At 38.2% G+C, this 138,794-nt stretch overlaps 1 protein-coding gene, 1 long non-coding RNA gene and 1 pseudogene across 2 annotated transcripts; 1 reads left to right on the top strand and 2 right to left on the bottom strand.

Moving 5' to 3' along the window:
- Positions 1–36,387: 36,387 nt before the first annotated feature.
- LOC149242940 (uncharacterized) lies at positions 36,388–37,594 on the bottom strand. The gene is made up of 3 exons (XR_016245750.1): positions 37,040–37,594; positions 36,913–36,951; positions 36,388–36,815 (listed from the first exon to the last, which is right to left on the bottom strand). It is a non-coding gene; the product is annotated as an uncharacterized LOC149242940 (long non-coding RNA).
- A 20,500-nt stretch (positions 37,595–58,094) lies between these two features.
- LOC149242939 (amino acid permease 3-like) lies at positions 58,095–93,905 on the top strand (annotated as a pseudogene).
- Positions 93,906–110,634: 16,729 nt separating this feature from the next.
- On the bottom strand, positions 110,635–110,979 carry LOC149242938 (uncharacterized). The gene has a single exon (XM_089371071.1). The coding sequence runs from the start codon at positions 110,977–110,979 to the stop codon at positions 110,635–110,637; it is 345 nt and encodes a 114-aa protein (XP_089227197.1).
- Between the last annotated feature and the right edge of the window lie 27,815 nt (positions 110,980–138,794).

Genomic DNA, 138,794 nt, shown 5'->3' with positions numbered 1-138,794 from the left:
TGTCATTGATGAACTATTTGAAGTTGTTTCAAAGTATTATGCCAAATGCAAGCCTTGGTGGGACATTTATATCTCCATCTATGGTTTTCTAGGTGCAACAATCTTATTTATAAATTGTAATGGTACATTCATCATCCTGTCTGCAATGTGGAGTGGATATTGAGATAGATCAGGTAATGTATTTTATTAAGACTATCATGTATAGTAGGCCTACAATTTTTATATAAGGTTGGAAAGACATAATCATTGATGTGGAAGAACTTTAGCCAACTAGATCTGAGGTCAATGGGATCCCAATGGAGCAACAACAACTATACTGAAAGCCAAGAGAGCTTGATTGAAAAAATTCAATAATTGGAGCACTTTTTCGATAGCCTTCTTGATGACTTCTTCACCGATATTGTTGATAGTAGGAAGATGCTCTTGGACATTTGTAGTTAGGAGTAATATCATCACTATCTAGGGGTTGATAGTATTGGGTGTAATGCAGACTAGGATAATACCACTTGGTCTATCCATGCCTCTCAACTTTTATTATTTTTGTTATTGAAAGGGCAGGGATAATATCTCTCAGTATTACTTTTACCATCTCACTATTTTCATTTTTATAGTTTGCATAAGAAAAGATTTTGTAAGTAGTGTTATAGAAAAAAGCAAGTAAATCATGGAGTGGAGCTTCTGTTTGACACATGTTACTTCTGATCCATATTGGTTGTCATGATTTTGATTTGAAATACAATGCACTTAACTGCTTCATTGGATGACTTTCTAAAACCCCATAAGTCATATTGAGCACATTTTGGGCATAACTTTCGATGTAATCCTGAAAAGAATGGGGCTTAGAGGTGAGTGTGATATCGCCATTTATTAATTCGTTTTCAATGAATAATGAGATCGTTCTGCAATGAAACTATTTCAGACTATGGTAATATTTTGAAAGTTATTTTCTAGCCCTAATGTTTTTCTCTTCAAAAATAAAATTCATAGTGAGTTAATCTTTTCACGTCCCTCATGAGCTTGTTATTTTCACAATGTGTGTAAGAGTAGGTTCTTCAGTCCAGAAAAATATTCAGCAAGCTTGTGCAAGTAACTAGAAAGTACGAACTATGATGTTCATTCTTAAGTATAATGATATCAAAATTGTATTCATGTCTGCTCAATATTAGAGGGAAATTCATTATTTTATTTATTCAAACATTATTATATACATTAGGGCTTTTTTGGAATCTTTTTCACCCCATGCCCTACTCAATACAATGTGTGTGTGTATTCATTCTCAAGGAAATAATGTGTGCTCTCCTATCATTTCTAACTGAGACAATGATGTTATAATATGATATTCTATTATATCAATGGTGTATAGGTCATTGATCAGAATGCAGCTGCACCATTGCAATGATGAGCTGAAAACAAGCATTTAGGGGTAGAGCATACCTCCTTGGTATGATCTTTAGGTCCAAAACTTTGTCATCATCATTACCATCTATGTCAGCTTTCCCAAACATAATTTCTTCCAACTCCAGAAGCTCCTTCTTTCTTCCCACAAATATTGCATTTCTTTAAAACAAATACTCATCACCTTCGATCCCAACCTTCCTTACATTCTCTCTCTTTGCGAAACTCCTCCTCCCTAGCCTGGTGCCCAAAAGGATAACTTCCCTCATAACATAATGCCTCCAATTCCCAATAGGCGCCTCCAATTCCCACACATCAACGACCCTGATTAGCCCCTCCAAAACCTCCTTCCATTCCTTCTTATCTCCACCATAAAAAATACATAGATCCTCCTTGATTCTCCCACAACTCCCCTCTCTTCTCAATTATATCTCTAGCTAGGCAATCTCCGGGACCCAGATCAAAGAATAAAGGAACAAAATTTTTGCTATACAAAAAAGGTTTGAACTCCTCTATACTATATGGATTTGCAAAAGACTTCCTTATCAGATAGGGAAGTAACCTGAATATGGTTGTTCAAAATATGAAGCGGTTTTTTCACATAAACAGTTTTCCATAAGGTAATCAAGACAATCAACACGGTACACTTTATGTCTTCCCGCCTACTCAGCCAAAAATTTAGTGCTGACACACTTAAATAACACATGAAAGGAAGGAATAGAAGAGGTAATATGATGAAATATATTTTAGTTATTCCATTTTGTTGGCTTGAGAGGGTTTGGACCCAGGTTCAGAGTTAGTTGCATCAACCAAAAAAACCCTACACTACTGACCCTTTAAGCAACAACCCGCATAGCACAGGCTGCAGTGTCACCTGAGGCAGTGTTAGGAGATGACATAATGTGGTTTCCTGGATCTAGAGGATCATGTGATGTGGTTTTGTTACCTCTAGGGATTTATTCCGACCTTCACGAACCCTAAACCTTGAAACATGGAAATTGCAGTAACTTACAGATAACAGATCTAAACTCTTCGTTAAGTGTTCTAAACATTCATTACATCATGTGATTAACCATATATACCATTTTCGCACATCTATTAAGCATGTCTCATGATAAATTGCAATAAACAGAGCGAATAAAAAGTCAATTTAGAAGTAAACATAAATGCATAGATACACAGGTATTGCTCCAAAACAACCTTTATTATGCTAAGATCTTCAATTATAGACTCTTTCTACCGTGCACACACAACTACAGCGGCCCGCGCACTCAACTGTGGGCTCACCAAGGTCTCTGCACACTCAGGCACAAGCTGTCTCCTTCGCCTAAGTACAGAATACAAACTTCTCTACCTTAGATAACTTGCTCATACATTGATGTTATATTGATTGACATCTTCATGAATCTCTATGACTCTTTTTATATCATCATAAAAAACAATACCATGGTTCGTGAACCATGGGCAGTGTTATCACTGAAAAATTTTCAAAAAAATTTGGACAACTGGTTTGGCTCCAAAGTTTTATGATTAGCCCTGGTCAAAGTCATTTTGTTTTGTTTAAGGAGTCTAGAACATAGAGTGGAGTCTTGTTTCCATTAGAAAAAAAGGTCAACAATCTTGTTTTACCTATCATTAATCCTATATTGATTCAAAGGTGTCATGTGTCACGGCTGTTTCAAAGATTTCGTTTTCAATTCCATTGGTTCCTGAGGTCATATCTGCAGTCACAGAAGAAGAAGGTTCAGATCAAGGAAGTAGTACAAGAGCAGTGTATTGATAAAATGGTCTAAAGAAGAGTAACCAAGAGCCATCTAGCTAGAGAAAAAGGTTTCTAAATTTGTTTTTAAGCCCAGAGGACCTCTGACAAGGCATTCAAAAGAGATTCAAGAGGTGCTGCCAAAAGCAAGTGAAACAGGGGAGGTAACAAAATCTTATGAAGGACCTATGACTGCATCAGAAACATCATCACAGTTGCATAAAAATGACAAAGGTAAGGCAATCATCTCTCAACAAAAGGAATGTAGTTTTGAAGATCTGAAGACACAACTAAGCCAACATGAAGGACATCCTTAGCTAAAAGAAATCAAATAAGCAAGTAAAGCTGAGTCCAAAGTTTTGATGAATTACCTTTTGAAGTTTACCTTGAAGTATGGTGTCTATATATCCAGCTTTGAACAACTTCATGACAGAATTTCAAGGAAAAGAAAGATCTTTGGCCTTAAACTGTGTTTTGGAAATTACACAGCAGTTTCGTAGCGCGCTATGAAACTGCGGTAGGTGATGCCTAATTACACAGCAATTTCGTAGCGTGCTACGAAACTGCGGTAGGTGATGCCTAATTACATAGCAGTTTCGTAGCGCGCTACGAAACTGCTGTAGTTGCATATTATGATTTCATGGATAATTTTGAGAGACAAAAAGTAAATCTTTCTGAAGAATGGTTTCTAAAGGGAGTATTTACAAGGTGTAAACATCCAGCAAGGGCAAAACAAGTAAAGGACATTTATGAACTCCAAAATTTTATGTTATGAAAACAACAGTCAACTTCCAAGGGGATTACCAAGCAATGGAAAACTCATCTCTGAAAAGTGAAAGAGGTTTTCATTCCTAAGACACTGAAATACAAAAACCTCTTCCACTTTCTTCCAATCCATTATGATCTGGGAGAAATGAATGACCAAACTTGCACTACGAAACTGTTGTAGGTGCAGTTTTTCACAAGCATATTTCTCCTGTTTTACACCTGTTTTTCAAAGACATATTCTGGGTAGTAGGAAAGTTATTTCAAAAAACCAGGAGAGGTTTTTGTTTAGCACGGATTGGTCTACAAAAACCTCCTTCAGTTTTTCCAAATAATTTTTTTATGAGAAGATATGAGCTCTGTCCTAAGACCTAGTTTTCAGCCATAATAGAACAAGGAAAAGTGTCCTAGTTTCCATGAACAGTAAAAGGATGTGTCATCAACGGCCAGCTGGAGGGTTATGAGCATCATCAAATTCGAATTCATGGAGTTATAGGTGTCAAAATGATTGTTTAATTCCTAGATAAGGTTGGTTTTAATCATAATGAGGAGTTACACTCCTAATTGTTTTAGGTCTCTAGAATTGCCAGTTAACAGTTAGTTACATTTAATAGTTAGTTTTGAGTGTCAATAGGTGTCAGGTAAGGTAGAATTCGAATTCCCCTCATGCTAGAGGAGGAATCTCAGTTATGTAAAGAGCTCTATATATAGGAGAAGATCTAATGTACAAAGGGTTGGAATTTTTTGTAAAGAACTCTCATATGGTGCTTTTGTAGAAAACTTTGTTTTAAGTAATACAGTATTTGGCTTTGCTTCTCAGGATTCAGAAGGAATTCAATGTTAAAAATGTCTTATGGTTCTCCTCTTCTCATTACTTACAGTGGTATGAACGTATGATTACTTATAATTCATTAGTTATGCTCTTAACTTCCTTCATACATTTGTAGGTTGTGTTTTCTTTTATGCTATTGATGTACTCTCCATATGTTGAATTCTTGATGCCCTGACTTCCATGTAAAGCTAATTTTATTGTCATACTGAAGCATTTCTTGATTTTGTGATAACATTTTGGTGCGTTTGCCGAGAGCTTGAAGTCTATTCATTCCCGAAATCAAGAAGCTGAACTTCTGAAGGTAGCAGGAGCTCATACATATTTTTGAGGCTGCAAAACTACCTTGGCGACTCCACACATCAAATAACAAATTGGAAGGTGACTCCACTGCTAGAAGATCAATAGCTTGATGAAGTTTCAAAATGAGTTCCATTGCAAGAATGAATGCCAAGTATGCCCCTATGAATCGGTCTCATATCCCTGGTTTTCCAAATCCTATGCCAAAGGTTGATTGGTTAGATGATCTTCCAATATTCAAAGATGAAAAGAAAGACAATGCTGCTCTTCATTTGGTTAGGTTCCATATGCATGTACGCAGTCTTAAGGTTCAGTTCCCTGAAGATTGTCTCATGAGGATGTTTATGACCACTTTAGAAGGAAAAGCATGGTCTTGGTATAAAATCTTGGAAAATGGTTCATTATATTCTATTGCTGATTTCCATGATGTATTCTATGACATGTATAAAGAGTGTCATCCCTCCTTATTGCTGGTCAAATATTGTTGTAAACATTCTACGAGTTTTATTCAATATTTGGAGGATTGTTATGATGATGATGAGTTTATGGATGAAGAAATTTTAGAGGTTCTTCATAACAATACATTTCAACACCAAGAAGAAAGTATAACATCCCATGAAATGCAACATGAAAATCAGCAAGGGTTTACTTATGAAAATCATATTACATCCTTCGAGATTGATGTAGAGATGCAACAAACTTGCCAGTCTTTTGACCATAAAGAGTATGAAAATGATTACAAACACCAGGAAGAAATGCTGGAAGAAATTTTTTATAACCCTCAGGCAGAGGAAAAGGTTGTCTATTTTGTAATTCCTTGCAGCAGCTTACATCAAAGAATGATCATAATAATGCCAGTTAACAGCTAGTTACATTTAATAGTTAGTTTTTAGTGTCAATAGGTGTTAGGTAAGGTAGAATTCGAATTCCCCTCATGCTAGAGGAGGAATCTCAGTTATGTAAAGAGCTCTATATATAGGAGAAGATCTAATGTACAAAGGGTTGGAATTTTTTGTAAAGAACTCTCATATGGTGCTTTTGTAGAAGACTATGTTTTAAGTAATACAGTATTTGGCTTTGCTTCTCAGGATTCAGAAGGAATTCAATGTTCAAAATGTCTTATGGTTCTCCTCTTCTCATTACTTACAGTGGTATGAATGTATGATTACTTAGAATTCATTGGTTATGCTCTAACTTCCTTCATACATTTGTAGACTGTGTTTTCCTTTATGCTACTGATGTACTCTCCATATGTTGAATTCTAGATGCCCTGACTTCCATGTAAAGCTAATTTTATTGTCATACTGAAGCATTTCTTGACTCCATAAGCCCAATGGATGTTTACTGATCATGTTCAACCATTCATATTTCTTCACTTGTTTCATAGAGTTAGCCATCTAATATTTATCAAAATCTTTAACCTAGTGAGAGAGCCCTCTCAGGTTGAGGAGGCTAAGCCTCAGCGAAAAGTTGGTTTGAAGGAGTTACACAAGGTCTTCTTGGTGAGCAGCCTATCAGGGTTGGGTTTTGTGATAACAGGCAGGTCATAAAACAATTTAACTTCTACAAACTAAGGGGCTTTGACCTTCCTAAAGCACCTTTTACTCCTACGAACTTCGCGCTCCACTCCTCAAAATGTGAAGAATTTACAATAAATTATATAAAAAATTGTTTACAAAATTGACCTCAGGGGACCCTGTCCCAACAACCCCCCAACACAAAGTCGTGACTCGTCCTCGAGTCACTCTGCTGGTGTTTCCTCAATCTTCTCCTGCAGACCATTGAATTCGATCTTCAAGACTTGAAGATCTGTTGTTCCTTGCACACCGACCTGATGAACTTCCTCAACCAACTTTTCAGTAGTCAGACCTTCGACTACAAGGCCCATAGTTCTCTGTGTTTACTGCATGGCCTTCAGCTTGCTCTGCACCGACTGTGTCAACTGACTTGCTTCCTCCACCCAAGATCGCGTCCTTGAAGATATGATGGATTATTTCCGATGTAACTCATCAATCTCGTTCTGGATGAGCTTGCCCTCCTATAATCTTGTGAACCTTTGCACTGGTGCTATGGTCCGCGCTGTGGATCTGATCTCGTCAAACTGTCTCTGATTGTCTTAGATATCGGCTTGGATTTTCAACAAATTTTTATCCTCCTGCAATGAGGTCCACAGTTCCATGGCTTGTTAAAACAACTAGATGCGGCCCTTGACTGCAACTTATAATGTAGCCATCTCTTCTTTAATAGCAACCTCGCGCTGCTCTCTGACTTCTGGAGGAGTGGTTGGCTATAGCTTAAGTTGGAGCTCAAATATCTGTAGCTGCAGCTCAAAACGAACCTTACTAATTTCCTCCTTCGACTCTTTTACTGCGGTAGCTAGCTTCTGAATCTTTTATGTGGAGGCTGCTTCTGCTGGAATGTGGAGCTTGGGAAACGCATTATAGGCTTGCACTATTGTTGCTTCTAGTTGCTGACTTCACACCATCACTTCTTCATGTTCCTTGAGGCCTGTGCATTCTCCTTGAACATCTGTTGGTTGTTAGTTTTTACTTCGTTGATGACTAGAAGTTTGCGTTTCTCCCAAACTCTGAGCTCATTGGATACCCCTTGATGCAGCTTGTGCAGTGTCTGAATAGGGAGCGCCAAAAGGTTCAGACCCATGTCCTTCAGATGGAATAGGTGCACTCTGTCCTCTGATGTCTCAACGTGTAGTGACCCATCTGGTAACCGCACTATGCGAAGGTCCGTGGTGAGTTCTGCTGCTAAGGCTGACTCGCTCGCTTGTCTCAGGCCTACTTGCTTAAGGATTGCTTGTCCAATGCTCGCTTGAATGATGCCTATCCGGATCTGCAATTCCCTTAGGCCCTGCAGCACCTTGTCTAGAATCTGATGATACTAGTCCTCAATGTGGATCCAAATAGTCTCTGTTGCATCGCGGACCACATCGCCAATCTCATCCAGGTCCTCCTCCAGGAGGACCAAAGGCATCACACTAGATGATTTGTTTGACTTCTGCTTCTTGCGCGGCCCTGTAGAACTCCGCTTTTGCGTTACCTTCCTCAGAGAGAAATCTGAGGCATTTGAGAAATTTAAAGAGTTCAAAGATATGGATGAGAATGAAACTGATTACAAAATCAAAAGAATAAGGTCTGAAAATGGAGGTGAGTTCACTTCAAAATAATTTTATGAATTCTGTAAAAAGAATGGCATCAAAAGGCAGTTTAAAATAACAAAGACTCCCTAGCAAAATGGTGTAGCAGAAAGGACAAATAGATCAGCAAAATAATTAACCTAAGAAATAATAACCAAAAGGAATGTTCAACAAAGGTTTTGGGAATAATTTATTCATACAAAAATATTTGTCCTCAACAAAGTTCATTTTAGACCAAATAGTGACAAAACTCCCTATGAGCCATAGTATGGCATACCTGCAATAGTCAAACACTTCAGAGTTTTTGGTACCACATGATACATCAAGAGAAATGATGAAAAACTTGGCATGTTCTATGCCAGAGAAGATGAAGGAATTTTATGGGATACTCACACAATAGAAAAGGATATAGATGCTACAATAAAGTCACCAAGAGGATCATCAACTATATCGATGTAAAGGTGGATGAGCACATTGATCAAGAAGAGAAACAACCTGCAAAAACCAACATTGATGAACTAGAGAATATTAGTGAGGAGCGTGATGAGGTAGTTGCAAAATAAAGTGATGAAGAACCCTCCATCCCTCAAGCTAGAGATCCTCCAAAATATGTACAAAAGCACCACCCAGGTAATCAAATCGTTGGTGAATTAAATTCTGGAGTGCATACAAGAAGGAAGTTGTGAGATTCCCTCACGTAGGCACATGTTTCCCTACTATCCATGGAGGAACCAAAAGATGTTGTTCAATCCTATCATGATCAACATTGGTTAAAGGCAATGAATGAAGAGTTGGGTCAAATAGAGAAAAATCAGACGTGGTAACTTGTTCCAAGGCTTGCTAACAAGACTGCCATTAGCACAAAGTGGGTTTAAGGAATAAATTGAATGACCATGGAGAACTGGTAAAAAACAAGGCTAGAATGGTATGCAAAGACTACGCTCAAATAGAAGGCTTAGATTTTTATGAAATTTTTACTCTTGTTGCTAGATTAGAAGCAATAAGAATGTTTTTGGCATTTTCGTTTTTTAAGAAATTCAAAATCTATCAAATGGATGTCAAATCTGCTTTTCTCAATGGAGAGTTGTAGGAGGAAGTCTACATAGAGTAGCCAAAAGATTTTCAGCTAACAAAGAAACCAGATTATGTATGTAGACTTAAGAATGCTTTGCATGGTCTCAAGCAAGCCCCTAGAGCTTGGTTATATTCCAAGCTAGATAGCTACCTTGTAGTATAACTAGGGGGGATAATATGGGGTATAGAGGGAGGTACCCATGGGAATAATGTAATAATGAACAAAACTTAATAAATAAAGTGGTTAACCCACATTATGTAAGGGACCACAAGTAGTTAGGGAATAATGTGATAAGCCCATTGTAATGGATGTATGGTATTGAGAGGCCCATGGTAATTACCCATGGTATTGTATGTATGAATCCTATATAGAGTCTAGAGACTCCCCATTGAAAGAAATCACTTACATTATTCCAAATTGATAGATTCTATAACCTTTCCAACATAGATTGCCTCTTAATCTTCAACGATGGTCTTTCAAGTTCCAATAGCCAATATTTGATATATTTTGAAAAAATACAGGTAGTAGATGACATCAAATAAGATAAATAAAATAATATTAATTCATGAACAATATGATGACTATCTCTCCAAATCTAAATTTGCATCACAACCTCACAAATTTTAGACATCACCACGGATTAGATGAAAATGAGCCAAACATCAACTCCCAATTATTCATAACTTTTCGCGTAAAATCTGCAACTTTGATGGGAAACTCTAGTGCAGTGCAGTTGACGATATTCAATATCTCCATTGTTGATGATATTCAATATCTCTAATGTTTCCTCTCAGAACATCAAAGAAACATTTTGAATTGTAGTGACACGAACAACAAACTATTTTAGTATTTTGCATTGCCCTCTCAATATTACAGGGTTTACATCCCGTGGTGGCCAAACTTTTAATCTGTATTATAACTTCTTGTATATATCATACGTTTATATTGACAACTACAACAGATCATTGCAATGCTTTACATGGTGAAGAACCCTCTACATGGTTGAACACATTGATTATTCACACAATCCAATAAACCACCAACCACCTGTAACTTGACCAACTCAAAACTAGCCAAGAAAAATTAATTAAAAAAAGAATAACGTACAATTTTTATTTTAACATAAGATTATTTTTATTTTTATTTTTATTTTTATTTCAAATTTACCTTAACTCATAAACAAAAATTGATTAAAAAAAACATGAATTTTTTATTTTAACATAGGGTTAGTTTTATTTATTTTAATTTATGATCACCTCTCATTTGTTTTGAATTTATGACAACTTTTACCACAAATTTGTTTCTTTCTAACAAATAGTTCTCCCTTTTTCAATAATTTTGTAAATTATTTTATGTTGATGGGGGAGTATTGTCATCTACGTAACATTTAGAACCCTTCAATTTTAAAATACATTTTTGTTATATGTTTTTCATAAATAATACCTCGTTCTATGCAATAGAAAATCTTAGTATTTTTTTTACCCTCAATAATCCACACATATCTACTTTTAAGGTGTCATTCATTATCTTCTTTGTTAGGAAGATCATATCTCTCTTGTTCTAGTTTTCTAAGAGTGGTTAGTACATCCTTCGAGAAGACCCCATTGGAATTAATATACAAGGATTTTATGTTATGTTCCACTTCATTTAAATAGGCTAATTAATTTTCTTTATGATGTTGAGACCATCCTTTCACGACCTGTTTTAGTCTGGAAATATTTTTTTATAAATTGAGCCATATAGGAGTTCAAGTATGAGGGATGTAAGTGTGACCATGTGTCCTCAACCATATTTTTGAAATATTGTTTAGAAAACCAAGAGTGGTTGAAACAAAGTGGGTGTGAATGTTTATTTAAATCGACAGATGATCTAAGAAAAATGGGGAGATTATATTAGACAATCTATTGTGAGATAGTTCAAGGGTTGAGAAAATCATTTGAAATGAGGATCATGTTGAGGAATTTGTATTGGATCTTATTGATTTCCAAAATGTCTTGTGGCACGCCAGGAAACCTATTCTTCAAGGCTAGTAGAAGATTTTGAGCTCGATCAGCAAGAAGTTCTCTCCATTCCACATCTCCTACAAAGTCTTTCATCTTTCCAAAGAATACTTGGAGTTAGGTTTGATATATTTTCCATGTGTGTTTTGAATGGAGTTTATGCTTTCACACATGCATTGTAGTTTCAATGTGATTCATAATATCTAAGGCGTGATGTTTAGATGACAAGTATAGGCAGTCTAGAAGACAATCTCGGGAAAAATGTTCTACTATTATGCAGTGTCCCTATATTTTGTATTTAAATTCTGTAAAAAGGGAAACATTTGACTCCAATACTAGTGAAGTAACACATTATGTTAATGTGGTATACTGTATATTGACTCCTATGCTAGTGAAAAAAATTATAATGACAGATTGTTACCAAATCCACTTACAAGAATTTCCTTGCAAATGCTTTATGTTAATTCATTACACTCTATATTGACTCCTCTGCGAGTCAAATAAATATAATGAGAGATTGTGCCAAATACACTTTAGAAGAATTTCCTTGCAAATGCCTCAAGTCTTATATGTTCATTATTTCAATTTCAATTTTCCATATATTTATCATGTTATTGATTTGTTCAATATTCCAGATCCTTATGTGATTCTCTACATATCCAGATTCCATAGTTGGAATGTATAGTCTCGATATGCCATTAAGCTGTCAGAAGGGGGGATATGTTGACTTTCATAAAATTGAAGAGAATTTGAGACATGAGCTAAATTAAGCAATTGAGACAATTAAGTAGATTATACACTAGGATCCCAAGAAACACATTGAAGCACGAATATTCATAATCAAATAATTCCAATGAAAATATTATTGTGATCATAACATTTATGCCCACCAATTTCCTTTGGTATATAAAAGCAAAGGGAGCATAAGTTCTCAATGAATGAATTCGGTTAAAAAACAAGGGGTCCAATCCATCATTTGGGACTCTTTTCATACAAAACCATTTGATTCAAATGATTGTTTAACATATATCGATATCTCAATTTAAAGTTCTTCACACATACCAGTTCAGGTAAGATTCCAAGCTATTGCCAACATGGAGGAAAAACCTTAACGATAAGTGAGCCTTAGTTTCTGGTTCAGTTATTTCTTGTGTCCCATTGTCTTCATCCTATGGAAATCATGAATTATATTCAGTTATTTGTGTTTCAATTTCTTCATCTTCTGGTAATACATGCATATTGCATGAATGAAAATGTTAAGTAATGGCATTTTCAAATTTTCAATTCATTATGTGACAATTTCTCATATGATGATATTATGCTTATTGTAGTTATGATATTATTTTAAATGTCCAAAGTAACATTTTTATAACTCATTTTTTCTTTATGAATCTTGAGATGCTTTAATTTGAATTTTGTAAATTTATTAGTGTAAAATGAAACATATTACTGAATGGTCTAAGGATGGTGAATGTATTAATGCGGGCTTATAAATGAAAGCTACATATGTAAGAGAAAACAAGATATTACATGGCACCCTGCTTTTCATTACATGCATATTAAATGCTTATTTCTAAAAAATCATTATTAAAAGAGTTTCTAGACCTTATTTTTTTGGAATCTACAATTGTGTTGATGGACCTATGAGCAACACCTTTAAACATTCATAGGAGTCAAGATCGTATTTGAATTCTACCAACAAAATTGAGGTGGCACTTTCATATCAAAAGTTAACCAATCCAACCTAATACATAATAAAGAGGAAATATATGATCTCCTTTCATAAAAAAAATGCAAAACAAATACTATACACATCATAATATTTTAATTTTGAAAATAAAAACACATATAATATTAGTATAATATATATATATATATATATATATATTTTTAACAATTGCATTTTACAATAGATTCATAAATATCCTAAAATTATTAATATGTATTTAAACATTTTTATATTCAAAACATTGGCAGGGACTACGTTGGATACAACATTTTTTATGTATATATATAATATATGTAGTTATATTTAAGTTTTTTACCACTTAAATAATACAATTGCAATTGTGTCTTAAGGTTTCAAGTGGTTAAATGAAATTATTAACGACATTAACAGTATAAACTAAATTAAAGTAAACAAATTAAGTTTAATATGAATAAATATAATCTTATTCACTCAAGTTGAGATAGACAATAAAGAGTTCTAATGAAAATTGTAATAATGTCTTAGTTTCATTCTAAACAAATTAAGTTTAATATGAATAAATATAATCTTATTCACTCAAGTTGAGATAGACAATAAAGAGTTCTAATGAAAACTGTAATAATGTCTTGGTTACAAGAATGAAACTGCTTTCTCTTTTCATAAAGCAAATTCAACTCACCAATCCACTCATGCTTGTGATGATTGTGAAGGGTAATGAAACAAAGTGTAAATTTTCATTGATTGATATAACCTTTTAAACCTAACATTAAACATGTTAATGGAAATCTAAATGTAAATTTTCCAACTTAAATAATGCAAACGATTTAGTTGAAAACATGAATTGAGAAATTGAACAAAACCAAATGGAATTGAAATACAATAGAAATGTAACATGAAGAAAATTGAATAAAGAATTTATGAGAATGAGTTGAGGAAATGTGAAACTTAAAGTGAACATTTAAATCTAAATCTAAATGCAAATATTTCAATGTAATTTGTCATTGACATTAATTTGTATAAATATGTTTAAATGTAGCTTATATATAAACATTTCAATGTAAATAGTAAACCAAAATGTAAATATTTCAATATAAACTATGTAAACCATCTATGTAAACTTAAATGCAAATGTAAATGTAAATGTAAATGTAAATATTTCATTATAACATTGTTATAAATTTTCATTGGAAAACATGAGTAGTCTAAAACCAAATGTAAATCTAAATGCATTTTTTTTTTCAATGTAAATGTTGCAATTGAAACCTAATTGCTTTAAAAATGCAAATGTTTACAATGAGAATGATTTAGAAATACATTAATAATACTATGAATGTGCATGAGAATGTTTGAAGTTATTGAAATTCAAAAGTGAAAATCATTAAAGCTTAATAAAAATGAGGTATAAATGCAAAACTAAATTTTCTGTTGAAATAATATAAACTTGTACCTTATTATGGCTGTGAATATTATGTTGTAACAATTAAAAAAAATCAAAATATAGAAGGTATGTAATTTATGTCTAGTTGTGTTGAGTTGGCATTTTTGTGTTGAGTTTTTGTCCTATACTTTATAGAACTTTCTTTTCCTATAGTTTCAATGACATAGTCTCCAAACCAGATTAATTAAATGTTTTGACATTATTATTTTTTGTGTAAGCTTGGTGGGACTTCCTTTCTCTATTAATTTTCCATAAATAGATAGTCAAATATGTATTTCAAAATAATTCTGGTGGCCTCAACTTGCCCGTAGGAAACCAGGCCTGTTGGCCACCTATCCGCATCAAAAGCTGTCCAAAGTTTAAACATTTTAATTTTTATCATCCAGGCTGGATTTGTTACTTTATCTACTATATGCTTCATACTTGAAAAGTAAATGCTAATCGACATAATAATAAAAATTTACTAGTTGGAATTTTGCTTCAATCTTCAGAATCTACTGGAACCAGATCTTTCGCACTTGACCCGGGTGCTTCACTTTGCAGCAGTGTCTGGATCTGCTTTTACATTCTCTTCAAGCAGAGACTGTTATGATATTGTCACATTTGAACTGACTGGATTTCCTTCTGGAGATCTTTTAGGCTTGGTTTTGCTTGTCTGTCCACTTCTGGTTCTTCTCTATCCTTCTAAGTTGTCATTGCTTTAGCCAAAAGTTTTTTCATTACCCAATATTGTTGGATGGTCTGCCTAAACAATGTTTGGCAACCTCGTGTATGACCTGGATCATGAATTATAGGCTCCCATTCTGCTATAGGAATTTCTTCGTTTTCTATATTGGCATTTAACTCCCCTTCCCATTCGGCTATGACTTCTTTTACCTCTGCCAGAGTTCCTACATAGTAGGCATTGATTAAATTATGCATACTTTCTTGTCCTGTTTTTTTGCCCCTTTTCCTCGGTGGTTTGCTTTCTTATGTCTTCGAGCCTTTCACTTTCTGTTCAGTCCTTTTTCCTGTTCTTCTGCTCCCTCTTCGTCCCTATTGTCTGCCTTCTTTTACCATCTTTTTCTGCTTTCTGTACTTATAGTCCCTACACTCCTATACCCTTTCTTGATTCAAGTTCATGTGTGTCGGGGCCTGGTGGACACTGGATTTTATACTACCTATAATGTAAACCAATAGTAAAACATCAAAATCAAGAATAAATTTATCCTTAGTGTTCTTAGTTTTCTTTATGGTTTGTGTTTTTACCTTTTCACTTCCAATTTTTTCCACATTCTTCCCATCACTTCTAGTTTGAAGCCACTCTGCTACATTCTCAATCCTCAGCTCTATGCCCCCTCTACTTCTCGTTCCCCAGGAGCATCCCAGGTAACCCCCTCCACACTCATGGTCTAGCGGGCTAGAGGTTTTCTCGCCATCTTCATGGAAGCTGAGCTTTGTTAGCCAGTGCGCCACTGGGACGGACCCCCTCTTCACTTTTCTTTGCTGCAGTTTCCCTAGGCTTCCATACCTACCCACCGACTTCCCAGGTTGCTCTTTCTCCTTCTTTTCACTACCCTTTTGATATAGAGTTTTCCCTTTTCTATCCCTTTGTTCTAGATTTCTATCCCTGTGCTGTGAGTTTTCCCCCCATATCCATGCTATCCTCCCTTGGTTGTTTTTCCAATTCCGGTGCCTATCTTTCTCTCCTCCCCGGTCCAGAGGGAAGCAACTCCCCCAACATCTCACAGAGGCCTCCAGGCCTTTCGTCCTCTCAATTCTGTGGCGGTTCCTACATGCAGGCAGTCTAGAGTTTTCCCCAGGTTCGGTTTTCCCCCTCAGGCCTCTCGCAGTGCCCTTTTTCCCCTCCCACCCAAATAGGATAACCATCCCTTTATACCATGAAACTCGGGAAATTACAGAGGGATCCACTTAAGATATCACTACTTCTAGCATCTACTTGGCCCGACAGTCTTTTTCTACCCCGGGACCAGCCAACTGCCTTACGAGGCTTGATTTTTCCCTCCCACCCTTCCAGGAAATCTCTCAAATCGAACCCATACCAAGTTAATAGGCAATTATCCTTGTATACTCAGAAATTTTCATTCCTTCTCTCGACTGAAAGACCAGTGACACAATGTCAACATTTTTCTAAATTATTCATTACTTCTCTCTTTAGATTCCAAATTCTTCTCCATTCCCATGGCATTGTTACCCTATCGACACAGGGGGGCTGTAAGTACATACTAGGTGTTGCTTACAAAGGTCATTTATTGGTCGTCGCACCCCGGCTCGCGGTGTTCACCAGCTTTGTCTGCTCGATCTTCCTTAGCTTCTTGCATGCAATTATCCTTCATCTTTGCCACCTTTTTCCTTAAATTTCTCTCCAACCTAACTATCCTCATTACCGAGGTAACCCTCCACTTGCCTTGCTTCGTTGTCTGCCTCCCCTTCTTCCATGTGTGGGTCTTGATCTAGGTGCCCACTTACATTCCATTGATTGTCCTCCATCATCTCCTTTCCAATTCCGGTTGCCCTTGTCGGCTTTTATTTTTCGTTTCCCTTCAACAGCTTGCCTGCCCTCCTTCCATATGTCCTCTCCTTCTTGCCTCTGACCTCCATTACCCTCCACACCTCGATCGAGGGTTCTATCCTTTTTCCCTGTCTTTTCTTTGAATTTCTATGAGACTATTCATTCCTTTTGTTCGGCTTATGTCTTCGCCTGGTATATCTAAGTTGCTTCCGGGTTTGCCACATCCTAGTTTGTTAGGCAGTCTGCTACCACGTTCCCCGATCTTCAGACATGTGTCAGTATGATGTAGTCTATCCCTTGTATTAGGTTTCCTATTTCCTGTACTAGTCATTCTGTTCTCCAAATTTGGCTTATCTTCTCCCATTTGGTTCCTTGTTGAAGTTTTTTCACTATGTCTATAACGAGTGTCGAGTCTCCTTCCACCTCTATTTTCTGGAAATTTTCTCTTCGAGCTATTTCTAGCCCCTGCTTAAGCGCATAGAGCTTCGCTTCATTGTTGCTCACTATTCCGCAATCCATAGCAAACATCCAGATGGTGTTTCCCTAGTGGTCTCTGAACACTCCTCCTGAGCCAGTTGCACCCCAATTTCCTTTGGCTGCACCATCAAAATTTAGTTTTATGAAATCCTCCAGGGGGAACACAAAGTGGATTGAGGAATATTGGGGAGTGGGTTTCTGTTTCTTGGAGTTGGCATCAGCATACGAGGACTCACATTTAACCTTTCCATTATTCGATGTTCCTGCAACATGGTTTCCCAATCATCTGTGTACCATTTCTCTGCGAGAATCGTCTCTCTAATGTTCTAAACTATCATTTCCCATAACTCCATTGTTGTTCTTTTTTCCCCTTTAAAAATTCTCTGGTTTGTCTCCTTCCACACCGCTCGGTTCAAAATGGGATTCTAGTATATCTTATTTCTCCATTTTTCCATTGTTGTTTTTGTACTTGATTGATCCCTGTCCGTGTGGCCAAATAGTTGTTCATGATTCTGCCATAGGACTTTGTTGTAATTGCACGCATTTAGTAGGTGTTCCATCGTTTCCGTTTTTTCTTCACATGTGCAGCAAACCGATGGAGCCTACATCCCCCTTACATGTAGTTGATCCCATGTTAGATCTCGACCATGGAGGACCACAGTTTGTCTTTCCATATACATTCCCATATGGGTAACTCTTGTTGTTGTTGGTGCTTTGCCTACAAATAATATCCTTCTTGGATGGTGAACATCTCTTTTATTCTGTATCCCCACCTTAAAATGTTTGGTCCTTTCGTAGTCGCTATTCTTATGGAATCCATCTCCTTATTGTAGGTTTCCCACTGAATAGAGTCTGGTGCTTCTAGCCAATGTTGTCTTCTTTTCCATTTTCTCCATTGTTCTCCTGTATCCGTTTCCTAGAAGTTTTTCACCGTCTGATTTGTTAGGTTGTTTGTATTTAGGAATATTTCCGCTAGATATGGCCTACTGAATAATTTTTCTCTCTTCTTCCAAGCCTCTTTTTAGAACCTAGCTTTGTCTCCTCCCCTGATTTCCTAGAAGCTATGGTTTCTTATCAGTTCCTTGTTTTCTGTTGCAAGGTTCCATATAGTCGACCCCTTTATATTTTCCTAGATTCTTAATCTTCCTTCTAATGATCTAGGGATCCCACATTTTCTCCCCCATATTTCTTTCCATAGATATGTTCCTCCCTGTACCCATCTCCACCATAACTTAGCCCCCATTACCTGGTTTAGAGTATATGGGTCTCAGAGTCCCAACCCCCCCGCTTTATTTGGTTTAATTAGCTAGTTACAAGATAGAAGTGCCAAATTTTTTACTGTTTGTGGCCCTTGCCAGAGGAATTTATTGAAGATATTAATCATTCCAATACATATTGTTTTAGGGACTGGTAGGCTTGAGAGCTGATAGATCGGGATTGATTGTAGCACCGCTTTTAATAGTATGACTCTACTTTCCATGTTTAAAGTCCTGAATGTCCAATTCTGAAGCCGTCCTTGAATCTTAGCCAGAAGTGCTTTCCAATTTGCCACTCTAATCGGGTGTAGACTTAGCGGAATCCCCAAGTATTTCGATGGGAAGGTTCCTATACGAAATCCCATTGTTCTTGCCAGGAATGCTTGGGATTGGGCTGTTGTATTGAAGAAGAAGATATCTGAATTCTCTTTGTTGATCTGCATTCCTGAGGAATTCATGAAGTCTTGCAAGATGTCTAGCAGGGCCCTGGATTCCTTGAGTGTTGCTTGCCCGAACATCATGATGTCGTCAACAAACTGTTGATGAGTTAATGGAATGTAGTTTCCCCACATTCGCAGACCTTTGAATTGTCCTTCTTGCACATTTTCTTTAACATATCTTCCTAGCCCTTCATATGCTAATATGAACAAGAAAGGGGACATCGGGTCTCCTTGTCTTAGCCCACTTGTTGCATTGAATGCCTCTGTCAGAGCTCCATTCAGGAGAATTGAGAAAACAGGGGTCAATATCATAGAGTAGATCCAATTTATCCATCGGGGATCAAAGCCAAAGGCTCTCAAGATTCCATGGAGATAGTTCCAACTTAACCGATCATATTATTTTGATAGATCTAGTTTTATCATCATTCCTTTAGCTTTGAGATTCTTAAGGGAGTGGATTGCCTCTTGAGCCGTTACTATCCTATCCACAATTTGTCATCCTTTAACAAAACCAGTCTACTCTTGTGATATTAGACCTGGGAGGATCAGTTTGAGGTGATTGACCATTATTGTTGACAAAATTTTGTATATTAAATTGCATAAAGCTATAGGTATAAACCCCTGAGGCTCTTCCGAGTGGTCATATTTTTGGATAAGAGCTAGGAAGTTTAAGTTCAGGACCGGGTATATCCTTTTAGTTCGTCTGGAATCCTCCACAACATCTAGGATATCTTCTCCTAAAATCGGACATGTTGCATGGAAAAATTTTGTTGTGAAGTCGTCCGGTCCCGATGCTTTATTCTTTGCTAAACCTTTGATCACCTCTTCCACCTCATCAATGGTTATTTCCCTCATTAGCACTAGGTTCTAGTCCCTACTGACCAACTGAGGTATATGCCTAGTAATCTTGTTTCTTTCTTCTGTCCTTTCTGGATTTGGTTCTATCATTATATTTTAGAAATGATGGACCAATAAGTTCTCCATCTCTTCCTTTTCTATTATGCAATTTCCTTCTTGGTCTACTAATGAAAATATCATGTTATGCTGGCGATGTTTTATCATCGCTTTGTGGAAGAATATAGTATAACTTTCTCCCTCCCTCAGCCACTGAACTCTCGATTTTTGTTTCCACAGGATCTCTTCCTACTGCCTCCTTTCCTCCAAACTATTCAACAATTGTCCTTCTTCCTCTGCTAGGAATTCTGTGTGGTCATTTTTTATTATCTGTTGTTGCACCCTTTTCATCCTTGCCTGTAACAATTCCTGGTCTTTTTGAATATTACCAAATTCTTCCTTATTCCATTTTTTTTAATTTTTCCTTTGATTTATTCGAGGCATAGTTGGAATGTATGAATTTTTTTCTCCCTTGTTCCTTACTTGATCTCCACCATTCCTTCAATTTTCCTAGGAAGGTTGGATCGCGCAGCCAGAATGCTTCAAACCGGAATGGTCTCTTGGTCTGCCCTTGTTTCAAGTCAACTTCCAATATAATTGGCCAATGGTCAGATCCCATGCAAGGCAGGATTGACGCTTCATAATATACAACTCTGCTTATTAAGTTTTCAGTTTCCAAGAATCTATCTAACCGTGACGCAATTTGACGATTTCCTCCACTTCGGTTATTCCACGTGTAAGTTCCATTAATTGTAGGGACATCTACCAGGTGGAGCTCTTCTTGTAGATCCCTAAATTGTTCCATTTCAGGTTCTTCTCTTCTTATCCCACCTTTTTTTTCCTCCACGAAGGTTAACAAATTGAAATCCCATACAATCAACCAAAGTTTTTCGTCATGCATTTGGTTTAATGTCCTTATACTTTGTATAAAGTTTTCCTTCTCTGCAGGAATATGCGACCCATATACTGCTGAAATTATGATCCATTTTTTAGTCCCTATATTCCGAAAGTGACCTGTAAGGATTCCCTGCATTCCTATCCAGTAATCTTCCTTTTACCTCTGCCGAGTTCCATATGATTGTGATGCCCCCTGCACTTCCTTTCGCATCCAATCCTACTACTTCATATCTTAGTTTCATTTTCCGTAGGATCTCCTCTAATTTTTCTCCTGTTATCTTTGTTTCTTCAAGAAGAATTATTTGAGGCTTTTCCTTTATCAACCGATCCTGTAGGTATCTTTGTTTTCCCCGGCTGTTAAGGCCCCTTATGTTCCATGATAGTACTATCATTGGGTAACTTTGTTGAGTTGTTGGAATACTGCTGATAGTGGTACTACCCTTCTAGTGTTTACCAACATCTCTCCCATTATTTGGATTGACTCCTGTGGATTTCTCCTCCCTTTTTTCTTCCCTCCTTTACTTTTGTTTTGTTGTTCTTGTGAATTTTCTTGTTGCATGCCCAGTTGCTCTGCTTTCTCTACTTGTCTCTGTCCTTAGTTGGCCTTGTATTACTGAAAGGTTTCCTTGTATAATTTCTTTTGGTCCTCTAGGATGAATCTTTCATCCAAATGCCTCCATTCATTTAACAGTTTTTTAGAACTTCCTCTTCCAAACTTAACTCCTCTGCCCTACCTATATCTACTTCCATTATGGTAAGATCAGTTCCTACCTACTCTTCTTTTTCTGCCAGATCGATTTGGGCTTTCCTCTTTGGGGCGGTTTTTTATTTTCTCAGGCTGCTTTCTTTTTCTTTTTCCTGATAATCCATAATTTCTATTTCCTTTTCTATTTCTTCTTCTTCTTGCAATACCTCATATCTATTTTTATTGATCTGTTGTTTTTGGTTGTTGTTTCCTGGGTTTTGGTGGCCTTTCATGTTCTTCCTCTTGTGCTTGACCTCTTGGAACCCCTCATTCTCCTCCTGTGGGGGTTTCATTTGATTCTCTTTTAGATCCGACCCTTCTTGGTTCAACGGGCATTCTTTAAATAAGTGTCCATATTCATGGCAACGTCGGCATCGAAGCGGGATATGCTCGTAGTCCAAGGTCTGTTGCCAGATTTCTTCATGATATTCTAGTTCTATTGATTTAGGGATGGGCTCTAATATATTCATATACACACAGATTCTAGCATATGAGGTATATCGGCCCCTTTTTGTGGTTTCTGCTATTTTGACAAATCTTCCTATTGAATTCTCGATTCCTTCCAGTATTTCCAGATCCCAAAAATCCATTGGGAGACCGAAGTGTCGTACACAAACAAGGGCTTCTAGGAATTTCTGTTTATCCGGGTTATAGCATTCTTCCCAATATCTAATGAACAATCCTGCATTATAATGAAAATATGGACAATTTTCAAAAACTCTTTCCTTATCTTGCAAGTTTGAGAAGATTACCATGAAAAAGCCTATGGGTCCCAACTTGAGTTCTACATGGCCTTTGGTTTCCATTTCTTCTAGATCCATTTGATCAGGTCCTTCTCCATTGGCCAGACTCCTATGAGTTTGCATATCATCGCGTGGTCCTTCATGTAGTTGTGGCGGTGTTATGAATATGGATTTCTCTATTGCACATGGCAGGCACTACCCTCTATTTCTTGCCTGCCATCTCGCTTCGAGGACTGGGCCATTAGTTGGACCTGCCGCTTCTTGGGAACTTGGTTGTTTGTTGGTTTTCCCACTTGACTCTCCAACCATTACATTCCGGTAGGAGGGGATCTCTCCCCCCCGTCTGCAGCTTGCATGTCTTTTCATACTATCGGCTTTCTGACGTTTCAGCCATTCCTCCTGTAATGTCAGGGTTTGTGCAGGTTTTCAAACCCTAGGGTTGGCTAAGCTTTTTTATAACGCTTGTTGTTCTCCACATTTTCAATGTTTTGACATTATTACTTTTATGCGAAGTTATAAATACATTTAAAGTTATAAATATGATAAAATGCACTCTTAATACATTAAACATTCACAATATGTTCTAAATGCCTGTAATAAATTTGATAAAAATATATATTTTGCTAACCATAATATTATATTATTTTATTACACTAAAGACATTTTTTAAATTTTTATCAATGTTGTTGATTCAGAGATATGTTGTTTCATATTTTTTCCTCAAGAATGAAATTTTTCATTTTATTATTATTGAGTTATAAATTTAGAGAAAAATTTAGATACATTTAATTAAATAATTTAAATATTAAACAAAGTCTTTGGGTAGAAATCACATAAGAGAAATTTTTGGCCAACGCGTTTCGAAAGACTTTGCTTAATTCATTATGGATCACAAAAGCTTGAATACAAAAATTTAAATATTATTTTTAATTATAAATTTTAGTATTAAATTTGAAGTTGAGTCAAATGGTGCATCTATTTCTAAATTTTTTGGTTAATTTTTGAATTATTTGTGTTAGCTCATTGAAAATCTATCAATTGACCTCCCTACTAACTTTATGGATATTCTTTTTTTTAAGAACCCATCTTAAGTAATGATCTAACATGAGTTGAAAGAGATCACATTTCTTCATGCACAAACTTATTTAAGAGTGCAAAAAATAATGTGTAATTTTCATTGCTTAAATTGTATTATTGAATGCTATATATTTTTAAGTAGAAGTCAATATTAATTCATATTAAAATATTTTATTCATAACCTACTGATATTTTATTATAAACAACATTAATATTTTATTTTAACATACACACACACACACACACACATATATATATATATATATATATATATATATATATATATATATATATCAAGTTATTTAAATAAATTATTTGAATATTTAACTTAACTAATTTATGTGAATATCATTTTCATATATATATGAAGTTGATATTCACATAAATTAGTTAAGTTAAATATTCAAATAATTTATTTAAATAACTTGTTATAATATTTTGGAAAAATACCACACTTAAACATAAGATCACATTTCTTCATGCACAAACTTATTTAAGAGTGCAAAATATAATGTGTAATTTTCATTGTTTAAATTGTATTATTGAATGCTATATATTTTTAAGTAGAAGTCAATATTAATTCATATTAAAATATTTTATTCATAACCTACTGATATTTTATTTTTTTTCTCCGTAAAGCTACTTCTATTAAAAAACCAAAATATTTACAACGAGGCCTTGCCTCAACAGTTGTCACTGAAGTTCATCATAAAAGTCTAAACTGCCCTAGATTTGGGGAAACCAGTTTGACATGGTGAGAGACCAAACATATAACCCGAAATCATAACCAAAGGGAAAACCATACATAAGACCAGTATTCATGTTTAAGGCAAAAACCAGAGGAGGATTCCGCACAGCACCACCTGAAGCTACAACAAAATGACAAAACCACTTATCGTTCATATAGACAGCAAAAACAACACGTGAATAGACCAAACCCGTCAGCCGAAGACTTCTGAGTTGGTGGTTAGGTGGCCTCCTATGCCACGAGGCGTCAATTGTTGTCGACTTGGTCCGGTGGCTCCTTGACGATGGGGCAGGTGTACTGGTCCCAGTCTTCTTCCTTCTCCTCCACGTCGCCCTTTTCCACGCCACCTGGAGACTCCCTTGCGTGCTAGGTACCGCTCGAACTACTAGCAAACTCCATCTTGATTGAAGCTCCAGCTGCCCTGCCACCTTCAAGCTGAATGTCGCCAGCTTGAACACCTTCCCCATGCAGACGACCATGACTAACGCCCCTGCAACCACGACCCTCTCCTTGATTTCTCTCCTCCTGAGAAGGCGCTTCCAAATTTCTTGCCTGAGCACTGTTCTGCTCATTGTCCTCGGAGAAAATGATGGTTACATTCGTTGTAATGATGAGCCTGTTCAGGTTTCTCTAGAACCTGAACTGGGTCAAGTGAGGGACAGAGCTGGAAAGAAGAGGAGAAATTGCAGTGTGGAGCCTCATATCACTGTGCGCGGCCATGGAGGCTTGCTCTTGACCCCGACCACTGGGCGTATGGGGGTAGTATCTAGGCGGAGACCTGGGAGGAGGCGAGATCTCATGAGAATGAGGGGGAGAGGTCGGAACAGGGCTCAGCGTAGCTGGAGGGCGAGTGTTGCCACCGCGGGTGCCTCCGTTGCGACTCCTCATTCGGTGTCTGACCATATCACCGAGATTTTCATGCAATGCAGCAGGACACGAGGTAGGGGAGGAGAACAAGCTGTGGATAGAGGGCTCCTGTGCCGGATTTATAGGACAATGCCTGGAGTGGGAATAATGGTGCCCATCTCCGAGGTCAATGCAGCAAAGGAGCTAGCATCGGCTTCCAGTGACGGTTCTGCAACAAGAATTCCTAGCCTAAGGCGGAAAAATGCAAAGGGAGAGAGGATAAACAGACGGTTCGAGAGGCTCCATACTGTTTCCAGCAACGTCCAAGTCTCGACCAGAGGGGCCATTTAATGCAGCTCGCAGGCTTACCTGCATTCGTCTTAGGTGAGCGTTGAGCAGTGCGCTACCCGCCTTTTGGCAGGTCTGATCGTCGACGGTCCGTTGGGTGGCCATTAATGTTCTTGGAGATCACCCGCATCTGGGTGCGTTGCTTCCTCCTCAGCCATTTCATTCTTTACCAATTCCTGATATTCCAGCATCTGTTGTTCAGTGGCAAGAGTAGAGAGTGTACCTGTATGGAGATCTTTTCCGCTTTCCACTCTTATATTTGCCAATAGGCTAGCTACTTTGTTTCCCTCCCGGCATATGTGCTTGAGATTGATCGCTTTATGGGAGGAGAGCCAGATTTCGATAAGCTTTAGTCGACTCTCCATTCTCCAGCTGTTGCTCACCTTACTTGAGGTTGTTCCCTGAAGCATTTTGGTGACCATATTTATGAGAATTTGCGAATCTCACTCTATAACAAGCAGGGATATACCCTGTTTTTGGGCTATCATGAGTCCCTGCCATAATCCTTCTAACTCTGCCGAGTTGTTGGTGTCCCATCCAGTTGAGCCTAAGTAGGTTAGAATAGGAATTCCTTTATGATCTCTAAATATTCCTCCAAATCCAGCCTTTCCTAGATTTCCTTTCGAGGCTCCATCAAAGTTAAGATGGAACATGTGACAGGGAGGAGGAATCCACTTATCTGGTGTCCTACTTCTTGCTTGAGTTTTTCCTTTGATTGTCATTTGTTGGTTCCACTGCATATTCCAATTTGTCCATATGGTTTGTTCCAAGGGGAGACAGGGAAAGTCTTCCTCAGACCATGTTTGTAGAAGTAGAGTTTCCCTGGTATTTTGACATACTATATTCCATAGAGATTCCAAGGGCATAGATTGGTCCTTGAAGATTCGTCAGTTTCTTTCCTTCCATAATGACCACATGAGAAAACTCAGTATAAGCTTCCATAAGGAGTTTAACAGCTTGCTCTTGAAAGGGTTCCTTGCCCAGTTGCGAACAGTGGAAACTATATCTCCTTGTGTCCTTCCATCCTTTTGGCATCTAAAGCTGACCTTTTCCCAGAGCTTGTGCGCTGATGGACAAGATTTCGTAAGATGCTGAGTGGTTTCCTCTTCTTGCTTGCAGTTGGGACAGATGGAGGGGCCGTGGAAGCTCTTCTTCCTGAGATTGTCCCAAGTAAGGATTTTATTGTGACATAAGAGCCAAAGAAAGGTCGATACTTTCGACCAAATCTTGGGGTCCCATATTTTATGCTAGAGCGGGTCCTTGACAATGTGTTCCTTCATAATGATGTGATAGGCCTCCCTAGTTGTGAAGGTTCCTTTTTCTTCATAGCCCCATCTAAGAATATCCTTTTCCTCTAAGTATTGTATTCTTCTCTTTGCTAATTCAGTACTAAGAATATGTTGAGCTGAGTCTGTTCCCTATCTTATTATGTGGTCCATGCTACACCATTGCCCGTGCCCTTGCTATGTGGAAGGAAGCTAGAAGTGCTTGCCAGTATTATAGGTTTGCATTTCATGTTCCGGGATTTGATGAGGTAAGATCAAATCCTTTAGTTTGGGTTGCTACTGCCAAGAGTCGTCCCAGAACCTTGCTATATTGCCATCCTTCACTTCCCAGAAGCTATGTTGTTGCATTAAGAGCTTGTGTTGCTTGGCCACATTCCAGATTAGAGAACCTGCGCTAACTTCTGAAATTCGGATTAATTCTTCGGTGGGTCAACTGTCGGCATACTTTACAGTCCATAGGGATGCCCAAGGGGTGGATGGCATAGAAAGCCATTTCCACCAGATGCAGGTGCCCATAACCATATCGTTGTGGTAAGGATCCCGCAGACCCATTCCACCAGCAAGCTTTGGCTGGCAAACTGTGTCCCAATTGACTAGAGCCCATTTGCGTTTTTGATCTGAGTTGCCCCACAAGAAGGATCTCTGTAGGCATTTGATCTCTTTGAGAACCCATTTGGGTGCTGCTAGGATCGAGAAGAGATACAGCGGCATGGATTGCAGAACCGCCTTGATTAAGACAAGGCGACTGGCCATATTGAGAGCCCTATGAGTCCAGGAAGATAATCGAGCCTCTAGTTTTTCTAAGAGCATTCTCCAAGAGGAGTGTTTCAAAGCTGAGTCAGTCAAAGGAGCACCAAGATACTTGGAAGGGAGAGCAGCAATTGAGAATCCAAGAATACGAGCTATAGAAGCTTGGGTGACAGCTGGGGTATGAAAAAAGAAGATTTGAGATTTGGCCTTGTTTATCTTTGCACCAGAGGCCTCCGAAAAGTCCATCAATAGTGAATTGAATTGTCGAGCTTCCTGGACTAAAGGGTGACCAAAAAGCATATTTTCGTCCACAAATTGCTGATGAGTGAAGGTAGGAGAGTTAGGAAATGACAGGCCTCTTAGTTTCTGGGACAACAGAGCAGCTTTAATACTGCGGCCAAGACCTTCCGCCATTAACACAAAGAGGAAGGGGGAAAGGGGGTCCCCCTGTCTGATACCCCGGGAAGGCTGGAAAGGTGATGAGGGGATACCATTGATCAAAATTGAGAAGAAAGAGGAAGAGATGAGACTCATGACCCATCGTATCCAAGTTGGGGAAAAACCAAAGGCAGATAGGGTCTTTTGAATGTACATCCAACTTAAACTATCAAAGGCTTTTGAGAGGTCGATTTTAAGTAGCATACCTGATTTCTTGGAGTACTTCAAGGAGTGGATAATTTCGTGAGTTAGGATTATGCTGTCCGTAATCTGCCTACCTTCTACATATCCCGACTGCTCCGGCGAAATGAGAAGTGGTAGCAGTGATTTGAGTCTTGAAGCTACGATTTTGGACACTATCCTGTAGATGACGTTGCATAAGGCAATGGGCCGAAATTTGTTAGGGGTGCTAGATTGAGCTTCCTTTGGGATAAGGGCTATGAATGTGGCATTCATAGCCAGAAGCATCCACCTCATGGTTATTGATTCTTCAACAATCTGCCAGACTTCCAATTTAATTAGCTCCTAGAAATTATGGAAAAAAATTGGAGGTAAATCCGTCCGGCCCCGACACCTTGCCTTCTTTCAGATGATGAACTACATTTTCCACTTCCTGTAAGTCGACCGTCCTGAGTAAGGGCTGGTTGTGCTTCTCTGTGACGAGTTTGGGGATGTTCTCTGTGATTTTTCCTATAGCTTGCATTTTGTCCACCTATGGTTCTTGATGAGATTTCTTAAAGTAGTTGAGAAGTTCGAGCTCGATTTCTTCATGTTTTTCCACTTTTACCCCCTGCTCATTTTGGATGTGAGTAATATTGTTATTCATTCGGCGTTGAATAGTGGAACGGTGAAAAAATTTGGTATTTTTTTCTCCTTCCTTTAGCCACCTGATTCTTGATTTTTGCCTCCAGAGCATTTCTTCTTGTTTGGCCCTCTCTGAGATCTGAGTTTCAAGAGACTTTTCCTGTTCTGAAAGTTCCTCTGATCTTCCCTTTGTGATGATCCGTTGCTGCAACTATTTCATATCTTGATCTAGAGCAGTCTGAGCCTGGAAAATGTTACCAAATGAAGAATGGTTCCATTGTTTTATTTTACTCTTGAGGTATTTAAGTTTATGCTGAAATTTGAACATGCTTGTACCATTTGGTGAAGAGAAGTTGGTCCATTTCGAATTTACCAGATTAATAAAATCCGGATGTGTCATCCAAAAAGCCTCGAAGCAAAACGGCCTGCGGGTAGCATTGCCTGATTGAGACCATTGGAGAGAAATTGGCCAAGTGTCTAAGCCTGTCAGACGCAAGATTGAAGCTGAAAGGTCTCCCCCTAAGTGGATTGCGTTGTCAGAGATTAGGAATCTGTCCAGGTGAGACGCAATTTGGTGCGAACCAGCGCTTTTGTTATTCCAGGTAAAAAGGCCATTGTTGAATGGCATGTCAATAAGCCAATTGCTTTGAATGTAATCTTTTAAATTGTTACTTTCCTTGTCTAGCTTGTTCCTTCCTCCTCGCTTTTCTTCCATCTTGGTTATCATGTTGAAGCCACCCCCAGAGATCCAGGTCGGATGATACCTATCAGTATTGATTGAGGAAAGAGTATTCAGAAGTTCTACCTTATGCATAGCTTCCTGGGGAAAATATACATTGGTTATGTGACCATGTATACTGGTTCCTGTAATGTGGAAAGTAGCTTGAAGGAAATGCTTATTTGCATGAATGTTGTTGATCTCGATGGTGCGTGCATCCCAGATGATTGCCAAGCCTCCTGAGGCACCAAAGGCATCTACTACTGCTGTTATACTACCCAGCCAGACTTTTGTAGCAATTCGGTCTAGAGAGATGGAGTTGCATTTAGTTTCTTGCAGAAAGAGAATTTGGGGCTTCTCTTGCTTTATCATGTTCTTGATCAGACTGCGTTTCCCAGGGCTATTGAGCCCCCTGATGTTCCATGAGATTAGCTTCATGATGGAAGGTTGGAGAGAGAGTTGTAATATTTTGTAAGCTTGGAGTACCTGCCTGAATCCACTAGCATTTCCCCAATGCGGATGGTGTGTTGAAGATCTGTTTTCCTCCCTCTCTTTTTGTTGTCTTTGATTATGCTTTTCCCATCCCAAAGACCTCCAGTTTGAATACCTAGGGATTTTTGCCTTTGAGCTCTGGAGAGAATTACTTCCAGATTCTCCAACTATTGCTCTGGGACTTTATCATAAATTTTTGTTTTGCATGCCTACTCTAGACCAAGAATGTCCAAATCCCCAATATCTATGCTTTCTAGTTCTTCTTTCATATGTTGTGTGTCACTTATGTCTTCTGTTGTTTCTGTTGCCCTAGAAAGGTCAGGTTGCGAGTTGTCTACCTCCATTCCTTGCAGGTACTAGGTTGGGACTGTGCGCATAGCCGTGGAGGAAGGATCAGTGGGTAATGGTTCATTTGGGATTTTTTTGGGATCAGAATGTGCAGGTTGTTTGTTCATCATGGGATCCTTCTCAGATGGGACAAGGGGCTCAGGGTTGTGCACTTCTTGTCGGGCTAGCGCTTCAAAATTGTTGCTCGTAGAGGGTTTTGATGAACTGGATTGAGGCTTCATAGGGATTATAGCAGGTTTCTTGTGATTTTTCCTACAATTGGCAACTTTAGTGAAGCCAGTCAGATCCGACTCCTCTGGGGCAGTGGTATTCAAGGGTTTCTGGTTTAGAGGATAGTCCCGAAACAGGTGACCCAGTGCATGGCATCTCCTGCATTTGAACGGCACATGTTCATAATCAATTAATTGAACCCATTCAACATCGTCGTGAAAAATACTTACCGCATCTGGAAGTACCTTACTAAGGTGCATATAAACACAAATGCGGGCGAAGGAGGTGTATCTTTGAAGTTTTGTTTCCTCTGTCGTTTTGACAAATTCACCGAGACCATTTCCTATGGTTTGTAACGTCTCTTCGTCCCAATATTCAATTGGGAGAGAGTAGAGACGGATCCACACTGGCGCCCAACTGAGATCTTCTTTGTCTGGATTAAAGCGCTCCACCCATCCCCTCAAATATAGGCCAACTGCATTGAAAAAATAGGGGCGGTCATCTAGTACTCTGTTTCGGTCCTCCAAGCAGTTAAAGATGGTCGTGAAGAACCCTTTAGGTCCTAGCTGCTGCGTTATTTGTCCTTTCGGCTTCCACTTCGTTGTTATCCAGCCATGCAACACTTTCTCTGTTGGCCACATACCGATGAATTTGCCTATCAATGCATGATCTCTCATGTACTGGATCTGAGCATTGATCCAATGACTTGGGAGCTCTATTTTCGGGCGTTCAGCAGCGACCGGTCTATAGGTGTTTGAGGCGATCTGGGGGTTCTCCCTGTCGTTCGTCTTGGCATCTTGTGGATCTATCTTCTCTCTGTCTCCATTTTGATCAGTTGAACTAGTTCCTTCCTCACGCCTCTGAGGAGAATCATTTGCTTTGGGGGGAGGCGCAGCGTCCTCCCCTTGGGGGGTATTCATGATGCTCGCGCTGCTTCTTGTCGTATGCTACCTTTTGTATTGCTGATGGTATGACAGTATTGCAAAAGTCTACTCAGGTCTGCCGTTGCAGGTTGCGCAGAAACCCTAAGTCACCATTCCCTCAAATGCCAGATCCCCAAGATTAGTACTTCCTTGATTATAACCTACTGATATTTTATTATAAACAACATTAATATTTTATTTTAACATATATATATATATGAAGTTGATATTACTTCACCTCTAATTACTTCACATGAAATTATATTAGGTCATATGGACAACTAATTAAACATGCATAGCATATTCTTTTTTATTTTTTATTATAACCACATTGTTTTTCTATTTAGAGAATATTTTATTTTTATTTTAAGAGGGATACATAACTCCAAGTTGAAGAACCACCACATTTCGGGTATCAAGAAATCCAAAAAAATAGTTTTAACACAATCTATGGTTAATCACTTTGAAAAATAAAATAAAAAATTAATAATACCTCAATAATTTTAAATTAACGATCTAAATTTAAGTAAAATATTTAATCTAAATTTTATATAGAGAATCAATTTAAATTCATTTACACTTCATATTTTATGTATATGTATGGAAATGAATCAATATATTTCTGAATGTAAATTGGGGAAAATAATTACATCAATAGAAAAAATTATTAGTCTTAATATATAACCAACTTAGATCCATCTTAACTTCAAATTTTTGAAGGATCAAAATTATGAAACACACATTAATAATTACCAATTAGAATTATTAAATTTGTTTGTTTCATTTTATTTTTATTTTACTTTTATGTAATTTTACCAAGTCAAAATGTTTATGTCACATGACATTTCATCATCTCTTCCACAACACACTAAGCTCCTCAACACAATAAACTTAATACTAAAACAAAATTACACATTTAAATAAAAAATAAAATTAAATAAACATTATTGGTAATATACCCGCCAGTTGCGGTAAAACCACTCTGAACGGTAACAATATCACTGGATAAAGGACGAATGCGGATAGGAAAACATGGGAGTAATCTAACGAAATGATAAAGTTTTGAGACAAAAGTGTAAAGGGCACAACAAAACCAGGGAAGAACTCCTTAAACTTACTATATGCATATAGAGGGAAGAGGTCGAAAATAGACCATTATAATATTATTAACGTATTCGGCACGAAGTACTCATATCTCCGCTACCAATTGACTAGTATTGGTAGAAGGACAAGACAACTAGGAGTTAAGAAATGTTGTAGGAAATAAATTGAACTTAGCTGACAGTTCCAAAAAAAAAACTTTATAGATGGGATTTGTTTTGTTTGATAATATCAAAGATCAAAATTGGAAATACATGAGTTTGATTTTCTATCACAAGGAAGATACACACTACATTTAAGAGGGGGATAACTCTCACCTATGCCAAATTACGGAAATATAATTTCTTGTTCTTTACTCTCTATGAGAATAAGGTGATTAGAGAATTATTTTTGAATACTAAGACTAAGAAAGTGTGCCTAAACGTGTGATATAAATATGTGTAACTATATTAAAAAAAATTACTAGCATGGGATCTAAAGGGACAGAAAGTGGAGGTGCCATGCTTATCTACAGTTTAGAGTAAGGCTAAAATGTCAAAAAAATATAAGGCCATAATGTTAAAGGGTGAAGAGAGTCCCTCAAATCCGGGGAAAAATGGGCTGCAGAAAACGATTAGCTTAAAGAAATAAGGGTGTTGAACACATTTATGCAAGAGAAACGAAAGCTGGAATATGCTGGAAACACATAATAAATTTACCAAAGGTAAGAATCATTAATAAGTGGTAATGAGAAATAATAATCTTATAAAATAAATGTTATCTGATGTGGGTAACACATAGAATCTACTATAGACTGTCACAATAAAATAAGCAAGAATGTAAATTGGAAATGGGATAATAATCTTATAAAATAAATGTTATCTGATGTGGGTAACACATAAAATCTACTATAGGCTGTCACAGTAAAATAAGCAAGAATGTAAATTGGAAATGGGAAGCACTCAATATTTTGCTGAAAAAAATTGATTAAGCAAGAGAGGAGCATACAATACAATGATCAAAGATAAGTCATTGAGATATATAAACCTAGATAGGAGAGATTTCTTTTATATATATTAATACCACTAAATATACAACTAGCCAACAACAAATGTTGATCGTATTTGTATTCCAATAGTGCACCTTTTAGGTTGAAAAGTAAACTACCAAGGTAGGTTGAATGAAATTGGTATAACAATTGATACAAGTTAAGGAAAATGTGATTTGCAAAAAAAACAAACAGATAGTTGAAATAAGTAATCTTTTCGAGTTAAGGAGTTGGAAAAATAAATAAGTAACCTTTTCGAGTTAAGGAGTTGGAAAAATAATTACCATTACAGACATATAAGGGAAGAAATGAAATGAATAGAAATAATATAAGAAACAAATGAAATGAATGGAAATAATATAAGAAGCAGTTGGAACCAACTTGGGAAGGAAATGAACAAGATATCCATGTGTAGAATGTTCTACTTTTAAATATATTAAATCTCAGTAAAGTGAAAATAATGAGTAAAATTGATATTAGCTACTAATCAAAGCTAACCAACTTAAATTAATGGAAGAGATAACAATGGAAGTCTAAAAATACAAATTGAAACTAGAAATATGTAGTGTTTTGAAGAAATAAAGAGAAGAACATATCATAAAGTGTGAAACAGGTGATGTTGATTGTGGATGAACAGTGAGTTACCGATTAAACACTAGTATTGGTAACAAGGATCAGTGGCGAATGAGCATTGTAAAGTCCATCTGCAAGATATGATAATAATAACCTAACAATATATGGAAGAGATAACAATGCAGGTCTAAAAATACAAATTGAAACTAGAAATATGTAGTGTTGAAGAAATAAAGAGAACAAGATATCATAAAGTGTGAAACAGGTGATGTTGATTGTGGATGAACAGTGAGTTACCGATTAAACACTAGTATTGGTAACAAGGATCAGTGGCGAATGAGCATTGTAAAGTCCATCTGCAAGATATGATAATAATAACCTAACAATATAGCGAAAACCGTAGATGTGTAAGTGGAAAAAAAATTATAACTAAATTATAACCTGCTACAAATATTTCATTGTTCATTGATATTTTACTATAAACAAATATTTCATTGTTCATGGATATTTTACTATAAACGATGCACACAATAAGATACCATACTGCATCTTGGGGTTTATAAATGAGTCATATTTATGATATTGTACATGGCCTTGAGTCTATTAATATTGCACACAATAAGATACCATACTGCATCTTGGGGTTTATAAATGAGTCATATTTATGATATTGTACATGGCCTTGAGTCTATTAATATAATATGTATTAATAATGTTGACCTTATTAGCTGCATGTAAATAGTATGTTGAATGCAGATGAAAGTTATGCAACACATATTCAACATATTCAATATAGATGTTAGAAAGGGCATGGAAGGAATGAAAAATTATAGGTGCATCTTAATTGGGTCTTCACCCAAATGGAAGGAAAAAAAAACATAAATGTGATAAATAGGGAAAGAAAAGAAGAAACTGCCTTTTGGTGAAGGGAAGAGGAAAGTTCTTGGACCATGCAAAGGACTTTGCAGGATGCTAAAACTTTACAGAACCGGTAGAATTGGGACTATAACAAGCTAACTATTATTTCTTATTCATGTTTAAAATTATAATGTTTAAGAAGTACATGACAATTTCCATTCTAATTGATTGATTTTTTTTCCTTCAGATAACGTCAAGGGAAACATTTGGAAAAAAAACAGTGGTATCTTTCACCAGAAAGAGATCCGGCTCTCGAAGTGAGTTGTTGCTCCTGGTAAAACTGAAATGAGCATGAAATAAAGAAGATGGAAGGAGGAAAAATTATCTAGCAAGAATTGAGAAATTAAAAACTGGACAACGAACACCGAGGACGATGTTAATAAAAAGGGGAGGAGAATGTAATACCTCAGTTGTGGAAAAACCGCTCTGACTACACTGAGTGGAGTGGAAAGAATGACAGCAAATCCAAAGAAGAATATCAAATTAATTATGTAAATGGTTATTTATTAATAAATAAATAGATGAGATGTATGCACTTGGGAATGAGATAGTTAAAGATGATACTCTTTCCAAATAAAATTCCATTGGTGAATGGAAATAGATAATTACTTCATGATAAGAATTCTAGATAAGCTTAATGGATGGGAGATAAATATCCATTAAGTTTCCTAGCTAGAGAAAGATGTTACTCTCGGAAAAAAAACATAAAAACTTCGCGGGAGAGAAAGGCGAGCTTTTATGGGAAAGTCATGGGCGAATGGATAAAAATATCCACAAAAACTAGACGCCACTAAAGGAAACTTTATCATAAAAAAAAAAAAAGAATTAAATATACATTGAAGAGATAGGAAAGATCTTCTCATCTCGGGGGTGAACTGGAGGAAGTAGGGATAGGAAAGATCTTCTCATCTCGGGGGTGAACTGGAGGATGTAATTTTTATTTGAGTAGAAGTACTTGATTTGATGAGAATTAATTGTTATTTTTGTAAGTATAGAGAATATTTATTATGTGTAGTCGTGTGTTTAATTGTATTCAGTTAGCTGCAATGAGGGTAGGAATGTCCCTATATATATGATGTTGAGAATAGTAATGCAGTAGGGTGGAGTATAGGTATTTTTGGAATAGTCTTTATGTTTGCCCAATGCTACGAATTTTAGTGGGAAAATAGCACAAAAGAAAAATAGTTATTTATTTCCAATTTTATTCACATAATGCCATTATTCTTCTTTATAAGCCATGGATCATGGAGTCGGGATTCGAAATGGTCAGTCCTGAACCCTAATTATTTGGAGGGAAAAAGAACCAAAACGCGTGTGGAGATGGAAGTGGAAGTGGAAGTGGAGGTGGAGAGATCAAACGGAGATGGAAAAAATAGGAGCGAATACATAAAATGTCTATCTCAAAGACATTTTTTATAATTCCATTAAATCAAATATATACATTTTACAGAAAAGAAAGCTGAGATAAAAATCTCGTCCGAATTTACAAAACTCAGAAATATAAAAAATAATGTCGCACATCATGGTGAGGTATATAATCAATCCCTTGCCTAAACCTATTAATATGCAAAAATACGACAATTTAATATACATAGGAGGCATGGTATCTAGTTCCATGGCTATATGAGCCAGCAGAGAAATTGAACTGTGAAGCAAAAAAATTAAGAAAGAACTCAGTCCGCCTAAACCGCATAACCTTTTCCAAAAGTAGAGGAGGGCAGAACTGACCTGAACAAGTAGAAAAAGGTTAGTAGGCCGAAGGAAGTGCTGACTCTGGATTGACTTCGAACGGAGATGACTATGCAGACATGTGAATGACAATTCCTGCAACCATGAATATGACAGAAGAGAAATTGCATCACAAAAACGGATTACGAGCTATAGGAAGAGAAAATGAAACTGTAGAAAACACAGAGGTTACCTGGTGAAAAGAGGGGCTTGGTTAACACCTCTGTCCTTTCTGTAAGAGTCAGAAAACCGTTAGTGGTGAAAAATAGGTACAACTAAAATATATTCAATAGAAATTTGAATTGTGAATTCGGGAGTACCTGTACACCCACGCCAAGTACCGACGGCCTCTCCAAGACAAATCTCCAGATTGGTAAATGGAACCATACCTAAAGTAATCAGGTCAAGCACGAGAATAAAAATTAAGTGAGGAGGAGGTAGCCGCACCAATTGGGATGAAAAAGAAACCAACTGCTAACTATTTCCTTCGGGCCTATGACAGTGTCATTCCAGTGTGACATTGATGATGCAAGGAAGGTTCTAGCACCATAATGTGAGGCCTTCCTGCTATAGTAAGCAACGTAGCTCACCAAAAACCTGTTAAGATGCTTCTGGGTTCACTGTGTGCCGCGCAGAGTATAGCCCATCTCCCAAATGGTAAGAGGGAACTTGGATTAACAGTTTAGGGTTCGAGTTCTTTCCAGTCCCACCGTTGGATCGATTCGATCCATCCTAGCCATCCAAAGGTATCAAGAAAACCATGAATGGGCACCCATGTGATGCGCACATGACATTCAGTGAGCTGGTCTAGAGGGATTGGCAGCTAGTCCTTCCGGGTGTAAAGTGTCTTGCGCTTTTGGGACTTGGTGCGGTGGAACTTGTATTACGTACCAAATAAATTCTAAGCTTAAGGAAACACACCTTTCAAATATACAGTCATGCATCGACTTAAATAAGTTTATAATAAAGATCAGAAGGATTTATCCATGAAAACCTCGGAAGATACGCGCCCAATGGTGATATCCGACCAGAAATTATATTATCCAAAGAAAGGTTGCGTTAATAAACATTGAAGGGTAGTTCAACCTTATAAAGTAAGGGTAGTAAATAGAAAAAAACCATAGCGTTGCCAAAAGAATTAAACCCATGGATCGAGCCATCTCTGATTGAAAATATCACAGTAAATCCTCTTGCGGTTATAGTTGTCATTTACAGTAGAGGAAAGGCCTAGTGTCATGCCCCTACACCTGGGATAGTCTTCCAACCACTTATAGCGAGGTGCGGCACCACCGAACACTTTCTTTTCACCAATACTTATGTTCGTGGACTACGCCTACTTTCACTTTAACATTACTTAGCTTGTGTTTCGCAACCAAATAAACATAAATTTATCCTTTATACCAATGAAGCCCATACTCATTCATTATCCATAGCAATTATAACAAGAACGACAACAATTGCAACAGTATAAAGGGGAGGGGCAACTCCCCGTAATGTGAGTCTTCCCGAATCAATATATTATATAATCATCATTTTTACAATGTACAGACTAAGTCCTTGGGAAACCCCAAATTTACACTTAGCCAAATTTTCACAACTTCGGCAAACTCGGTTGCCCATCTCGTCGGCACCTCCGCACGGTCGCCGCACGACTCTCCAACCCGTCGTTCACCTCATCGCACGTCTTCGCCGGTTCGCTCTTCGTTTGGTCGCAAACCCTCAAACCGTGTATCCCTGCCCACACGCAGTCCCGCTTGCCAACTCTTGACAGACGCCCAAATCGTGTGCACAACACGTAGTACCGCCTGCCCAACTCAACGACCTCTGGTTCCAACCTCCGTCTCACCTTCGTGCGCACTTGCACGGTGGACGAACGCTCACCCGAGTCGCCAAGACACCCACGCCAAGTCGCCGCACAAACGCCTCCGCACAATACACCCGGACACGCCTTGCCTAACGCATCGACCTCTCACCAAGAGCGCTCTCACCAAGTGCGACTCACCAAGAGGAGCGCATGAGGTATGCGCTCATCCTCCTCTTGAAACTGCGCACTAGAACTCTCCTCCAAGAGCGAAGATAGAGTGATCTGCATTGATGAGTTATGAGCTCCAACGCTCAAGCATATATACATGTTTTAGTGTGTGGGTGGGCTGCCCAGCCGACTGCCCACACACCCCTCTTGCACGCCATACTCAAGTCGGCCTTGGGCTCTCCCATAGGTCGGCCAACCCCTTGCACAGCCCTTCAAACCATGGTATAAACCACTGTTCATCCATCGCATTATTTCCCAAGTGTCGCAGGTTTCGTCGCAAGGAGCTCGCAGAAACGTCGCATTTTCTCCGCACGCCCGGTTCGTCGCACCCGCCCGTCGCACCGTCGCACGCCCGTCGCGCGCTCGTGCACGGTCGCCCGGCGCCCAACCGCACCGCAGCTCCAAGGACCTTACATCCTCCTCCACCTGAAATCGTTGTCATCCTCGACAACATACCATCTCGGTAACCATCCACCAAGATCATCAATATCCATGATGTCAACTCCTCCACATACTGCAACCATCATCGCAACATATGTAGAACCACCGTCTCCATCATGTCTCGCCCCGGCAACCATCTGTCACCAAGATCACCATACCAAGGTATACACCTCATCGGTATGTCATACATCAGAGATCATCTCAATCCATGATCATCGACCACCCTGTCACAATCTCCACATGTTGCCCCACCATGGAAGGTTGGTCCCTCCATCCAAGCTACATGTCCACTGCAACATCCCGTGTCGACCTCATCATGTGTCATCATGTGAACTGCTGCCATGATACTCCAACACAATGCTAACACATCTCTGCACATTGAGCTCCCTCATGTTTGAACTAGTCGGATGGCCAGTCCAACTGTCACGCTCAATCATGAGAATGCACATCCTCATGCCACCATCAGTTGTTCCTCAAAGCATCCTGTCACATCCTCAACTCGATCAAGAATCCATCTCCATACAAGTGTAAGCCATGCTCAGGTCCATGAAGTAGTCCTCATCTCATCTGCAACATGTTGTCCAAAGTAGTTGAGTCTCGGCTCAACCCATGCCCAAGTCAAGGCATCATCATCATCGTAACTCCATCACTCCAAAGTGTCTCATATCGATCCTCTACATCAAGTCACTCTTCCAAGCCATGCCCATACATGTACTTTGGAAGTATGCATCCCATACTGCATCAAAGTCTCCTGACCTCAGCTTCTCAATGCATTAGATCCTCTAAGTCCACCATATAAGAAGTCCCTAAAAGTCACAACAATCTCATATCATCATGAGCTCCACGAGTCATCTCCAACCAACATCTCCATGTAGTAGGAATGCTCCATAATCTGCTCACAACTCCATCCAAGTCCATGGTCTTGTTGTACAAGAGTGCACAACCTCTCCATCAACTCATAAGTAATAAGTCTCCATGTCACACCAGCAAATCCATCTGCACAACATCCCTGCCTTGGCACTCTTCCTTGGATGTCCATGACACCTCTACAAGTGCTCCCACACAATGTCCCTGCATAAGACTGCCATGCTCCATGCCTCCAACCTGATGTCCATGACTAAGTTGCCCATGTAGTCCAACCAAGTAGACCCATCACAACAATCGGTCATCCTCATCCAAGTCTACAATCTTCGGTTTAGTGAACTCGGTCACCCAACCATATCATCATGTCATGAGTCCCTCCATCATAGCTCCTCCACCAAAGTGTCCACCAAGACTATCTCTTGGTCTCGGCCATGAGAAGTCCACCCAAGAGTGTGCCCTCCAATCTGTCCATGAGTCATGCCGGGCACTTAGCCATGTGGCTAAAGCATGACCCATTCATCCACAATGATCATCATGTTCCTCCCTTGTCAAGGGCCTTTGTACCTTCTACCATAAGGTCACAAACAACCCCAACAAGTCCTGCAACAATCAACAATCCTTGTTCTTCATCATCATCATGAGGCTCTTCCTCATTCATCCATGTCTGCAAACTGCACGATCCTGGTCCAACTTGATCATCCTCAAGTTCATCCTCCATCATGGTCATGTCTGCAACATCCTCAATCATCACAACTTCCGCTTCCTGGTCAGCACAATCTGCAACTTCATCTTGCTGCATTGTCCAACCAAGTTGAAGAAGTTCATCTTCAACAGTCTTCTCCAAGACTTCAAGTTCCTTTCGGATCTGGGGCTTCTCTTCCTTCAACCTCTTCAACCTGTATAAGGTAAGCAAGAGCTTCCCTTCACCTTCTCCCAAACTTGCCATGCCTTGTCGTTTAGCTTGGCTCAAGCACTAAGCTTCACCTCTGCTAAACCGTTCACCAGCTTCACCAAGTTCCCTGCAACCATGAACCGGCCCTTGTCTCACTTGTATGTGAAACTAGCTTCCTTCACCTGCAAGTACCTGCTTCCACTGTCACTTCGTCACGAGCAACCCTGCTCACCAGCTCCAACCGAGCTATGATACCAATTGTCAAGTTGTGTATCAGCTTCAAACCTTCACGAGCAAACCTTACTCTGATACCAATTGTCACGCCCCTACACCTGTGGTAGTCTTCCAACCGCTTATAGCGAGGTGTGGCACCACCGAACACTTTCTTTTCACCAATACTTATGTTCGTGGACTACGCCTACTTTCACTTTAACATTACTTAGCTTGTGTTTCGCAACCAAGTAAACATACATTTATCCTTTATACCAATGAAGCCCATACTCATTCATTATCCATAGCAATTATAACAAGAACGACAACAATTGCAACAGTATAAAGGGGAGGGGCAACTCCCCGTAATGTGAGTCTGCCCGAATCAATATATTATATAATCATCATTTTTACAATGTACAGACTAAGTCCTTGGGAAACCCCAAATTTACACTTAGCCAAATTTTCACAACTTCGGCAAACTCGGTTGCCCAGCTCGTCGGCACCTCCGCACAGTCGCCGCATGACTCTCCAACCCGTCGTTCACCTCGTCGCACGTCTTTGCCGGTTCGCTCTTCATTTGGTCGCAAATGCCCAAACCGTGTATCCCTGCCCACACGCAGTCCCGCTTGCCAACTCTTGACAAATGCCCAAATCGTGTGCACAACACGTAGTACCGCCTGCCCAACTCAACAACTTCCGGTTCCAACCTCCGTCTCACCTTCGTGCACACTTACACGGTGGGCGGACGCTCACCTGAGTCGCCAAGACACCCACGCCAAGTCGCCGCACAAACGCCTCTGCACAATACACCCGGGCACGCCTTGCCCAACGCATCGACCTCTCACCAAGAGCGCTCTCACCAAGTGCGACTCACCAAGAGGAGCGCATGAGGTATGCACTCATCCTCCTCTTGAAACTGCGCACTAGAACTCTCCTCCAAGAGCGAAGATAGAGTGATCTGCGTTGATGAGTTATGAGCTCCAACGCTCAAGCATATATACATGTTTTAGTGTGTGGGTGGGCTGCCCAGCCGACTGCCCACACACCCCTCTTGCACGCCATACTCAAGTCGGCCTTGGGCTCTCCCATAGGTCGGGCAACCCCTTGCACAGCCCTTCAAACCATGGTATAAACCTCTGTTCATCCATCGCATTATTTCCCAAGTGTCGCAGGTTTCGTCGCAAGGAGCTTGCAAAAACGTAACATTTTCTCCGCACGCTCGGTTCGTCGCACCCGCCCGTCACACGCCTGTCGCGTGCTCGTGCACGGTCGCCCGGCGCCCAACCACACCGCAGCTCCAAGGACCTTACACCTAGGGTCTAGGTGGGTGTCCAATCATGGTGGATTAAAAAAAAAGTTGTAACATAATTGTATGTCTAATATCAAGTAAAGTATGTGCTATGTTCATTCTAGTATTAGTACACAATATTAACCCCTTCACCTTGGTGATAAGAAATGAACGCTAAGAATCACATAAGTTCTATGGACTATGGTTCTTAAGTCAAAAATTGTAGATTGGAATCATGAATGAGTAATGGCTATACATTACTAAGATCTTACCAAAACCAATAAAATTATTATATGAGCCTAGGGTGGGGTAGCCCAATATCAAGCTCACTGAGGCTTATAGTAGGACTAGCATAAAGGTAACATAGTAGAATGGGGTGAACTGAATACAAATCCTTATCGTTCTAGCCAATAAGCACAAATGGATTAGATAGTGCCTTAAAAAAAATTATATAGCCAAGGTAACAAAAATTGGACTTTCAAATAAATAACATTATTCCAACTTACAAAATTCTAAAGCATCAAAGAAAATAAAAAACTAAGTTGATAGACACTAGAACTTTGAAAAACAACACTTTACAATTTCAAATAATGTAGGATATTTGTCATTTTTAATTCTAGTTTCAAAGGTATACATAGGAGAGTAAAGTGTGAATTTGTATCTTTTAATATAAAAATATATTTGACATATTGAGGCTTGAATGTGGTATTATATATATATATATATATATATATTTTATTACTATTTTTTATGTGACATTAGTTTTTTTAATATAAAAAGTATGCTAGATGGTATAGTGTTTTTGATATAAAATTGAGAGGAAGAACTTTTTATTTGAAAATCTCCCCACCAAAATAAATTAAGGAATATCTCATTTTTATACACTTTTTCTGTTCCCTCGAGAGGAATGCCTTTTTCACTAAAAACTCCCATAAACCTCTCATGTATATTTTAACATAGAACCACATTCAAGTATCATTAAATCCAAAAAAATGAAAACTCCCATAAACCTCTCGTGTATATTTTAACATGGAACCACATTCAAGTGTAAGTAAATCCAAAAAATTAAACCTCTCAAGCGTAACATAGAACAACATTCAGGTATAGTAAATCCAAAAAAAATAGTTTTAACACAATCTATGGTTAAACATTTTGAAAATATCAAAAAATTTAGTTATAATGAAATAATTAACGTTAATCACTTTGAAAAATAAAAGAATTTAATAATACTTTAATAATTCTAAAATTAACAATCTAAATTTCAGTAAAGTATTTAATGTGCATTTTTATTTTAAGTAAAATATTTAATATAAATACCACAATTCAAAGTCTCCATTATACTCATCCCTCATACAATCAAATAACAGTATTCATATCTCTAGAAAAATATGGCTCTTGTATACAATTTGAAAATATCAAAACATTTAGTTATAACAAAATAATTACATTTTTATTTTAAATAAATTATTTAATTTAAATACCTAGATTCAAAATATCTATTACTTAATACAAATACAAATATTATACAAATATTTAATTAAATATTGATTATGAGCACACTTGCCTATAATTTTTTTCATGAATAAGACAACAACTTTACATCTGAATTGAATATTATTTATATTTCCATATTATGTTCTTTGAATATGCATTAGCCACATTTAACTTTATCCTTTCCCATAATTATAAACATATTTTATTATTAGCAACATTTAACTTCATCCTTTCCCATCACTGTAAAAATATTTTATTATTCACACACACACACACACATATGGAGATGAGAATACTAAGAATGAGTAATTGTTAAAATATAATGTAATTGGGAATTGAAAGAAAGAGGAGTGGCTCACACATTATTTTCACGGTTTTCATTGAATTATTTTGGTAAACTCCATCATTTTGAACGTATTCTAGCAATTGTAGCCCCAAGCAAAGGAAAAAAAGTGGTCAGACATGTTGAGGTTTGGAGGAGGTCTAGAGGAACATAAAGGGAGCATCATGAGCTCCCAACTCAAAGAAGGATAGCATCATGGTTGATACACGCAAAGGCACCTCGACTTCATGCGTAATGACCCCTCCCACTCCTACAGTGTTGTAGATAGAGGATAATGCCACATTCACTTGCAAGGATCGAAACATGTTTTGGGTGGTACTAAAGGAATTTTTTTAAGGAAAAAACCTTATGAAAAATCCAAAAATGGTGAAGCCCCTAAGAAGGGAGATCTGTGTCCCCGTTGGTCCCTTTGTTTGCGGAAACTCGCCATGGAGAGATGTTTATTGGTTATAATTATTATTTTAAAGATTAATAAGTTGAACGGTTAGACAAATCAAGATTTGGTTGACAATTAAAACAGTGAGATCTAAGGGTGGAAGAACTCTCAATCGTCTAACAATAGATTTGATGGTGCAGTAGAGTGGAAAGTGGCAACTTAGAAGAATCTCCCTAAAGAGCCTATTAATAGAATAATAATTCTCTCTATATATAACTTACATTTTTGGTTATTAATATTTTTTTAAATGTTATATATCAATTCCATATTAAAAATGAAATAAATGACACATACTCCTTACAATAAAAAATGATAATATAAGAAAAAATTAAATTTAAATTATTTTGTTATTTCTTATGAACATTGAAATATCTTATGTATGAGTAACAATAAATATTTGTGTTCTGAATATATTTTTGTTTTAACTATTACATGTCGACTAAACATAGAATGAATTACAAATTTACATATCATGGAGCATCTGTTATGCTCTTAACCTGCAAAATGATACCCAAATACAGAATATGCGAAGAAAAGATACCCAGAACACAGAATAGCAATGATTTTATTATTCAGAGAGTAATGCTCACTTGCCTCTTCGAGGGGGCAACCTCCAATAGAGCAGAGCTCGATTACAAAATAAGACACGGTGCTCCTCGTAGGGAGTCTCTATCCTTTATATATGACTCATACATGCAACACCACGGGCCAATACCATGGGTTTTATTAATACCATCTATCTAATACTACGGCCCATTTGCAACTAACTGTGGTCCCGTCATTAATTGCGGATTAACCACTTACAATTATTAATATGGGCTTTATTGACTCTTGACTACGACGTGATCCCATTACATAAATAAGGGGGTTAGGGTGGGACCCTAACATGCCCTCCCCCTTAAGACAAGCCTTGTCCTCAAGGCTGAAGCTGCGGAAACTGCTGAAGAATAGTGGCTGGCTCCCAAGTTGCATCTTCCGGAGAGGTGTCTTTCCATTTGACGAGGACTTCCTTAATCATGCGGCCGCGTAGTTGCTTGTCTCGTGTGTCTAGGACCTGTTCGGGTTGAAGCCAGATGGACCCTTCTTCGTCTAATTCAGGTAGACTGGTCTGAATTCTGCAATTGTTCCCAATCAATTTCTTGAGGCATGAGACATGGAAAACTGGATGGATTTTTGCAGTAGGTGGCAAGGCCAACTTGTAAGCCACTTCTCCAATGCGCTGAAGTACTTGATATGGTCCGTAGAATTTGGGAGATAGTTTCTGACACCCCTTGTCTTTGAGTGATGTTTGCTTATATGGTTGTAGCCGTAAAAAGACCTGATCCCCTTCTTGAAATTGGTTCTCTGAGCGATGCTGGTCTACCTGTTGCTTCATGCGGTTCTGAACTTGATGAAGATTCTCTCGAAGATGGGCGAGCATGGTTGCGCGGTGTTGTAGGAGTTGATCCACTGCTTGTACTTTTGAGCACCCCTTGAGATATGAAGTAGGTGAAGGCGGGAGTTGACCATATACTGCTTCATAGGGAGTCATTTTGGTGGTGGCATGATAGTTGGTGTTATACCACCATTCAGCCAGAGGTAACCAATATACCCAAAGGTGTTGCTTTTCTGAAGTGAAACACCTAAGGTAGGTTTCTAGACATTTGTTAACGGCTTCGGTTTGACCATCTGTTTGCGGATGATAGGAAGTACTGAGTTTTAGTTGAGTGCCTTGTATCCTGAAGAGTTCCTGCCAAAAATTACTGGTGAATATCGGGTCGCGATCGGACACAATAGAAGTGGGCATGCCATGCGATTTGAAGATCTGATCCATGAAAGATTGAGCGACCAAAGTTGGTGTAAACGGGTGTGGTAGGGCGCAGAAATGAGGATACTTTGACAGCCGGTCCACAACCACCATGATGACTGACTTGTTCCCTGACTTTGGAAGACCTGTAATGAAATCCATAGAAACCTCCGTCCAAATTGATGCCGGAATGGGCAATGGTTGTAATGTGCCTGGTGTGTTGACGGTTTCCCCTTTGTGGCGTTGAAAGACATCGCATTCTGCTACGAAAGTAAGGATGTCCTTTTTCATGCCTGTCGAAAAAAATGATCTTCTGGTGTGAGCATACGTCTTCTGAAAGCCCGAATGTCCTGCAATGGGAGATGAGTGCAATTACGCCAAAATGCGACTTTTGAGGGTGGATGTTGGTGATATTACGACTCTGTCCTTGTAGCGAAGAATATCATCCTGCCACGAGTAGCCCTTGGTGGAATTTGGATTTACCTGCAATTGAGAAATGAGTTGGGAGAGCCCAGGGTGTGAAAACCATTCCCTGCGAGCCTCTTCAATCCATTCTGGAATGGGGAGGGAAATTGCTAGCAGAGTACTTTCCTCCTCAAATTGGCGAGATAATGCATCTGCTACACTATTGTCTTTCCCTTTCTTGTAAATGATCTCATAATCATATCCCAGCATTTTGGCGAGCCATTTATTTTGTTGTGGGGAGGATAGGCGTTGCTCCAAAAAATATTTAAGACTGTGATGATCTGTGCGGATTTGAAAACGTCGCCCCAATAAGTAAGGTCGCCAGGTCTCAACTGCATGTAAGATGGCCATCATTTCCTTCTCGTAGGTAGATTGGCCCAGATTCCTCCCACTTACTTGTTGGCTTGTGAAGGCCAAAGGTCTCCCTTCCTGCATTAAGACCACCCCAATACCTGTACCCGAAGCATCACATTCAATTACAAAAGATTTGGTGAAGTCAGGTAGTGCTAAGACTGGAGTGGAACACATGGCATTTTTTAGATCTGTAAAGGCCTGCTGTGCTTCCTCATTCCAGAAGAATGAATTTTTCTTTAGGAGTTGGGTGAGGGGCTTTGCTATGCGACCATAGTTGCGGACAAATTTACGATAATAGCCTGTGAGACCCAAAAATCCTCTCAAGCTCTTCAAGGTCTTAGGTTGAGGCCATTCCTGCATTGCCTGGATATTTTTGGGGTCCACCTTGACACCTTCACGCCCCACAATGTGGCCCAAATACTCTACTTCTGCCATGCCAAACGAACACTTGGACATCTTGACAAATAATTTATGCTTTCGGAGCAGTTGCAAGAGTAGATCTACATGCTGAAGATGTGCGGCCCAAGTGCAACTATAGATGAGGATGTCATCGAAGAAGACAAGGACAAATTTCCTGAGATATGGTTTGAGAATGTGGTTCATAAGGCTCTGAAAAGTAGATGGGGCATTACAATTACCAAATGGCATGACCAGGAATTCATAATGGCCTTCATGAGTTCTGAAAGTAGTCTTGGGAATGTCGACTTCCTTCATGCGAATTTGGTGGTAGGCTGAGCGAAGATCCAGCTTAGTGAAGAATTGAGCCCCATTGAGTTCATCCAGCAAATCATCAACCACCGGGATGGGAAATTTATCTTTTACTGTCAACTTATTAAGGGCCCTGAAGTCAGGACACATCCGCCACTCCCCGTCTTTCTTGAGCACCATGACCACTGGGGATGAATAAGGACTAATGTTGGGACGAATGACACCTGCTTCCAAAAGTTCCTTGATTATTTTTTCTATTTCATTCTTTTGGGTGAACGGATATCTGTATGGGCGCACATTTGGGTGTTGGGCCCCTGGAACCAAGGTGATGCTATGATCATGTTCCCCTCGCGAGGGTGGAAGCTCATGAGGCTTGTCAAAGACCAGCAGATGGTTATTTAAAATCTGTTGCATCTAAGGATGAATTGGCAGAGGCTTGGTTTCGACTGCCTAGATGGAATTAAATTGAGCTACAACTCCATGATTGCCCTTTTTTAACAATTTTTCCATCCTATGCGAGCTGATGATAGAGGGGGCTCCCGCCTGGAGTCCACGGAGGGTATGTGTGTAGTTGTTCTGCTTAAAACTCATATATAACTCCTTGAAATCCATTGTGATTGGCCCAGGAGTGCGGAGCCATTCAGCGCTGAGGACAATGTCGCAACCCCCCATGTGTATGGCAAACATGTGGGTTTTCAACTGATCATCCCCCATTTGAAGTTTGACATTTTCACAGTGGCCTTCACATTTCATTGTGCCTCCATCCGCAATTTGTACTTGGAAGTTAGAAACTGCTCGTACAAAACAATGCACTGCTTTTGCGACTTTTTGATGGATGAAATTATGTGTACTTCCACTATCAATCAAGACTACTACTGGGCGATGTTTAATAAAACCTCTGATTTTGAGAGTTTGAGGGGAAGAAATCCCTGCCAAAGCATGCAACGAAATAACTGGTTCGTCAGAGACATTGTCCTTTTGGTTATCTTCTTCTAGCGGCTCATGTTCCTCAAGTGGTGGATCTTCCTCTGTTGAGCTGTAGTTAGTGGCATCAATTTGAAAAAATTTGGGCTCCTTGCATTTATGGCCTGGGGAGTATTTTTCATCACAATAGTAACATAGGCCTTGCTTTCTTCTTTCGGTCATTTCCGCAGGTGACACCTTTTGGACCTTAAGTGTTTGAGTCGTGTTGTGAGCCTATGGGGGGTGACCTTTAGCTGAGAAATTTGGGCGACTGTATTGGGCTGCTAATGCACGTTCCACGTTACGAGCTACCTTGCAAGCCTCCGTCCATGTGGGAGGGTGGTGCAGTAGGACTTGGGCTTTGATAGCTTCTTTAAGACCGCTGATAAAACATTCTGTGTAGAACACATCTGAGAGACCCCAAGTGCGGAAGGCTAAGGCTTCAAAAGCTGTAATATATTCATCCAGTGTACCAGTCTGTCGGAGCTTAGTAAGACGACCCAAAAAACGATGATTCCTGGTCAAAGCGGTCTTGAAGAGCTTTGGTGAATTTGGTCCAAGTCCTAAAAGGTCTAGTGCAACGTTGATGCCATTCCTACCATTGCCACCTTTCATTGTCCAAGTACATGCTCCCCAACATAAGCTGAGTTTCATCATCGAAGATGTGATTCAGTTTGAAATACTGCTCCATTTGTGCTATCCATGCCGATGGGTGAGAACCGTCAAATTTATGCATATCCAACTTGGGAGGTCGCTGACTGGGTTGTTGGTGGGTGTGCCAGACGTGAGGAGAGTGGCTAGACTCACCCTCATTGTGTTCATTTCCATTATACGCCTCCTCGTTGGCTTGCTCCTTGCCCTTCGGGACTATTTTCTTGACCATGCTACATAGTCCGCTAAGCTGAATGTGGAGGTTTTGCACTGATTCTTCAAGTTTGTCCATCCTTTCATTGGCCATCGCTTGAGCTCTAGTTTCTACCATACACCAACCTGATTTTTTTATTTTTTTTTAAATTGGGACCGCCTAAAAAAAAAATTTCACTAAGAAGTGAATGGTACCACCGTGCTCAGCTCGTCGTCCTGATTCTGATGGGCTAGATCACAAATAAGCGCCCCGAAAGATCTCAGACTTCTTCCTTATCAATACTGCAGTCGCCAAATCCTCAAAATGTCAATGCGGCCAAAAGTCCTGCGAAAATTATACCCCGGTATACGAACCCTTCACAACGACTCCGATCTGAGAGATCTGAATGGCGGATCTGATAGCTCTGGGCGGCGGAACAGACTGCTTCTGCGGATTTGATGGATCTAATAGATCGGAATAGCTGATCTTTGAACTCGAGACTGCGGGACTGATGTCTGCTGCTGCTGCACCCCTTTGCACAAGCGGATTTGGAAGAGATGATGTGTGATCCCCCGATAGAAAAGGGAACTATGGTTTTGAGGAGTGTCAGGTACTACAAATCGCAATATACATAAGGGTCTGGCAGTAGTACTTGGCCCAATGTTTCAGGGCTCTAACTAAGGAGGATCGACCGTACCCTTAGCCGTACAACCCGACTACCCTATCGTATGGGCGAGTAATCTCTCCGAGTGCTGTTCTCGGTGTACTGTAGCCGCAAGACGGCCGACGGTTTATCTATGGCGAGGTTTCAAGGGAGCCTAGGGGGCTTCCGATATACCCAGAGGGTACGTGGAAGACAGTCCGTGTGCGGTTCTGTCTAATGCACTACTACTCGAAGGGGTACCCACAGGGGTTACAAGGGAGTCCAACAGACATGACCACCTCTTGTATTTCCTGCGTGCATGCCTCCCCAAATCCGCAGGTTTATGCGCTCAACGACAGATCCCGTGGTTTAAAGACGCCGGAACACGTCTCTAGCCAAAAAAAATTTTTTGCTAAGAAATGGAGATCCCACCGGCCCTGGAAAGTGCTCTGATACCACTTGTTATGCTCTTAACCTGCAAAATGATACCCAAATACAGAATATGCGAAGAAAAGATACCCAGAACACAGAATAGCAATGATTTTATTATTCAGAGAGTAATGTTCACTTGCCTCTTCGAGGGGGCAACCTCCAATAGAGCAGAGCTCGATTACAAAATAAGACACGATGCTCCTCGCAGGGAGTCTCTATCCTTTATATATGACTCATACATGCAACACCATGGGCCAATACCGTGGGTTTTATTAATACCATCTATCTAATACTACGGCCCATTTGCAACTAACTGTGGTCCCGTCATTAATTGCGGATTAACCACTTACAATTATTAATATGGGCTTTATTGACTCTTGACTATGACGTGATCCCATTACATAAATAAGAGGGTTAGGGTGGGACCCTAACAACATCTCAACTCCATATTAAGTAGTGAAAGAATTACATATCTCCTCAATATTAAAAAGTAAAATAGTAATGTGGAAAGAATTACATATTTCTTTAACATTAAAAAGTAAAATACAATTTTTTTCTTTATTTTCAATTACTTTATTTATATATAAAGTATATGTAAAATTAAGGTGGAAATTAAAGTATTGTTGGATTTTGTATCTTAATGCCCAACTTCTCAAATAATCTAATTTATTTGAGATATACCTCTCCGTAGAGGCTAGATATAAGTGATTGGAGACTTCCACCATTATTTATAGTTAACATTAGTGTTTTTTTGTTATTATTATTTTTTTAATTTGTTATTGTAAATACTATTTTATAATTTTTAAATGTAACATCACATGACAACAATTCTCCCCATACCCAAGTATAAATCACCCCTTGAACCAATCAAAAGAATTTAAAATATAAACATTGTTAAATATGGAGATAGGGGTGCATTATACTTATTAAAAATGTATGTAAGAGAAATAATGTAATAATTTTATAAAATATAATAATTAAATAATTAAATTTAAGAATATGATAATTTTCTAAAACATATTTACTAGAAATAATTGGAAAATAAATGAGCCACATCGATTTGAAAATGGGGTTCTTAGGCTTCTTGTCTAACTTACAAGAACCTCTCCTATTTCCAAAGCTTTAAATTTTCCCAAGTCTATTTGATCAACCAATGCGGAAATAAGAAATGCTTGAAAACATGGGTGTATGCTTGTATTTGTTTTCAGTTGATTATTTACTTTAAAATTTGTTGTTTGTGCTGATATGGGAAGGTACTTAAATTGACATATAAATGCATATGACAGTAGTTAAAGCAGCAGTAAAAACAAACACATAAGACGACAGTATAATATGGAGTTCACCCTGATATCTTGGGCTACATCTCCTTGAGCTCTAATCAACTCGATTAGGCTCTCTAGGATTATGGCAATAGTTCTTTTACAAGTGCCTACATTTAACTCCAATGTTTTATACATGAACATTGGGCTCAAAACACCATCTTATCCCTTGGCTCTTGGAGCTCTTTGGCTTTCTAGCTCTGGCTCTTGCTCTGGCTATGGCTCTGACTCTAGCTCTGGCTCTGGTTCTGGCTCTCAGCTTTCACTTCTGGCGCTCGCTTTGGCTCTTGGATCTGACTGTGGCTTACCTAAGCTCTTTCGCTCGGCCTTCTATATGCCTATGTGAGTCACTCGACTTCCAAGCAACTCCAACAACAATATGCTGCTGTCAATTGAGCTCTCTGGCTTTTCTACTCAACCTCCGAGTGACTCCCCATACTCTTTGCGCATTTCGCATCTTCTAGTTGTACCCTTTTTTCTCTCTTTTTTTTTACTCTCTGTCTGTTCATGGCTCTTAGAACCATTCTGTTCCTCGACTGTTCGTTTCCTCTCTCGGCTCTTTGGATCACCTGCCTCTGTGCTGGAATTCCCTGCTCTACGTCATCATCATTGTAACGCTTCACAGAGAGGTGGCCACTTGTCTCCTCACAAGCTGAGCCAGCTCTTCCTCAAATGGTTCGTTACTTCGGTTACTCTGTGAAATGATTCATCCGCCAACTCAGCGGTCCAATCGGACTTCAACCTTTATGTGTCGAAGCTTATTTTCTCCGTCGAATCTGGTTTCCCATCGGGTGCAATCTCTGTCGTTAGATCTGGGGCCTCCAGATCCTATGGTTATCGCTCTTATCGCGCGGTTGACTTGCTCGGACGTTAGCCCGCGATGAGAGCAGTTTTCTCTCTCATCCGCCGAACACGCGTCAATCACCGTATGGCATTGCTCGTTCTCTTGACAAACCCACGTACCGCCCAAAACGCTTCCGATATTCTGCCGGTTTTTTAGTGCGGGACCCGCCTGTCACTTTAGCGCTTTTCCCACAGTTTTAGGGTTTTCCTTGTGACCGTGCGCTCGGGGCTTTTCCTTCTCAAGGGGTTTTGCCCAGCGATGCGCGATTAGCGGCATCAGAAACAGCCTCCGTTTTCTGGTCTGAGTCTCCTAACTGCCATTTTTGCGCCATGCACAGTCCCCATGGGCCATCGGTCAATGCGCTTTGACTGAAGGTCCTTGTTGCTTTGTGCTAGCTGCAAATTGTCGTTGTTCAGAGGTTATTTCTGATAGGCTTCGACCTCCATAAGACTTTAAACTTCGGTATGAGCTTTTACAGAGTTCGGCTAGCTTTAAGAGAGTTTAAGGATCCAATTTTGGATCACGCCTTCCCACTAAAAGAACTTTTGTTCCACCAAAAGGCTGATATACTAATATGAGCAGTAAATGAGAGTAGCAACACCCTCTTCTTTCAGCCTCCCTACACTTGCCTTTTCATAGTGCCTCTGAGCCAAAATATCTGACCACTTTCCTTCTTGGATGGGTTGGTCGTCTCGGGAAGAATGGTTTTCCTCCTTGACTTCATGTAGAACTTCTGCTGTGAAGTTTACAGAAGGTAGTTTGAGCTTCTTTGCCTTGATCCTTGATCCAAGGTGGCTCAAACAAATGTGAAGTACATCTGCTCCACAAAACTTTCATTTGTACCTATTTGAAAAGCTGCCAACAACAATTGTTAACAACAATAGGCATACAGACAACAACTTCATGGGCTAACTCCTGCTTCAACAAAGAAACAGATTTCACATCTTGTGAACCCTTCCATGTCTTACATCTGCATACAAATGATTAGCTAGATAACAAGCCAATAAAACATGCCTTTACAACAAATGACCCTTCAAGTCAAGCATGTAGGAAAAAGACCTTTAGGACTCTTTTCCAAAAGATGAAACACTTCATCCTTATCTCCATTTTAGAAACCAAGTTAACTTCTCCCAAGCCAGCATCACATGCATCTCATGCTCAGGCATGCATTCCATCTTTCAACTTTCGCTTAAGTACACTGTACTTTCGAAGCTGAAATGAACATACTGTTGCAACAATAAAGTGAGTTTCCTACTCAACTTCTTTCTATTTACCATTTGGTAAGATCCTACAACTTGCATTTATTCCACAAAGAAATGCAAACAGATGCATCACTAGACATGCCGCCTTAATTGGATAAGAATTATAACCATCTCTTACCAATCCATTTCAAAGGTCCCTCCTTTGTTTGCACATCAACATCAATATGTGAATCATCCTGAACCACATCAATCTTGGAATCTTTATTTCCATCCCTGCCATTTTCTTTTTCCACCTTCTCCTTTAGCTTTGGTGGAAGCAACGTTGGATTCAAAGTCCAACACCTTTCAGCAATATGCCCTTGCTTATGGCAGTAAGTGCAACACACGTGCATCCTTTTGACAACATGATTTGCCTTGTCCTGTGGACCTTTGGCTACTTGCTTCCTTTCCTTCAAAAGTTTCCTATATGTGGCCATCCTCTTCCAACATCTAGAAACATAATGGTTATCCAAACCACAAAAGGAACATGCAATTCTTTTTCCATGCTTTTCAAAATCAAAAGGAATGTGTTTAGAACCAGATTTATACCTGCCTCTTTCACCTTTATTATCTTCATGAGGAGGTGAGACAAATGAAGAAGTAGCTCCCTTTGGAACACTATCACTTTCTTCAAGGCTGTCAGAGTTTCCACAAATCTCTGGTTCAAGTATGTGCTTCTGAACACCTGCATCATGCGAATGATGTTTCAAGCTATTGCATTCCTCCTGAACACAATCCTCACACTTCTAAAGTAGAGGACCTGCAATGAAACTCCTTTTTGGAACTATTTCAATGGCCTTCATGGCAGCTTTGGAACTCTCTCCATAAGACTGTCCATAGCCAAGACCCAAATACTTAGGCCTTTCCTCAACCATTATTGGCTCAACAATACCTTGTGCATGTTTGCCCAATCCTTTTCCTTCGTAGCCCATCTTGGACATTAGCTTGGAACCTATGCCTCTGGTATGTTTTTCAAAAGAACCAATATAAGCATTCTTAGAAGAATTTGAAGACAAACAGGAATGGTTTACCTCTTCTTCAAGCTGATACTTGGCCAAGGCTTCTTTTGCAACAAAGAGTTGTGACTCCAGCTCATGCATCCTTTTCCGGTTCATACTTGCAATATGAAGTTGCCTCTCCATTTCTTGCAATTTGTCAGAAAGCTTCTGCTTCTCTTCCTCCACGGAATTCAACTGCTCTCTAAGTATGCTGCTCTTCCTTCCATCCTCATACATTTCTCTCACCATATCCATCGTGGTGGACAAGTCTTGCTTCATGTCTCTATTAAAGGAACTTCGGGAGCAAGAAGACTTTGAGAACTCACTTGTAGAAGTTGTCATTTTCAAAATGCACAAAAGAACTTCAAACAATATTATTAAAGAGCTTATCTAGTAACCTCTTACAACAACCTTTTGTGCTTCAAGGATTTCCCTGAGCTCCTCTGGGATAGAAGAATGCCTTCAACCCTTCTTCCTTCTTGTCCTTCTTGGACTGAGCTATCAATAGCTTTCCCTTCACCTCTGCAAACTCAAACAATAGTCAGTCTGCAACCAAGCATACAATCGATGAGGCAATCAATCCTTGACTGTTAAAGAACCTTTTAGACAAGCAACCTTTTCCCTGTCAATCAATCATTATGTTACAACCTTCTTCGGAGGTGGGGTTAATCAATCTTAAGCTCTGATACCACCTGATCTGAAAATGGGGCTCTTAGGCTTCTTGTCTAACTTACAAGAACCTCTCCCACTTCCAAAGCTTTAAATTTTCCCAAGTCTATTTGGTCAATCAATGCGGAAATAAGAAATGCTTGAAAATATGGGTGTATGCTTGTATTTGTTTTCAGCTGACTATTTACTTTAAAATTTGTTGTTTGTGCTGATATGGGAAGGTACTTAAACCGACATATAAATGCATATAACAGTAGTTAAAGCAGCAGTAAAAACAAACACATAAGATGACAGTATAATATGGAGTTCACCCTAATATCCTTGGCTACATCTCCTTGAGCTCTAATCAACTCGATTAGGTTCTCTGGGATTATGGAAATAGTTCTTTTACAAGTGCCTACACTTAACTCCAATGTTTTATACAGGAACATTGGGCTCAGAACACCATCTTATCCCTTGGCTCTTGGAGCTCTTTGGCTTTCTAGCTCTGGCTCTTGGCTCTGGCTCTGGCTCTTGCTTTGGCTGTGGCTCTGACTCTAGCTCTAGCTTTGTGGCTCTGGCTCTGGTTCTGGCTCTCAGCTCTCGCTTCTGGCACTCGCTCTGGCTCTGGCTTGCGGCTCTCTGCTTTGTCTTTCCTAAGCTCTTTCACTCGACCTTTTATATGCCTTTGTGAGTCGCTCGACTTCCAAGCAACTCCAACAATAATATGCTGCTATCAATTGAGCTCTCTGGCTTTTCTACTCGACCTCCGACTGACTCCCCAGACTCTCTACGCATTCCGCGTCTTCTTGCTGTACCTTTTTTTCTCTCTTTTTTTTTTTTTTACTTTCTATCTGTTCGTGGCTCTTAGAACCATTCCGTTCCCCAACTGTTTGTTTCCTCTCTCAGCTCTTCGGATCGCCTGCCTCTATGCCGGAATTCCTTGATCTGCATCATCATCACTGTAACGCTTCATAGAGAGGTGGCCACTTGTCTCCTCACGAGCTAAGCCAGCTCTTCCTCAAATGGTTCGTTACTTTGGTTACTCTGTGAAATGATTCATCCGCCAACTTAGCGGTCCAATCAGACTTCAACCTTTATGCGCCGAAGCTTATTTTCTTCGTCAATTCCGGTTTCCCATTGGGCGCAATCTCCGCAGTTAGATCTGGGGCCTCCAGATCCTACGATTATCACTCTTATCATGTGGTTGACTTGCTTGAACGTTAGCCCGCGATGAGAGCGGTTTTCTCTCTCATCCACCGGACACGCGTCAATCACCGTATGGCATCGCTCGTTCTCCTGACAAACCCGCTTACCTCCCAAAACGCTTCCGATATTCAACCAGTTTTGGAGCGCGGGACCCACCTGTCTCTTTAGCGCTTTTCCCATGGTTTTCGGGTTTTCCTTGTGACCGTGCGCTTGGGGTTTTTCCTTCTCGAGGGGTTTTTCCCAGAGATTTGCACTAATCGTGCATTAGAAATAGCCTCCGTTTTCTGGTATGAGCCTCCTAACTACCATTTTTGCACCATGCACAGTCCCCATGGGCCACCGGTCAATGCGCTTTGACCGAAGGTCCTCGTTGCTCTGTGTTGGCTGCAAATTGTAGTTGTTCAGAGGTTATTTCTGATAGGCTTTGATATCCATAAGACTTTAAACTTCGGTATGAGCTTTTACAGAGTTCGGGTAGCTTTAAGAGAGTTTAAGGATCCCATTTCAGATCACACATCCCCAAGAACTTTCAAAGATTAAAGTCTAAATATTCATTACCTTTTGAAAGCTAGAGTTTAAAATTCATTTATTAATCGAAAGTGACGATTATAATGAATTTTAAATATATTAAATAAGGATGTCAGATATTTATCAAGGACAAGCTTCTCTAAGGTCCATAGCTTCTGAAGGACAAATTACCAAGGGCCCTACATATCCTTCCATCATAGGAGGTCACCGAATGCGTATAGGATTGTACCTGTAGAATCGACAAGCTGAATCCTATATGTGATCTTTCGAATAGAAACATTGAACCTCCCTCATAACTTTGCATCGCAATCTCAATCAATGATAAAGTTTCACTCCATACTCAACAATTTTTGTAAATATATATTATAGAAGAGAGTCCATACATTGCCAATGGAAGCTGCCATGAACAATAGTGTGAACAACCATTATCCAATGAGGAACCAAACAGTAGATATCTCCCGATTCGGAATTGTGTCATCTCCTTTCAATACTTTATACCATCTTCTTAGACTTTTGTCATTTATCAGGTCGGTAATCTTTTATTTTCTAGGTTAGTGTTTTCTAGTTTGGTCATAGTGATGCAATGAAAATCGTCCAGATTCTAATGTAAAATCTTTTTGTGAAAGAAGGTGTTTCAACTTTCCAATGGGCTTTCCTCATTTATATGTTAAGGCTATCGTTTAATGGTCGGGATAATGTGTCACCATTATTTTATTTTAATGAGCTTAAGTTGATTGCATATTAGGACATCCAATGGATATGGAACAAAGCTAGTAGTTGATTTTGCTAATTTTTCTCTATATGTTTGGATGCTTGGAACTTGCACTACATGAGGAGCATAATGCATTTCCAAATTATAAATTCATTCAAAGATAAATTTGATAAGTTGCTTCCTTATATAGCTGTTATAAGATTTCCAATAATTTTGGAAGCTTGCGTATAATATTTGAGTATGCAGGCACGCTATGGACCACAGTGGCTAACATTCTCACAACTTTGATCAGAGCAGTGTTAGTTGTGCCATGGGGTGTTGCGCAGTTAGGATGGATTGTGGGGCTTATAGCCATTAGTATATTTACGTCAATGTCATTGTATTATGCTCTTTTGCTTGTGGATTGTTACAGATCCCCAGATCCAGTCTCGGGGCTTGTTAGAAACTGTTGTTACACTAATGAAGTGCAAGCGAATCTCGGTGCTATACCTTTCCATGCTTAGATTGATTCAAATTTTCCTTCGATAGGGGAGAGCCACCAATGCTTTACCACCTCCACGTCAAGCGGCACTAATGCCACGATGGCACCCTCGCCCGTCGTACAACACGTTTCCACCGCATGCATCCACCTGTTGCTCGTATATAGCCACTGGTTCAACATGTTAACTTGGGGTTTAGGGTTTGTAACGACATAGTGTTTGTCGCTTGCCTTTTGCACAGTTCATTTATGTTTGGGTCATGTTGTTGTTTGTTTGCTTTGCCGGGTAGTTACCCGCCGCTGCTCCAATGGCGGTCACTGCCATAACAATCCTCAGTGATGTGGGTAGTGGTTTCGGTGATGACGATAGTGGTTTATGGAGCAACAAAGATGGTCATGTTGGAGGTTGTTCGGTTGTGTTCATCCATTTTGTCTTGTTTTTCGACTATTTTTTCTTCCCCATCTAGTGGTATGGGCTCGTTATTCATCTGCATTCCTCCTTGTGGCGGATTTGGATCAGCTTAGTGTTGGACATGGATTTTTGATGCTCCGAAGGGATTTTTCAGGTTTGTAGGTAAATTTGTGAGCTTGAATTTCACATTTTTCCTACCGTTTTGGGGATATCTAACCATTTTTGATGCTTTCTTGTAGGTTTTTACAGGTTCTTGTAGTCTAAGCTACGATTTTTGGGACATATGGGGTTCCTGTGGCTTTCTGGCATGGAGAAAGTTGATGAAACAACAACTGGATGACTAGAAGGTAGGACACTGTCCTACCAACCTGAATACCTATGTTTTTTAACACATTTAGCTGAATTGGATTATTGTGCCTTTGTTATGCATGTGTATGTGTTTTCAAACACCTTCACCTATGTGGCTTTTGGCTAATTTTTTGAAATTTAGTTTCAACTCTGTGGGTATTATGTGGGTTTTTAGTTTTGTGGGTTTTTGGTTGTGGGTTATGTGTGGGTTTTGGGTTGTGAATTTTGTGTGGGTTCTCAGTTTTGTGGGGGTTTTGGGTTGTGGGCTTCCTCCATTTAGATACCCCTCTCTTGATGTGCCTGGCCACCTCCTACCTCAAATGAAAAAAATCTTAACTGAATGAATTACTAACAGATGTGGTAGCGTAGGCAGCAGCAACTGGTTAAAATGTGTAGTTTTCCTAAAAAACAAAGACTTCCCTTTTTTGGTGAAGCCAACAAGCTAATGACCCAATGAGGGGGATTCTAAGGGGAAGGACCATCTCCTCGTTCTGGGTTCCTGATTGATGAGATATCTCCATATCCTCGATCGTTCCTAAAATACTTAATATATTTTGGAACCTCAAATGAAAAAAAGCTTTGAAGATTTGGCTATATATATATATGTTGGATTGTGTTATATTCTTTCCACGACTAGCCCATGTAGTTAACCGGGGGGTGGAGCCCCCCCTTCGTTGTGCCGATTGTGTAGCGAGGGGAGTTACAGGGGGTTTGAGGGGTATAGGTAACCCCACTCTATGGGGTTCAGGGCAGCGGCCCAGAAAATTTTGGTTTTGGACCCTATGTTAGGTTGGGCGGACCTACGTATGGTTTTCTGCATGTTTTTCGCACATGGTTTTGGACGCGATGGTCTTCGGTCCATGGTTTTGGATGCGATGGTTTTCGGTCCATGGTTTTGGATGCGATGGTTTTCAGTCCATGGTATTGGATGCTTCGGCATGTATAAATATGTATTGGAACATTGAAAGGAACATAATGAAAAATCAAGCTTGTAGTCCCGGTTATGGGATCCAGGGGAAAATCTTTATGGATATGTGTTTTATGTGTTATTCTCTTGCATTGTTTATTTTATGTGTTTTAGAATTCGTATGCAAGTAATTTTTGTACGGGGTTAAAACGTACAATATAACCTATGTTCACAAGGGTTCGAAGGAATAATTGTCCACGGGGTCTTGAACTTCTTGAACTCGATGATTGAATACGTGTAAGGGGAAAAGATTTTATTCGAAGATTTTTTGGCTGCTATATTTCCTTTGCAATGATGCTTCATCTCTAAATCATTGGTTTGCTTGAGATTGCTTTGAATGCTTTGTACATAGTGTAGGAAATCACAAACAACCATCCTTTGGACTTGTTCTGCCATATGCCTCAACTCCCAACACCACTATAGCCATCCCCTGTGTTTTGTACAAGTCAAAAACAACATCAATATGCCATGTACCTACAACCATTGCTTATCAGCGTGTGAATTATATGTTAATTGTTTCTTGGTTGCAGTGATCATAATAAGAATGAGAAGTGCTTCATATCCTTTAACTTTTGAATAGTAGAGTGTGTTCTACAGTTTTATGTTTTGTTAATTCATTATAGCCACATAAGAACACACACACACACACACACATACACACACACACATATATATTATATGGGTCATTCAACTGGGAAAACAATGACAGAGAAGAAAACATGATACTCATGTTAATTGCTCAAATGAGTCATGTACCACTGGTGTACTGTTCACAAGAGTGCTGGAACATATGCATGTATTCAAATCTTCAAAAGGTAGAGGAATGGTTAATTTGAGTGTTGGGTTTGAAATTAGATGAACAATTTGTTTAATTGGGATATAGTGTTATAGTGCATTGGTATCCATAGTTGGCATTGGTCTTGACTTTCCACAACAATCAATATATAACCTCTCTTATACATTTGTTAGATTTATAGTTAGATACATGAGTCCATTTATAAAGATTGCATCTACCCAGTCCAAACTTCATTTAGTTCTATTTCCTTTGCAATGTTGTTTCAAACTAGATTCGATTGATCTCTACTTTGTGTAGACCACATAATACAACACCTTTATTGATCAGTGGAATCACTAGTATACAAACACAACACTATTCATAATCTCTAAATCATTGGCTTGCTCGAGATTGCTTTGAATGCTCTGTACAAAGTGTAGGCAGTCACAAACATGCATCCTTTGGACTTGTTCTACCATATGCCTCAACTCCCAACACCACTACAACCATCCCCTGTTTTATGTACAAGTCAAAAGCAACAGCCATAGGTCATGTGCCTACATCCATTGCTTGTCAGCCTATGAATCATATGTTAATCGTTTCTTGGTTTCAGTGATCATAATAAGAATGAGAAGTGTTTCTTGGTTGCAGTGATCTTACCTAATCCAAACTTCATTTAGTTCTATTTCCTTTGCAATGTTGTTTCAAACTGGATTCAATTGATCTTTACTTTCTATTATTTTCTCCTGAATTTCCTTTAGTGAGAACAAAAGGATTCTTTTGTTCACTGCCTCTTCGAGCAGACAGAGGGCTAGTTTCCATTTCACTTCTCAACCACATGCTCCTGGGCAGATCTTTCCTTTGAAAATGGAAATGGTCCATAATGCTGAGGGTCACCATGGTGGAAAGAGCTAGAGTGAATCTTCTACCTATTATTCAATAGCGAATATGTTTGTAATGATCCTAATTACAATAATAATTTTTTATCTTTATATGTGAAATATGTAACCTCTCTTGAAATAGGAAATGTCAATATATAACCTCTTTTGAAATAGGAACACATCTCTTCCACTGGATAGATATTACAGAGAGATATTATAGATCTCTTTGCTTCTTGTTGAATCCCCTCATGCTCAGTTTCTCGATGGTTATTAGTATCTTCTATTGGTAACTACTTGTGATTTATGTTAACTTCTTTTCATTATTTATTATGTTGCCTTTCATCAAGTAATTACCAAATTAAGTGATTATCTTGGTCATACTTGTTGTAGTTGGATCTTCACACCGAAATAAAAATAATTTTCAGATCATAATTCCAATTCAAATTCAATATAGTTTATAGTTTAGCTTCTACTATGAAATCAATCAACATATTGCATCCTTACAAAATTCACATTGCGATGTGGTTACAAAAATTAATTCATGCCACCCCTATGCTTGATGGCCTCCATTTCTTGCATTTCCCAAAATTGTTGAGTCTCCTTCTTGACCTAAGTATGGTGGACTACCCAAGATTGGCTGATTATCATGTGCTTGAATGTTACCATATCCTTGACTCCAATTTTCTCCTTGTAGCCATGGAGGGATTGAGTAGCACAAGTGTCCACTTGTGTTACTAACCCCAACACTGAGTGTAGGTGTCATATAAACACAATTAGGATTTAAACCTACACTGGTAGGGGTATATGAGGTGGGAAAAACCCCTAGCTAATATTAGGGGACTTGGATTCTAATAAACTCTTGGTATGATGGTGTGTGCTCTGCAATGTGGTCTAGTGTGTTGTACATCATCCTATTTGCCTCAAACTAGTTTGGACCATAGACTTCCCTACTTGTCACCCCCCCTCCTCTTTCCAACACTTATGGAACCTTTCTTGCCCCCCTCTCTTACCTTGCCAATTGTTTTTGACCTTCCTTGTCTTCCCTTGCTTTTTGTCTTTCCATCCTTTCCTTTGATTGAGCTTCTGCTGTTGCAATCCTTGCAGCTATCTTGTCCTTGGCCAACTCCTTTTTTTTTATGTTCAGAATTAAACAATAAATTCATATAATCTTCAATTGTGAGCAACTGTGAACTCCTCCCCAAATGAAGACAATTTGCAGTTGAGTGCCTTGATGAGGCCTTCACTCTCTATATTGGTAGCTTTAGGAATGCACCAAGTATTCTCTTATTTGTTGTCCCATGCTCCCTAGGATCTGACACTTGGCTTTCAACCTCTGGTACAATTGATTGGACCCTATTTTTGGATTCTTCAGGTAATTCATGTTGAATAGGCGCCTCTTCGAGTGAACCATTTCCACAAAATTATGAACAAGTTCGGTGTTCAACTCTGATGGTTGTGAAGGCATGTCCATGCTTTCCTCATTGGTGGTAGACACATTATGTGTGTTGATATTGATCATGGCCTCTACCAACCATGATGGTGGGCTTACCTGGGTTGGCATGCTCAATTGCTTATTGTTTAATAATGTTGCATTATCATTTGAAATCAAGTTTGCATTTTCATTCGCTTCACCAACTGCCTCATATGGAATATCATCTCCTTACACCATTCAACCACCTCGGCCTCCTCCTCTTCATTCATAACTGTAACAGGCCCTCTACGCTTTGTATTAGTCAACCCATTTATTCAATAATGTATGTTATAGGCAGCAATACCATGTTTTTTTTATAGAGGAACAGATTGAATGTCCCTTAAACTCAATGTCATCAATTGCAGTTAGCATGTCTTACTTTGTCCAGCCTTTGATGGCACTGATTTTCTTTGTTGAACTTGCACCTTGCTCTATGGTTGAAGGTGACTCTTTGCACCTTGCACCACAGTGTCCTTTTCAACGACATTACTGGGCGCATTGGGATCATTCACATCACCCCCCCTATCCTCATCTGATGAATTGGACTGCAATTGGGCCCTCCTCGCCCCTCTCCTCCTCCTTTTCCTTGTATGATCTGCAATAGAAACTCTTGCCATGGCTGCAAAAACTTGCAAAGTTACCACCAAATTCTGATTTTAAAAAATTGTATTAGAAAACAAGGAAATTCATTGGCCTTTGCAATCAATCAGCAACAACAATAAATGCTTTATCTATATATTGTAATTGAATACATTTCGGATCTGAAAATCATTATTGGAAGGGTTTAAACTTCTTTATTTGATTCTTAGATGATTTTTATGAGTTATCAGGGAGAGTTATTCCTTTTTAATTTTGTAACAAGTTTAGCATAACACAATTTCTTCAACCCAACTATTTTTTTGTGTCCTCAAATGATTGTTCTTGGCATTCATTTTATTCCTAGTTCGTAAAAATATGGGTTATCAGGAAGAGTTGTTCCTTTTTCATTTTATAGCATCTTTGACATAACACAGTTTCTTCAACCCAACTAGATTTCTATGTCCTCAAATCATTGTTATTGTCATTCATTTTATTCCTAGTTGGTAAAAATATGAGTTATCAGGAAGAGATATTCCTTTTTCTTTTCTGTGACAACTTTGACGTAATGTAGTTTCTTCAACCCAACTAACTTCTTTTGTCCTCAAATCATTATTTTTGGCAATCATTTTGTTCTTGCCATTAATTTTATTCCTAGTAAGGGTTAGCATGTTTTTATGTAAGGGTTCTTAGTTGTAGTCTCTTTATGTAGTTATTCCCTTTAGAATTCAAAAACTCTAAGGTGGAGGCGTTCGTGTACTGGTGTCTATCCCTTGTATACTTATTCCCTTTCAAATTCTTAGTTCCAGTTCTTTTTTTTCTTGCAAGTCAAAACCTAAGTCAAATACAGGTAAGAGGTTTCTTTCATTCTTGTTCTTTTTCCTACTCTATCCTAATTATTATAACTAAACTATCACAGCTATTACAGTTTGGGTTTTCCACACCTAATGGTGCTCTATATTCCTTCAATGTTGCCCCCATTGTGGTGTAATTCAACCTCAAATAATATTTGGTTTGGTTCTATTATGCCTTATCTCTGGTTCTTAGAATCTATTGGCTCAATAGTTGTTACATGTGTTGGGATGTTCGGTTTGCTTGATACTTATTTTGATTTTAGATTCACCTCAGACACATATCTTTTAATTTTTGTCATTCTTCACTCATTGTTATACCGTTGGAGGCATTTGATCAGAACAAACATTAATATAAGTAACAAATTATCCTTGTTGTTCACTGCTTAGGGGCAACAACTCACACTCAGTTTTCTTTGTGCCAATCAACTTTGATTCTTTACATATTTATGGGTTTGTTGGCAGCATAAAACACCTAGGGGACCCCCTTGAGACTAGAAAATTACCAATCCAAACAGAGAGCGTAGTCATGGTAAGGCTAGATGGACTGTAATTATTAGGTAGGTCCATTGATGTAGATTTGCATGATAGCACTCTAAAACCTTCACTTTAAGTTTATGCAGGAATTTGAGAGACCTTAACGGAGATAATATAGCATGTTCTCATAGCTATTATAGTTTGGGTTTTCCACACCTAATGGTGCACTATATGCCTTCAATGTTGCCCCCAATGTGGTGTAATTCAACCTCAAATAATATTTTGTTTGGTTCTATTATGCCTTATCTCTGGTTCTTAGAATCTATTGGCTCAATAGTTGTTAGATGTGTTGCAGTGTTTGGTTTGCTTCATACTTATTTTGATTTCAGATTCACCTATGGCACATATATTTTTGGTTTTTTCATTCTTCACTCATTGTTATACTGTTGGATGCATCTAATCTCAACGATCATTAATAGGTAAAAAATTATCCTTGTTGTTGACTGCTTAGGGGCAACAACTCGCACTGGGTTTTCAATGTGCCAATCAACTTTGGTTCTTTACAAATATATGGGCTTGTTGGTAGCATAAAACACCTAGGGGACCCCCTTGATACTAGAGAATTACCAGTCCAAATAGAGAAGTGTAGTCGTGGTAAGGCTAGATGGACTATAATTATTACGCAGGTCCACTGATGCAGATTTGCATGATAGCAATTTGAAACATTCAATTTAAGTTTATGCAGGAATTTGACAGACCTTAACGGAGATAATATAGCAACATCTCACAGCTATTACAATTTGGGTTTTCTACACCTAATGGTGCACTATATGCCTTCAATGTTGCCCCCACTATGGTGTAATTCAACCTCAAATAATATTTGGTTTGGTTCTATTATACCTTATCTCTGGTTCTTAGAATCTATTAGCTCAATAGTCATTATATGTGTTGCAATGTTTAGTTTTCTTGATACTTATTTTTATTTCAGATTCACCTCTAGCACGGATCTTTTTAGTTTTATCATTCTTCACTCATTGTTGTACTGTTGGAGGCATCTGATATCAATGATCCTTAATAGGTAAAAACTTATCCTTGTTGTTGACTGCTTAGGGGAAACAACTCACACTGGGTTTTCTGTGTGCCAATCAACTTTGGTTATTTACAAATTTATGGGTTTGTTGGCAGCATACAACACCTACGGGACCCCCTTGAGACTGGAGAATTACCAATCCAAACAGAGAGGCATAGTCGTGGTAAGGCTAGATGGACTATAATTATTAGGCAGGTCCATTGATGCAAATTTGCATGATATCACTCTGAAACCTTCACTTTAAGTTTATGCAGGACTTTGACAGACCTTAATGGAGATAATATATCATGTTCTTATAGCTATTGCAGTTTGGGTTTTCCACACCTAATGGTGCACTATATGCCTTCAATGTTGCCCCCTTATATGCAAAAGCTCAGCATGGTCCTTAAATCAATTGAACGGAAGTGTGATCTATCAGTTTCAGGTCCAAAATATCCAAATTATCCAATTTCAATTATTCTCTAATTGGAATAGCTAGTCCTCTAATTCCTTTTAGTTTTGCTCCTATGATCTTGTAGTTATGTCGCTTTAATTTGATATTCTAATAATTAAAAGAGAACTTCTAAACCGGTGGGTCTATTATTCATTTAGGAATGCTTCTCTAACCAGACAATGAATCTACCTGACATCAGAATTTGCTCTTTGAAAGGATATTCTTTTCTATTATAGTAGTATGATATTGAATTGCACGGGTCAGATTTGAGGTTATAGTGGAAATTAAATTGGTTTCTAAATCAATGGGTATGTTATTCATATACAAATTCTTCTCGATCTTCTGATCTATTTAACAAGTGATATTCGCTGTAATGGCTTTAATTTACACTTGTTTCTCAACAAAAATACCATTATTCATTATTCAAAAAAAACATACATGTATGTCTCCAACAACTAATGAATAGAATTAATGTAATGCTGTGCACACACTCTGTTTGTATGTCTCTAGCATCTGATGAATAGAATGAATGCAACTATGTACACACGCTCCGTTTATATGTTTCAAACAACTTCTGAATAGAATGAATGTAACAATGTCTGAACACTTTGATTGTATGTCTCCAATAGCTGATGAGTAGAATGAATGTTTGAAATGAAAATGAGTAAGAGTTGATGTTTTATAGTTTTTCATATAGAATTTAATTGGTAGGGAAGATTGGCATGGATTTCCATCTCCCAAATTCAAATGTGTGGCCTGGATTGATTTGTATATGATCAAATGGTTGATAATATTTGATGGTTGATCCTTGTGCTTTCCTTTTTTTAATTCTTGAATTGAAAACATTGGTGTTTTTAATACTTGAATTTAAAGGGTTGGTGTCATTTATTGCATCCTTTGAACTAATTCCTGAATTGAATGTTTTCATTTATTGTCTTCAATAGGTTGAATGGTTAAACACACATGTACATATGGCTGACACACATTTCACCTATTCTTGTGTAGGTATTACTAAGCAATGGGATGTGTTTCTCCAGTGGAAATCAATAGGTGATTGTTTGATGGGATAGGTGTACTCCTGAATAGAATTCAATGGAATGTTTTATAGTGAATTTTGACTTATTTCGTAATTCAAGGCTAGAGATACTTGGGACATTATGTCTTGTCAACCTGTGATGTTAAGGTTTGGTATTTGACACTTGTTGGCCCAATCAATATGTGGGCCCATTTTGGACTAAATTATATAACTTAATATAAACTATTTATGTGCATATTTTTGATGATTTATGATTTTTTTTTATGGATGTGTGGGACCAGTACTATAACTAGTATTGGTCCCTGCACAACAATAGAAGGCTCTCCCCTATACTATTTTACCAGTGAATTTTAGATATTAGTATAGTAGACTTAATTTCCTGTCTTCCGCCCCAGGTGAAAGAAAAGCATGGTTTTACGCGTTAATTCAATATGTGGTATTTTATGGAGCCGTGTTGCTTTCACAGTTGGTGTTGCAATCAACGTCAAGCATCACAAGAATTTCCATGATATTGAGTTCCAGGTTAGTGCTACATTCAATTGAGTTGGCAGGCTTTAAGTGAGTAATACTGTAATTTTGCTAAAAACAATTTTTGTTTTCCTTTCTTACATGGTGGGAAAACCTACCATAACTCAGTTTTCAAACCAACAACTAGGACAATCATCACTACTTGCTTTTCCGTGAATAAGTCTCATAATCATTATTAACTCATCACCATTATTAAGGAAAGCCATGCCACCTGGAATAAACCGTTGGTGGTCCTTAAGGGGCATGTTATCACTCGTGCTAGATGCCTTTGGGTTTTTGGCGGTTAACCTATCTTCTTGTATCAGAAAAACTCTTAGACAAGCAAAAGAAATTTTAAGACATACTCCAGGCAAGATCTTACCTTCCTATCCTCTACCAAATTTTAAATAATTAATATTTTATTAAGAAAGTCTTCTTTTTCAATTTCATTCCTATACCAAGCCTCATCTTAAATTGAAAAATGCAATAAGATAATATATTTTTATACATGCACCTTATTTTAATTACATATACTATAAATTTGAAAAAATTCTTATTCTTGTAATAATAACATCTCATTTTTACAAATAGGACCATGCACAATTAGCATGTATGTTCTCTGTATTTTATTGAATTATTGGTATGTTCTCAATATTTTAATTTTATGTTAATGTTTACAAGTACAATTCCATTATCATATTGAAAGAAATAATATCTCAATATGAAAATTCATAGACATCGCAGAGCAATCAGGCAATCAAATTGTTACCACAAACGAGGACATGAGTCTCTATGCCATTTCCCTGAGCACACTTATATGATCCTTTATGGAGTTATACATATTATCTTGTCTCAAATACAGATCTTTCATAAATTATGGGCCCTTTCAATAGTGGAAGCAACAATGTCCTCCACATATGCAACATTATGATTTTCTCTCACCGTTGCCAAAATAATCGGTACTATTTCGTCCTACTTTCTGCCATTATTTTCATTCATTGATGGGCTATGGAGTTTCAATACCTAATATGACTCACCATGTGAAATAAAATACCATATTATTCCATTCAACATTGGGGAAAATTGTAGAAAACGGAAAGATTCATGGAACACTTGGTGGAATCACCACAACTACCTCTTTTACTATTGCATAAGCACAGGTAGTTTGGCTGATTTTACAAGCACTTGGAAAAATTACATTAGCATTTACATATACACCACTTGTCCTTGAAATTCAAGTATTGATCAAATTCTACTATTCCTTTGTATATGTGAATCCTTTGAAAGGTAAAAAGCTGCATGGTAGCTCTTTTTCTACCTCTAATAAATAACTGTACAGAATACTTTGAAGTCCCCTCCCCCAGAAAACAGAACTTTGAGAAAGAAAATCGGTTGTCTATGATGATAGTAACTACCTTCTTTATGGTATGTGGTTTCCTAGGCTATGAAACCTTTGGAGAAAATGCACCTGGAAACCTATTGGCAGAGTTTGGGTTCTATCCGCCATACTGGATGATTTCCTTTGTTAATGCATGTGTTGTAGTTAACACGGCGGGAGCATACCAAGTAAGTTAGTATTTCAGCTTTTGTTTCTTCACCTCTCCTTTAATGTGTTAGGTCACATTTTGATTTTTCTGTGAGGGTTGGTTTGCGACAACATGTAAGGTTCATAATACATAATCTTTATATCAATGGGGTAGCCACAGGGGAGTGGATTCTCCTACTAACATTTGGTTAATTGTTATAACTTTTGATTAATTGGTTGGGTGGGGAGTATGCTTACTTGCTCAATCTTCCCATACTCTATTTCTATTTCTACTTTCCTTGTTTCTCATAAGATTGCCATGAAATTTTGTAGGATTTTTGTCAACCAATTTTCACTTTCATTGAAGGTTAGATTTCTCATAAATGACTAAGAAATAAATTAATCAATAAGGGGATTTAAATATGCGTTCCCATATGTGGGTTCTGTAGAGTCAATATCTTAAGGTTGTGTCAGAGAATTGTTGAGAATGGAATCCCCCCACAACATGTTTTGGGTCTCAAAGCCCAAGTTTTGGTCAAATATGTTGTAAGACTCCGCAAATTGCGGGCGCGGAGTGCGAAAGGTGTAGAGCCTCTACTTTGCACTTGATTATCCATCATTTCCTACAATTTTCCCTCATTCATCTCTCTCTTTTGCCTCATTTTCCTTGCAAACCAACCCAGATCATTACATTATATGACTTTAAGCATGATTAAGGATCTTTGCTAATGTGTGACTGTTTTGTTTAGATTTTGACATATTTACAGGAATTCCGCAGCCATCTGATGATTCCGCAGCCATCTGATGATTCCGCAGCCTTTTTGTTAATCTTAAGGTTCCACGTGTCATTTTGCCAAACGAGCCACATGGGCACTTAGGAATCAAGGTGCTCGAGGTTCCTGTGCTATTGGTTCAGCCAGCCACGTCATCTATACCTCTGGTCAACGAGGGTCAAGTTACGGTCAACAAAGGCAGCTTAACGGTGATACGTAAGCTGTTGGGTCACGTCAGTTCAAACGGTGATTTGTCCGTGTTACGCAGGTTGTGGGGGACATAATCCAACTTTGGATTCAATGCCCATAACGACCAAAACCTCCAGCTCATCCACGAGGCTTATGACGTATTATTGAACCTTAATTACGCATGACAGTTAGTTTACTTTTCAAGTTTTCGCTGTACGCATTAGGCCATCTTTCAGATGCCTATAAAAACTAGCGTTTGCATACGCTTAATGTTACTTTTTAGTTGCTGTGTTTTATGAACTTGTTATCATTTTAGTGCATTTCCAAACTCTGTTTTAATAGTGCTGTTCTAGCACTCTTGACTGTAATTTTCTGCACATGGAGTAATAGAAGCAGTGCTGTTCTGAAGTTTTCAATTCCTTGAGTCTTCTTTGGGTATTATGAATGGAGGGCCCCTGTTCATGACTGCCCTTGTATAGTATTTCATGTTTATATTCTTGCTATTTCTTTATTTTCCATTCAACATTTCCTTTTCTTGAAACATGTACAGTTTAATTCACTTTCATTGATTTGCAGCATTCATTTTGACTGATCAGTATTGTTCTTTTGCAGGTTTTTAACCCGGGATTGTTTTTGTGTTTATGTATTTGCTTTATATCTATTGGTAGTTTCAGTTGACAGATTCAAAGTTGCTGCATTTACTTTATTTTCATAGCTGTTTTTTAGTTTAATTTCTCAAAGTTGTCTGCTAACATATGAATGGTCTCTTTATCACAAATTGCTTATCTTTTAGAGATCAGAATACTAATAACTTACAGCTGGCTTTGAGTACTTTTTAGACTAATCTTTAACTACTTTCTAATCGTACTTTACATAGTACCATATGATAGAAGCAGAGAGTTAGAAAGAGCAAAACATTATAACTAGTCTTTAAAGTAGATTTTTCTCATTTTTGATCACTTTTCTAACTCATCTTTAGCTACTTCCTAATCGTGTTTTACACAGTACTATGTGTTAGAAGTAGGGAGTTAGGAAGAGATAAACATTATCATTGGTTTTTAAAGTGATTTTCTTACCTTTTATTTGCAGCAGCATGAATGGTGTCTAATGCCATTAGAAAGTGGTTCTTTGCTTTCAAGTCATTTCAAGTTATTTATTTCTTTCAAGCTTTTCCTTTTCAGCAAGTAGTTAGAAACCACTAATCACACACTCTCACTCATCTAGAATTCACCTTACACACACTATCACTCATCTGTTTATAAATCACCACTCCATCTTAGGAAGATAAATTAACCACAAACAACACCCCCAAACGACAAAAAGCTCTAAGAGGTTGCTTAAGTACATATAGTACACCTTCACTTCATCAGCTTACGAGCCCCGGGTTGACAATTAATGACATCAATTTAGGAACACTAAATTGACTAAACATTTTGGCGCCGTTGCCGGGGAAGTGAAATTAAGTAGCCATATTCTTAGAAAAAAAAAACATAAAATTTCAAGGAAAGAAGTTGATAACCTATCAAAGTATGCTCTCCTCTTGCACTGCAAGGTGATCTGGAGGATCAGAAAAGAGAAAGTTATTGATTTAGTAGTTTCTTGAGTATGCTCTCTTCTTTCACCTAGAGTGAACTGGAAGATCAGAAAAAGAACTATTAACTTGAATTGAAGAAAAATAATAAAAAATGGCATGCATAGAGCTAGAGATTCTAGAGGAAGGTTTTTAGCTAGAGCTCGAAGTTCAATTTTTACAAGTCCATCTGCTTCAAGGGATAGACAAGAGACACCCCCCTTATCTCCAACCGAAACTTCTAGTCCTAGAATTCCTGGAATTCAAGAGCCAAGAGTTGACTCTCCTACACCTTCTATTGAATTTGAACCAGGAAGAGACTCTTCTCTTTCTCCTACAGAAAGACCAATTGTAATTGAGGAAGTGGAATCATCTGAAGAAGAAGGAGAAATCTCTTCTCATTCACCTTTTGTAGAGGAACCAGAAGATTTTGAAATCCCTAGGAGAATCATCATGGCAGAGGAAGAAGGAGGTGGTAGGGGTAGAGGTAGAGGTAGAGGAGGAGGAGGAAACAACAATAACAATAATGGAGGAAGAGGTCCCCTTGGAGGAGGAAATAGAGATGGGGATAATTCATTTGGGTTTCCCATTGTTAATGAGGATTCCCGAGCCACCATGAAAAACATATCACCATCTGTCCTCCCTAACTTCCATGGGTTAAGGACTGAGGACCCTGAAACATTCTTATTTGAGTTTGAAGTGGTGTGTCGAACTTATGACTACCTGGATGACTCCCAGAAACTCAAATTGTTCCCTTCAACACTGAAGGATCAAGCCTTGAAATGGTTCATGGGGTTACTCACTCAATCCATTAGGACTTGGGATGAAACGAAACAGACATTTTTGGATAGGTATTTGGACTATTGTATGCCTACTAATCACAAGGACGAGGTTTTTAAAATGATACAAAAAGAAGATGAGAGCTTAGAAGATTTACTTGAAAGATTTCAATATAACTTGAAAAGAGCAAAAATGAGTACCTTGGATGAAGAGACCTTAAAAGCCCTCTTATTAAAAGCCATTAGGGATGAATGGATAGACATCTTAAACATGATGGGGAAAGGGGATATTTCTCAACTTTCACTCAATGATATAGCAGAACGCTGTATCCATCTCTCAAGGGGCAAATCAAAAACTCAAAAAGGGCCTAGAGATCCTTCTCTCCTTAGGGCAAATAAATCTGCAACAGGATCAGTGAGTAGGGCTGAAATCGGCATTATGCTTGATGAATTTAAAACTGACATCTTAGGGAGTCTTAGTGAACAACTTGATACCCTTAAGATTCACAATAAACAAAAAGCAGAAGCTGAGGCTTTGGCTATCTTTTGCCCGAAGTGTAGAAAGAAACATGCTTTAAGGGAATGTCCCTTAGATGCACACGTTGTAGAAACATGTGTAATTTGCTCAGAAACTCATGATACCAAGGATTGTCCTTCAATTCCTGGCCTCAAAGCAGTATTTCAAGAGGATCCAGATACACTTGAATCTCTCTGTTTTATTGCAAGGAGACCTTGGCAAGGACAACAGAATCAAGGGTTTAACAACTCTATGAATTCTCAATCCCAACCAAATTGGAATCCTTGGCAACAACCTTGGCCTCAACCTCAAAATGCTTTTCAAGCATGGATGCAAAGCATGCAAAATCCTTATGGGAGATTTGCTCAATTCTATCAATATCCTCCATCATTTCAGAATCAGCAAGCCCCACAACTTCCAAATCAAGGTCAACAACTATCATTGCCATACCCTCAACAACAACAACCTCCTCCACAAAATCAAAATTCTCAACTATCACTTCAATCCCAGCAGAAATCAAATCAAATTCCCTCTCAGCCATTACCAAATCCAAATAATAGGAACCCTCAAAATGCTTACATGATAGAAGGTCAACCATTCCCTACCTATATGGTTGTTCCTCTCAACGAAGTACAACTCAGATCAGGTAGAATCTTAGATCAACCTTCTACAAGTGTTCAACAACCAAGCATTTCTGAGGAAGAACCTCTCAAAGTCAATAAAGGTTCTGAAGTATCACTTCAAAACCAAAATATCCAAAAAGAAAAAGAAAAAGAATCAACCTCTACAACTCACATAGTTGAGCAACCTACACCTTTAGCTACACCTCCTTTTCCTGAAAGATTGCAAATTGACAAAGGGGTGGAAAAGCAGATATGGGTGCCTGACTATAGTTTCCTAGATGAATTGAAGAATGTCTGTATCAAGATTCCCTTGTTACAAGCCATTAAGGAAATTCCCATTCTAGCGAAGATAATAAAGGAGTTGAGTTTGAAGAAAACAAGAAAAATAACCAGAGATACTAAAAGGATACATCTAGTTGGAAAAATTGCAGACATAATAATGGGTAAGATTACCATGCAAAAATATGTGGATCGCGGTAGCCCTATTGTCAAAACTCATATTAATGGGGTTGAAATCCCAAATACTTTGATTGACTTAGGAGCCGCGATCAACATCATGAGTAGACAAACCATGGATAAGTTAAAGCTTCCTAACCTTCTCTTTACACCTACTTTACTGCAACTTGCAGATAGATCAATCATTAAACCTGATGGTGTATTGGAAGATATTCCAGTCTCTCTAGATTCTTGGGAATATCCAGTTGATTTTATGATTTTAACTCCCAAGAACAATCTAGGAGGACATCCTCTTATTTTTACCTTGGCTGGCCACAGCTGATGCTTTCATAAGTTGTAGGTCTGGAGACATGTATATATCCGATGGTAATTCCACCAAGAAATTTAACTTGTATCCTCCAGCAAAGGCAATAACAGAAATAAGAGAAGATGAGTGGGTTGATGATGAGGATACTATTCAACCTGTTCTAACCATCTCTGAAATCAGTGAGGATAGTCAAATTCTAAATACATTAGAAAATTTTGAAATTCCTTTAGAATATGACTCTACACAGTTTCAGTTAGATGCAGACATTGAATATCTCTCCTCTAGACAGATGTCTCTCTTCTCAATGGAAGAGTTTGGTAGTTCTACAGTTGAAATCCTTCCAGGAAAAACATTGAACATTAACAAAAACTTGGGAAGACCACAACAAGAAGAATTAACTAAACTGTTGCAAAAACATTCCACTGCCTTTGCATGGGAATACACTGACATGAAAGGAATCGATCCTAAGACTTGTATTCATCACATCTATATTGAAGAAAATAGCAGACCTATTAGGCAACCACAAAGAAGGATGAATCCAAACCTTAGGGAAATCGTGAAAGAAGAACTCCAGAAATTGCTCAAGGTAAACTTCATTTACCCCATTTCAGATAGCCAATGGGTTTCTCCCTTGGTTATAGTGCCCAAAAAGAATGGTAAGTGGAGAGTTTGCATTGATTATCGAGAATTGAACAAGGCAACCTTAAAGGATCATTTCCCTCTACCTTTTATTGATCAGGTACTAGACACTTTAGCAGGTAAAAAGTATTTCTCATTCTTGGATGGTTTTAGTGGGTATAATCAAATTTAGGTAGCACCTGAAGATCAAGACAAAACCACATTCACTTGTCCTTGGGGAACTTTTGCCTACCGAGTACTCCCTTTTGGATTGTACAATGCACCCGCTACATTTCAAAGGGCTGTACTAGGAATCTTTTTAGATCTGATTCATGATTGTGTAGAGGTATACATGGACGATTTCACAGTTTATGGCAATACATTTGAAGAAGCTTTGGAAAATTTGGAAAAAGTACTTGTTATAGACATTTTTGTGCCTCGCGTCAAGGAGCAGGGAATGTCGATAATTACAGGGATCCTCAGTCCCTAAACATGTTGTTCTTACCCCTAAAAGAACAAGGTCATCAATCAACAACACTCCCAATCAGTTCTCCACCTGAAAACACTTCAGAACAGGCTTATTTTGGATCATGTCAGCTGCTTAACTGAGCTTCTGCGCTGTATTGCAACTGTCCCACTCTGTACCTGCGCTGGAAGTCAAAAACAATGAAGACTACCTGCGCTGGGCGAGATTGGCCAAGTGGCACAGTCATCCTGCAAGGTGTCAATTGCCCAGGAAGCTTCCAAACTGACACTTGGTTCATGGAATTCGCCCAGTGATGAGTAAGAGGTTCTTAATCACCATGTGTAAGCAAGGATCTCCAAGTGGACACAAGAACTGAAGATTAACTGAAGAGGGAGAGGACACTAGTCAGCTCTATGCCAGCCTCAAGCTGACTCATCCTTTCTTCTTCTCTCCTATATATAGAGCTCTTCTATGAGGTCTAAGGAGGCTGGAATTTTGTATAAGCAAGGAGGTGCTGTTGGTATACTGCCAGGATTATTGGGTGATTGTTTTACTAGAGGTGAAGAAGAGAGTTCTTGCTGCCGAGGAGGTGCTGCTGGATTGGAGCCAACATCATTGGTTGTAACTTCCTCTGGAACCCTGTTACTTTCTATCAATAAAGTTTGCATGTTCTTCTATATACTTGTTTTACATAGATGCTTTTGTGTTTACATGTATATTTGATGCAACCTAATCCATGCTTCAATTATGATTGCTTGTATCTCGTAGTTTGCTCCCTTTTGTTGTGCAGATTCTGTGTGTAGCTGGATCGGTTTGGAGAGCAAAGAGCTGGGAACCGGATACAAAGAGAGAAGGACAAGGATCGACTAAGCGCAAGACACCAGGTTGGTTGACCCTCTTTCTATTCTCTCTGTGCTTTCATAAAGTGGAACATGAAAACTTTATCATTCAGTTGTTGCTAAAGACTGTCACCTTTAGAAAGGGTTAGTGTCATCCGCATCGGATACTTTTCCCCACAACAGTACTGGTAAGATGTAAGGAAACAAATCTTTCTTTAAGTCATGAAAAGTGTTTTATGATGTTTACTGAAGGGATTGTTTTAGGACATCATATTTCAGGAGATGGGATTAAGGTTGATAGATCCAAAGTTGAAGTCATCTCTAAGTTACCTGTTCCAAATTGCCAGAAGGATGTTAGGAGTTTTCTTGGGTTTACTGGGTATTACAGAAGATTTATTGAAAACTTCACTAAGATAGCATCCCCTCTTTTCAAATTGCTTACCAAGGACTGTGAGTTCAAATGGGATCCTGAGTGTCAATCTGCCTTTGAAGCTTTAAAGACTAGAATATCTGAAGCACCCATCTTAAGGGGGCCAAATTGGAAACTCCCTTTCCACATTTCTACTGATGCTTCAGATACAGCTCTAGGAGCTATTTTGGGAAAAAAGGATTTGATCCCTTATGCCATTTATTACACAAGTAAGAATTTGACTCCCACTGAGTTAAATTATACTGTTACAGAAAAAGAGTTCTTAGCTGTGGTACATGCAATCAACAAGTTTAGACACTACATAACCGGCTATGAAACCTTTGTCCATACTGATCACTCTGCCATAGGATATTTAATGAACAAACCTGTCACTAATGGTAGAGTTACAAGATGGCTTTTACTTTTACAAGAATTCAACATTACTGTGTTAGATAGACCTGGAAAACAAAACATAGTAGCTGATTTCTTGTCTAGAATCCAAAACACTAATGAAGATTCTCCAGTAGAAGATAAGTTTCCAGATGAATACTTGTTTGCAGTGACTACCAAGACTCCTTGGTATGCAGATATGGCTAATTATCTAGTTACAGGGAAGCTTCCTCTACACTTATTTCCTAATGAGAAAAGGAAAATCATTCAGGAGAGTGCACATTATTCTTGGATTTCTAATGAATTGTTCAAAACAGGGCCAGATTGTATAATCAGAAGGTGTGTTCGGGAAGATGAAATGCCTGACATCCTTAATGCATGTCATGATGAACCATGCGGCGGGCACTTTGCTGACAAGAGGATAGCCTATAAAATCCTTTCTCTAGGATATTATTGGCCTTCTCTCTTTAAAGATGCAAAGAAGTATGTTAGAAGGTGTGACAGCTGCCAAAGAGTTGGGAAACCAACTCCTTCAAATGAAATGCCTCTACAGCCTCAGGTATGCATCGAACCCTTTGCGAAATGGGCTCTAGATTTTGTTGGACCAATTAATCCACCATCAAAGCAAAAGAAGTATATACTGGTTTGTACTGATTATGTTACTAAGTGGGTAGAAGCAAAAGCATTGCCTTCTGCCACTGAAAGTTCAGTTGTTCAATTTCTTTTTGAGGATATTTTCACTCGTTTTGGTGTCCCAAGGGAAATTGTGACAGATCAGGGCAGCGAGTTTACATCTAAATTGATGGAGAAGCTGATGGAGGAATATAAGATCAAGCACAGAACATCTACTCCATACCATCCACAATCAAATGGCCAAGTGGAATCTACCAATAAAGTTCTTGAAGGTATTATCACCAAGACTGTTCATCTTCATAGAAGAGATTGGGCGGAAAGGCTCCCTGAAGCCTTATGGGCCTATAGAACTACATGGAAGAACACAACAAGACATTCTCCCTATGAACTTGTTTATGGGAAGGAAGTCCTGCTCCCCATTGAGTTCCAAATCAAGACCTTCAAGATGGCAGTCCAATTGGGAATGAGCCTCTCAGAAGCTCAAAGACACAGAATGGACCAGCTAAATGAACTAGATGAAATAAGACAAGATGCAATTCTAAGGACCGATCTAGTTCAACACCAAAGATCTAAATGGCATGATCGTCATATCAAAGAAAGAAAGTTTCAGAAAGAAGATTGGGCTCTATTGTTTGATTCAAAGTTCAAAGACTTCAAAGGAAAGTTTCAAACTCATTGGCTTGGGCCATATGAGATTGATGAAGTCTTTAGCAATGGAGCAGTTCGAGTGAAAACTATTGATGAATTTCATACTCGTCTTATTGTGAATGGCCATCGCTTGAAAATCTACCAAAAGCCATTCTCAAAAGAAGAGTTTGTCAAGTTGCTTAAAGAAGATTCTGCAATCAGGTTGGTGGAGAAGGATTCTTCTCCTCCATCAGCCTAACCTTTGGTTTTTGAAAAAAAAAAAAGAAAAAAAAAAGAATAAATGTATGAGCCTGAAAACCAATCTCTGATTGGCAGTCTCATGCAGAAAACCTGAGGTGAAAATCAGGGTCACCTCACACCTCATGTTTTCCAAATAAAAAAAAAAAATTCTCTCTCTCTTCCATCTCATTTCGCCATTTCATCCATTTCATTCACCATCTCATTCATTTAATCACTCTCACTCCACCTCATTTCTTTCCATCCATCCATCCATTCATTACATTTCATTCCATCAATAAAGTCATTTTTTTTAGATAACTGAAGTTGTTTTGTGCAGCCGGAGGGTATCACTGCAGTTTCTGCAGCTATTTGGCAATTCTGCAGCCATCTAACGATTCCGCAGCTCTCTGCACCTGCATAAAAAAAACACAGTCTGTTTGAAAAGAAATTTACAGTTAAGAAGTCATCAACAATAAGTGGAGAAGAGTCATGCAACAACAATAAAACAATGAAGGGTTAGTGGAAATTGATCAAAGGCAATCCAAGCGCGGATCTGAGGTATGATCTAAATCTTAAACTTACGGTTATCTCATTTTGCAAAGTTTCCGGGGTTATGTTTCTTGCCATTTAATGTAATGATTACCAGTCTTTCCCATCATGCGACCAAAAATCCACGTATCCCCCACACTTATCGGTCATAATCCTCACGATTTTGAAACTCAATTGTGGCTGCTCCTCCATTAAGGTTTTCGTACCTGAGTGATGTAGACTACTGTACTACGTCTCTCTAAGTCATAATTCCCGCAGCCAAGTGTAAACCCATGACCGAAACCTAAGGACCTAACCGTTTCTACCCATCATTTCATAACCCTCATACTCTCGTATCATTCCATTCACGCTGTTTCATTTCCACAGTTCCCTTATTCCGCTGTGCTCACTACGCTGCTACCTCAGCCATACTCTGTTTTACTTCTTCCTCTCTGCTAATTCTGGTTATCAGTGAACGTATGTTACGGCTGTTACGGTAGAGCCGTAAATTTACTGTGTTAGGGCCACTGTTGAAGTCGTGTAACCTTTTTTCCAAAAGTCTTAGAACAGAGCCGTAGAGCCAATGGGTAAACTCTTAAGAGTAGAACGAGAGGGTTCAAAATTTCTGGAGGGATATCCTCAAGTTAAAGAAGCTTTGCAGAAAGCAAACTGGCTCCAATGCATCCAGAAATTCAGAGGTTACCACAAAGAGGTTACGAAGGCCTTTGCACGTTCCTTCAGAGACAAAGACAATCAAGTGGAGATAGGGGACCTGAAGTTTACAGTCACTGAGAGCAGTATAGCACAGGCCACTTCACTCCCACAAACTGGAGAAAGATGGTTTAAAAATAGATCAGTACAAGACCAACAGTGGAAGCAAATCTTAAAGAATCCAGGTATGGGTACCAACATTTTTACAAAAGGGATTCCTGTTACTTATGTCAAGGAAGAATGGACAACTTTACTTTTATTAGTGCAAAAATTCTTTACTTGTGAGGGAAGGTTTGGAGTTTTATATGTTTACCATGCCAAAGTCATGATGCATTTCTTAGGAGATGATATTAACCTTCCATATTTTCTACTCTCAAGTCTTAGAAAAATGTGTTCAATTGTCCAAAGGAACCCAAGAAACATTGAATCACATCTGTATCATCATGGTCTTGTTAAGATGCTAGTTGAGGAACAGTTGAAAGCAAAAAGAGATACCTGGGAGATATTTCTTGTGAGAAACCATTTTGAAGAAGCAGGAGAAACCTCTGTACCTAGAAATAGTAGAAGAAAAAGAAAAGAGGCTACCCCTGAAACTGTTGATCAAGAGGAAATTGTCCAAGAACAGATTGAAGAAGAAACTGATGTACATCATTCTGAACATAAAATTGATCCTGAGCCTGGTGTGGACATTGATTAAACAGCTCAAAGAATCATCACAGAAACCCTTTCAGAACTTGCCCAAGAAGTTGCTCAAAAGAGAAAAGAGAGTAGGAAGAAACAAAAGAAAGATAAAGGCAAAGCTGTAGCCCAAGAAACTTACGCTACTCCTGAGAACTCCAGTGAAGAAGATACTCAGCCCTTAGCACAAAGAATGGCCAAACTCCATGAAACTGCCCTTTCCAAGAAGGTGGAAAAACAAAAGCAAAAGGCACAAAAAGAAAAACAGAACATCACCACTGTGAGAAGAAGCAGCAGGTTACAAAGAAAAGTGGGGGCCACAAAGGGTAAAAAGTCACTCATCATTGACTTAAGCACACCTGAGAAGGTTGCTACAAGTCCTGACTTTGAGAAAAGCCCTCCACACGCTGAGTATGTTGAGACCAGTCCTCCACGTGAGGAAAGTCCTTTTGAGCATGAACCTGAATATGAACATGGATCTGAATTTCAGTATGAGCCTAGTCCTAAGAAATCACCTGAGGTTGACCCAGATCAGTAGAAAGTTTATAATTACCTGGAGACGTTAGAACAAGCAGCTGCTGGTCCGAGCACTGTTCAACCTTTGGAGCAGCAAGTTCAATCACTCAAGCAGGAAATATTTGAGCTGGAGGTACTAAATCGCCACATCAAACAAGAAAATGAAAAACTGAAGGTACAAAGCGATGTGGACAAGATGGTCCAAGATAACACCATGCTTCATATGGGCCTATGGCAAAAGGAAAACAAAAAGCTCAAGAAGAGATGCAGGAAGTTAAACAGAGCCTTGATCAATTTAAAATTCAGGTGTTTGATGAAAAGACCAAGAGTCAATGTGGCCACACAGAGAAAGAAGAGAAGGCTGGATGTCTTAGCAGAGGCATCCCAGCAGGTGGACTGAACAATGTTTTTGATTGCATGAGGACATGCAATGCCCTCGTAGTGGGGGTATGTAGAGCCTCTACTTTGCACTTGATTATCCATCATTTCCTACAGTTTTCCCTCATTCATCTCTCTCTTTTGCCTCATTTTCCTTGAAAACCAACCCAGATCATTACATTATATGAATTTAAGCATGATTAAGGATATTTGCTAATGTGTGACTGTTTTGTTTAGATTTTGACATATTTACAGGAATTTCGCAGCCATCTGATGATTCCGCAGCCATCTGATGATTCCGCAGCCTTTTTGTTAATCTTAAGGTTCCACATGTCATTTTGCCAAACGAGCCACATGGGCACTTAGGAATCAAGGTGCTCGAGGTTCCTGTGCTATTGGTTCAGCCAGCCACGTCATTTGTACCTCCGGTCAACAAGGGTCAAGTTACGGTCAACAAAGGCAGCTTAACGGTGATACGTAAGCTGTTGGGTCACGTCAGTTCAAACGGTGATTTGTCCGTGTTACGCAGGTTGTGGGGGACATAATCCAACTCTGGATTCAATGCCCATAACGACCAGAACCTCCAGCTCATCCACGAGGCTTATGACGTGTTATTGAACCTTAATTACGCATGACAGTTAGTTTATTTTTCAAGTTTTAGCTGTACGCATTAGGCCATCTTTCAGATGCCTATAAAAACTAGCGTTTGCATACGCTTAATGTTACTTTTTAGTTGCTGTGTTTTATGAACTTGTTATCATTTTAGTGCATTTCCAAACGCTGTTTTAATAGTGTTGTTCTAGCACTCTTGACTGTAATTTTCTGCACATGGAGTAATAGAAGCAGTGCTGTTCTGAAGTTTTCAATTCCTTGAGTCTTCTTTGGGTATTATGAATGGAGGGCCCCTGTTCATGACTGCCCTTGTATAGTATTTCATGTTTATATTCTTGCTATTTCTTTATTTTCCATTCAACATTTCCTTTTCTTGAAACATGTACAGTTTAATTCTTTTTCATTGATTTGCAGCATTCATTTTGACTGATCAGTATTGTTCTTTTGCAGGTTTTTAACCCGGGATTGTTTTTGTGTTTATGTATTTGCTTTATATCTATTGGTAGTTTCAGTTGACAGATTCAAAGTTGCTGCCTTTACTTTATTTTCATAGTTGATTTTTAGTTTAATTTCTCAAAGTTGTCTGCTAACATATGAATGGTCTCTTTATCACAAATTGCTTATCTTTTAGAGATCAGAATACTAATAACTTACAACTGGCTTTGAGTACTTTTTAGACTAATCTTTAACTACTTTCTAATCGTGCTTTACATAGTACCATATGATAGAAGCAAAGAGTTAGAAAGAGCAAAACATTATAACTAGTCTTTAAAGTAGATTTTTCTCATTTTTGATCACTTTTCTAACTCATCTTTAGCTACTTCCTAATCGTGTTTTACACAGTACTATGTGTTAGAAGCAGGGAGTTAGGAAGAGATAAACATTATCATTGGTTTTTAAAGTGATTTTCTTACCTTTTATTTGCAGCAGCATGAATGGTGTCTAATGCCATTAGAAAGTGGTTCTTTACTTTCAAGTCATTTCAAGTTATTTATTTCTTTCAAGCTTTTCCTTTTCAGCAAGTAGTTAGAAACCACTAATCACACACTCTCACTCATCTAGAATTCACCTTACACACACTATCACTCATCTGTTTATAAATCACCACTCCATCTTAGGAAGATAAATTAACCACAAACAACACCCCCAAACGACAAAAAGCTCTAAGAGGTTGCTTAAGTACATATAGTACACCTTCACTTCATCAGCTTACGAGCCCCGGGTTGACAATTAATGACATCAATTTAGGAACACTAAATTGACTAAACAAAAGGTACATTGAGTCATAGGGTTGTTCGCCCTAAGTTTTGTAATGTAATGTAATGTCATGTCGGCCTACCCATGGTCCGTGGACCATTGGATTGTATAAATAGAGTGAGGCTCTAAGTTGTAAAGGTTATTAGAGATAGATAAGAATGACGAATGGAGTCTAGAAGATAGAGAGCATAGAGGAAAAGTCTAAGTGTCTTGGGTCGTAGTAGTAGGAAGAGGCTCTGCAGTTGAGCGCGTAGAGGCCTAGTAGAGTCCGCAGCTGAGTGCGTAGACCCCTGCAGCTGAGTGCGCAGGGCAGAGTCGAGTCTATAACACAAGAGGAAGAATAATAAAGAGAAGTTTGATTCTAATTATTGTGTATTACTTTCTATGCATTTATACTGTTTTGTTTATCGCGCGCACTTATATGAATATTGAACACTATTAAGTATAATTGGGCTCATACAGATAAGTTAAGTAATCAGATAATATCGGGTTAATAGTAAGGAACTTGGGTAATAACACGGATTGTGCCTCGAGCAGGGCTGCGCGAAGGCAACATCGCAGGCTGTGAGGGACCGATAGATGCGCATAGCGACGTGCACGCAGGGTCAAACTGCGGACCACCAAAAAACCATCAGACATCTCTAGGGTGCAGAAACTTGGTTCTAGCACCCTCCCATACTACTTCAGGTGAGACCTCAGTCCACGCTCCGCGGACTGTTGCCGAAAGGGCCAGTAGTACTGGGATTTGTTTGGCTAAATCATCTCTAAACCTGGGTCAGGCCCCTATAAGCCAACAAATGGTTCTGTTGTTGGGACTGGGATCTGCATAAGGGATGTCTGATGTCGTGTCACTAGAATCGAACAAAGAAAGAAATTGAAGGGTGGTTGGACAAGAAGATTCATGAGTTCGCGGTGCAGGAAAACAAGAATCTGCGAGTATCTAAGGAATAGTGGTTGGAGAGCTACTTATATACGTTAATCGCAGAAATTTTCTTTGCATCCTTTCCTTCTGAGCTGTATGAGTGGATCCCGAAGCTAACAGATAATAAGGGAAGGTGTAGGCTTGACAAACCAATCGTGTGGACTTTGGAATTAGTGCCCAGACTAGAAGTGTCAGCAGATAAGATTGCACGAGCTGTGGACCATTGGCTCGATTGAATTATAGGAGGATTTATCACCGAGTTCGCGGTAGATACTACCGTCAGCTACAATGAGGCAGAACGACGCTTCCTCAAAGGACCGCGAGGTAAGTATATTAAATCTTTTAACACTTGGACTAAGATGCTATTGTGTGAAACGCGGGTTATGCGAATAAATTAATGTTTGGGACTACGTGAAGTGCGAAGATCTACAGAAGTGGAGGTAGTGAAGAATTAGAAACTAGTCCCTTAATTTCACCCTCACGGGAAAGTGAGGAAGAGTTCACGAAATTTTCTCTGAGAAGCGCGATCGTCTGATAAGGCAGCGAATTCTGCACTTACCACCTCCACCTACACCGCCACCTATCTCACCCTCCTCACCTCCATCTCCACCCACCCCACCTCCTCCACCACCGCAGTACAATATGGAAAGTGTGGTCAAACTACCAGTATTCAGAGGAGTAGGGAATAAAGATCCGGACAAATTCTGATTCATGCTAAGGGCAGTGTGGGAAACACAAGGAGTCGTGGATGACAATATCAAAAAGACTACGCTGGTAAGTGAGTTGCAGGATCGTGCATTAACATGGTACATTAAGCATTCTAATGACCATACGAATGCAAGAATCATGGAAATCTAGACCGCGTTGAACAAGGAATTTAGCAGGCCAATGTCGGAGACACAATCAATTATCGGGTTTAAGGAGATCACGATGCTCCCACGTGAGACCCGCTGGGATATGGACCAAGGACTGAAGAGTATGATTCATGAAGCCAACATGACTTTGACGGATGGACAACACCGCGCATGGTTTGTAGCATCACTAACACTGCATTTAAGGACGATGTTGTCACAACAAAATCTTTCTACCCAGGCCGAAGCTTTGGAGATGGCAATGAGATTGCATGAGACCCCTATACAAGACGTTGGTCTGGGAGTCCAAAAAATCCACACGTAATTGCAAAATCTATGTCAGAGATGCAGTGTTTGAAATGGGACAACACACCTCGGCCAAAGGCACGCGGGGAGGTATGGTGTATAAAATGCAAAGGCCAGGGGCATGACAAGGACCACTGTCCAGTGTTTGTGAATTACTTGGCGGGAGGAGGGCCGATGCCGTTAAGACCTGAGGCACAAGCAGGACCAAGCACGATGCCTGCACTATGGTGCGTGATCTGTCAGATAGGAGGAAAACACACTATGAATAATTGTCATCTATTGCAGAAGTATACGCAGATGTCCCAACAATTGTTTTGTAATTTCTATAGGTCGGTAGGCCATGATGAGCGCACCTACAGAAGTTATGAAATAATGATGGATCAGACTCCTGCCGACAGGGTGCAAACCGAAACACGAGCCCTCGACCCAAATATAGGAATGGTGCACACTGGCTTCCAGGGGCACAGACAAGGTCGAGCTGGAATGGGACCAGCAAGGGGTCGTAGACAACTAATTTGTTACAATTGCGAAGGGCCAGGGCACTATGCCTATGATTGTACAAACCCTATAAGGACATCATGTTTGTACTGTACTCAATTTGATCATGAGGCAAAAGATTTCCCTACATTGATAGCAAGGCTGCAGGAAAAAGGGGTGCTCCAACCTCCTCTAACTCAGAATTTGCAGATGATGAGGTCTGAGGCGCGCGAAGAAGACCCAGATGTAAACATAGTGCTCAAGAGCTATATGACCACTGGCGATGATAAAGGTAAGCAGTCAAAAGAAAGTGCATGGGTTCGCAAGGATCCTACAAAGGAACCCGAATTTGATTTAGAACGCGTGAAGGAGACATTCATGGAAGCTAAGAAGAGCTTCACGGAGGCCTCCACTTCAACGAGTAAGGATCAATTAGAACCAGGGATGGATCCTTCAATGCTCACTACCTTTCTAGAGACATGCATGAAACTGCTACGCAACAAGAAGGTAGTAAAAGGACTACAGGAAGTTATCACTAGGTGCGTGGGGTCAGGAGAACCGCGCGTGGTCTGGAATCTTGGAAAGCATGCATTGCGCACAGGAAGGGAAATGAGGTTCACTGCGCAAATCAGCGAATATGAAATGGATCAGGTAATCCTGGATCTTGGATCGAACGCGAATGTACTGCTGAAACAAACATGGGAACGAATGGGCAGACTCGTGCTACAATGGCCTCCTATTCAGTTGTGAATGGCGAACCAATAGAAGATCTTTCCCATGGGAAGATTGCAAGGGGTCACGGTGGATATTGAAGGTGCGAGCGCGTCGGCGGATTTTGAAGTGATAGAGATTGTCGATGACAACAATCCCTATCTCGCACTACTAGGAATAGAATGGGCCACCGATATGAACAGAACCATAAACCTAAAGAAGCACAAAATGATTTTTGAGAAAAAGTCACTATGCGTAGTAGTACCACTAGATCTAGCTGAAGGAGCGTGCTACACTGAATCGGTGCATGACGATGATAGTTATGACGATCTCGATTGCATCTACAATATAATCGCGCGAGAACAAGATTGGGTAAACCCGACTGTAGATGGTAGGATTTCGTGGGAGTGCGAAAGCTCCTACACTTCGGATTCAGACGAAGAAATAGAGCGATGGCAGAATCGGTTGCACGAAGTAACAACGCTTAATTGCAACATGATGGTAAGATCATTGCATTGTGTGACAACAGAGGTAAGGGATCTGCCTATGTATGACAGGTTGATAGCGGTGGATGAATTTCTGACCAAATTTGAAAGCACAGTACCAGAACAACATCGGTTTGATGCTCTGAAATGGGCACTGCGCGCAACGCCCGCAAGGTGGTGGGGTATGCATCTGGTAAGTTTTGAGGACTGGCATGGATGCAAAAGAATGATGCAACTATGATTTGGAAAACCCCCGCTAGGGATGAGAGCCGAATATGAGGGGCAAAACAACTTGCACACCCACCTTTCCCAATGGTTACAGACATATGACAAGCAGCTTGCACAAGCGCACACCACCCCTCGAATAGAGAATCAGAACAAAACACAGCACAAGGAAAGGCGAAGCGTGCTAAGGATCATCCACAGAGAAGCATTTGATAGGGTGTGTGAGGTGCTGAACAAGGTCCACTAGGTGGAATGCACTGACTGGGACCTGCACGTACCAACGGTTTTGATGGGCCTATAGGACCATGTGAAAATCCTTGACCGCGAAAAAGATTTTAAGGTTGAGGAACAGGGTAGGGACCGTAATTTCTGAGGGGCATGCAACGATGAATCCACACATAATAGCACCCGCAGGTATGACAGTGCGTGAAGCCCAGGACAGAGAAATCACACAGTTACACGAGGTAGAGCACATAAGGCTTCAGGAAGCCATTTGGCAAGGGAACCTTAGATTTCGCGAACTCGAAAAGGACTGGGTAAGACTAAGGAAGAAAAGAATTTTGATGGACGCAAAGGTCAAGAGGTTGGAAAACGAGATCAAGCAAGCATGTCTCGTCGATAAACCAAGGATGACAAGGCAAGGTGCGGATGATAATACCGAATTAGAAGACTATCGCCTAGAATTGATTAGTCTACTGCTGTGGCTAGGACCACATATCACCAAACGCAGTAACCAGGGGAACGCACTACATACAGCCAAGCGCGTGGCGCCGACTGTCACGAGGACAATTGAGGATTTTCTGTGGACTATACTGGAAGGTGAGATGGATCCTCGAACAGGCAGTGCGACCACCTGACTAGCTGTAGGAAGAACAATCTTAGCACTCTAGGCAATTGGAATAGAGTGCGAGATTATAGATGATTTTGCCTGGCAGCTGCGCGCTCTGACAGATTCATGTAGGAACAGTCGATCACAAGGTTCGCACTCGCGCAGGGTGGGTTGCGCTGCCGCGTGGGTAGGCGGGGAAGTGACCGTTGGTGTCATTGTTCATGACAGGATGTCTAATTTAAGGCTAAATGGAGCGGGCGGTGGGCATTTAAGATGGGAGTTATGGGCAAGATTGTCGAAAATCTGCTGCCAAGAAAGAATTGATGGCCTAGAATTGGGGGGAATGGTCAAGTTTGAATTCAAAAGGTGCTATAAAACTCTAGGGGCTAGCCACGAGACAACACTTGTTCACTTGAGACTTGAGCGGTTGAATAAAGCACAGAGTGTTGAGCATCGAGCGATATTTGAGCCCCTAAGTTCACTAAAGACCGCATACAGTACAGATAAGGTGACGACTACTAGGAGAGGTTTGGGCTTTGAAGAAGGAACTGCCGGCGAGGCCCCGCCAACTCATACGGTACACGATGTTCTCGAAGGTACTGGGGTTGGGGTAGAAATCCTGAAATCACCTCGAACGCTGAGATCGAAAAAATATAAGTAGACAAAGGGACCAGTCTGCATGTTCCCGAGGAATCCGTGGATTGGTAAGCTATTAATGGAGGAAAAGGGCAAGGCTGTCACCATTGAGACAGATGAAGAGGAGGAGGACTTACAGGCTCTAATTGCCGAGGTAGAGGAAGAAGAAGACGTGGAGGCGGACATCCAACTGATGCGCTCTGCAGCAAAATTTCCCGAGTATGTCCCTTTGCGAAAGGGGAAAGCTAAGGTACCAAAGGATTTGGATGCAACGAAGAGTGCACTCCAGACCCCGCTCCTCCCTGATGGAATTACCTTTGAGGGTCCGCTCCTAGGACGTGTGCCTACCCTAAAATTTGAAGACTGGGACCTCGCGGACAACGAGAAGTTCCCACACTTAGAGATGGAGAGCCTAATGAAACAGAATATGGAGGGGCCAGTGATCACATTACAACCGCGAAAATGGTTGCGCAGTGTGGAGAAGGCTGGGTTGCTTCATCTGCTATGGATACCACACTTTCACCATGCGCCCATCACCATTTTCGTCATCAGGTAGTTGCTTTGCCTGGTGCATGATGGGTACTTATGGCTGGAGGAGCCTATTCCCATCATGACGGATCTCATCCATAGAATTTCTCGGCTTCCCTGTAAGGGAAAGGACCCCACGATGATAGCAGGAAAAAGTGGTGATTTGGCTCTCGCGAAAGCCATGAAGAAAAAATATAAGCTCAAGAAGAAAAAGAGGGGTTACACCATCAACAGTATCAAGGATAAAGGGGTGCACGTAGCCACCCAACTCCTGGCTGGTAAAGTAATGAGAAAATGTTGTGGTGATGAAGTACCAGCACCAGTAGTTGCGTTGGCTGAACAGTGTGCGGAAGGGGTCCAGTTCAACTAGGCCGAGTTCCTCTGTGAAGAATTTTTTCTCAACTACAAGGAGGCCCAGGAGCAGGGTAAGACCTTCCACTACGCGTGGTTGCTCTTGTCCATCTTGCTAGTAGCGGGAGAACTGCTGGAGGACAGTCAATTCCCGAGCATTGAGCGTGACTTACCAGGGGCCGCAAAGTACGCTTCGCTCTGGGTTATCATGGACGTGAAGAGGATTCGTGATACAAAATTTTTCTAGGTGCTCATGGAGGCAAGCATTCAGATGTGGATTAATAGGAAGCCATGCTTGTCCCCCACAATGCACAACAGTGTGCAGAGTTTTGTAGACTTCAAGGCGGGCATGCACAATATTTACATCAAGGCACGAAAGGATCCGACACAATAGTGGACAAAGCTCCCATTCATAGCCACTCACGACGCGATCTTTACAGTCTTAGAGACATGGCCTCCCAAGTGGCGCGCCCCGGATTTTTGCAGAGATGGAAACGGTGGTCGTACATAAAAGGAAGGATGAGGCCAAGCTACGCGTCACACAACTGGCCAAGAAAAGGTGCAACGAAAAAGCGGCAGCTGAGGTAAGGGCAGTCCATGAAGCGGCACAGGCAGCCACGGATCAAAAGAAGGTTGACGAAGCAGCAAAAGCAGCGCAGGTAGCAGAGGCCGCAATAACGCAGACAGAGGAGGGTTAGGAAGTTTCTAGAGGACAAGAGGCACCGGACGCAGACCTTGTAGAAGAGGGCGTGGACCTAGGAACCACTTCGACCCAAATCAAACGGTCATGCATCTCAGAGAGATTGGGTCCATGGAAAAAGTTCAAGGCCTCGAAGCTGGCCATCGACCCGATCACATTAACTAAAGGAGGCCTCTACAACATCGGAAAGACGGTTCGTGATGTCACCAAGGAAGTGCTCCAAGAAGTTATGATGGAGCAACAAACTATGTTGGGGGCCCTAAGGGCACAACTGTAGGAACTACAGGTGCAGACTCCGTAGGAAGGTACCTTGTCCACCTACGTCATAGCAGGTACATCAACAGTAAAATAGATGCTACGCTCAAGGATGACCAATACCATAGTGTTACCGAAAGGAGCACTAGTAGTAGAAAATGAGATCGACAGAGCTACGGTTGGCAGGATCAAAGGACTTGGCCTCAATTTGGCTTCCCTTCCATGAGAAACATTATACCATTTGCAGGATGGAATAACATCAGAACTTTGCGCCACGGAGGGCCGCGCGATACATGTTCTAAGTGAGAAAAATATAGACATCGAACAACTCAGCCTGTAGCGTGATGAACTGGTATCACAGACTCAGCGGTTGGAACAGGTGGTAGACGATGCTTGTAAATGCATCCTAGAGCTGGCCATCCCAGCAGATCTACCAGCAGCAGAGTGGATCCACAGGTTGGCGATTGACGTTTGCGAAGCTAGAGGAGAAACGGTTAAGCTAGAGTTGAATCTTCAAATCGCTAAGATGCGGTTGAAGGTGTAGCCTTCCACTCCCTCGGAAGTCAGAGATCAGTGTGCTAGCGCTATCCAAACAGGGTTGGAAGAAACTGGACATACAGTACAAGACTGTACCGGTATGTTGGAACAAGCATTTGTGGTCCTCACATCTTTGTAGGAGGACCCCAACATACAACGCCTGGAAACAGAGGCACACGAACTTCAGGAGTAGTACGACAGTGTCCAAGGAACTACGCAGACAGTAGTCCTCACTCAATGGCTTGCGAAGATGCAGCAAGCTAAGGCACTGAAGGAGCAGGTGGATGCGGCGCGATAGAAAGAGGCAGTTCTCAAAGCACGTGTCCAACCATGGATTGACGAGGCCTTCACCATCACGGTAGATATCGAAGGCAAGCTCGCACATATGCAGGGGATGTACGCACTAAGGTAGGGATTTTATCCTGACAAAGAGGCTTCAGAAGAGCGCATGAAGTAGGTCCAGCAAACCGCAGAGCAGTGCGTTGCCGACCTCCGAGCAGTGCGGGACCAGTTGGAGGGACTCCGCACCAAGATCACCGCGCCAATAGAGTGACTCGAGGGTGAGTCACGATGTTTGTGTTGGGGGCTTGTTGGGCATGGAATCCCCCCACAACATGTTTTGGGGCTCAAAGCCCAAGTTTTGGTCAAATATGTTGTAAGACTCCGCGAATTGCGAGTGTGGAGTGTGAAATGTACATTGAGTCATAGGGTTGTTCGCCCTAAGTTTTGTAATGTAATGTAATGTCATGTCGGCCTACCCATGGTCCGTGGACCATGGGATTGTATAAATAGAGCGAGGCTCTAAGTTGTAAAGGGAATTAGAGATAGATAAGAAGGAATAATGGAGTCTAGAAGATAGAGAGCATAGAGGAAAAGTCTAAGTGTCTTGGGTCGTAGTAGTAGGAAGAGGCTCTGTAGCTGAGTGCGCAGAGGCCTAGTAGAGTCTGTAGCTGAGTGCGTGGACCCCTGCAGCTGAGTGTGTAGGGTGGAGTCGAGTCTGTAACCCAAGAGGAAGAATAATAAAGAGAAGTTTGATTCTAATTACGGTGTATCTACTTTTGTATTACTTTTTATGCATTTATACTGTTTTGTTTATCACACGCACTTATATGAACAATGAACACTGTTAAGTATAATTTGGCTCATACAGATAAGTTAAGTAATCGAATAATATCGGGTTAACAGTAAGGAACTTGGGTAATAACATGGATCACGCCTCGAGCAGGGCTGTGCGAAGGCAGCATCGCAGGCTGCGAGGGACCGATAGATGCGCATAGCGATGTGCATGCAGGGTCAAACCGTAGACCACCAAAAAACCATCAGACATCTCTAGGGTGTAGAAACCTGGTTCTAGCACCCTCCCATACTACTTCGAGTGAGACCTCAATCCGCGCTCCGCGGACTGTTTCCGAAAGGGCCAGTAGTACCGGGATTTGTTTGGCTAAATCATCTCTGAACCTGGTTCAGACCCCTATAAGCCAACAAGAATTACATTTGTGGTTTTACCTACGTGCATTGCCATCTTAGTTCCATTGTTCAATGCTGTGTTGGGACTTTTGGGTGCCGTGAACTTTTGGCCATTGCTGGTGTCATTTCCTGTGGAGATGCACATTGTCTGGAATAAAATTCCATGGTGGACACTAAATTGGAGCCTTTTGGAAACTTTGAGCTTCATGTTTTTTGTTGTAACAGTAGTAACAACTATTGGCTCCATAGAAGGGCTTGTGAAATAAAAAACCACATAAAAGCCTCCCAATACGGTATTAAAAATACAGAGATGTTGCAATACTTTGTGCCTATACCATTGTTTCTATGAAGCTACTTTCTTAGAATGACAAAATGGGGTAGACTAAAGTTCCAAGTCAATGTTGGAGCTACAGGTGCATGAACTAAAGACAATTGCATCAACATGTATCTTTATAATTGACTTTGTTAGTTGAAACTGGTCCAGCTGGACACTTAACAAACTATTTCTTTTTTACTAATTGTTATAGTTGGAGAATGAACATATATCATTCGTGAATATGTGCATTGTGAACCATCTTAGTTGTAGGGTATTGGATGTACTAAAGTGAATAATAAAGTAGTGAGCTGCAAATTAATTTGTGTATATTTCATCTCCTTTTACCGATCTTCATTCTTGGTAACTGCAAGCTTTTTCTTTTTAACATGTTATCAAAGTCTGTACTGAGCTGAAATCTCCGTATCAGAAAAGTCGATGGAATTTTGCAAGTTTAAATCTCATAGATTATAAAACTAGAAAGATTGTAGAGATTATAATTTTAGTTTCTAGTCTGTGTTTGTTGTTTTCTTAAATGTGTTTAGAGATAAGGAATTCAGTCTTGTGCTGAAGAGAGACGTTGGAATGTTGAAGTTGTTTGAACAATTTTTTTTTTAAATTTTGAAGTATTGTTACAAGAAGAAACCATTGAAGTTCTTTTAGAATATTTATGGTGGTGTTAAAGTAAACCAACACTATGCATTGTTACTCTGCTTTGATTGGAAAGAGTGGTGTTGAGTCTAACGTAGTAGAAAAACTTTGATGAAGAAAAAAGTCTAAAGATGTAAGGGAACTACCATGAGACAATATCACATGGATTAATCATGAAGAGTGTTCTTGGTTCCAAGGTAATCACATGCCGTAACACCCCAAAATGACATATGAATTATCGACATTTACATTATAATTATATTTACATTTTCATGTGGAAGTTAGAGGAATTTTTGTTAATATTTACAAACAAGTAATGCTATTCTATTAATATAATGGAATCTCAAAATTCTTGAGGGTAGACAGGTAAACGAACTCTAACCTCCAACCTATTAGGAAAAAATAGTTACACCCCTATCTCCTCGAGATAAAAGAAGTTCTCAGTGGAGAAGGGGGGTTCTGCTTTTTTTGTTTGGAAAACAGAAGGAAAAGTGATGTGCAAACATTGACAGGATGGTGCCAAAGATAGTGGTCCTGAGCTAGATAAGAACCAGTGGATAAACTTTGTTACTAATGAATATTAGAAATGTTAGACCGAGATATGGTCTTGAGTTCTATTGTTGAGAACTCACTGTTATCTACTATATGGAGCGGAAGCTCGAGGGGAGAAGTGGACGTAATTTCCCTTGTCAAGGTTGGGAGGAACGACCTCATCCATGTGGAATTCGTGAGATTATAAATTTGCAAATAAGTATTTGTACTTCCATATTTATATAATTAAGCGTTGAATCTTATTATCTGTAAATGAAAAGTAATGGTTGTAGTAATTATTGTGTAGACTATTCCACTGTGGAAGTCGTATTGCTGAAATTACATAGATAAATTAGATATTGGCCAAAAGGACTCTACTGTAGTAAAAATTACAGAAAAGATTTAGAAGCTTGTTTACTGAAATAAAAGTATACATGATGTAGTTGAACTTATGGTTTTTCATATTTTCTATTATTTCTTAAAGGTAAATCATCCTAATTCTTGTGTACTTAGTTGGGTGGAAACACTACTACTACATGAGAGTAGAGTATAGATTTCTTAGTCTAGCAAGTGTACCTGTACAACCTGTGTATAAAAATAGTAAACAAAAAGTAATAGGGTTGAGATAAAGCATTCAACTAAACTTGAAAGTTGTTCTAATCTCTTGAATTAGATATCAAGCCAAGTTGTACATTAGCTAGAAGGTTAAATGAAAGATTAAACCGAACTAGCAAGGAATTTTCCTAAGACCGTGGTTGTTGTGATTATTATAGTAGTATTGAAACTTGGAAAGATGTTTTTCTTGAACAGATAGGCCCAAATATACTCCCACGGGAATTATTCTTATTAGCTTCAGTAAAGGAAAAACTAAATAATGTATAGAGTTCAAGATTCATACCAATCGGAAAAGCATAGAAAAGAAATACAACATATGTAGGGTTAATAAAACTGTAGCTGAGAGCCACATAAATAACAATAAATAGAAAAGATACATTAAGTTTGGCCAATGCAAATTTACAAATTTTAAACCTTGGTCTAGCTTCATCCATTAATGTGAATATGAAACCCTGCTATACGAGTTGTTTTCGGGGTAAGAAGGAATATTGAGGGAGTTGAGACCAGGGCTGCCAAAGTACTTCGGTTGCCAGTCCAGTCTCCCTCGTACCTATTTCAAATTAACTGTAATAAATGTACAAGAAAGTAAATATATAAAACTGTAAGAAGGAATTCATATATAAGTATGCACGAGAATATGAAACAAACTACCTTGATAACAAAACTATAAAAATTATCATAAGAAACAATTATTCTTAGTCAATAACGTTGTAACACATCATGCTGCCAGACAGATAAATGAACTAAGTACTCTCATCCCTCCAAAGAGGAGAAGTAATAGAACCCTTATAAATTACAATAGTATTAAATGGTTACCTGGAAACCCCATGAAGTAACAGTAGCAAAAACCTGAGGAAAATATAGGATATATTTAATCCTTCCATCATTTGCTATTAATCAAAGATAGAATTCATTGAAATGTTCTTTTAGTGCATAGTCGAGAAGTGCATGCAACAGAGACTAAAATAATTACTGCTAAACCAGGAAAAATACCCCAGTTGAAAAGTAAAAAGCCAAATAGATCATATGCCAGTTCACTATGTTCTCAAGGACCTAAAAATTGTTTATGGTTACTTGTAGAAGGGGCAGGAATTGGGAGATCTCCCTAGCTTGAACTCTGCAACCAGAGATAAAGAGGAAGGCAACTGACTTAGTTATAACTCTGTATTGAAATAACAGGTCTAGAAGTGGAAAAAAAACCTAAGGCCATTAATGTTATCTAGGAGGTTGGATTACCGGGAAGCCCTCATTGGCGAAAGGAAGTGAAGAACCAATTCTTCGCTGACGCCATCAAACCATGAATGACCTGAGGATGACTTTGGACATAATAAACCCATTGGCAGAAACGGGAAGTGTTAACAGAGTGCGTAACAAAAATCTATTCAAGAAAATCAACGACTGAATAAGAGGGGTTTTGTCTGCAAAATGCTTACCCGCATAGCTTGAGGACTCCAAGTTGTTTAAAGAGAACGACTACAGAAGCTCTTCTTGAGGTGGCATAGCGCAACAGGGAGAAGGTAACGTGCAAATGAAACATTTGGGCAGCAGATCATGTTCGGACTCTAAGTTAGAACTTGATAACGGGAATGACAAAGGGAAGAAAATAATTGACGCAGATCCTAGTGCCACTGTGACCACCACCAAGATCTAGAAGATTGAGCTTGGAGATCTAGAAGAGGGGGAACACCTATTCTACTCATAGATGTGGGTGAAGGGTTCTCCGTTGCAGTTCATTATCGACAACGGGAGCCAAAAGAACCTCATTTTAGTAGAGGTCATGAAGTGGCTGCACCTACCGAATATAACACATCCACAACCATGCACCATCGGGTGGCTTCACTATGGACATGATCTCCACGTCAGCTAGTAGTGTCACCTTCCCTACAACATCAAGCCCTTCACGGATGAGGTACTGTGTAATGTCGCTCCTCTTGAAGTGTGTGATGTGTTAGGGTCCTATGATTCATAGGACCAAATGATGATTGCATGTTTTCTTTCAATATATCCAATTGTAAATAATATTGTATATTGCAAATTATTTCCAAAAAAAATATAAACAAAAATAAAAAATGAAAAAAGGGTATATATAAAAAATGGAATAGAAAAAAAAAGGATGAAAAAGAACCCCATAAAAAATAGAATTTAAAGTGATGCAAATTCAAATTCCACTAAAAGATAAATACTTTGATTTTCTAGAATAAACTGATCGTTGTGTGCAACTTGTTTAAAATGCAACAATCCTGAGTCATTGTTTAGGTCATACAGTGTAAACCAAACAAGTTTCAATTTTTGTTAATTAGATTAGAGAATAAAATTAGCCAAGCTGTGTAATCTTGGCTAAAAATAGTTAGGTAGATTAGGTGAATAAATTTATCCAACAGTTTGATATGGATCAATGAATTAGTAGGGTTAGGTTGCAGTTAGATTAGATGAGTTTCCCCTTTTTAAAAGAAAAGAAAATAAAACAAGCGTCATCACCTCTAAATGCACCCTTTATCAGTCAAAATTAACCCTAGTATAGAGGAAAATGGAAATTAAAGGGGTTGAAATAAACAAAATTAATTTTTCGGGTCGTCCTATGCTTGGCACAAAATATATTTTATCCAAAGTTTGAAGTTCGAATTATAAAGTCATAAGTGAAAAAAGGCTTGTTGCTGAGTGTTAACCTTCGCGACGATCATCATCGCCAACCAAATCAACGACTCTCAAGGACTTTTGGAACCCTCCCCACTACCTCGTCTATCTTTATTGGAAAAAGGGGGGTCCGAAAAAGTTGTTTCCCCGTCCGGCCCCACGCCTCTGTTTCACCCCCTCATTCTTTCACACCCCCCACCATACCGCATACCGCTATCCCCCCCGAAAAACTGCCTCACCATCATTCCTTCCCACCAACGTTCTCGATGCCTATTCTACAAATCCATCCAAGACACCTGTCTCCCTATCCCCTAACTGTTAAATATTTATTCCCACTCCTAAATTACTGCTAATCCCTCTAACATCCCCATGCCTGCAATAGGCACATTCCCAACCATAAAAACATCATAATTTACTGAATTTTTTGCCTTCACTATCTCTGAACTCTGCAAGTATTAAAATTCATAATTTACCCATCAGTCCAAACGGATACGAGTATAGGACTAACAATGACCCTATCATCTTCACCATCATGAACAACCTTTCGTTTTCAAGTTTTTTCCTGTCAATTCACTCCACTGTCCTATCTTTTTGTTCCTTAGATTTCTTGATATGGATCCTAAAATTAAGACTGCCACTAGTGCTGAAAACCCCATGATCCCTCCACTCACTGACCTAGATCACCTTCCCCTGGTTGACAAAGATTATAATATCTTAGAACCAAAGTGAGAATTTGATTTTTTTCGAGTTGAATAATTGGCTCAAAGATCTTCATCTTAGCCAAAGTGATGAAATCCGCCTCTAGGAATGAATCTACTCCTCTACATGTTTCCCCAAAAACACTATTTTCCTGAATTTATTCTCAAATTCAGAGTTTACTACATACCTAATCACAGAGCCATAATATGCCCCACCGGTGAAGTTCTGTTTGCAATTACCTCTCAGTCCATCCAACATATGATGTTGATTCCTCAAAATAGTGCCTCCACTCCTTTTTCAATAGAAGCCCTAAATGAACTATACCAAAAGCTAAATTTTTCCCGAAGGGCTAGGATTTTTGAGATTTTCCTCCCTGAGGATACACAGTTACCTAAGAAAAACCCTCCCTATCCTTCTTCAATGTTTCCAGAAAGAGCCAAGCAAATCATATCAATGCTTTCATATTTATTAGGTTACTATTCTGATGAATGGGTAGATGAACCCATCTTAGGTTTTCTATCCATATTTTCCACTGAAGAAAATCCCTCAGTTGTGTTTGATTTTAGCCAATTTCTTGTTGATAGGATCCATGAAAAATTCCTTAAACTCCAAACTGAAGGAATGTTCAGATATGCTTCTGTTTTAATGTACCTATTTTTATTTTTCCAAGTAGACAAATTCCCATTTGTAGTGCAGAAACTCAATGAGAAGGGGGAGCCACAATTAGTTATGTTTTGTACCTCCATTTTAAGAAGAAATTCAAAGGAATATGCTTTCAAGGACTTCATATATCAGTTTGTGCATCCAACTAATTGTTTGCTGACCAGTCATACAAAACCCAGGGTTAGTCAAGAAATCCAAAAGATCTTACATCTCAGTGAGCAAGCAAAGATGGGCGACTGGTACTTGTACCATAATTACACTGAAATCAAAGTAGATGGGTGTGAATTTTGACCTTATAAGATACACAAATACCTTCCAATGAGGATTTATTCCTTGGATTACATCAGACAAATGATCAATTTTGATGAAATTCATTTTGTTGCAGCTAAGAAAAAATCACAATTTAGGATAAAAACACAAGTTGGGCCTTTCATATGTAATAGCAGGACAACAGGTCGGGAAGCAGAGGAAATTATAAATAGATGAAATTTTCCCTAAGATTTACCTGGTCATATGACCCATTTCAAATAATTTTAAGGTTGAGGATGGAGCAGAAGACTACACCATATGTGCATACCGAGAGACTAGAAATTGAAACATATATGAACCGGGCTTAGTGGGAAGAAAACACTTTACAAGAGGTAGAGGAACAACTTATGTAGAGGACCACTTCACATACTCCTATTCCTTGGGAAAAGATAGAGAAAATACCAAGAGAAGAGGACTCACCTTCAGTCACAGAGGTCTTAGCCAAGGAGTTTAAGATTTCTACAAAAAAAACCAAGAATAATCCTACAACAGGGTTTATAGAACAAGGAGAAGAACAAGGACCATCTACAATAGTTCTGAAAGGCCCATTGTTTCAATCACATTCAGAGGAGATATCTACAGGGTCCCCAACTTCATAATTTTCACAAGTCAATCTAGAAAACAATCCAGCATCAGAAATTGTCTAGAAGGAGAAAGAATTAAATATTTTTGAAAAGTACAAAGAGATCAGGCAAAGAAATGAAGCCCTCAAGTGCAACACCTACACACAGTTTTGGAAGAAAACATCCACCACTCAGCATAGGCTCATGTCAGAATTCAACATAGAAAAGGGAAGAATGCAGATGGCATTCTTCAAAGCACAGGTCCCCCATCCTCAATTAGTAGCAGATTACAAGCAAACCACATTTGAGTTTGAGGCATAGGATGTCCATCCTTTGGACCAAATGGACATGCATAGGAAAAATGGAGAGATGGTTTACTCCACATTCACACGGACTGCAATGATTACTTCAAAATTGCAGATATCTTTAGGTAATATTCATTCTCAGCTAAAATTTGAGGAGATTTCTTCTATGGATAAGGATAATAGGATAAAATCCTTAGAAGATCTAGTTATCAAAGTAGGGTATGATCCAAGCAACATAAAGTCAGTAGAAGAAATCATTATAAAGAAGAATGCGGACATAGCTTCTCTTAGAAAACAATTAAAATTGCCAGCTACTGAAGATCCTCAAGCTAAGGGAATGGGAGAAGTTGAAAGTCAGAAATAAAATATGCTCATGCTCATCATGGAACAGAACGCTCAGATAAAGGAAATGGAAGGAGATATGGGAAAAATCATCAAAGAAAAATAACATAATTCTCAGCTCGCTTTGGTATCTCTTGATGCAGTGCCTCTTGTTTCAATAGGTAAAATAAGCATTTCTACATCGGCATACGTAAAATAAGAATTTCTACATTAGCTACAACAGCAGGAGCATCCACCTCTATAACACCCCCTTATTCAACTATAGATGATTCTATCAAACTAGTTCAATCAATGGAAAATATGTCAATACAAGGAGAAGAAATCAAAAATATGCGGGAGGATGTAAAGGTCCTACAAGAACAAAACACCAGATATGAAAATCTCTCCTAACAGAGATGCAGAAATCCCAGAGACTTACCCAAAGAATGCAACAGATAGAGAAGGAAACTGCCATGGGTAATACCCTAGCCCAGGTTAAGGAGAACATCTGGAAAAGGATAAATGAAGCCATGATAGAAATATGGCCATCTATACAGATCATATTTGAGCAGAAGGAATTAATTGAGAAATCTAGTGAAGCTATTGAACAAATCAAAGAGCAGTTGGGTGATAAACCAAGTGAAGCTACAGAGCTCATTAAGTTCCTCAATTCCAAAAACATGCAGGAGCTATAAGAACTAGAGATCAAGCACATAACTGAGACAATACTAGAGGTAAAAAGGGTGGTAACCAAAAGAAACTTAATCAGGCAGCTGGAAGAAAAATGTCAAGTTCTAGACATAGGTGTACAAAGTTTCTTCAGCAAATTGGAAGTCCTCTACAAAAAGGGACTTCCCATCTTACTAGTGATAAATGACAAGCTCAGTACATGGCCAGATTATAGCCAAAAATTGATGACCATTGCTAAAGAAAGTACTAAGTTTACAAGAGTGAAAGACAACATAACAGGGAAAGCATTTCTAGAAGCACTGACATATGATTTAGACATCCAGTATGAAATCAAGCACATCTTTATTTCTAAGCCAACTTTTGCCAAATATACTAAAGTGGATGAGGTCTACAGAAAGTTACTTAACATATCTATCCCAAGTGAACAACATTGGGATAAATTATGTGAGTTACTGGAGTGAGAAGATGATTTTATTTTTCCAACACAGGCCCAAGAGCGCAATAGAAATTCGAGGGCCAGATAATCAGCAGTTCCACAAAGCTAGGGCCACCAACCTAAGTAGTTTTAATTTTCCTATATTTTGTAACAATTAGATAGAATTTGTTTTAGAAGTTCCTAAAATACATCCTGATCAGGTTTGACAGGATATTTTGTAAATAAACTTATAAATACTTCTCTTTTTGAAGTATTAAGGGTTGATTTTTGCATTCCATAAAGCTATTGTATTTTTTCCATTTGATGGGATGATCAGTAATAAAAGGGACATTCTTTACAAGATTAATGTGTTTGACTATTTGGTGAAGTTTTTCTCTCACTGCCTCTGTGGTTATTTCTTTGTTTCCATACTTATGTGTTCTTAAATATGAATTATTTTACAGAAAGTTGATGAACATAATTTGTTGAAAGATACACTCTGATTCTGGCTGTGGATAATTTAAATGTTTTCTCCTGATATTAAGTTAAAGAATTATTAACTACTCTTTTGCTTAATTGAACCTATTTCTTTTCTTCTATTACATTTCATTTAAAACTAAAGGATCTAGTTAGTTCAGCTACCTTGCCCTGTGAAACTCCTTTGAAAGTCTGAGACAGATCCCTATTAAGTTTGTAGAATCCATATCCCAATGGAAGTTTTAGGCATTTAATCAACCAAACCAATTTGAAAATCAAACTCTAAACTTTCATAACTAGCCTAGAAAAAAAATTACAACAAAGTTAAATCTGACAGGGAGATCCCTCCCTGAGTTTAGGAAGGCTAGATCCTAAATTCCATAGTGGTTTTTTGGTTACCGATGTGGTTTCTTTCACAACCTCAGAAATTACAGAGTGATAACATGATGTATTATTAGGAAAAGCATGCTTTTGGAAGCGACATGCTGTATATGAGTCTAGACCTTTCTCTGTTATTATTTCTTTGGGTACTAGGTTATACAGGATACCAGAGGTAGCCCCACCTACCACCATCTCTTTTTTCTCTGCTAAGCAATGCAGTAAGTTCATCTCTTAGACTCCGAAATTTGCGTTGTTTATGATTCACTCTGAAAGTAAGGGGAAGGTCGTAACCACATCCATGGCCCCCAGGAAGGGTTCCTCCAAGCAGTAGAAGAAGCTGGATGCAGTCATGGAAGAATACAGGGGCATATTCTCCTCACCCACAGGGGTACCCTTGCATTGTCAGGTCAGGCATCCAATTGATCTAACTCCCTGAGCATCGCTACCCAACGGGCCGATATATTGTCGCTCCATTCTGGAAAATGAAGAGATCAAGTGGAAAATCCAGAAGTTGCTACAAAAAGGGCACATTCGACCAAGTTTCTCACCTTGTGGGAGCTTGATTATACTTGTACAGAAGAAGGATGGGACTTAGAGGTTCTCCATCGATTATCGAGCACTAAAAAATCAATGACAGGAATTGGTATCCAATCCCACGGATTGATGACTTGCTGGACCAAGTAAAGGGGGAGAGTATTTCATCAAGATTGATTTGAAGTCTGGTTATCACCAGGTTCCAATAGAGCACACAGATATATGGAAGACTGCCTTTAAATCCAAGGAATACCTTTTTGAATAGTTGGTTATGCCATTATGGTTGAAAAAGGACCCTGCCACTTTTATGAGGCTAATGGATGAAATCTTGTGGCCCTTCACCAACTTGTTCATGGTGGTTTATCTGGACAACATCCTCATCTTCAACAAGAGTTGGGAAGAACAATTGCAACACATTGAACAGGCACTTCAAACCCTTCGACAACACAAACGATGTGCCAACTTGGAGAAATGCACCTTTGGCATGAGGCAAGTCCAATACTTGGGTTACATCATAAATGAGTGTTGTGTGCATGTGGACCCGACCAAGATCCAAGACATTTGGGATTGGCCAACCTTGACCACTCTAATAGAGCTTCACATATTTTTTGGCTGGTTGGTAGATCCCTTCGGGTTGATCTTCCTGGATTTTCCTGTTGAGATAATTTATTCACACAAATTAACACAAATATTCCTTATCAATCCAGGTTGGTAATACTTAAAGGCAAGTCCACTATATATGAATATCACATGTAATCAAACTTGAAAGATAAGTTTTTCAAAAACTAAAGAAGTGCAAACTACAAATATAATAATTTCAATTCACTTTGTAAAGAGGGAAAGCTGAAATGGCTCTTAATTTAAGAGGTCCAATTCTTCCTCAATTATTACTTGATGAACAGAAATCAGAAACTAATAGCTTAAGATGGAAAAATCATTAATGAAGGGAGGCTCCTAACTTAAGAGACCTTTGGTATGTTCCATGATAATTCATTCACCATAATGCCAAAAATACATAAGAAAACTGCTTGCATGTAATCAAGGAAAACTAGTTACAATTCACCAAATTAACAGAAAGAGTGCTCAACTTGAACACTTTGTTTTTCCAACTTACTAAAGTGATGAATAAACTAAGATCTAATGAAATAAATCATCACACATTAACCATAAACCAATCTAAAACAAAGCATGTAAACAAGTTCTACAATAACCAGATTATGGAAAATTAAACTAGTTTAAACAAAGAAGTGTACTTAGCTTGGAATGGGGGCCCTCCACACTTGCTTTGCACACTTGAAGATTGATATCAAAAGCTGAAACTCAATCACACATCCACATTATTGAACAACAAAATAGTAGGGGAACAGGTTCTTCAAATTAGCTCTCCAATCCAAAATGTCTCAGCATGAAATTATATAAAAGTCAATACATAAGCCATCAAAGTCTTGGCTTTAAATAGAAGTCTTGTGAAAAAAACTGATCTATAATCCTTCTAAAAAAAATATATGCTCATATTCACCTATCTAAGTCAAATTCATCAATCCCATCCCAAGAAATATGGTCAATCCCATAAAATCTCAAAACTGCTCTATTTCTATGGAATTTCTAAGTGACTACTCATGGTTGACCAGCACTAAATGGGCCTAATAAAGCTTGTTCTGTTTGAACCAAGTAGAGTTGGCTCAATCCTAGTTCCCAAGCTTTCCATCCATGCATCAAATTTGTGCCCAAGTGTCCTGCAAACATGTCAACCATATAGCTATTACAGGAATTTCTTAATCTGTCAATATTTGCACTTGAAACCAAATTTTCATAAAAACTTTAAAATTCGAAAAATTAAAATTAAATACCTGAGCAGACATGAAATACATCAAAATGGGATGGATAAAGTGGAAAATGGATGGAAAATAGATGGATTAAGTAAGTTTCCTTTAGCAAAAATAAGACCAAAAGTGAGGGCCAACATCTCCCCCTTGCCGATCGTCAAGCATGTCCTCATGCTTGCTTATTCCTCTTTGATCTTCTGTTCCCTGTGGTAGATGCAGTTCCTGTAGATGCTTCCTGCTGTGCTACCCTTATCAAACAGTCCAAACCTGAATCATGTCCTTCCCTGTACAAAGCGGCCTTAACTTTCTGCTTCTCATACTTAGCCTTCCACATGTTCTTCTCTTTTAGCCATTTGAATGCCTGTTTGGAGAGCAGATCATTCTTTCTTTTCAATCTTCCTATTTCTTCATTTAATCTTTCATTTTCTTTGACCAATCTAGCATTATTCTTTTTGCTTGCCTGGTTTTCTTCTTTCAAATGTTTTTCCAAGATTTTACTGATTTCTAGTTGGTCTGTTAACTCCCTGATTTTGCCCAAGTTTATTTCTTTTTCAAGCTCTTGTGTAGTTTTGATTAATGATGCTGCTGCTGCATCATCATAATAAGAATCTCTCTCTAATGCCTCTTGTTCAATATCATCCTCTACCTGTTTTCTTGTGGAACATGTGTCTACTAACTGAACTTCTTTTTCTTTGCTATTTATTTCAGTTGGACTTTTATTCCTAAATCTCCTAGGAATAGACATGATGGACACTTCATTTTCTTGCATGGCTATATTATTTTTCTTTTTAGCTCTAGTCCTGGGATAGAAGGGTGAGCTCATCATTCCCCTGGTTTCCTACTCTACTTTGTTCTGTCCCTCATTGATCTGTTCATTGAACTGGTTTTTACTCATGAACTCCCTCCAAATTATCCCTTTTGACCTTAATTGATATTCAACCAAGATTTTTATCAACCCTTGGTGATAAATTTGTGCTTCTTTGGGCTTGTGTTCATGTTTTACTGTCTCTATCATCTTCAGGAGGCTTCTAAAGAGAAAGTATGGCAGATTAATCTTATCTTCCCCCTTAATGTGCTGTAGGAGTCGGATATGATATAGATGGGCAACACTATATCCCCTATCACATGTAAGAAACTTCTGTATAACTAGAACCAACTCGCCCCATGGTTCATTGAACCATTCCCTTGGTATTCCTTTGGTTCTGTCAAAGGTTCCTTTTCGGTTCTTTTCAAGGAAGAAAGTCGATGCTTTCTCCTTGAAATGAAAACCTTTATGATACTTCTCTCCTATCATAGGGAGGTCTAGAGCTTTGGAAAGGAATTCCTGAGTCACAGGAATGATAACATTTCCTACCCTTGTTTGTTCTTGGCTATAATTGTTTATGAACTCCCTTGTTACCTCCTCACTGTGGCCACTAAATCTCTGCAAGAATCCTATCAGTCCCACTTGGTATAACTTCTCTATGGTCTCTTTTTTCCAGTTTTCTATTTGAAACTTTGGCTCTATCCTTGTTGACATTGTGTTTGAAAACCATTGAATGTATGCCTCTACTGTCATTAACTTCATTTTTATAATGACAATCTACAAATACTGTTTTGTAAAATGAAATTTTGAAGTCAGAGAAGCTTACCTGGCTTATGCAACAAACTTAATTCAATCTACTTGGGCCTCTGTTTATTTCTTTTTGCAGCGACACAGTTTCTCTTTTAATCCCCTATTGTATCCAAACAGTCAAACGTCCTGCCTTATATATTTCTGTAAAAACACGAGACTCTGTTTTGGAAAAGAAATACATAAGAAAACAAAATAATCATGTCATAATTTTGTATTTCTTAATGTATTCTTGAGGCAATTTTTTTTTATAATTCATCATACAAGCCTAATCTTCAGCGCTGTATGAAAGGAGAACAAAAATGGTTTTCAACTCTGCCCTGGTTGTAACAGTTCTAAAAAAAACAACTCATTTCTAGAAAGAAGCAAGCGATTCAGCCCCTTATAACAGCACTTAAAAGACAATATTCCTCTATTTTTACAGTATATAATCCCTGTTATGCAACAACACGCAATACAATCCCCTGTAGCAGCACTTAAAATTCATCTGTTCACGCAATATACAATCCCTGTTACACATTACAGTCCTTGATTTAAGAAAAACATGCAATATAACCCTTTGTAACACCATTAAAAATAACTCCTCTGCAATACACAACCCCTGCTTTACAAAACAACACTTAAAAGATTCATCCCCTGCTTTACACAACACGTAATACAGTCCAAAAAAAAACTCTGTTTTAACGACGCCTCTACAATACACAATCCCTACGCAATAAAACTTTGTTTTATCGACGCGTTTTGCACGCAATATGTGGTTAAAATGCCTTATTATCCGCACAGGTGTAATCTACTGGTTGTTTTGCATAAACTACGTGCTTCACTCAAATCCTTGGTTCACGCGATTACACTTATGAACATATTTGTTCTTTAATGCATGGCTGTTTGCTTCATTAACTTGCTGCCGTTTACCTAACCCTTACATTTATCATTTTCTCGAATCATGGTGAGTTTTCGGCGTTTGCCTAGCTAATGGCTAGACTCGTGGAATGTTTAATGATGCTCCATATCTCCTGTAGCTTTGTTCCGTGCTGACTGGTGGCAAAAACATGCATATTAACAATTAAATGACAAGCAGTTCTGGCAAAAATTTGGTGATTGTAATCCCGACTCATCTTTGTAAGCAAATCGAATCTCGTTTTTACCTGAACTTTCCTGAGATTCTGGGCAACTGACTTGCGTTATCTCCATGAGGTTTTGCTACTTATCTCTCCGCAGATTCACTTACGTTTTTCCTCTCTTCATTTGTCAAATGTGCAGCGCTTCACCACTATTCTCCTGAGTTCGTCAAGGGCGATGATGGCATACAGATGTGGTTTAAACAATTGGCAGACCGGTTTTGAAATGCACAACAAACTGGTTTTGAAGGTTTCGTGACCGTTTCTGATTTTTTCTACTGTGCTCTGGCTGAGTAAGCCGTAAGCACCTCCTATTGGCCAATGTTTGCACGTAAGCATGTCGTGCATGTCGTGCCGGTCCTGTTGAGCAGTCGCTTGATTGTTTCATTAGGATGGCCCGACTGTTTGCATAATTTAAACACGAGCTTACCTGTATGCGGGTCGTGGCTGTCCTCCCATGCAGTTTACGGCTTTGCCAGCATGCCTTCCATGGAATTGTTTGAACGCACCAACCATGCAAATGTATGATGATTTGCATGCATCTCCCCAATGGTATGCGTGTACCTCTGTTCCATGTCATTCAATCTCATTGCTGTATGAACCACGTACTCGTTTGAAAGCCTGTGCTCGGTTTGCAAGCCCGTTTGAATCATATCCCCCACCTAATATCATTTATGCCGCCATACCATGCGATTATATTATATTATACTGCCATATGATGTGATTATATGACATTACACTACCATATGATGTGATTATATGACTGCAAGCCCGCCTACCATTATATGACTCGTTTGCCACTTTCATGATGCAAAAGGATTATGTTTTAATACAGCGCATATGTTTAACACATTTCGTTGCTATATGCAAATGTCTCATTGTGCATATATTTCCTTATGAACTATTACCTTATGATATATATTTCCTTTGCGCATATATTTCCTTATGAACTTTTTCCTTTCTTATTTCCTTTGCGCATGTATTTGAAATATTTCTCATATTGCTCATAATCTAAAGTTGCCTGTGCACATGTATTGCCTTTTTGAAATATTTCTTATAATTTTAAAATGACCACCTAGGTCATGTTTAAAATTACTTCCATGTCTAATGTTTGGATTGATTGTGCAGGTTCCAACATGTTGCATTCTTTTGATCCCTTTTTGCTTTTAAGGAAAAATACTTAGGGGTTAAGGTCATGAATATGGAATGAATATAGGATGTACAAGGTTATAGTTAAAGGTTATAGGATATGATACTTAGGATAATGGGTGGAGATAATGGAAAATATATAATTCAGGTACTAATCTCAATTTAAAAAAGACTAAAAATTACTAAAAAAAAATTGAATTTACAAGAGCAAAATGACTATACTTGTACTTCCCTGATAATATTTGATGATGTCTATTGTTCTTTATAAGCTGGACGAAATCGTTTGATCAAATGTCTTAGATAGATTGAAAGGTAGAATTTATTTATGCTTCCTGTTCTTCATGCTTCATTGGTTCTGGTTCTTGAATTGTTGGTTGTTGTTCAGGTCCCTCTGCAATGATTTCATGACTCAGGTCCCAACTGTCATGCACATGTTTATGCAATATGTACATGTTTCTGCTAATATTTCAGGTCCCTCTGCTATTGTTGTTCAGGTCCCAACTGTCATGCACATGTTTATGCAATATGTACATGTTTCTGCTAATATTTCAGGTCCCTCTGCTATTGTTGTTCAGGTCCCAACTGTGAACAATACAAGTGTCGTCATCAATTCAACTGCACAACTAAAGTGCTTGTGCAATCCTCCCCCTTTCTTGATATTTGACTTGTTCCCAAGTCATGTTTATGTGGAGGATATCCTGCAAATCAAATTTGTGATAAAAATAGAACAAGAAAGTGAATTCATATAGTCCAAAACATGTTGGTTTTCCTCTATGAATTCGTGTTTGCTTAGCGCCAGTGTCCTGGTTTTCACTAGCAAATAGTTTTATTGTGTATTTTTATTTTTATTTTGTATATATATATATATATATATATATATATATTATTATTTATTTTTTTAGTAGAACACTCTTTATTCCTCTATAGCACTGGAAGATGGCTAGGTTTGGTGTGCCATTATTTCCAGTTCTGTTCCTTGTATTAGTTGTTTCATGAATTCTTCTTTGTCAATAAGCCTGTTGTAAACTTTGAGCCTATGTCCATTTACCAAAAATGATGTGGATTCCTGGTCAATTGTCTTGATTTGAACAGCTCCATTATCAAAGATTTCTTCTATCTCATATGGCCCTAACCAGTGTGTTGTGAATTTGGCCTTGAAATCTTTGAATTTGGAGTCGAACAGTAGTGCCTAGTCTCCTTTGTTGAATGTCTTGTTCTTGATGAATCTGTCATGCCACTTCATTCGTTGCTGCTGTATCAATGTTGTATGTTCTATTGCCTGCTGGCGATGTTCATCTAGTTGATTTAATTCCATTATCCGCTGCTGCTGTGCTTCAGACAGTTCCAGTCCTAGTTCGGCTGCCAATTTGTATGTGTGTATCTGAAATTCTATGGGCAGTAAGACCTCTTTTCCATACACTAACTGGTATGGGCTAAATCCAGTTGTGTTTTTCCATGTGATTCTGTATGCCCATAGTGCATCCCTTAGTTTTTCTGACCAGTCCTTTCTGTTCATTTGTATTGTTTTGGTCATTATGTTCTCTAGGACTTCATTTGTTGCTTTCACCTGTCTGTTTGCTTGAGGATGATATGGTGTGGACTTCCTATGCTTTATCTTATATTTTTCTGTAAGATCTCTTACAAGCTTTGAAGTAAACTGTGCTCCCTGATCGGTTACAATCTGTCTTGGTACTCCGTATCTTACAAATATTTCCTCAAAGATGAAGGTGACCACGGTATTTTCTGTTGCTTTGGTGACTGCCTTTGCCTCCACCCATTTAGTGACATAATCTGTACATACTAAGATATACCTCTTTCCATTTGATGGTGGATTTATTGGTCCCACAAAATCTAGAGCCCATTGCTCAAATGGTTCTATTAGAACTTGTGGTTTGAGTGGCATCTCATCTGATACTATTGGTCTCCCTGTTCTTTGGCAGCTGTCACACTGCTTGACATATGCCTTGGAGTCTTTGAAGATTGCTGGCCAGTAGTAGCCTAATTGCAGCACCTTGTAGGCTGTTCATTTGTCTGCAAAATGACCACCACATGGTTCATCATGACATGCTTTCAAGATTTCTAATATCTCATCCTCTCTCACACATTTTCTTATTATTAAATCTGAACCAGTATAAAACAAATTGCCATTTACCCAACTATATCTAGAACTTTCTTTAATAATTTTTCGTTTTTGTTTCTTGGAGAATTGTGTTGGAAATTTCCCAGAAGATAGATAGTTTGCTATGTCTGCAAACCATGGTGTTTTTACTGCTATTGCAAACAAATGTTCATCTGGAAAGTTGTCTAAATGCAAATTTTTCATTGTCTCCATAGTCATTACATTTATAGTTGCTCCCAAATCTATTAATGTATTTGGAACTAATAAATTATTTATTGAAATACCAAGATCAATATATTTCTCTACCATTGTTTGTGTTGACATGAGGCTTGCTAATTTGCCAATGACTTGGATTGTAGTAGGATCCTTTTTCTTTCTACTAGTTTTCTTAATGCATAATTCCTTTATTGTCTTAGCACATATTGGTATCTCTTTAATTGCCTTCAAAAAAGGAATTTTTACTTAAGCATTTTTCAATTCATCCAAAATATCAAATTCAGTAAGGTTCATTTCTTTTTGTTGATCTACAAACCTCTCAGGATAGGGTCGTGTTTGAGTTATAATAGCTTTTCCTTTCTGAATTTGTGTTTCAGATTGTGATGCTTCAGGTGGTTCTCCTTGCTCAATTGACTCTTCTATGATTGGAGGAGAATCCTTTGTAAGCACCTTTCCAGACCTTAAATGGACATCATTTACAAGAAGAATAGAATATGTTGGAAAATATGCTTCTTCTTCTACAGTGTATGCAGGTTTATCCATCTTATTGTTCGGATTTGCCATTGGTTGGGCTGGTAATAGAGTTGGTTTGGGCTGGTTCGAAGGTAGTTGTAGCTGTTGTAGTTGTTTTAATAATGGTGGAGGATTCTGTTGCGGGAATGGCATGGGTTGCGGATATGCAGAATTTTGTTGCGGAAATGGCATGGATTGTGGATATTGTTGATATGGAAATGGATGTTGATATTGTTGTTGGTATTGTTGTTGGTACTGTTGAGGTGGATGGTTTCCATAACCATATCCTCTCCATCCTTGTGCAGGTTGGTTTGGATATTGTTGTGGAGGCCAAGCTTGCCATGGCATTGGAGTATTCCAAGAATTTTGAGGCGGATATGGATAGTTTTGTTGAGGGAATTGTTGTAGATTTTTATGAGGCAACCTTGGTTGCCAAGGTCTTCGTGGTGCCACATACTAGAAACCTTTTGTTCCTTGCACTTCTTCCATTGGATTCATTTTTAATTCCTTCAACCTTAGACAATTTTCTGTTGAATGGTTTTTTGTACAAAGACCACATACTTGAAGACTATCGAAAGGACATTCTCTTAATGGATGTTTCCTTCTACATTTGGATCAAAAGATTGCTAAAGCTTGTTCTTGTTCTTCTTTCTTCTTATTTGCTTTTAGAAAATCTACCTGACTTGCTAATGTACTTAGGAGGTTAGTTTTGAAGTTTTCTAATAAGCTTCCTATTTCTGCTCTTCTTACTCCTCCTATTGCTGATTTTGCTTCTTTTGAACTCCCATCTCTCTTTCTAGATTTTGATCTACCTCTAGAGTATCTTTGACATAATTCAGCAATTTCATTGAATGGTAGGTTTGAAATATCTCCTTTGCACATCACATTCAGAATTTAAAGATATTCATCTCTTATACCTTTGAGAAAGATTGTTCGAATGGTTTCCTGATTTAGAGAGTGTTGTTTAGATTTTTGTAGATTATATGCAAATCTTTCTAGGTATTCTTCTAGACTTTCTTCTTCTTGTTGTGTCATTATGAAAACATCTTCCTTTGAGTCCCTAGGCCTACAATAGGCTTGATAATTTTTAAGAAAGAGTGATCTCATATCATCCCAAGAAGCTATTGTTTGCTCTCTTAAATCCATGAACCATTTTAAAGATGTTGCTTTCAATGTAGAAGGAAAGAGACGAAGTTTGTGTGTGTCATCAGTGTATCCATATGTTCTACATAGGATATCAAATTCAAACATGAAAGAATCAGGATCTTCGGTTGACATTCCATAAAAATTTGGCAATACAGAAGGTGGAATATTTTTCATTTTCACTTCTTCTCCTAATATTGCACTTGTATCTATTATTGGAAAGCCAAAAGTAGTTTCTTGATCACCACCATCTTCTTGTCTTTTCCTATCCTCTTCTATCTTTCTATCATTTTCTCGTTTTGCCTCTTCCTCTCTTTGTCTTCTCCATTCTCTTTGTTGTCTCTCATATTCAAGTCGTTGTTCATGAGTAAGAATAACAGATCCATGTCCCTCTTCTGCCATAGGTTTAGTTGTTTCAATGTTAGTTTGAGATTCAGGTTGTTCAAAGTCAGGTTGACTTACAGATTCAAAGATAGGTTGTTTTTCTTTAGCAGTTTCCTTTTGTTTTCCTGAAGTTGATAGCTGTTTTCTTTTTACTTCCCAGGCTAACAAAGTTTGCCTCTCAATTAAAGTTAACCTTTGTCCAGTTCTTTGTTTTTCTTCCAATTCCTCAATTGTTGTATTACCAATAATTGGTGTTGTTGGCTTTGATGGTCCTACCTCCATTTGTGGGGGGTTTTTAATAAATATACCTTGAGGATCTCTATATCTAGGCATAAAGAAACATAGCTAAAAGAAATGTAACTATTTTTTATTTTATTTTTGTTTTATGAATTTTTTAAAAGCTTACTTGCTTATCTTCCTATTGACTATGCCGATATTTGCCTCCCCGGCAATGGCGCCAAAATGTTGAGCTAATTTATTCACACAAATTAACACAAATATTCCTTATCAATCCGGGTTGGTAATACTTAAAGGCAAGTCCACTATATATGAATATTAGATGTAACCAAACTTAAATGATAAGTTTTTTAAAAACTAAAGAAGTGCAAACTACAAATATAATAATTTCAATTCACTTTGTAAAGAGGGAAAGCTGAAATGGCTCTTAACTTAAGAGGTCCAATTCTTCCTCAGTTATTACTTGATGAACATAGATCAGAAACTAATAGCTTAAGATGGAAAAATCATTAATGAAGGGAGGCTCCTAACTTAAGAGACCCTTGGTATGTTCCATCATAATTCATTCACCATAATTCCAAAAATACATAAGAAAACTGCTTGCATGTAATCAAGGAAAACTAGTTACAATTCACCAAATTAACAGAAGGAGTGCTCAACTTGAACACTTTGTTTTTCCAACTTATTAAAGTGATGAATAAACTAATATCTAATGAAATAAATCATCACACATTAACCATAAACCAATCTGAAACAAAGCATGTAAACAAGTTCTACAATAATCAGATTATGGAAAATTAAATTAGTTTAAACAAAGAAGTGTACTTAGCTTGGAATGGGGGCCCACCACCCTTGCTTTGCAAACTTGAAGATTGATATTAGAAGCTTAAACTCAGTCACACATCCACATTATTGAACAACAAAATAGTAGTAGAACAGGTTCTTCAAATTAGCTCTCCAATCCAAAATGTCTCAGCATGAAATTATATAAAAGTCAATACATAAGCCATCAAAGTCTTGGCTTTAAATAGAGGTCTTGTGAAACAAACTGATATATAATCATTCTAACAAAAATATCTACTCATGTTCACCAATATAAGTCAAATTCATCAATATCATCCCAAGAAATATGGTCAATCCCATAAAATCTCAAAACTGCTCTATTTCTATGGAATTTCTGAGTGACTAGTCATGGTTGACCAACACTAAATGTGCCTATTAAAGCTTGTTCTGTTTGAACCAAGTAGAGATGGCTCAGTCCTAGTTCCCAAGCTGTCCATCCATGCATCAAATTCGTGCCCAGGTGTCCTGAAAACATGTCAACCATATAGCTATTACAGGAATTTCTTAATCTGTTAATATTTGCACTTGAAACCAAATTTTCATAAAAACTTCAGAATTTGAAAAATTAAAATTAAATACCTGAGTAGACATGAAATACATCAAAATGGGATGGATAAAGTGGAAAATGGATGGAAAATAGATGTATTAAGTAAGTTTCCTTTAGCAAAAATAAGACCAAATCGAGGGCCAACATCTCCCCCTTGCTGATCGTCAAGCATGTCCTCATGCTTGCTTATTCCTCTTTGATCTTCTGTTCCCTGTGGTAGATTCAGTTCCTGTAGATGCTTCCTGCTGTGGTGCCCTTATCAAACAGTCCAAACCTGAATCATGTCCTTCCCTGTACAAAGCGGCCTTAACTTTCTGCTTCTCATACTTAGCCTTCCACATGTTCTTCTCTTTTAGCCATTTGAATGCATGTTTGGAGAGCAGATCATTCTTTCTTTTCAATCTTCATATTTCTTCATTTAATCTTTCATTTTCTTTGACCAATCTAGCATTACTCTTTTTGCATGCCTGGTTTTCTTCTTTCAAATGTTTTTCCAAGATTTTACTGATTTCTAGTTGGTCTGTTAACTCCCTGATTTTGCCCAAGTTTATTTCTTTTTCAAGATCTTGTGTAGTTTTGATTAATGATGCTGCTGTTGCATCATCATAATAAGAATATCTCTCTAATGCCTCCTGTTCAATATCATCCTCTACCTGTTTTCCTGTGGAACATGTGTCTACTAACTGAACTTCTTTTTCTCTACTATTTATTTCAGTTGGACTTTTATTCCTAAATCTCCTAGGAATAGACATGATGGACACTTCATTTTCTTGCATGGATATATTATTTTGCTTTTTAGCTCTAGTCCTGGGATAGAAGGGTGAGCTCATCATTCCCCTGGTTTCCTGCTCTACCTTGTTTTGTCCCTCATTGATCTATTCATTGAACTGGTTTTTACTCATGAAATCCCTCCAAATTATCCCTTGTGACCTTACTTGATATTCAACCAGGATTTTTATCAACCTCTGGTGATAAATTTGTGCTTATTTGGGCTTGTGTTCATGTTTTACTGTCTCTATCATCTTCACGAGGCTTCTAAAGAAAAAGTATGGCAGATTAATCTTATCTTCCCCCTTAATGTGCTGCAAGAGTCGGATATGATATAGATGGGCAACACTATATCTCCTATCACATGTAAGAAACTTCTGTATAACTAGAACCAACTCGCCCCATGGTTCATTGAACCATTCCCTTGGTATTCCTTTGGTTCTGTCAAAGGTTCCTTTTCGGTTCTTTTCAAGGAAGAAAGTCAATGCTTTCTCCTTGAAATGCAAACCTTTATGATACTTCTCTCCTATCATAGGGAGGTCTAGAGCTTGGGAAGGAATTCCCGAGTCACAAGAATGATAACATTTCCTACCCTTGTTTGTTCTTGACTGTAATTGTTTATGAACTCCATTGTTACCTCCTCACTGTGGCCACTAAATCTCTGCAAGAATCCTATCAGTCCTGCTTGGTATAGCTTCTCTATGGTCTCTTTTTTTCAATTTTCTATTTGAAACTTCGGCTCTATCCTTGTTGACCTTGTGTCTGAAAACCATTGAATGTATGCCTCTGCTGTCATTAACTTCATTTTTACAATGACAATCTACAAATATTGTTTTGTAAAATGAAATTTCGAAGTAAGAGAAGCTTACCTGCCTTATGCAACAAACTTAATTCAATCTACTTGGGCCTCTGTTTGTTTCTTTTTGCAGCGACACAGTTTCTCTTTTAATCCCCTGTTGTATCCAACTAGTCAAACATCCTGCCTTATATATCTCTGTAAAAACACTAGACTTTGTCTTGGAAAAGAAATACATAAGAAAACAAAATAATCATGTCATAATTTTGTACTTCTTAATGTATTCTTGAGGCAATTTTTTTTTATAATTCATCATACAAGCCTAATCTTTAGTGATGTATGAAGGGAGGACAAAAATGGTTTTCAACTCTACCCTGGTTGTAACATTTCTAAAAAAAAACAACTCATTTCTACAATTTAACTAGCGATTCAGCCCCTTATAACAACACTTAAAAGTCAATATTCCTCTGTTTTTACAGTATATAATCCCTGTTATGGAACAACATGCAATACAATCCCCTATAGCAGCACTTAAAATTCATCTGTTCACGCAATATACAATCCTTGTTACACATTACAGTCCTTGTTTGAAAAAGAACATGCAATATAACCCTTTGTAACAGCATTAAAAACAACTCCTCTGCAATACACAACCCCTTCTTTACAAAACAACACTTAAAAGATTCATCCCTTGCTTTACACAACATGTAATACAGTCCAAAAAAAAACTCTATTTTAATGATGCCTCTGCAATACACAATCCCTGCGTAGTAAAACTCTGTTTTATCGACGCGTTTTGCATGCAAGATGTGGTTAAAATGCCTTATTATCCGCACAAGTGTAATCTACTGGTTGTTTTGCATAAACTACGCGCTTCACTCAAATCCTTGGTTCACGCGATTACACTTATGAACAAATTTGTTATTTAATGCATGGCTGTTTTCTTCATTAACTCACTGCCGTTTATCTAACCCTTACATTTATCATTTTCTGGAATCATGGTGAGTTTTTGGCGTTTACCTGGCTAATGGCTGGACTCCTGGACTATTTAATGGCGCTCCATATCTCCTGTAGCTTTGTTTCGTGCTGATTGGTGGCAAAAACATGCATATTAACAATTAAATGACAAGCAGTTCTGGCAAAAATTTGGTGATTGTAATCTCGACTCATCTTTGTAAGCAAATCGAATCTCATTTTTACCTAAACTTTATCGAGATTCTGGGCAACCGACTTGCGTTATCTTCGTGAGGGTTTCCTACTTATCTCTCCGCAGATTCACTTACGTTTTTCCTCTCTTCGTCTGTCAAATGTGTAGTGCTTCACCACTATTCTCCTAAGCTCGTTAAGGGCGATGATGGCATACAGATGTGGTTTAAACAATCGGCAAACCGGTTTTGAAATTCACAGTAGACTGGTTTTGAGGGTTTCGTGACCGTTTCTCATTTTTTCTACCGTGCTTTTGCTGAGTAAGCCGTAAGAACCTTTATTGGCCAATGTTTGCACGTAAGCATGTCGTGCATGTCGTGCTGGTCCTGTTGAGCAGTCGCTTGACTGTTTCATTAGGATGGCCTGACCGTTTGCATAATTTAAATACAAGCTTACCTGTATGCGTGTCGTGGCTGTCCTCCCATGCAGTTTACGGCTTTGCCAGCATGCCTTCCGTGGAATTGTTTGAACACACCAACCATGCAAATGTATGATTATTTGCGTGCATCTCCCCAATGGTATGCGTGTACCTCCGTTCCACGTCGTTCAATCTCATTACTGTATGAACCACGTACTTGTTTGAAAGCCTGTGCTCGGTTTGCAAGCCCGTTTGAATCATATCCCCCGCCTAATATCATTTATGCCGCCATACCATGCGATTATATCATATTATACTGCCATATGATGTGATTATATGACATTACACTCCCATATGAAGTGATTATATGACTGCAAGCCCGCCTACCATTATATGACTCGTTTGCCACTTTCATGATGCAAAAAGATTATGTTTTAATACATCGCATATGTTTAACACATTTGGTTGTTGTATGAAAATGTTTCATTGTGCATATATTTCCTTACGAACTATTACCTTATGATATATATTTCCTTTGCGCATATATTTCCTTATGAACTTTTGCCTTTCTTATTTCCTTTGCGCATGTATTTGAAATATTTCTCATATTGCTCATAATCTAAAGTTGTCTGTGCAAATGTATTGCCTTTTTGAAATATTTCTTATAATTTTAAAATGACCACCTGGGTCATGTTTAAAATTATTTCTATGTCTAATGTTTGGATTGCTTGTGTAGGTTCCAACATGTTGCACTCTTTTGATCTCTTTTTGCTTTTAAGGAAAAATACTTGGGGGTTAAGGTCATGAATATGAAATGAATATAGGATGTACAAGGTTATAGTTAAGGGTTATAGGATATGATACTTAGGATAATGGGTGGAGATAATGGAAAATATATACTTCAGGTACTAATCTCAATTTAACAAAGACTAAAAATTTCTAAAAAAAAATTGAATTTACCAGAGCAAAATGACTATACTTGTACTTCCCTGATAATATTGGATGATGTCTACTGTTCTTTACAAGCTGGATGAAATCGTTTGATCAAATGTCTTAGATAGATTGAAAGGTAGAATTTATTTCTGCTTCCTGTTCTTCATGCTTTATTGGTTTTGGTTCTTGAATTGTTGGTTGTTGTTCAGGTCCCTCTGCAAGGATTTGATGACTCAGGTCCCAACTGTCATGCACATGTTTATGCAATATGTACATGTTTATGCTAATATTTCAGGTCCCTCTGCTATTGTGATTCAGGTGCCAACTTTCATGCACATGTTTATGAAATATGTACATGTTTCTGCTAATATTTCAGGCCCCTCTGCTATTGTTATTTAGGTCCCAACTGTGAACAATACAAGTGTCGTCATCAATTCAGCTGCACAACTAAAGTGCTTGTGCAATCTTCCCCCTTGCTTGATATTTGACTTGTCCTCAAGTCATGTTTATGTGGAAGATATCTTGCAAATCAAAGTTGTGATAAAAATAGAACAAGAAAGTGAATTCATACTGTCCAAAACATGTTGGTTTTCCTCTATGAATTTGTGTTTGCTTAGTGCCAGTGTCCTGCTTTTCACTAGAAAACAACTTTATTGTGTATTTTTTTATTTTATATATCTATATATATATATATTTATTATTATTATTATTATTTTTTTTTTTTAGTAGAACACTCTTTATTCCTCTGTAGCACTGGAAGATCGCTGGGTTTGGTGTGCCATTATTTCCAGTTCTGTTCCTTGTATCAGTTGTTTCATGAATTCTTCTTTGTCAATAGGCCTGTTGTAAACTTTGAGCCTATGTCCATTTACCAAAAATGATGTGGATTCCTGGTCAATTGTCTTGATTTGAATAGCTCCATTATCAAAGATTTCTTCTATCTCATATGGCCCTAACCAGTGTGTTGTGAATTTGGCCTTGAAATCTTTGAATTTGGAGTCGAACAGTAGTGCCCAGTCTCCTTTATTGAATGTCTTGTTCTTGATGAATTTGTCATGCCACTTCATTCGTTGCTGCTGTATCCATGTTGTATGTTCTATTGCCTGCTGGCGATGTTAATCTAGTTGATTTAATTCCATTATCCGCTGCTGCTGTGCTTCAGACAGTTCTAGTCCTTTTCGGCTGCCAATTTGTATGTGTGTATCTGAAATTCTATGGGCAGTAAGACCTCTTTTCCATACACTAACTGGTATGGGCTGAATCCAGTCATGTTTTTCCATGTGATTCTGTATGTCCATAGTGCATCCCTTAGTTTTTCTGACCAGTCCTTTCTGTTCATCTGTACTGCTTTGGTCATTATGTTCTCTAGGACTTTCTTTGTTGCTTCCACTTGTCTGTTTGCTTGAGGATGATATTGTGTGGACTTCATGTGCTTTATCTTATATTTTTCTGTAATATCTCTTACAATCTTTGAAGTAAACTGTGCTCCCTGATCGGTTACAATCTGTATTGGTACTCCGTATCTTACAAATATTTCCTCAAAGAGGAAGGTGACCACTGTATTTTCTGTTGCTTTGGTGACTGCCTTTGCCTCCACCCATTTAGTGACATAATATGTACATACTAAGATATACCTCTTGCCATTTGATGGTGGATTTATTGGTCCCACAAAATCTATAACCCATTGATCAAATGGTTCTATTAGAACTTGTGGTTTGAGTGGCTCTCATCTGATACTATTGGTCTCCCTGTTCTTTGGCAGCTGTCACACCGCTTGACATATGCCTTGGAGTCTTTGAAGATTGCTGGCCAGTAGTAGCCTAATTGCAGCACTTTGTAGGCTATTCATTTGTCTGCAAAATGACAACCACATGGTTCATCATGACATGCTTTCAGGATTTCTAATATCTCATCCTCTCTCACACATTTTCTTATTATTAAATCTGAACTAGTATAAAACAAATTGCCATTTACCCAACTATATCTAGAAATTTCTTTAATAATTAAATTTCGTTTTTATTTATTGGAGAATTGTGTTGGAAATTTTCCAGAAGATAGATAGTTTGCTATGTCTGCAAACCATGGTGTTTTTACTGCTATCGCAAACAAATGTTCATCTGGAAAGTTGTCCGCAACTGGATTTGGATCGTTGGGTGAATGTATTCGTGACAGAAAGTCAGCCACTTGATTTTATTTAACTCGTCGATCTTGAATTGTGATGTTAAATTCTTGCATTAACAGTAACCATCTTGTAATTCTCCCATTGGTGATAGATTTATTCATTAAATATTTTATTGCTAAATGATCTGTATGAATAAATACTTGGTATCTTGTTATGTAGTGCCTGAATTTATTTACTGCGTTTACTACAACTAACATTTCTTTTTATGTGACTGTATAGTTCAATTTTGCAGATGTTAAGTTCTTGCTTATGAAGTATATTGCATAATTGAACAGATTCTCTTTCTGCCCAAGTGATGCACCTATTGCAGTATCAGATGCATCAGTTGAAATATGAAATGGCAGAGACCAGTTTGGTCCACGAAGAATGGGTGCAATTGATAGTTTTTCTTTCAATATTTGAAATGCATTTTGACAGTGATTTGTCCATTGAAATTCAACATCTCTTGCTAATAATTTGAATAGAGGTTGGGCTATTTTACTAAAGTTTTCTATGAATCGTCTATAGTAGCCTGCATAACCCAGGAAACTCCTTACCTCTTTTTGTGTTGTAGGTGGCATTAAATTCACAAGGACTTGTATTTTTGCTGGATCCACCTTAATTCCTGAAGCGGAAATATGGTGTCCCAAAACTATGCCTTCTGTCAACATCATATAGCATTTTTCGTTACTCAATGACAAATTTGTTTCTATGCATCGCTTCAAAACTTTCTCAAGATTGTTGAGGCAATCATCATATGTGTTTCCATAGACCGTGAAGTCATCCATATAAACTTCTACACATTCATGGATTAGATCAGCAAATATTGCAAGCACTGCTCTTTGGAAAGTTGCAGGTGCATTGCATAACCCGAATGGCAAGACATTATATGCATAGGTTCCCCATGGGCAAGTGAATGTTGTTTTGTCTTGGTCTTCTGTTGCTATTCTAATCTGATTGTACCCACTAAACCCATCTAGGAAGGAGAAAAATTTCTTTCCAGCTAATGAGTCTAGAACCTGGTCAATGAATGGTAGCGGAAAATGATCTTTTAATGTTGCTTTGTTTAATTCTCGATAATCTACACATACCCTCCACTTCCCGTTTTTCTTTGGTACTATTACCAATGGAGAAACCCATTGACTATCTGAAATAGGATAGATGAACCCAACTTTAAGCAATTTTTGCAGTTCTTCTTTCACTATTTCCTTCATCATGGGATTCATTCGTCTTTGAGGTTGCCTTACTGTTTTGATCTGATCATCTGTATAGATGTGGTGGATACATGTATTGGGATGGATTCCTTGCATGTCGATATAATCCCAGGCAAAAGATTTTGAATATTTTTGTAATAATGCAATTACCTCTTGTTCTTGTGACGATTGCAAATGGTTTCCAATGTTCAAATGTTTTCCAGGATATATCTCAATTGTTTTTGTTGTTGAATTGGTAATTGTGTTTACAGGAAAAATATTTGTAAAAGAGCTTTGCAAGGATTGAACTGTACAAGTTTCCTGAAAACATTGGTTCAAGAGATTACTTACAGTTTCATATTGAATCTCTCTAAGCTGCTATGAAATATTTGGTTTTGAGATGAAAAGATCCATTAAATCTTCATTCTCTTCTTCTTCTCTAAGGTGAAAGACTTGATTTATACTTAAAACTAATTTAGTTTGCTGTTGTTCTTGAGTTTCAAGTATTGATTCTAAAGAAGATGATTGTGTAGGTGAATAAAGTGTAATGTGTTTTCATTCATCTCCATGTGAAATAATCATACTTCCAGATCTGCGTCCTATTAAGGCATAAACCGTGGCTAGCCATGGTCTGCCTAAGATTAGAGGATGTCCTCCCAAATTTGTTTTTGGCTGCAAGATAAGGAAGTCAACAGGATACTCCCATGAATCCAAAGATACTATGATATCTTCTAGTATTCCTTCTGGGACAACTTTAGATCTGGCTGCTAATTCTAGAATTGTAGAAGTTCGTCTAATGTTGTTTAAATGCAGATTGTCTCCATAGTCATTACATTTATAGTTGCTCCCAAATCTATTAATGTATTTGGAACTGAGAAATTATTTATTGAAATAGTAACCCTAGGGATACTGGGATCAATATATTCTCTACCATTGTTTGTGTTGACATGAGGCTTGCTAATTTGCCAATGACTTGGATTGTAGTAGGATCCTTCTTCTTTTTACTAGTTTTCTTAATGCATAATTCCTTTATTGTTTTAACATATATTGGTATCTCTTTAATTTCCTTCAATAAAGGAATTTTTACATAAGCATTTTTCAATTCATCCAAAATATCAAATTCAGGAAGGTTCATTTCTTTTTGTTGCTCTACTAACCTCTGAGGATAGGGTGGTGTTTGAGTTATAATAGCTTTTCCTTTCTGAATTTGTGTTTCAGATTGTGATGTTTCAGGTGGTTCTCCTTGATCAATTGGCTATTCTATGTTTGGAGGAGAATCCTTTGTAAGCACCTTTCCAGACCTTAAATGGACATCATTTACAGGAAGAATAGAATATGTTGGAAAATACGTTGCTTCTTCTACAGTGTATGCAGGTTTATCCATCTTATTGTTCGGATTTGCCACTGGTTGGGCTGGTAATTGAGTTGGTCTGGGCTGGTTCGAAGGTAGGTGTAGCTGTTGTGGTTGTGTTAATAATGGTGGAGGATTCTGTTGCGGGAATGGCATGGGTTGTGGATATGTAGAATTTTGTTGTGGAAATGGCATGGACTGTGGATATTGTTGATATGGAAATGGCTATTGATATTGTTGCTGGTATTGTTGTTGGTATTGTTGAGGTGGCTAGTTTCCATAACCATATCCTCTCCATCCTTGTGCAGATTGGTTTGGATATTGTTGTGGAGGCCAAGCTTGCCATGGCATTGGAGTATTCCAAGAATTTTGAGGTGGATATGGATAGTTTTGTTGAGGGAATTGTTGCAGATTTTGTTGAGGCAACCTTGGTTGCCAAGGTCTTCGTGGTACCACATAATAAAAACCTTCTGTTCCTTGCACTTCTTCCATTGGATTCATTAGCAATTCCTTCAACCTTAGACAATTTTCTGTTGAATGGTTTTCTGTACAAAGTCCACATACTTGAACACTATCCAAAGGACATTCTCTTAATGGATGTTTCTTTCTACATTTGGGAGAAAATATTGCTAAAGCTTGTTCTTGTTCTTCTTTCTTCTTGTTTGGTTTTAGAACATCTACCAGAGTTCCTAATGTACTTAGGAGGTCAGTTTTGAAGTTATCTAATAAGCTTCCTATTTCTGCTCTTGTTATTCCTCATGCTGCTGATTTTGCTGCTTTTGAACTCCCATCTCTCTTTCTAGATTTTGATCTACCTCTAGAGTATCTTTGACATAATTCAACAATTTCATTGAATGGCAAGTTTGAAATATCTCCTTTGCCCATCACATTCAGAATGTCAAGATATTAATCTCTTATACCTTTGAGAAATATTGTTCGAATGGTTTCCTGATTTAAAGAGTGTTGTTTAGATCTTTGTAGATTATATGCAAATCTTTCTAACTATTCTTCTAGACTTTCTTATTGTTGTTGTGTCATTCTGAAAACATCTTCCTTTGAGTCCTTAGACCTACAATAGGCTTGATACTTTTTAAGAAAGACTGATCTCATATCATCCCAAGAAGCTATTGTTTGCTCTCCTAAACCCATGAACCATTTTAACGCTGCTTCTTTCAATGTAGAAGGAAAGAGACAAAGTTTGTGTGTGTCATCATTGTATCCATATGTTCTACATAGGATATCAAATTCAAACATGAAAGAATCAGGATCTTCGATTGACATTCCATAAAAAATTGGAAATAGAAAATGTGAAATATTTTTCATTTTCAATTCTTCTCCTAATATTGCACTTGTATCTATTATTGGAAAGCTAAAGGTAGTTTCCTGATCACCACCATCTTCTTGTCTTTTCCTATCCTCTTCTATATTTATATCATTTTCTCGTTTTGCCTCTTCCTCTCTTTGTCTTCTCCATTCTCTTTGTTGTCTCTCATATTCAAGTCGTTGTTCATGAGTAAGAATAACAGATCCATGTTCCTCTTCTGCCATAGGTTTAGTTGTTTCAATGTTAGTTTGAGATTCAGGTTGTTCAAAGTCAGGTTGACTTACAAATTCAAAGATAGGTTGTTTTTCTTTAGCAATTTCCTTTTGTTTTCATGAAGTTGATAGCTGTTTTCTTTTTACTTCCTAGGCTAACAAAGTTTGCCTCTCAATTAAAGTTAACCTTTGTCCAATTCTTTGTTTTTCTTCCAATTCCTCAATTGTTGGATTTCCAATAACTGGTGTTCTTGGCTTTGATGGTCCTACCTCTATTTGTGGGGGGTTTTTAATAAATCTACCTTGAGGATCTCTATATCTAGGCATAAAGAAACATAACTAAAAAGAATGTAACTAGTTTTTATTTTTTATTTTTTATTTTTTATTTTTTTATGAATTTTTTTAAAGTTTACTTGCTTATCTTCCTATTGACTATGTCGATATTTTCCTCCTCGGCAACGGTGCCAAAATGTTGAACTAATTTATTCACACAAATTAACACAAATATTCCTTATCAATTTGGGTTGGTAATACTTAAAGGCAAGTCCAATATATATGAATATCAGATGTAATCAAACTTGAAAGATAAGTTTTTCAAAAACTAAAGAAGTGCAAACTATAAAAATAATAATTTCAATTCATTTTGTAAAGAGGGAAAGCTGAAATGGCACTTAACTTAAGAGGTCCAATTCTTCCTCAATTATTACTTGATGAATAGAAATCAGAAACTAATAGCTTGAGATGGACAAATAATTAATCAAAGGAGGCTCCTAACTTAAGAGACCTTTGGTATGTTCCATCATAATTCATTCACCATAATGCCAAAAATACATAAGAAAACTGCTTGCATGTAATCAAGGAAAACTAGTTACAATTCACCAAATTAACAGAAGGAGTGCTCAACTTGAACGCTTTGTTTTTCCAACTTACTAAAGTGATGAATAAACTAAGATCTAACGAAATAAATCATCACACATTAACCATAAACCAATCTGAAACAAAGCATGTAAACAAGTTTTATAATAACTAGATTATGGAAAATTAAACTAGTTTAAACAAAGAAGTGTACTTAGCTTGGAATGGGGATCCTCCACCCTTGCTTTACACACTTGAAGATTGATATCAGAAGCTTAAACTCAGTCACACATCCACATTATTGAACAACAAAATAGTAGTAGAAAAAGTTCTTCAAATTAGCTCTCCAATCCAAAATGTCTCAGCATGAAATTATATAAAAGTCAATACATAAGCCATCAAAGTCTTGGCTTTAAATAAAAGTCTTGTGAAAGAAACTGACCTATAATCCTTCTAATAAACATATCTACTCATATTCACCTATCTAAGTCGAATTCATCAATCCCATCCCAAGAAATATGGTCAATCCCATAAAATCTCAAAACTGCTCTATTTCTATGGAATTTCTGAGTGACTAGTCATGGTTGACCAACACTAAATGGGCCTAATAAAGCTTGTTTTGTTTGAACCAAGTAGAGCTGGCTCAGTCCTAGTTCCCAAGCTGTCCATCCATGCATCAAATTCGTGCCCAAGTGTCCTGAAACCATGTCAACCATATAGCTATTACAAGAATTTTTGAATCTGTAAATATTTGCACTTGAAACCAAATTTTCATAAAAACTTTAGAATTTGAAAAATTAAAATTAAATACTTGAGAAAACATGAAATACATCAAAATGGGATGGATAAAGTGGAAAGTGGATGGAAAATAGATGGATTAAGTAAGTTTCCTTTAGCAAAAATAAGACCAAAATCGAGGGCCAACATTTCCCATGGATGTAGTGGCCACCCACTGTCCGCGAGCCACCCTTAAAAAATAAAAATCAAATAATATTTAAGCATTGTGGTGTTTTCACAATGCATTATATTAGATATCATTTTTTGGGATTCAATTACGTTAAGTAAGTCATTCATATATGACCATGATGCTCACAGGGGTGGAAAAATAGGATTGAAACCAGTGAAATGAATCACATAGCATAAATCATCACTTCTGGAGCTTGCACCCGATAACCAGGATTTCTCGGGAGGTCACCCATCCCAGATCGCCTCTGGCTCAAGCACGCTTAACTGTGGAGTTTTGTCCACAATGAAGCCCAATTAGCTTGCTACCCCATTTGCAAAACCTTAGCAAGTATTGTCTCTCACGAACCATTCAAGAAGAGATCCTTTCAAATAATATTTGTATACCGGCTAGTTTATATATATATATATATATATATATATACATATATACATATATATATATACATATATATATACATATATATATATATATACATATATATATATATATATATATATATATATATATATATATTATTCTCAAACTAGTTGTTATAGGAATATTATTTCATTGTAATAATCATTATTAAAATCTTATTTTTCATAAACTCGTTGTGATTATAAAAACATTACCCTCCCTTTTGATTGCTTTGTTTTAATTGTAGTCTCCTTTAATTTTTAATTTTGTTATAGGATCTTGACTCATTAATTAGGTCTTGACTGCTCTGTATATATATATATATATATATATATATATATATATATATATATATATATATTATCTTAATAATTATTATAAATTATAATATTATTATTCTTAAACTAGCCATTATATTAGCAAATATTATTTGATCTTAATAATCATTATTAAGATATCATTTTTCATAAACTAGTCGTTATATGATCTTTTGGTCTCTACATCGCCCTTTATTTAAGCCAGTGCCATGATATGCATCTTCATCTCGTCCTATGTGATTTCGACGGAAAATACTCTTCTTAATGTAATATGGATCACAAAGCCTAAATTCAAAAATTTTATTCTTATTTTAATATAATTTTTTTGACTTTATTTATTAAAATATTATTTCATAAAATATTTTATTTCAATTAACTTAATTTTATTCTTATTTTTTATATTTTAATATAAATATTTGACTCAATCTAATCTAAATATTTGACTTAGTATTGACAAAAACATTATAATTAATTTAATTCTTATTTTAATCTAAATATTTAACTTTTACATTAAAATATTATCTCATAAAACATTTCCAATTAAATTATTTTTTTTACTCAATCTAAATCTAAAAAAACATTTCCAATTAAATTCATTTTTTTCTACTCAATCTAAATCTGAAAAATAATAATATTTTTTTTTTTACTTAAGTCCAATTTAACATTCTAATAACTCTTTTTCAAAACTAGTTGTTTTATCATGATCGTCTCTTTATCGATCTCTCTATTTAATCGTGTGCCATGGTTTGATTCTCCATCTTGTCGTCAGGAGGAACCACACTGGATGGTTAGAAACACGTCGACAAAAAGTTTCCTACACTACAAGAAAAATGACATTGGTGAGGGGCGAAAAATGTCACCAGAAGCTCATTGGTGACGGTCAAAAAAGCCTTCGTCACCAAAAACTGAACGTCACCAAAGGTGGCGTTGCCAAAAGTATAGGTGTTGTAGTGACATTCAAAGTCCATCACCAATAATGATTTATAATGACGGATAGTGACCGTCACCATTTCATATGAGCAATGGTGATGGACCATAGCCTCCGTCACCAAAAGTGGCGTCGCCAAAAGTATAGGTGTTGTAGTGACATTCAAAGTCTATCACCAATAATGATTTATAATGACGAATAACGACCGTCACCATTTCATATGAGCAATGGTGACAGACCATAGCCTCGGTCACCAAAAATTGAATGTCACCAAAGGTGGCGTTGCCAAAAGTATAGGTGTTATGGTGACATTCAAGGTTCGTCATGAATATTGATTATAATGACGGATAGTGACCGTCACCTTTTCATATGAACAACAACGATTTATTGTGATGGATCTTTCATGGTCATCACTATTGGTATATATATATCTAGTGACGTTCGTTGTCCGTCACCAAAAACCGCATTGTCAAAAGTATAGGTGTTGTGGTGAAATTCAAGGTCTGTCACGAATAATGACTATAATGATGGACAATGACCATCACCATTTCATATCAACAACAACGATTTATGGTTACGGACCTTTGAGGGTCGTCACTATTGATGCGTATATATGGTGGCGTTCATTGACCGTCACCATTTCATATTTTTGTTGAGGGTCGAAAAATGTCACCAAAGCTCATTAGTGATGGTCAAAAGAGTCTCTGTCACCAAAACTTGATTGTCGTCATTCCATATGGATGTTAGGGCATGATGGAATCAAACCACCAACCTCCTGCTTGTAAAGCAAGTGCTCTTCCATTGAGCTAGCACCCTTTAAAGAATTAGGATTTTAAAAATTAGGCCTTGAAACTTCATAAATTGTAAATTCTACAACTTTCAATAAATTAAAGTCTCGGAAATATTTTACTAAACAAGAAAATCAACATCAAAGCTGTAGGTATTATGGAAGTTATGAAAAGTGGGTGGAGGGAAAAATAGTTATGTATAAGAGAATCAATATGTTTAGTTGAATATTCAATTAGAAGTGAAACTCTGAAGACATTTATAACCTATAAATGACCTATAACTAGCAAATGCACCAAATATTGCAAAGGAAATGTCATAAGTGGATAGCATATGGAAGAAGAGCATTGATGAAAACATATGCAATATGTTATAGGTTGAGTGAAAGAAAAATCTCAATGTTGTTGTTGTTTGGTGTTTAGATATCTGAATGATATCTAAACTTTTGTGCAAATGTAACACGGATCTTCGGAAACCATGAACAACATATGATTAAAATATATATATATATATATATATATATATATATATATATATATATATATATATATATATATATATATATATATATCCCCTTTACATAAACCAACATGCAATTTGGAATTTCACAAGTCCGCACTCAAAACATGACAACAACTAACAAATAAAAAAAATTGACTTGGACAGAAAGCAATAGCTTCACCTTCATTCTTGAGTTGCTTCTGTTTATTTGAATTTGACTTGTGACATTCTTTATCTGACAAGGAATCAAAATCATCACTAATATTAAATTCATCCAACACAAATTTTGGATATCCCACTAACATCTGCGTTTTTGTTGCCATGCCTGAAAACCATGGAGTTTCATGTCGATAGTAGAATAAGATGTGTGCCTGCTGCTCAAGAACACATTCCTTATTAACCATTGTTACCTGACAGAAACCAAAGAGACAACACAATATCAGTGTACACAAAATCCCCTACTGAAATATAATCATAACTTAGCTAAGAAGTCCAAAAGATGTTCTTAATTAATAAACTTTTGTATTTGGAAATATTGTTTCTTTAGATTTAAAAAAGACTATGTTGTACAACGCTTCTATCTATTTATCCAGGCAATTATATCATAGCATATGTCACACAGTAGCAATCTACAGTACCTAAAGTAAAAAGACAAATTTTCTCAAGAAAATAGATTTAGAAACGAGCTTTGAAAACTATAAGTTTGCCATCAAAGCTTTAATTAGTTTAACAACAAACTAGTTGGAGTTTGAAAATCAAAATCATTCATAGGAAATGAATAGGGCAATGGCCAAAGTCGCTATTCATAAGCTAGAGTCACTATTGCCATTGCAGATAACTGAAATTTGGGCAGTGGTCTAACAATTAGAGCTTATTTGTCAGGAAGACTCGTCAATACCATCATTTTTTTCCATGGTCTATTGTGTCTCTAGATCCAGATCAGATAGCTTGCCATTCTCAAGTTCTACCTTTCAAGTATTGATTTTTGGCTCACCCTTTAAAACACAATTCTACCACTCCATTTTATTTTGTTTTGTCAATAGAATTGGCAAGACCTTCCCATCCTTTGTTTTACATCATCAATAACCATCCATCAATGATATAAAATATAACAGATACACAACAAAGGCCAAATATGTGCTTGTTGTATACCTGTGTTCTAGGACTCATCTGACCTTACTAGTGCAAAAAACTCACCCTGAAAAAATAACATCTGCGTGGAATTTACAAATTTTTTTTAAATCAAGCTCCAAGTAAACCAATCAAAATATGAACATCTTTTTAATCAATAAAATATCTGACTTAAAATAAAAGTGGCCTAGAATTGAATGTTATATCAACCATGTCAAGTAACTAACATCGGGTGAGAAATACAAGCCATGCATATTGGATTAGTGAAATAATTGATCTGATAAAGCTCAAAATCAAACAAATGACTTACAACTAAGAAACACAAATAAATGATTTAGAACTAAGACATGAGGTTGCCCTTTCAACCCTGTCGTTAAATAGCTCTTCTTTATGTCATAGACCATTAAACTTTTTCTGATACCTAGTGGAAGTGGCATTGTAACATTAACCTCTGATAGTCTTTGTCCATGACTACTTCTCAAGCTCCGCTCCATTACCAGCATTTAGAGCTAGATAAGATACATGAAAACACCATCAACATGAAAATGAAATCTACATCTTTCTAAAAAATTGGGAGGAAAAAAAATATTGACAAATTGAAACAGATTGTAGGAGACCTCATTCCTGCAACATGATTATCTTTTCATGAACAGTAACAAAAGAAATCAGGAGAAATGTAATTTTTGCCACATTTTGACAATGAATTCTTTTACATATTCTATGAACAATTGATGAAAAAAATCAGCTAAAGCTTGTCAACATCAGGATTATAGTAAAACATAAAAGAACCACTCCAACACATATATAATTCTATACGTATTTATTGAGGACATTGTATTTTGTGAAAATATGGAAGTCAAATCTTTGAAATAACACAATTTATGGTAACACTGCCTTACGAAGTCCATTCATTCAAGTATTTATGAAGTCCATTAAGGAATTTCTTCAATGTTCAAAGTTTAAACAACTAACATGTAGCCTAAAAAAGCTCAAATTTGAAAAGGAGATAACCCAAAGATGTAGAGTATATATCTCACATTTATATATCCTAATTTCTAGACATTGAAATGACACTTTTTAGCATACTATTGTGAATTCAGCCCAAAATGCTAGAAAAAAATATTGATGGTTATTTTGCTAATATAGAAGTTTTATACATGCATTTATTTAAACAGTTAGCTTGCAATCTCAAACATATCTAAGGATGTACACAATATGTTGCATCTTTAGTGCTGGTCTGTGAACTTGAGACAGTGAAGTCCAACATTTAACATTTTTCCTACATTATGCACTAGCCGAATAAGTGAACAATAGTATTGTAGGTATGTGTTATGAATATATGTATTGCGGGCCAATAAGAGTATTGTTGGAACAGTCACATCCAACCCTTCCAAGTTTGCCTATAATTTGCACTGGTCTAATAGGTGAACAATAGAACTGTAGGTGTGCATTTTGCATCACTTACCTAAATCCAACACCTTTAGCATAGAAATTTCAAAGAATATGTCCAAAACTGGTAGGTAATTTTCAAAATGAAAGAGTTGGCTTGATTGTTTCTAGAAAAGACTATATTCTTACATTGTTCAATGTAAATTCATGGCACTTTGCCAAGCTTAGATGGAACAAAAAGGAACCAAGCTAGAAGGTTATTTAAAGAATCCTTACTTAGCCAAGGTTTGTGGCTGATCTAAATATGTTAGATATACTTCCCAAAACAATCACTTCCAAATCAAGCAACAATTTCCCACAACCACCCATATCAATAAAGCAATTGTTGAACACAAGTTAGGGAAAATTTGGCCAAAAAAATAAAATTAGAAACGTGATTGACATCCTTAAATGTTTAAAAATTTGCAACTTGAAAAACAATTATTCCAGAGTAAATTTGAGAACATGATATAAATGGAACATGATTGGAATACAAATATGCCTTGAGAATACAATATAAATGGATACAGATCCAAACACATAAACATGATTGAAATACAAAGTTTCCCAAAGGTTTGATGTATTCCTGCACTCTGATACAGTTTTTGATATGGACCTCTAGAAGGCACTAGCTTTATATGCTATGTAGACCCTGAAAGTTGTCATAGCCTTATCCTTGTCATACCATATTATTATGGCCTTACTAGTGTCTTCTCCCATGATCAAAGACTCAATATCTGAGCATATCTTTCTCCTTACTTATTTAAGTAATTAAAAATAATAATGATAATTATAGAACTATTACCTGCACTGATAAAAGAATAACAATTGAAACACTAGTTCTAGGCTTCTAGCTCAGTAGCGGCTAGCCACAATTGGTTCACCATGAAGCCTCTACACCCACTGCATTACTATTAGATCTCTTACAACAAACAAAACAAGGAAATTATTACAATCTGATCTCTTACCGTTGAAGAATTGTTTCACAGAGGTTGCCTCCACAACACCAACACCACAATGCCAACAACATTGACCTCCACCCTATGTCGTTCTAGTTGTTGCTGTAACTATGACGTGTGCCCAAACTTCCTTAATTTTCATTCAACCCAATTGGATAGGGTGGCCACACCCAATGTTGGTCTTCTTGTATTATAAAAAGTATATACAATCCTTGGGAATTTGCATAATTCAATCATCCAAAAAAACTCGTATTTATTAGTTCCATTGTGCATATCTTATGGAAGTCAAATTATAAAGAATTCATTAAACTTTTTCCAAGGAAAAAACGGTAACCTTTTATTAAAAATTTAATGAAAAGTTACACTGTCATATGCAATTAAGCATTCAGTATATTGCCACCTGGGCTCGCAGCGTTAGTGAACTAACGTGCACAAAGAATAAGAAGAGAAAGGAGAGAAAAACGAAAGAAAAAAAGGGAAAAGACCTGTGTTCTCAGGTTTTTCGCCCCTTTTTCTTTTCAACCTTGCGCCATTCTCCCACAGTGGGCTCGGTCGAGGCAATGACTAACTGGGTTGTTTCATCTTGTTTTCCTATTTCTTTATCTGAGTCTGATGTATCTGAATGATGCTGCCGTTTGATGCCTCCCATGCTTTGATCCACGCTTGTCATCTGTTGCTGGGTCTCTGCCTGGAAAGAATTTGGCTGTAGCTCCTTGTTGACTGCTGTATTTTCCTTTTGAGTCTCTAGATCAGCCTCCTCTATGTTTGTATCGTCCTCCTCTGCTTCTGTTTCTGCATCTTCTGATATTGTGGGGACTTTCTTTTCCTCGGTTCTCTTCTTTATGACATTGTCTATGTTCTGCCATCCTTTGTGCTTCCTTTGTTGTGGCTTGTTCTTGTTGTGGCTTTTGCATGCATTGTACAAATGACCTGTTTGTTGACATCCCCTGCATCTGAAAGCTGTGTTCTCATAGTCCAAAGATTGTTTCCATTGAGTATTGTTGAAGTTCAGGATGATGCTTTCTGGTAACCCCTGGCTGAGATCTACCTCGACGCAAATTCTAGCAAAGGTAAAGATCCCTTTTAGATGTCTCTCTGTATCAATCTTTAACATTCTTCCGAGATTATTTCCTATGACTGCTAAGGATGAAAAGTGCCAAAAATGCATCGGAAGATTGTGTAGCCTTACCCATACCGGCATTTTTGATACCACCATGGTGTTTGGATCAAACTCCGGGAACCAGGGGGTGACAAATAATCCCGCACTGCCCCAGAACCATGGTCCTTCGGTAAGAGCTTTATCCCTCTCTTCTTCAACTCGAAAGACTACTATGACGAATCCTTTCGAGCATAGATGGATCCGGCAGTGTTTTGTCCATGTCATGTGTATCCATTGGTACAAGGCATCCGATCTAGGCCAGAAGCCGTTAAATCTGCAGATGACTGCATTTGTTTGTAGATCTATGAAAATGCCCTTTACCTCTGGGATGTCCAACAGGATGGAGGGACTCTCTGGTGCTTCATCTATGATATACTGCCCTGGAGGGGTATTTGCATTTGCATGTTCTTTCCCCTTTTGATTTTCTGTCCCCTTTGCTGCATCTCTGTAGGATCCTGTAGATTTTGATGTAGATCCCTTTGATCCACCTCGCAGCCTGAGATTGAGAATAACAGTTGAATCTTTTGCAATCCTGTAGTGCTGGAGGGTGTGATGTTCCTGCATGCATTTCCCAGAAGATATTAAACTTTGAAATGCAACTGGGATTCCCAGTTTGTCCTGGATTTTTTGTTTAAGCTCCAGAACCCTCATGCTTTCCCAGATCTGCAGACACAAATGTCTGCCTTCTGTTGGTTTAATGAAAATTTGTAGCCCTGTCGAGGGAATAGGGGTTTCATCTAGATCTACAACTTTTCCCTTTAAAATTCGCCCTGGGACGGCCGATCCAACCCACGGCTCACCAGAAAGAGGCAGCGGCAGCGGCATACTCCTCTCTCCTTCATAAACGCAGACTGATTTTCCTCTCTGCAATACGATCTCAGTTGAAACACCTTCTATTGCCGCCGTGAGAGGAATTTCCTGCACCCTGTGAGAGGGAAAGCGAAACCGTCGTTTTTCCCTGAGTTTTGATGCGCTGAAAACATTTCCCGCTGCAGATCCGAACCGGAACCCTAAGGGGCCGCCAATTCCAAAGCCTCCCGTAGCCTGCCGACTGGTAAAGCCATAGCGAAACAGGTCTGTTGTGTTCACGGCGGCGCAAAGGGAACCTCCTGAAACCCTAGCTCCAAAACTCGCCGCCATCGCTCCCCAAGAATTCATTAAACTTGCAAAGCTTATCAAGCGAATTTACGAAGCTATACTGTGTAATGTTTCACTTGTTTTGATGAGTATAAAGAAGAGTTCTCCAAGGTAAAACACGATGTGAGTGAGATATTTTAAGCTTACAGAACGAAATTTTTTATTGTAGATTTTACTCATGGAGAAAAACCACTAATCTCAAAGGAATGTTCAATTGAGGTAAAAATTGCATATTTATATTAACAGTTCAAGACATCAAAGAAAACAGGTAATATTTCTATTAACAAGTAAAAAAGGTACATACTTTTATTAATAGGTAAAACAAACATGATTATAATGATGCCTAGATTGAAAATCTATCTTTGCATTTTGTTTGCAGCTTCATTAATATTTGATGAAGAAGTGATTTCTCGGTTTTTTTCCCAAGTTGCCAAGAAAGACAATAAGCATTTCTAATGTAGACTTCACTTCTGGACTTTCATAGCTAAACTCCTTTTCTTGTATTTGTAAGACCCTCTGCATTAGGGGATGAGCTTCATCATCCTTACCTAGAGTATGTTGTATCAAAGTTAAACAATCACAAGCCTCTCCTGTAAAGAAAACAAGCTTCAAGAAATAAGCTCAAAATCAAACAGAAAATGGACTTTGTAACCCAGAGCGTGGATTCATGACATAGAATTGAAAATACATATGTCAATTACCAAGAAGAAAACACAACTCACCAACTGCAAGACTTTGTTTATCAAAGGATGCTTCACATATCCTCAAGGCTTCCTGAGCTAAATCCTCTACTTCCCTATGCCTCCCTAGATGATATAAATTTGTTGCAAGACTCAACATAGGAAATGAAATCTCTGGAGCATTAGGAACCAAGCTAGTTGAAAGTATTCTTAGACTCCTAAGAATATATTCGGATTTCTCAAATTTTCTAGATAAAGCATAAGATGTTGCTAGGTTCTGAAGGTGCACTGCCAAAGAAGGATGATCCCTTCCAAGGGCTTCCTCCTTTATGAGTAAGTTTTGCTCCCACAATAGTTGGGATTCCTCTTCTCTGTAAACGAGTAGAAGATAATGAGCACATCATAAAGGAACAATAACATAAAATTGACTCATGCAATCTGACATTCCTTGATAGCTTTCCTTTACCAACAACATCAAAGATCACCCCAAATATGATCAATTTGAAGGGTTGTGGAGAAAAATTGAGAGCAAGTTGTCAATGCCCTTCCTCCTATGGATGCAAAATACCAAGGTGTTGATAGCGCTGCCACTGAGTCTATTTGGTTTGAACAGATTTTGACCAAGTCTAGTTTTCAATGTTGCGAACATCGGCATCGGGATAAAATCGACAAGGGTTCGGAAAACAAAAAAATTGTAAAAATCGGGAAAATATCGGTAAAAATTGGCAAACATCAGCAAAATTAAGATACCATAAAAATATCTTTAAAAATCGGCAAACATCGGCTAGGCCAAAAAATCGTGATTTTGAGATAAAATCGAGATGTTCGCAACACTCGTTTTCAGCAAGAGAAACCTACTCTAATATGGGGCAATAATCAGAGTGTTATCCATGTTATCAGGCAGCTAGTAGAGCATCAACTTCCCAAACCTGTAGAATTCCATATGCATTACATCGAACAATTGATTAATGATAGGATTATTGATTTGCAGTATTGTCACACACTGAGATGCAGGCTGCTGACATAGTCACTAACCTTTGACAAAGTCTCATTATGTTCAACTTCATACCTTACTTGGGGTGAAGGAAATTGTCCCTATGGTGGGGGTAATCTCACTCCCCCTCTTTGATTTTTTTTATTTTTTATTATTATTTTTATTTTATTATTATTATTATATATATATATATTTTTTATTTTATTTTTATATTTTTATTTATTTTTTATTTATTTACCCTTTTTTTTTTTTTTTTTTCTGAACACTTTGTACATGGTACCTATCATGACCTTGTAGCCAAGACCCATTTTGAGATTTAACATATTTTCCCTATGTCCCTAAGTTGCACTTATGATGGGGCATTGGTGTACATACATCATGTAGTTAAGTTTATTTAGATTATAGTGTCTAATCTTGTGCATATTTGACTTATCACTGATTGGTAGATGAACAAGCCAACCACTTATATTTAATGCCATGCCCCTCTCACTATATTATAAATACAGATGATCTCTTGTAATTAAACACAAGACATATATTCTTTCTGTTAGTTTTGCATTTTCTGTTATTATTCTATTTTGTATGGATTGAAATATTATGATTTCCATTGTATCACAATAGTGGAGATGATTCAGATTCATTTTATCATGACCTAGAGAGGTATGCTCCAAGAAATTAATTAATTTTTTCAAGTATCTTTCCATTTTCAATCCTTTCGAAACCTTGTGCTAATACCCCAAAAATATAATTGTTTTCATATATTATAAAATTGGTAGTGCCAAGTTCTAACCTATACCATTTAAGAGT

Source organism: Pinus tabuliformis, chromosome 8 (assembly GCF_031772625.1).
Source record: "Pinus tabuliformis cultivar Carrire ecotype Pingquan chromosome 8, CPIR1, whole genome shotgun sequence".
In the NCBI taxonomy this organism is placed as follows: domain Eukaryota; kingdom Viridiplantae; phylum Streptophyta; class Pinopsida; order Pinales; family Pinaceae; genus Pinus; species Pinus tabuliformis.
This window is presented reverse-complemented; position numbering and strand designations above follow the sequence as displayed.

What these genes read in the sequence shown, in the direction of transcription:
- LOC149242938 (XM_089371071.1), bottom strand. Translation starts at nt 110,979, where the DNA reads ATGACCAAAACAATACAAATGAACAGAAAGGACTGGTCAGAAAAACTA.